The following is a 144,179-nucleotide window of genomic DNA, read 5'->3' on the forward strand; positions in this document are numbered from 1 at the left end:
TGGATGCACACATGTAGTCCCACACGACCTGTTTACCTTCCCTCCACGGCTGCAGGGTGACTCCATCTGGGCGTTTTTGGCTGTTGTCAGGCCTGCACAACTGAGGTTCCCTTTGTGCTGGGCACCCAGCTGAAGCCAAACTTCTCTTGATGATGTCATTGACTGCTTCATGTCTGGAAATCTTTCCCTGTGTCTTACGACAGATGAGACCATGGCTGCCGTATTGGTCTGCCCGTGCATGGCCGCAAATACACCGGTGCTCGGTGGAGATAGGGGCGGCAAGGCGCAGAGCAACACCAATACTTAGGGTCCAATGGTCCAGGCGGGTGCCCAAGGCGGAATTAGGGACTGCCAACAGGAAGTCCCCGGCATGGGGAGCTTGCACAGCTAGAAGACGCGCTTTGTCCTTCCTGGAAGCTGCCTCCAGCAATGATGTGAAGATGTTCTCCACTATGGGGCTATCCCATTTGGACTGTTTGCAGTCATTTGGAAAAGTCGGTCGAGGATGAGAGTTGACAAGTGTGTCCCACTGACCGGCTCCTTCCGCGAATTTGGGATCATGAATCCCAATGAAGTCTCTTAGGTGTTCCGGTAGTATTTCCTTAACTAATTCACCTGTTGCACTGGTCGAGGATAAGAATGCCGGCAATGCTAACTGTGTCGCCTTGCGAATACCTATCCCCCCGAGTCTAACTGGGAGCGTTGCTTGGTCTCATTGGTCATCTTGCAGGGAGAGGTTTAACACTTTCACGGTTATTGACCTTAGGAGTGTGTCATATTCTGTTAATTTTGGGCTGTCGAAGGAGGGAGCACACCTTAGGAAATAGGTCAGTCTGGGCAAAGCCAGGCACCTTGTGAGAAGGTACAGAGCATCGTGGGCGTCCAAAGCCCCTATTCTTCCCTCCATCCTCCTCAGGTCGTTCAGCTTTTCTTCGAGGACTACCTCAATGGCGCTCGAGCCCAGAGGTGCCCCTAGCAGCACACTGTCGGTGGGAGCGATCACTTGGGCTCCTGGCAATATGGTTCGCACTGCATCTATGGTTGGTTGGCTAGATAAGATGATTTCACACTTTAATGGGTTTAGGGTGAGTCCTAACTCCTCTCCCTTAGATTTCACCAGCTGTAGATCTTCTAGCAGGGACTCCTGTGTCCCTGCCAGGGTGCCTTCGTCCAGGAACAAGATGTTGAGTTCGCTGGTCAACCTGCTTGTGACCTCTTTAACAGCCATGCAAAAAAGAAAAGGGGCAAGTGGGTCTCCCTGCTGGACACCTTCTGCAGAAACAACTTCATGTTCCCCAAACAGCAGCGTCGATTCCCTACTGTACCCTGCTGAGACGAAGGGGAGTAGAGAAGGAAAGCTTGTTCGAACTGCTTCCAGTACCACATCCCTTTTTACCTGGTTGAAGGCGTTTTTAAAGTCTAATTTAATTAATGCCTTATTGCCTAATAAGCCAAGTTTTCATGTATTAATTGTTTTTCGACTACCTAACCTACCTAACCTAACCTAACTTTTTCGGCTACCTAACCTAACCTAACCTATAAAGATAAGTTAGGTTAGGTTAGGTAGGGTTGGTTAGGTTCGGTCATATATCTACGTTAATTTTAACTCCAATAAAAAAAATTGACCTCATACGTAATGAAATGGGTAGCTTTATCATTTCATAAGAAAAAAAATTAGAGGACTAGGTCGACTAAGACTTTTTGCTCGATGGTACCCATGTAGAAGTTTGCAAACAGGACACCTAGGGGAGAACCCATGGCGACCCCATCTACTTGCTTATACATGTGCCCATCCGGGCTCAAGAAGGGTGCCTCTTTAGTACAAGCTTGGAGTAGTTTCCTTAGAATATTTTCTGGTATGTCAAGAGGAGTACAGGCTGGATCACGATACACTCTGTCGACTATCATCCCGATTGTCTCGTCCACAGGTATGGACGAGACAATACCTGACAATGGTATACCTGTGGACGAGACAATCGGGATGATAGCCGACAGTGTATCGTAGTCCAGCCTGTACTCCTCTTGACATACCAGAAAATATTCTAAGGAAACTACTCCAAGCTTGTACTAAAGAGGCACCCTTCTTGAGCCCGGATGGGCACATGTATAAGCAAGTAGATGGGGTCGCCATGGGTTCTCCCCTAGGTGTCCTGTTTGCAAACTTCTACATGGGTACCATCGAGCAAAAAGTCTTAGTCGACATGAACTTGAAACCGGCCATATACTGCAGGTATGTTGACGACATTTTTACACAGGTACCTGATGTCAGACATCTGCAGGAGCTGAAGGAGGCATTTGAGCAGAGTTCCGTGCTGCGTTTCACCTACGAGATAGAAAAGGATGGGAAGCTGCCCTTTCTAGATGTACCAGTCATGGAAAAGGGCGGAGGTTTCCACACTGCAGTCTACACTAAGGAAACGAACATAGGAATGTGCCTAAATGCCAACAGCGACTGCCCAGACAGGTACAAGAGGAGTGTTGTTAACGTATATGTCGACCGTGCTCTCAGCCACAGCTCAGAATGGAAGAAAGTCGACGAAGAACTCTGTAGGGTAAGGCAGGTCCTAGTCAACAACGGCTTCTCCAATGGTTTCATGGAAGACATCATAAGAAGGAAAGCGAAATGCCATGCAACCTCTGAAGAGACAACTAACACAACACCTATACCCCCTATTAGACTATTTTACAGGAACTTCTTTTCCACAGCTCATAAAACGGAGGAAAGGGTCCTGAAAGATATTGTTGATAGAAACGTTATCCCTACAGACAAAAATCAGAGGATACAACTGACGATTTACTATAAAACCAGAAAAACGGCCAGCCTACTCATGAGAAACTCTCCAGACACAAAGCAGAACGCTTTAAAAGAGACCAACGTCGTCTATGCCTTCAAATGCCCTCTTGGGGACTGTAAGCTCCAAAAAACCCAGTATATAGGCAAGACAACAACATCTCTTTTTAGGCGTTTAATGATGCATAAGCAACAGGGCTCCATTAAGGAACATATAATCTCTTCCCACAACCAAACCATCGCCAGAGAAATCCTAGTAAACAACACAGAAATCATCGATAGCAGGCGGCTTGACGTTTGCGAGGCACTACACATTAAAAAGTCAACACCAGCAATCAACAGCCAATTAATGCACAACTATATTCTACCCACCTCAAGACTCTGCTCCAATATAGAAGCATCAAGAAATATGGACCAATAGGCTTTCTACAATCACTTCCATTTAATACCCATTGTTTCGTGTTCTGTCTTGTGTTGATGAACTTTATACCCAATTAATACCACCTCACCCCATCCACCTCACTCAAATGTAGATATAAACAAATCGGAGATGTGTAAGTTTTATTCAGTTGTGTATGTGTAAACTAAAGTCTTTAAAAATGTAATAAGTTTTACGAAACGCGCTCAAGTGTCGCGTCAGACTAGAAATAAAAATGAATTTTGGAGAATTGATTTTTGAATTATCACCAACAGTGAAAAGAAATGTACGAAAGATAGAGAAAATTCGTGGTGTTAGAATTATTAATCTTACTTTTTCGGTCATATTTAATAATATATATATATATATATATATATATATATATATATATATATATATATTTATATATGTTTCATTGAATATGACTGCATATTCTGTATTTATTATTTTCTGGTTTAGGGCTTCTATCCCTCTAACTATTTTCTTAGCATCAGGGCTTAATTGAAATAGGAGTTCTCCAAAACTCATTTTCGTACTTTTAAGGTGAAGAAAGGAAGTTATTTACTATAGAGTGTATTACACTTATTTGTATAATTTGCACGACGTTTCGAACCTCCATGGTTCATTCTCAAGTGAACAAATCTTACAATACTAGTTGATTTTATACCCGCATTAGGTCAGGTGATAATACAATGAAGGTGAAAACATGGGGGGATACATAAGGGATAAACATAGGGGCTGCAGAAGGCTTATTGGCCCATACGGGGCATCTCCTATCCAAACACAAAGATTAATCCAGTGTAATTGGCCTGTTATGTTGGACATTGTCTTCTGTGTTGGCATCGATATGTTCTTGTCTTGTCCTTACTCTCATGGTGGGTAGAGTAAATAGTTCCGTGATTTGGGTGTTCATGGTAGGTCGCTCTATTCTTATGTGAATTGCCTCAAGAATTTGTAATCTTCTTGAATCTTGGGTTTTGTCTATTATGCAAGTATTCTTGTTCAACATTTCTCTTGTTAGAGTAATGTCATGGGCTTGTCTCATGTGATTCCTAGCGGCACCAGATTGAAGATGGCATGTCAAACGCCTCGTCAGCTTGGTCGACGTCATACCTATGTACTTACATTGAAGGTTACATCCTTCGTGGGGGCAAGTGTACATGTATACAACGCTTGACTGCTGTAGAGGGTTCTCCGTCGGCTTCGGGCTGTTTTTGATAAGGAGTTCGGAAGTCTTCTTGGTTTTGTAGAATATTATCAGGTTTATGTTTTGGTTAGGAGTAGTGCTTTTTACTCCTTTACGGATTATTTCTTTCATTATTCTTTCCTCTTTTATATGTTCACTGTGCATGGTTGATTTGTAATATAATTTTATTGGGGGTGTTGTGGTTTCTGGTCTAGGTTCTGAATTATACCAACGGTCCAAGTGTCTTCTTATAGCAGCGTTTATTTCCGCGTTGCTATATCCGTTGTTCACCAATACCTGAGTTACTCTTTCAAACTCTCTACTCACGTTGCTCCATTCAGAGCAGTGGGTAAGCGCTCGACGAATATAAGCATTGAGAACACTGGCTTTGTATCTTTGGGGGCACTCACTTCTACCGTTCAGGCATAATCCTATGTTGGTGGGCTTGGTATATACGTTGGTACTTAAAGAGGTTCCTGTTTTTGTTATTAGTACATCCAAGAATGGCAGACTGTTATTTTCACTATTTTCATGTGTAAATCGGAGTACTGACTCTCTCTCTAGGTGTCTTTTTAGGTCAATTAGTTCATCTGAGTCTTTTACTATTACGAATATGTCATCTACATAACGGTATTCATGATTCCTACCCATGAATACATGAACAAAATTAGCGACATTCTAAGTGACGACTCCAAATTTCAACGAATCACGAGGAACCCCGTAGAAGACCTTAAGCGGAAAGTAAACAAAACAATTACAGCAATCAACGCAAAGAAAGGTAGTGTGCATTTCAATAAACTTCAAGGCGACTATGGCTTAGGATATGCCTACGGCAATGTTAAGACGCATAAACCAGGTAACCCACTACGCCCTATAATCAGCCAAATACCAACCCCAACTTATCACCTGGCAAAGAAACTCAATGAACTCCTAACTCCATACACTCCAAGTAAGTTTAATCTACAATCATCAGCAGATTTCCTAGAATTGATCAAATCTACCCAGCCCGACGGAATCATCGCTTCCCTGGACGTTGAATCCCTTTTTACCAACGTCCCAGTCGACACAACCATAGGAATGATACTGGACAGAGTATACAGAGACGAGAGCACCCCCAAATTAGACATACCTGAGCCACACTTGAAAAGTCTTCTCGAAGCATGTACAAAGGAAGCCCCTTTCATCAGTCCACAAGGAGACATGTATTTACAAATAGACGGAGTAGCAATGGGCTCCCCCTTAGGAGTTTTATTTGCTAATTTTTATATGGGAACCATCGAAGATAGGGTCTTCAGTAGCAGACAAAAACCAACTGTATACTGCCGTTATGTAGATGACATATTCGTAATAGTAAAAGACTCAGATGAACTAATTGACCTAAAAAGACACCTAGAGAGAGAGTCAGTACTCCGATTTACACATGAAAATAGTGAAAATAACAGTCTGCCATTCTTGGATGTACTAATAACAAAAACAGGAACCTCTTTAAGTACCAACGTATATACCAAGCCCACCAACATAGGATTATGCCTGAACGGTAGAAGTGAGTGCCCCCAAAGATACAAAGCCAGTGTTCTCAATGCTTATATTCGTCGAGCGCTTACCCACTGCTCTGAATGGAGCAACGTGAGTAGAGAGTTTGAAAGAGTAACTCAGGTATTGGTGAACAACGGATATAGCAACGCGGAAATAAACGCTGCTATAAGAAGACACTTGGACCGTTGGTATAATTCAGAACCTAGACCAGAAACCACAACACCCCCAATAAAATTATATTACAAATCAACCATGCACAGTGAACATATAAAAGAGGAAAGAATAATGAAAGAAATAATCCGTAAAGGAGTAAAAAGCACTACTCCTAACCAAAACATAAACATGATAATATTCTACAAAACCAAGAAGGCTTCCGAACTCCTTATCAAAAACAGCCCGAAGCCGACGGAGAACCCTCTACAGCAGTCAAGCGTTGTATACATGTACACTTGCCCCCACGAAGGATGTAACCTTCAATGTAAGTACATAGGTATGACGTCGACCAAGCTGACGAGGCGTTTGACATGCCATCTTCAATCTGGTGCCCCTAGGAATCACATGAGACAAGCCCATGACATTACTCTAACAAGAGAAATGTTGAACAAGAATACTTGCATAATAGACAAAACCCAAGATTCAAGAAGATTACAAATTCTTGAGGCAATTCACATAAGAATAGAGCGACCTACCATGAACACCCAAATCACGGAACTATTTACTCTACCCACCATGAGAGTAAGGACAAGACAAGAACATATCGATGCCAACACAGAAGACAATGTCTAACATAACAGGCCAATTACACTGGATTAATCTTTGTGTTTGGATAGGAGATGCCCCGTATGGGCCAATAAGCCTTCTGCAGCCCCTATGTTTATCCCTTATGTATCCCCCCATGTTTTCACCTTCATTGTATTATCACCTGACCTAATGCGGGTATAAAATCAACTAGTATTGTAAGATCTGTTCACTTGAGAATGAACCATGGAGGTTCGAAACGTCGTGCAAATTATACAAATAAGTGTAATACACTCTAAAGTAAATCACTTCTTTTCTTCACCTTAAAAGTACGAAAATGAGTTTTGGAGAACTCCTATTTCAATTAAGCCCTGATGCTAAGAAAATAGTTAGAGGGATAGAAGCCCTAAACCAGAAAATAATAAATACAGAATATGCGGTCATATTCAATGAAACATGTTTGAAAGAAAACCTGCTGCCAGTATACACCAATATTTATATATATATATATATATATATATATATATATATATATATATATATATATATATATATATATATATATATATATATATATATATATATATATATATATATATATATACAATCTTTGGACAACACCCACCAGTGGGACTCGAACCCAGAAAGCACAACTACCTTCCAGTAGCTGGCATAACTAGTATGCTTTAACCCACTACGCCATGGGTTAAACGTTTAAACGTTTAAACAGCTTACACGCTGGACTCGTGTCCAGCGTGTAAGCTGGACACGAGTTCTCTCACATTGACAGTGGCTTGACGAAAAATGCAGAATGACCCCTCACTCATCTGGTGCCTTCGGGAGGTAGAGATGTTTGAGATATATATATCTCGAACTATCTACTTCTTTTGTAAGGTCTGATGGCGTAGTGGGTTAAAGCATACTAGTTATGCCAGCTACTGGAAGGTAGTTGTGCTTTCTGGGTTCGAGTCCCACTGGTGGGTGTTGTCCAAAGATTGTTTATCTTCACTTGTGGTTTATGCAAGTATAGGCTTATATATATATATATATATATATATATATATATATATATATATATATGTATATATATATATACTGTAATTACCAAGAGACAGAGAAGGATAGCCGGTAGCCAGGAAGACAGAGCAGAATCAGACTTAGTTTGCAGACTTCGCTGCACCAGGATTGATAACCAGAGCACAACTCCATAGCCTCCTGAGACTGAAGGATGCCTTATGTACAAATCCACAAGGGCCGTGACGAGGATTCGAACCCAGGTTTGTGTCTCGGAGAGGCTGCAGGATCCAGTAAGTTCAGTAGAACTTCGGTTTCAACTCTTTTTACCATGTCGTAGCTCAGTCGATTAAGGAAGCGTCTGGGATGCTCCCGGACGCAGGTTCAAATCCTCGTCACGGCCCTTGTTGATTTGTCCATTTGATGCATCACGCTATTGTGATTTCTGTGTGTAATGCCTAATGTAATTACTAAAAATTATACATTTAATTTAAAAAAAAAAATGATTATACCTTTTTTACACTTAGGTATTTTTTCTTATAAAATTAAATGAGCGCCTAATAGTTGTGGGGTGGCCCCCTTTGTCTCCTGGCAGCCATTATTTTTAGACCCAGTCCGTCACTGTACAGGAATTTGGGCAAGTGCTCGAGTAGACGAGTACTCACAAGTCAGCTTTATCTTATTTATATGTAACGAGCCCCATCCCCCACCTATTTGCTACACTTAGGGTTAAGTGCCACTTGGCATGGTAATTACATAAGTGCGAACAGTTAGCAACTGATCATAACATGAGTCTTGCGTTACTGGACAGTAATTCACAAGTAGCACAAACCATGTTCCAGGAAGTGAACCATGCAGCTGCAAACTATATGCAGAAAGTTCCAGTTGACAAGTCAGTAATTGATCAGTTCGATCATATTCTATACAGCTTGGCTCAGTATGAGGATAATGGCCAAGCCAAGTTCCATAAATTAAATAATATTAAAGCACAACAGAATGTAAATCCTCCACACATCTAATTTAACCACCGTTGAAAGGAAAATTGGCGAAACTGGAAGGAATTTGGGGAATCCCTCCACATGTACAATTCCCAAACTAACATAAGTAATATAACTAAGTTCACCTACTTGAAAGAGCCTCTGGAAGTGGAAGTTAAGTCTGTGATAGTAAATATAAACCACATCGATGACAGTCACCATAAAGTAGTCAAGTTACTAAGGTGGAAACATTATAATGCTTAACTGTTTTTGATCATCTTACTTTCCACCTGCTGGACTTGCCTCCACCAACCAACAATGCAGAGTCCATACAGAGTTTTCGTTTTGAGGTTGAGTCATTATTAATATCCCTCTGTATATACATCAACACCATTAAAGCTGAGAGGTTTTAAAACTAATTATACAGTGAAAAGTACATACTGACATTTTAACAACTATTTGCTCACACCTTAATAAAGCGTTTCTTACCCAGAGAGAAAAGCCAAAGTGTCTAAAACCAGTTATCAATCTTGCGAACCTTTGACAAAATTAGGCCACATGACAAAGTCAGTCAGGTGAACCCTGACAAACCCACGCTAACTACAATCTTAACGCTGCACATTTTAAAGGGAAGCAAGGTAGCATGGGAAACTCTCTGGTGTTCCAATCTTTACCTGTTGTTTCATCCGTACACTGGAAGCTTGAGTCTCCAGTTTGTGCCGCAGTTGGATGGAACTATTTGTTTTACAAGTAGGATCATTCAATATACAGAGGCTTTACCTACCAAAGTTATCAAACCATATCAGTCGTGTACAGCACTTGCAACGGGACACTAGATGCTTGCCAACTTATGACACAGCAAGTGTGAATTTGCTGGTGCTACCTTACAGCAAATACTGTAAGGTAGACGATAATATTAATGCCTTGTTGTTCAAGGCTAATGCAGTTGAAACATTTTAACCAACATAATTAATTAGTCATAAAGGAGCCAAAAAATATTAGAAAGTTGTTTGATAAAGACTCCCTTAAGACATTCATCACCAATAGGGGTGACAGAAGGCATTAAATTAATTCCCCATTACTCAGGTAACAATAAACATTTCTTGGTATCTTACTAATTCAGGACTCCAGGCTTATGGTGTAGGGAAGCCATATGTCCGTCTTGGTAGGTACACACTACTGGTGTATGCCATTGTTGTTGACAAAATCCTGTCTGACCTACACGTCTTGCGGTCTTGGGCGACCGCAAGACATCTTCGAAGAAATGGGGTGAAATTGGATGAACTGTAAGTCCATTCTAACATCAAGGACAATGGTGTTCTGGTGGATCTGACTATTACAACAATTACATTCTCTCGAAAAAGAGAATGCAAGGAATAAATCTCATATCTTCTGCATGAGGAAAATTAATGAGAGGTCTGGTATTGCGGTTTAACTCATCGCCTCCTGTAGATTATGTTAAACCAACAACTGTGATAATTCCTTAAATAAGAACAGATCAGTACCAATTACAAGTCACCAAGACTTGTGGAGAGTGAGGAGGGTAGTTGGAACCAATTAAAAAAATGTGGGATCTCGCAACAGGAGTGATCCTATCTAATCAACCCAGCCCAGATCATACAGATTCGTATCAACAGTACCCATACACGGTACAAGACGATAATGAACAATTCTGGGTCTGGCAGTCATGTAAGTTAAACCAGTAACAATTACCAAGCAGTTATAATACAGCCAACAGTCAGTGAAAATCACAGATTAAGGTGGTGTATTGTTTGATATAATATGTGAAGTTTGTTTTGGGGCATCATATGATTTTTGTAATGCGTGACACCATAGGTTCAGTTTTATATATTCAATATAGGATGTCGTGTGATATGTTTTAATCGTGGAGTATTGTGTTATGCCATAAGTATGTTATGTTGCATGCTGTGGAAAAATCCCCCCCCCCCTAGTTCAATTTAATTTATATATCAATTAATTAATTAAATATACACCCGATAAAGATACTTTTCTTTGCTGTGTATAATTTACCAAATAAAATTAAGTTAGATTTATCCGAAACAGAAAGAATCGTATTTAATTCCTCCATTCACTATGGAGAAAACGTGATGGCTGCGTCACGAACTTACAGAATACCAAACGTATTTATGTCTGTACTTACATCTTAATACATACAGTCTGACGACTGTTTACAAAATAAATTATGAGATTCAAATAAAAATAAAAAGAATTTAAATATAGAAAATTTAAATACCTCTCCTTCCAGGAGATCAGATCACGATCACATCACAGATCACAATCACATCACAGATCACGATCTCTCTCGCACCTAGCGCTGCAGGGTGGGTAAGTAATTGGCAGCAGACTTGCGTGTCTCTAGATGGTCAGACCCCACTCCTAACTTGGTGTTTTATGCCGGGTAGAGACGGGAGGCCATCTCCAGTGACGGGTAGTCTTTGAGACCCATCGGCTACCAGGAAGTTCACCATGGGCCACAAACGCTACAGGATCCGGGGAACGCTCCTTGACGACCACCCGTTCTCCAAGACATCCCTCCTGAAGCTATTTAAAGAAGTTGCGGGAGTGACACCTAACGACATCAGACAGGAAGGCACGGACATCCTCTGCTACTTTTATAGTGATGAGGAAGTTGACAAAGTTCTGTTCTACACCTCCACTTTTCTCAGACATCACCTCCGTCTCAATTTCCCACGTCAGTACCTGGCTGCACGCTCTGTCATTGTTCACGATCACAGCCAATGGATCGCTGATCAAGATCTAGCAGATGAAAGCGCATTCATGACCGACGTCACTGACTCCAACCCGGGCTTACAGCTCCATAAAGCTAACTTCTTCAACAGATATCGCTCCTTGAAGCATACCTTCCAGACCATTGATTCTGGCTACTCTGGCTACCAGAAATGGTGTTTACAGCTTGGGTATTCACATTCCTCCATTCCGTGTGAAGATGGAACGTTTCCACATGGTCAACCAGTGCCTCCGGTGCTACGAGTACACCCACTCCACCAGCAAATGTAACCAGAGTATTTAGAAGTGTAGCTTCTGTTCAGCTGATCACCATCATTCTATCAGCACGTCAGAGACACTATACTGTTTGCTTTGCAAAGGCGATCATCCTACAATCTCCATTCGTTGTCCTCATAGACAAGAAGTCACCCATAACATGGAAAAACCACATCTTCTACCGGAACCACCACCCCTGGTGCAACCAACCAATCAGCGTCCACCTCAACTTCAGGTTTTAACGTCCAAGCTGCCATTTTCCCTGTGATTCCGGGAGGAAGACCCACTGCTACTGCTACTGCCACTAGCAGCCAATGGGGACCTTTGCTCCCAACCAACCAGCCACACATGGAGCCAGCCATTGCCGCCTCCACTCCATCCCGGCCAACCGTTGTCTAGCACAGTAAAAGCTTTCATATCGACGGCCAGAATGACAGCTGGCACTAACCCCAGAGAATTTGTGAGACTCCTGAAAATTCTCTACAAAGCGAACGGTCTCCCTACCTTCATTGTTCCTGAAGAAGTCAACAACACTCCGGGTTCAACTCCAGCAACTGACCCTGTGGAGGATGCCGACTCTACATCCGACGACGATTCCACCATGTTACGGCCCTCTCGGGACGCAACAGGGTTCTCACTCTGATGTAGTTAGAGGAAGATATATATCCGGCCCCAAGCCAGTAGAGGCTATCAAGGGATGCGATCCGTGACGCAAGTAACTTAAAGGGAGTAGGGAAAGAAAGGTAAGAACTTAATATAATATAATATAACCTTCACCATTTAAATATATAAAAGTAAAACGTACACAAGGGGGAGGGGTATTAACACTTTACAAAGGGGGTCAACACTGTAGTCTTCTGCTGGAGACTATGGATCCTTGAAGCTAGGTGCTGAGTCCGCGGTGCTTTCTTCGTGGCCTCAAGACGTGTCCTCTGAGAACGCCGAGTCTACCCTGGCCACAGGTCAGCCACAACACAGGTCCACTGGGGGCACCGTCGTGGAGGCCGTCAACCACACGTCCAGCAGGTCTGCTGGCAGGTACTGAGCCACCAAGGCTGGTACGGCCACTCCACGAACGATATAAGGGGTACGCCCTAGACAGGAGTCTCGTGTGATATCACCAATCACCCTCCTGTCCTCAATACCCCAGTGGATTATCGTCTCCGACCGTCGGTCCCGGGTAAATCCTTCCACTGCCACTCCACTGGCAGGCTTAACACACCACAGTGTTCTTCCGGGGGTACGACGTCACGACAGCTGCAGCAAACTTCACTGTATGGAGACTGGCTGCCTCGGGTAGACTGACTACACCTTCAACACAGTGGTCCCAGGTTGGCTCTGTAAGCAGACACGTCATTATTAACCGGGACACTAATACACCACACTCACAGGCTCAGATACAAACGCCCGACATATCCACTCCCTAGATGGCGCTGTCGTCGGAGCACCACCTCACCAGAGGTCAGGAGCGGCGGTGTTGAGCGCTGAACCAGACTGGAAACTGGTCCTCGAGGCCAGTACACGCTGTTCGCACTAGGTGTCGTCGTTCGTTTTGCGGGGGTTTCGGGAGCTGACCCACAGATGGCGTGTTCGTCACTGCTCCAGGCTCGGACGTTGAATCCGGGTTCGTAACACACCACTACAATGCAGACTTCAGATCCTGTTGTAGTACCTTCAGCTCGCAAGAGTCTGCCTCCTGAGACCTCCCACTTCTACTACAATTCCAGTTACTAACCGTGACATCACTGTGAACGCGGCCACGCTTTTAGTCTTACTGTCAGCTCCTGCTCCACATGTTTCTCCCGCTGTTGCTAACCCTTCACCCGTCCCTGTGGTGAATTCAGCTTCAATGGACCCTGGGTGTGACCCTGTAGAGGGTCTATACTGTGAAGTCCCCTTTGCTGCAGTACCTACTGCTGCTACTCAACCTTCAAGAACTCAACCTTTGAGAACACTACCTTCGCAATCTACCACCTCTGCTCTTCACTCATCTGATGAATCGCATGAGGACGTGTTGTTGGAACACCATCTCCTCCTTCACGGATATGTCACTACTCAGCTGCCGATTTCCTTTAAGACACCGCACCAACAACCCCCAACGATAGCACCACAAGGCCAGCACCAAGTCAGACTACCACGACCAAGACCGACAAGTCCAAGAAGAAGACCAAAGATCAGAGTTTGATGAAATTGTCAACAAAAAAGACGACCAATAACGAAATGATTTAACATGAACATCTGTAATCAACCCTCAACTGCCAGCTGCTTTAAAGAACACCGCGACGAGAAGCCCTGCCTCCTGCAAGACACATCAGCGAGCAACAATGAACACTCCACTTTACAGCCAAGCTACAGCATCAGCTGCAATTCTTACCCACGGTGGTTGGGTCACCGATCTTTCATCTCACCTCTTCACCTCGTCTCCAGTTCCTCGCTCAAGATTTCTGCAGCCTCCCCCATCCTTCTCTTCCTGACTTACCAGTCCTATGGTATTGAAACTGAAACTGAAACTTCCGGGAGAGGTATTTACCTCTCCTAAAGTAAATACCTTTTCTTAAGTTGTAAAATAAGAGAAAATTTTATGGGACATGAATGCTCCCTGCCGAAGGAGATGAGACGCTCCATCATGGACTTCCAAGCGGGACACACGAGTGTAGCAGTGCTGGAGTTTCTTTTGTGTTAACGTAACTCCTATGATGCTACTGCTCACTGATCTCACCCATAACAAGGAAAGTGCCTCAGTCCCGTACTCACTCCTTAAAAAACAGTGTTGCCACATAGTTACAGAGAGTATGGTTAGAAGGTAGGAAACACCAGCCCCAGGGGTAAGCACTCTAGACGAAAATGTCGCATTAATTTGTAATTGAATAAAGTGAACAATATTCGTGATTTATATTATAATGTAACTTGTCGATAGTCTGATGTTCAATCTCGAAGAAGCTGAGTTTGGTATTATCCAGAATAAGGGTCGTCCCCAGAGAGAGACGCAATAGCCACATGTCAGCAGGAGAGATGTCGGGCTCACGTGACTGACACGCGTCCCAGATAAACCAAAAGCTCCTGTTCAGCTAAACTAACATTTATTTTCGTTATTAGATATACCCAAATTTAGTTAAATTAAATAATCTGAAGTCTCAATAATAAGAAGCAACTGATATATATCAATTTAGTTATTTATATATGTAAATACCCCCATATATGTGAGGAATTATTTATGTAGAGTTTTTAAAAAATACAGTGCACTATTTTCCAAATAATAAAATATAATTTAATTGAACAAATATTTAACTGAAACTGATGCTATTGAAATCTAATATATTTAAAAAAAATATTCCCTTCACAAGTAAATATTCCGCACACATGTCACTTTACATGTTCTGTAACGTGTGACACCTTAACAATTATATAAACTGCTTCCTGATATATATACTGCACTCTGGGTATACCTGCCATTGTTAGGCTCTGCCTGTCTTTCATCTGTCCATTTGTCTACCAATCCATCTATCTATTTCTTTATCTTTCCAACTAACTATCTAGCCATCCATCAATTTATCCATCCATATATTCACATATTTCTCCATCTTTGCATCCATCCATTAAAATGTCCATATATCTCTCCATCTATATATCCATTTATCTTTTCAACTAGCTATCCATCTATCTATCCATCTATTTATCCATCTATCTATACATCTCTTTGACAATATGGGATTATTTGGTTAAGTACATATTTAATTTGAATTTTAGTAAGTGGACTGTATATTTAAAAATCTATCCATCTTTCTATCTATCTATTCCATCTATGTATCCATCTATCAATACATCTATTTGACTATGTGGGATTATATGTGTGATATATGTGGGTTATATATATATTAGTGATATTATATGAATGAACGGTCACAGTGTACTGACGTTTGAGTATCTGGTCGAAGAAGGGTTTATGAACTCAAAGAAGGGAACTGAAAACAAAATGGTGGCATTCCAAAAGGGAAACTATGTGGAGATAAGAAAATTTATGACAGATATAACATGGGAAACAGAGCTCAGGGGAAAGACGGCGCAAGACATGATGGAATACATCACGCAGAAGTGCAAGGAAGCAGCAGACAAGTTCGTCCCAGTCCAAAAGCTAAAAAAATGAAATGCAGATGAGAAACCCATGGTTTAATCAGAGATGTAAACCAGCAAAACAGCTAAGTAAAAGAGAGCGTGGAGAAACTATAGAAATAACAGGGCACTTGAGAGCAGGGAAGGATACCAGAGAGCCAGGAATGAATACGTCAGGGTGAGAAAAGAGGCAGGAGGGCAATACGAAAGCGACATAGCAAACAAGCAAGGACAAGACGCAACTTAAATTACTGCACAGCTACATCAAGAGAAAAACAACAGTGAAGGAACAGGTAATGAAACTAAGGATTGGGGCAGACAGATTCACTACAAACGACAAGGAAGTGTGTGAGGAAACGAATAAGAAATTTTAGTAGGTCTTCACATTAGAGGAAGGAGAAGTTCTAGAGATAAGAGAGGGAATAGTTAACCAGGTACCACTAGAGGAGTTTGGGATTACCAGTGGGGATGTAAAGAAGCTCTTGCTAGAGTTGGATGTGACAAAGTCCCAGACGCAATCTCCCCTTGGATCCTAAGGGAAGGAGCAGAAGCACTATGCCTACCATTCTCCATAGTGTATAACAAATCACTGGTAACAGGGAAACTGCCAAAAATTTGGAAGACAACTAATGTAGTCCCAATATACAAGAAGGGGGATAGACAGGAGGCACTGAATTACAGGCCAGTGTTCCTAACTTGCATACCATGCAAGCTGCTGGAGAAGATTGTGCGAATAAAGCTAGTGGAACATCTGGAGCGAAAGAACTTTGTAACACAACATCAACATGGGTTCAGGTATGGCAAGTCCTGCCTCACAGGATTAATTGAATTCTACGACCAGGCAACAAAAAATCAGGCAAGAAAAAGAAAGGGTGGGCAGACTGCATATTTTTGGATTGCCAAAAAGCCTTTGACACAGTACCACACAGGAGGCTAGTGCAACAGCTGGAGATGCAGGCAGGAGTCAAAGGGAAGGTTCTCCATTGGATAAGGGAGTACCTAAGCAACAGAAGACAGCGAGTCACTGTAAGGGGTGAGGTCTCGGGTTGGCGAGACGTCACAATTGGAGTCCCGCAGGGTTCAGTCCTTCGACCTATACTGTTTCTGATATATGTAAATAATCTCCCTGAAGGTATAGAATCGTTCCTCTCATTGTTTGCTGATGATGCAAAAATTATGAGGAGGATTAAGACAGAGGAAGATAGTAGGAGGCTACAAGAGGACTTAGACAAACTGAATGAATGGTTCAACAAATGGCTACTAAAGTTAAACCCGAGTAAATGTAAGGTAATAAAGCTAGGCAGTAGAAACAGGAGGCCAGACACAGGATACAAAATGGGAGAAGTCCTTCATGAAACGGAGAGAGAGAAAAATCTAGGTGTTGATATCACGCCAAACCTGTCTCCTGAAGCCCACATCAAAAGAATAACATCTGCGGCTTCTGCGAGGTTGGCAAACATCAGAACTGCCTTCAGGAACCTGTGAAAGGAATCATTCAGAATCTTGTATACCACATATGTAAGACCAATCCTTAAGTATGCGGCCCCAGCATGGACTCCGTACCTTGTCAAGCACAAGAAACTGGAGAAAGTTCAGAAGTATGTCACTAGGCTAGTCCCAGAACTAAGAGGCATGAGTTACGAGAAAAATCTGCGGGAAATGCACCTCACGACACTGGGAGACAGAAGAGTAAGGGAAGAAATGATCACTACTTATAAAATTCTCAGAGGAATTTACATATTGAATAGGATAAACTGTTTAATACGGTGGTACGCGAACAAGGGGACACAGGTGGAAATTGAGTACCCACATGAGCCACGGACGTTAGAAAGAACTTTTTCAGTGTCAGAGTAGTTAACAGATGGAATGCACTAGGAAGTGATGTGGTGGAGGCTGACTCCATACACAGTTTCAAATATAGATATGATAGATCCCAGTTGGCTCAGGAATCTGTACACCAGTTGATTGACGGTTGAGAGGCGGGACTAAAGGGTCAGATCTTAACCCCGGCAAGCACAACTAGGTGAGTACGAGAAATACTCAGTTTATGTTAACATTCTCACTGTTTCCATATATTCTATTTTTAATCCATCCATCTATTTATTCATCCATCTTTCTATCAATCTTCTCATCTGTCTATATATCCCTCTATCCAAAAATATATCCATCTATCTATCCATCTCTCTATGCATACATATATTTGCAATCTGTCTATCTCCTTACTGTCTCTGTGTCTCTCTCTTTCTCTGTCTATCAGTCTGTATTTCTTCCCGCAGTCTGTTGTTCTGTTACTGACTGCGTGTGTCTGTCTCTGTCTTTGTATTTCTAGGTCACTCTGTCTCTCTGTCTGTCTGTCTGTCTATCTGTCTGCCTGTCTGTCTGTCTGTCTGTCTGTTTGTCTGTTTGTCTGTCTGTCTGTCTCTGTCTGTCTGTCTGTCTGTCTGTCTGTCTGTCTGTCTGTCTGTCTGTCTGTCTGTCTGTCTGTCTGTCTGTCTGTCTCTCTGTCTCTCTGTCTCTCTCTCTCTCTCTCTCTCTCTCTCTCTCTCTCTCTCTCTCTCTCTCTCTCTCTCTCTCTCTCTCTCTCTCTCTCTCTCTCTCTCTCTCTCTCTCTCTCTCTCTCTCTGTCTCTCTCTCTCTCTCTCTCTCTCTCTCTCTCTCTCTCTCTCTCTCTCTCTCTCTCTTGTCTCTCTGTCTCTCTGTCTCTCTCTCTCTCTGTCTCTCTCTCTCTCTCTCTCTCTCTCTCTCTCTCTCTCTGTCTCTCTCTCTCTCTCTGTCTCTCTGTCTCTCTCTCTCTCTCTCTCTCTCTCTCTCTCTCTCTCTCTCTCTCTCTCTCTCTCTCTCTCTCTCTCTCTCTCTCTCTCTCTCTCTCTCTCTCTCTCTCTCTCTCTCTCTCTCTCTCTCTCTCTCTCTCTCTCACTCTCTCTCTGTCTCTCTGTCTCTCTGTCTCTCTGTCTCTCTCTCTCTCTCTCTCTCTCTCTCTCTCTCTCTCTCTCTCTCTCTCTCTCTCTCTCTCTCTCTCTCTCTCTCTCTCTCTCTCTCTCTCTCTCTCTCTCTCTCTCTCTCTCTCTCTCTCTCTCTCTCTCTCTCTCTCTCTCTCTCTCTCTCTCTCTCTCTGTCTCTCTGTCTCTCTGTCTCTCTCTCTCTCTCTCTCTCTCTCTCTCTCTCTCTCTCTCTCTCTCTCTCTCTCTCTCTCTCTCTCTCTCTCTCTCTCTCTCTCTCTCTCTCTCTCTCTCTCTCTCTCTCTCTCTCTCTCTCTCTCTCTCTCTCTCTCTCTCTCTCTCTCTCTCTCTCTCTCTCTCTCTCTCTCTCTCAATCTCTCTCTCTCTCTCTCTCTCTCTCTCTCTCTCTCTCCTCTCTCTCTCTCTCTCTCTCTCTCTCTCTCTCTCTCTCTCTCTCTCTCTCTCTCTCTCTCTCTCTCTCTCTCTCTCTCTCTCTCTCTCTATAATGTGTGGGTGATCGCCTGCGGGAGGAGCGTAGGAGAGCGTGTGAAACACTAAACAAATAATAATTACCCCTTACTCTGATAAACAGCCATGGCTCTATCGTTAAAGCTGTGGAAGAATCGTCTGTTTTATGTGAGTACGGCCAAATTATTTACCGCATGAAATTTATGTTAATTTTTCCCAAGATCAGTGTATAATGGTACATATTACCATAAGAAAAAAAGATTACTCTGAACGTTGCTTTTTAAAAATATTTAGCTGAGCAGACGGCTTTCACTGCCAAACATCTTAGTGGTGGCGTGAATGTGACCTTGGCATGCTTTTACCTCTTCAATTCTGACCTCCCGAACCGTCCATTGTTCATCCTGTACACCCGACCATTCCCTCTGTCAATATGGACGACGCTAGCCTCAACCGTGTGGCCTCCAACGTCGAACAGCCAAACAGACAGACAGACATTCACACGTAAATTTTGGTGTATGTAGCATGATACAAGTAATGTGTTTCCATTCAGTAAGATACATATTTTGAGTTTATATTTCTTGTGAATAATGTCACCATAAATATTAAACATTTATTGTTTTTTGATACCATGGGGACGTTTGAGAGCATTTGTGCCATATATGGTACTGGGGGAATGCCCGGAGTTGTCTGAGTCTGTCAGTCCGTCTCCACTCTGTCTATCTATCTATCCTTCTACCTATCTCTCTATTTATCTATCTATCCACCTATCTCTCTATTTGTCTATCCATTAATCTATATATCCATTAATCTATTCTTATATACATTCATCTATCCATCAATCTGTACATTTATACATCTACTCATTTATCTCTCCACCAACTCCGCCAACAATCAATATATCTGTCTATCCATCTATCTGCCCGTCTATCTCAGTCTATCTATTCATCTATATAACTACTATCTACCCATCACCCTATTTAAGAATATATCTATTCATCTGTTTTCCCGTCTACCCATCTAGCAATCCATAAATCCTTCTATCTATATTTCTGTCTGTCCACTTGTACATCAATCCATTTGTCCATACATCTACTCATCTGTCTATTTATATATACTTCTATCTACCCGTCGGTCCCTGTATCCATCGATCTATAAATCTACTTATCCATCTATCTATCCATCTATGCATCAACCTACACATCCATTCATCTCTGTATCCATGAATCCATTCATCTGCCCTTTTCACTGTCCATTTATCTATATACATACATCCATCTTTGCATCCATCGCTCTATCCATCCATCTGTGCAGCTATCTACCCATTAATATTTCGATCTAGTTTTTTTTCCATTAATCTATCCATTTCGCTTTCTATCCACTAATCTATCCATCTATCCATTAATCTCTCCATCTGTCCATTAATCTATCCATCAATCTATCAATCTATCCATCTATTCATTAATCTATCCATCAAACTTTCTATCTATCTATCTAGTAATCTTTCCAGCTAGCTTTCTATTGATCTATCTGTCTTTCCAACTATCTTTCTATTGATCTATCTATCTTTCCAACTAGATTTCTATTCATGTATCTATCCATGAACCTAATTTTCTTTTTATCCGTTAATCATGCCAATATATTTCCATCTACCTATCCATCTATATTTTCGTCTATCTACCCTTCTGCCTAGACAACCATTAACCCATCCATCTATTTATCTGTCTATCCATCTTTCCAGCCTATATCCATCCATTTTTGTACTGTCTGTCTCTGTCACTATATGTCTTTGTCTCTGCCTGTCTGTGTCTGTCTCTCTGATGAAAAGTATAATTGTCTGCGTTTTGAATGTTTATTACGAACTTTACCTCCTGTGGAGGTTAGTTTAAGTTATAAATTGTTGGTGGACACAGTGGTCAATGTTTTATTGGAATAAATCTACAGCTGATATCTGGGAGGCCGCGAGTCACCAGTAATACTCCGCCCAGCAAAGTAGTACCTTCTCAGCTGGAGATTGTTAGGAATAATGTGAACCGGAATAGCCTAACTATGTGAGGGAAAAATGGACTCAATCAAAAATCATGCATGGGGAATATGGTAAATAAAGTCAATAAAGGGTTTGGTTGAAAATGTAAAGCATAGAGTATTAAGGGGCGATGACGCAAGAGCGGTGGACGCCATCTTGACTTGAGGGGAGGTGTATCTTAGACGACCAGACCTTGCTAACTGAGGGCTTGTCTCCGGCCGTATAGTCAGATAAGCCACCATACTATTTTAACAGGGTTGCAAGATAGGGTAGAGTACTCAGGCAGTCTTTGGTGTGGTTCATAAGAAAGAGAGTCCAAGTTTCCTAGAGGTTTATATATGTGTGTCACCGGTGGGCAGGTGTGCACGGTTCCAGGGTTGGGACTGTGAGCCATAGGGTAGCCAGAGCCCGCTTGGGAACTTTATTAACTAAGTTACTAACTACAGAATGACCTTGAGTTGTAAGGAGTACAAATTATGTCATATATTATCGTGTGTCTTATATATATATATATATATATATATATATATATATATATATATATATATATATATATATATATATATATATATATATATATATATATATATATATATATATATATATATATTATTAAATATGACCGAAAAAGTAAGATTAATAATTCTAACACGAATTTTCTCAATCTTTCGTACATTACGCTTCACTGTTGGAGGTAAATCAAAAATCACTTCTCCAAAATTCATTTTTATTTCTAGTCTGACGCGACACAGGCGCGTTTCGTAAAACTTATTACATTTTCAAAGACTTCACAAATACACAACTGATTAGAACGTATCTCTGATTTTATATCTACATTTGAGTGAGGTGGGAGGGGTGATGTGGCATTAACACAAGACAGAACAAGAGGGGATATTAATAGGGTATTAAAAGTATCAACACAAGACAGAACAGAAACAATGGGTATTGAATAGAAGTGTTTGTAGAAAGCCTATTGGTCCATATTTCTTGATGCTTCTATATTGGAGCGAAGTCTTGAGGTGGGTAGAATATAGTTTTGCAATAATTGGCTGTTGATTGCTGGTGTTGACTTCTTGATGTGTAGTGCCTCGCAAACGTCAAGCCGCCTGCTATCGCTGTATCTATCGATGATTTCTGTGTTGTTTACGTATCATCGATAGATACAGCGATAGCAGGCGGCTTGACGTTTGCGAGGCACTACACATCAAGAAGTCAACACCAGCAATCAACAGCCAATTATAGCACAACTATATTCTACCCACCTCAAGACTCCGCTCCAATATAGAAGCATCAAGAAATATGGACCAATAGGCTTTCTACAAACACTTCTATTCAATACCCATTGTTTCTGTTCTGTCTTGTGTTGATACTTTTAATACCCTATTAATATCCCCTCTTGTTCTGTCTTGTGTTAATGCCACATCACCCCTCCCACCTCACTCAAATGTAGATATAAAATCAGAGATACGTTCTAATCAGTTGTGTATTTGTGAAGTCTTTGAAAATGTAATAAGTTTTACGAAACGCGCCCGTGTCGCGTCAGACTAGAAATAAAAATGAATTTTGGAGAAGTGATTTTTTATTTACCTCCAACAGTGAAGCGTAATGTACGAAAGATTGAGAAAATTCGTGTTAGAATTATTAATCTTACTTTTTCGGTCATATTTAATAATATATGTCTACAGGAAAGACTGCTACCAAAATATACTAATATATATATATATATATGAATTCTATATATATATATATATGTATATGAATTCTGTCTTTTGTACTAGGCTGATTCCCTACTCCTTGATTTCCCCCAGGCTCAAGTAAAATCATTTATTCCTCTAGACAACATTTGAAAGTTCACCCCCACTCACCACCCAGTTCGTGACAGTGTCAACAGTAAGAGGAGCTCAGTGGTGTCAAATGCTAAAACAAGAGTAGTTACCCCTTACTATGACAAAGATCGGTCGCTTGAGAAACCTTTCATGCTGTGGAAAAATGATCTTTTTAAGCATGTGCAAATTAATTAAAAGTTCTGTTAATGTTCCCGAAATTTATGAATAATAGAGCATATTACTAATATGACTGTTTATATTTGTTTTGAATTTTTTTAGCTGTGCAACTGTTGGACAGTGCCAAAACCCTTTATGGGGGGCCTGAATGTGTCACTGGCAAGCTGTTCCTTTTGTACTCCTGGCGACCCGGACCACTCCAGTGTTCATCCCGTTCACCAGACCATTCTCTCTGCTAGTTTGGGTGAGGCCAGCCAGTACCATGTGGCCTCCCCTTGGAACACACAAACAATCTTCTCTCTTATAGTATGTACTAGAGGGGTCACCCATCGTGGTCTCTGTCTGTCTGTCTGTCTCCATCTCTCCATCTATATATCTATCCAACTATCTTCTTTTATCTATTCATTCATCTATCAATCCATCCATCTATATATATATACCATATATCATCTATACATCATTCATTCCATTGCATATCCAGCATTCCATCTATCTTTCCATCTAGCTATTCATGTTCTTCTATCATCTATAGATCACTGATCTCTCAGTCTATCTATCCATCGATTTAACCAACAATCTATCCATTCATTTAAGATATATTCATCTATCCATCCATGTACCTATCTTGCCATCCATATATCCATATATCTATCTATCCATCTATCATTCTCTCCATCTATTATTCGACCGGAGGGAGCCGGTCGGCCGAGCGGACAGCACGCTGGACTTGTGATCCTGTGGTCCTGGGTTCGATCCCAGGCGCCGGCGAGAAACAATGGGCAGAGTTTCTTTCACCCTATGCCCCTGTTACCTAGCAGTAAATAGGTACCTGGGTGTTAGTCAGCTGTCACGGGCTGCTTCCTGGGGGTGGAGGCCTGGTCGAGGACCGGGCCGCGGGGACACTAAAAATCCCCGAAATCATCTCCAGATAACCTCCAGTTCCAGATAACCTCCATACGTCTATTCGTGTATCTGTCCATCTGCCTTATCATCTATCAATCTTTTTGTCAATCTATCCAAATATATATATCATCTATCCATCCTCCTATCATTCTTTCCATCCATGTGTGGAGCCATCTATCCTTCAAGCAATATATCCATCAAGTTTTCTATCAATCAATCTGTTTTTCTATCCATCTATTTTTCTATCCTTCTATCTATTCATCTATCTATCTATCCATGCACCAACTCATCTTTCTACCCGCCAAACACACACTGAAACTACAACGTTGGTACAACGTTCGAACAAGTTTTAACACCTCCTAACCAGTTATAACAACCAATATAGCAAGTTGTAACAACGTTCTAATACGTCATAAACACGTTAAGCCAAGATGTAACAACTTTATTACCAGTTGTAACAAGCGGAAAATAGAGACAGTTTCGGTTTGTGTTTCTAGGGTACCCACTTATATTTCCATCTACCTATCCATCTAATTATTCGTCTATTCATCTTTCTACCTATACATCCATCCATCTTTTCATCACTAAATCTATACATCCATCCATCAATCATCTCTCTATCCATCCATTTTTCTGTCCATCCATCTACTTTTACCTATCTATCTATATATCCATCCACTTATCCCTCCATCCAAACATTCATCTGTCTACCTATCTATCCATATATTTACCTATTTATAACACAAAAATAAATCACACGGAGAGAGAGTGGGGACCTGATAACTCACAGCACATAGGTTCGAACCCTCATCACGGCTCCTATGGCTTATCTATTTATTCATGCACCTATTCGTCTATCCATTTATCCTTTTACCTACTGTCTGTTTCATTCTCTTCCTCTATCTTTATCTCTGCCTCTCTCTGTCTCCATCTGTGTTTCTGTTTCTGAGTTTCTCTGTGTCTCTCTCTCTTTCTGTCTCTTATAAAAAATACAATAGTCTAAGTGTGGTGGTTGACAGTGGGAGCAGCTCAGTGGTGTGAAGTACTAAAACACAATAGTTACCCTTACTCTAGTATAGAGCAGTTGCTTGAGAAACTGTTGACGCTGAGGGAGAATTGTCTGTTTGATGCTAGTACGGCCAAATTATTCACAGCAGGAAATTACTCTTAATTTTCATAAAATCATTGAATAATGGTCAGAATACTTTAAGACAATATTTTTATTTGAAAAGTTTGACCTCCTACTATAAACACAGTCATTCTCTCCTTTGGTAAAATTACAATATCTCTACTTTGGTAAAATTACAATATATAAATATTGCATTTTGTCACATGATAAGTGTGGTGTGTTGTGTGACATGAGTGTTATATAGTTTTGGGATCCATAAGTGTGACTCTTACCGCCATCATCTGTAGCGTTGACGTCTGCTCCAGCGTCGAGGAGGACCTTCACAGTGTTGTCGTGACGACCTTCGACTGCCCTTTGAAGGGCTGTCCCGCCTGTCAACAGATATCACAATTGGTATTATACATAAACCATCACTATTGCAGTACTTTATGTAAGATATTGAAATAAGCGGTTAAAGATGCATATTTGTATATACTAGTGACGCGTACCGACTCAACATATTATGCAAAACTATTTTCCACCCTAAATTTAAGAGAGGAAGATTAATTAAAATTGTTAAGAATATATCACCATTAAAATATCCGACATCTCACCAGTTTTTATTTGATAATTTATTATTTGTGACGAGATCGACAGTGGTCCTATTGTCATGTCCGAAACACTAATACACAACCCTTCCACACTACCACACACCCCACCACACTACCACACACCCCACCACACTACCACAAAACCCCACCACACTACAACACACCCCACCACACTACCACACAACCCCACCACACTATCACACACCCCATCACACTACCACACACCCCACACAACCAATACACTACCACACTACCACACACTCCACCACACACCCCACCTCACTACCACACAACACCACCACACTACCACACACCCCACCTCACTACCACAAACCCCACAACGCTACCACAAACCCCACCACACTACCACACAATCAAACGACTCTCGCATACAACCCCACCACACTACCACACACCCAACCACACTACCACATGACCCCACCACAATACCACACACCCCAACACACTACCAAACACCCCACCACACTAACACACACCCCACATCACTACGACACACCCCACCACACTACCACACACCCCACCACATTACTACACACCCCATCACACTACCACACACCCCAATACACTACCACACAATCCCACCACACTACCACACGGTCCCACCACACTACCACACACCCTACCTTACAAATACAAACCCCACCACACTATCACAAACCCCACCACATTACCACTCACTCCACCACACTACCATACGACCCGAACACACTAACACACACCCCACGACACTACCACACACCCCACGACACTACCACACACCCCACCACACTACCACACAACCCCACTACATTACCACACACCCCACCACACTACTACACATCCCACCACACTACCACATACCCCACCACACTACTACACACCTCACCACACTACCACGCACCCCACAACATTACCACACACCCCAGAACACTACACACACCCCACCACACTACCACACACCCTTGGGAAGGGCCCTTGGGAATGAGTGACCACAGTGTATTGAACTTTGAATACCTGGTAGAGCTAGGACTTATCTCCCCCCAAAAAGAACTAGGAATCAAAAGGCTGGCATACCGAAAGGGGAATTATGAACAGATGAGAAGTTTCCTAAGTGAAATACCTTGGGACACAGACCTCAGAGACAAGTCTGTACAGGGTATGATGGACTATGTTACCCAAAAGTGTCAGGAGGCAGTAAACAGGTTCATCCCGGCCCAAAGGGAAAAATCCGAGAAGCAACAGAAGAATCCATGATATAATAGGGTATGTATGGAAGCGAAGAAACTGAACAAAAAGGTGTGGAGGAACTTCTGGAATAACAGAACACCAGAAAGCAGAGAGAGATACCAGAGAACCAGGAATGAGTACGTCAGGGTGAGAAGAGAAGCAGAGAAAAATTTTGAAAATGATATAGCAAACAAAGCCAAGACCGAACCAAAGCTACTCCACAGTCACATCAGAAGGAAAACAACAGTGAAAGAACAGGTATTGAAACTTAGAACAGGCGAGGACAGGTATACAGAGAATGACAGAGAGGTGTGTGAGGAACTCAACAAGAGGTTCCAGGAGGTCTTCACAATAGAACAGGGTGAGGTCACTGTGCCAGGAGAAAGGGAGGTAAACCAGGCGGCCTTGGAGGAGTTCGAAATTACGAGAGAGGAGGTCAAGAGACACCTGCTGGATCTGGATGTTAGAAAGGCTGTTGGTCCAGATGGGATCTCACCATGGGTACTGAAAGAGTGTGCAGAGGCACTTTGCTTGCCACTCTCCATAGTGTATAATAAGTCACTAGAGACGGGAAACCTACCAGAAATATGGAAAACGGCGAATGTGGTCCCAATATACAAAAAGGGCGACAGACAAGAGGTACTGAACTACAGGCCAGTGTCCTTGACTTGTATACTGTTACCTATCGTACGTTACGGCTCGTGACCCTATAACAGCTAACTTTAAAAAAGGTCTAGGGTTACTAAAAAACTGCTGTTCACCAGAGCGGGTCACCAGTATAACCCCTTGATAAGTAATGAGCACTTTGTTAATTTTCCTTTAGGACTGAAAAATTATACATATAACTTATAAGATATATATTCAAAACAGTATAATATAAAAACACAGATGGTAAAGTTAACTTATACAACAAACAAAAAGTATTGTCTCTCTCATAATATAATATAATAAAAATATGGCACAACATGAATGTTACAGACTTAACTCTACAAAGATGTGATCTCCCCTGGCCCGTATCAGCTACTGAACTCTCGCTCTGTCGCTACCCATAATCCTCTCCTCCTCTGCCTCATCCAGGATGAGGGATGGAAACTAAAGACTTTTTAATATTTAAAACTAATTGAACAACCACTTGTTCTCAAAACACATAAGAGGGCAAAATAAATATAATAGTTACTTGCAAAATATATAAGTACAATGCCACCTGCTTAATTACAGTAAATAAACAATTACATAAACTTAATAAAAGTGACATCTGGAACTCCCAAACTGAACAGGTCCAGCAATTCTAACTTCCTGAATCTAACAGGTATTAGACGTGTGAAAGAGCAACCGCGCTCCTGTCCCCACTGACGCTGCCACACCACACGATAATTTACAAAAACACAATGTGTGTACATATATAGGCAATGATATAATGGAACAAAACAAGTTATTTTAAATTTATATACGTATGTTACATAGGAGTACGTAACACTTCCACCTCCAAGAAAAAAAATGCAATAGATTGAAGATCAATGGCATTTTTTTCAAAGTAAAACGTATGACACTTGAGATTTATGGTATTAATTACAGCAAACATGTAAAAGTAATAAGAACACATTTCTGGACAAAAATGAAAACACTCCAAATATAGTCTTACAGGAAACTCAGAAATTTCAGTCTTATGACTATGTTCTACATATGTGTCACTGGAGTATGCAAATTTATCTCTCCAGGGTACTATCTCATTTATTTCACTTTGTTTCAGATCATATTTCACACTCCTATCAACAACAGTATCATTAGTAGCATGAATAGAATTGTCAAGAAAGGTAGCTGCTTTCACACATTTATCACGGCGATTTATCTTCCTATCTGTTTCTACTATTTCTCTAAGATCAGTCCCGTATTTCCATGTGATTCCTTTTCCACATGGTGAATTTTTCCAAAACAGACTCCATTTTCCATTACTCCCTTTTTCTGGAACTGAACTGCTTAATTGAAGCTGACTGGATGTTGAGTAGATTTGGGACTTCTCCTGGGTATGCTCTGACACAGACATCTGCTCTTCATCACTCTTGATCCTCTGTGGAACACATACTCTCGTCCAATGGATACTAAAATTAGAGAAATTAGCATTAAACCTCACAATTATGTATAAAACTTTCCCATTCATAGAACCTTCCGAAACACAACACAACAACTTAGCAAACCGTTGACCTTCAAACCAAGAAATACAACCCAAGATAAGTGCAAAGACTACCTGATCGAACTGACTCAGATGACCCATAAGGAACACAGAAATCAATTGCCTCATAACTCTGTCATAACGATCCGTGAAAGAAAACAGGCATATGCCTAGGCACCACATCTCATTCATAACTCCCAAGGCAAGTTCACACCCCCTGATGGTGAACTTGAACACAACACACACTATCATCAACCGTCTAGTCTTCCAAAAGACTAACATACCGAAAACTTGACAACCCTCACCATCACTTCCCAAGTGATTTACGTCTGATGACAACCAATCAACCGAAAGGTTTAAGGGTCTTAACATCTTGAAGATGAACAGCAGATTACCTGAGAAACGCCCAAGGACAATCTGAAACCCTTCACAATGATTAACACTAGGTAGGATAACCTTATCCCCCAACTTGAAATACACACCTGGAGCCTCAAACATCTGCTCCCCAGTATGATTTAATCCTTCACCCACAATATGACTCTGAAAGTCAACTCCAATATGACTCTGAAAGTCAACTCCACACTTGAGTGGAACATACACTTTTATCACTCGTGCATCAAAATTAACTGGATCTGAATATAGAGACACTGCTCTAGCATAACTCACCACTTCCTCAGAACTACTGGTTGCACAACCTACTTGAGTAAACTCTCTCTGCTCAACCACAAGGCCTGACAAAGATGTCCCACAGTCCATTACTTCACAAGTAAATGGCTCCTGCAGAATAAAAGTAGATTTCAACATCCTACACACACTCTGACTCAATGTACCCAATGAGAAATACTTACTCCACATAGAATAAGAATCACAACTCCGCAACTTAGATCCAAATGCTACTTTACCACTCTTAATTGTTTTACCAAAATTTCCTCCCATGACTTCTGGAGCTGCTTGGAGTACTGTCTGCTCACAATCAATAATATCACTACCATGCTGGGTCACATCCTCACAGACAACTGAAGAGGGAGGCTCAATGGGTCTCCATCTACTCAACAGAAGCTGATCCTCAGGCTGCTTTCCCACACTCTTCAAAACTGGATCTACAGTACAGACTGTCTCCTTGCTTCTCTCTGAAATCTTAGGGTCAGTTCTACTCAATGCACTTAAATTAAGGGAATCTGAAACGAGCGGGCAAGTAACAGGTAGTTTGACCTCCTCCCCTATACTATCACCTTGACTAGGGTGAGGCGGGGCCTCTACATCAGACTTACTCTCGACAACTGATTCTAAACTTGGAGTGAGCGGGAATACTTCTACCAACCCGACATCTTGTCCTAAACCATTCACTTGGCTGGAATACAGAGTCGTGGCTTTTAAGTTTCTCTCAACTCCTGGCACAACGTTCGTAGTGAGCGGGCAAGACAATGGTACATGGACATCCTTTCCCAATTTATTGGAATAAAGCAGAGTCATAGTATCAGGCTTAACCTCAACAACTAAGTCGGCCACACAGGAATCTGAAACAACCACATCCGACTTCTCCACAGAAGGGGTACTGGTTACTGGAACAAATGCATGAGTAACAACATCAGAACTGACAACTGGATTTATATTAGTACTGACATCAGCACAGGTAGAATGGACAAAACCATCTTCTACAACAGGTTGTCCATTCATAGAACTAACTTCAGCACAGGCAGAATAAACATGGTCTGCAACTGGCTGTTTACACAAACGGGGATCAATCTCACCCACAACATGATTTATGGCCACATCATTACCCAATATAACATCCACACCTGGGATGGGCAACTGTGTACTAACACCCACAGTGCATAAACTTGGTGTAATGGTGGATCTGAAATTAATGTCTATTAGAGGTACAGTTTTACATCCTGCAACACTCTGAAGAACAACAAACTTTCCAGTCTCTCTCTTTTCAACATCAGAAAGAATACTGGATGAAATTATGGTTTGGGAAGCACCTGTATCACGAAGAATAACCACTGGCTTCCACTTCCCATTAATACACAAAACTTCACCTGAAGACATATATGGTGAATACTGTTTCACCCAATTGGGGTTTACAGTTACATGTTTATTAGTAAGTTTATTTTGCACACCTCTGCAATAAATGAGACCAGTTGGTCGTAACTCAGGGTGCAATATAAAACAGGAATTAATTCCATGGCCTTTTCTCTTACAATGGAAACAAGACCTTACAGTGGACACACTGGTAGAACCAACTGTAGGTTTAGAAATAACCTTATTATTATTTGACATTCCTGACAAGGAAGTAGCAGGATTAGGTTTTGTTAGAGAAGAGCTCATGGGAGTAACTAGAGCACTAGGACTGGATGGATTCTGATAAGGAGTTTGGTGAGCTTTATAATTTACTTTACGACTAGACTTAGGTGAAGTGGCCGTAAACTGGGCCTTAGTCAACAACTCATGCTCATCCGCGAGCTTTGACAGCTCATAAATGTCTGTTACATTCTTTTGTTCTGCCATAAAAGTAGACAACTTGTCTGGGAGACATGACAATACTTCTTCCATGATAAGAAGATTCTTTAGAGCATCAAACTCAGTGACTGAAAGTGACTTTAACCATCTGTTGCAAAAATTCGTCTTCTGACGAGTAAAATCTGCTATTGTCTGATCACTTACCCTCCTTAGGTTCCTAAACTTTTGCCTGTGTGCCTCTGGATTTAATTGATATGCATTTAAGATGCTTTTCTTTACAAATTCATAATCAAAGCTATGAGCGTCAGGTAGGGATGTAAAAACCTCCTGACTATGCCCCTTAAATTGAGACTGCATAATGGCTACCCATTGATCATCCCTTGGCTAGTTCATACTGATGGCAATTTTATAAAAATGGGCAAAGAAAACCTCAGGATCCTCCTCATTGAACTTGGGTAATTCTATATACTTATTCATCCTTATGGGATTATTATCATTATTTGTTGAAACATTACTAGTATTTCCATGCCCAGCTGCCATACGCTGTGTTTCAAGCCTGAAGTTAGTGTCAGCCATTTGTTGTTGAATCTCTAATTGTTGCTTCTTTGTGGCTTCTAGTTGCAACTGTGCCATAACCTCTAAACGTCTAGTCTCAAGCTCCCTTTGCTGAGCTTCAGCCTCTAATATTTGCTGTCTCTGTTGAGCTTCAATCTCTCTTTGACGAGCTTCAGCCTCTAATATTTTCTGTTCCTTTTGAGCTTCAAGCTCTAATTGGCGAGCTTCTAACTCAAGACGCTTTAACGTCATCTGATCACTCGACTCCTCTCTTAACTCCTCCAGAATTTCTTCGCCTAACTCCCCATTCTCAACAAAATGCGTCTAAATGACTTTCACAATTTGGGCTTTAACCATTCTATTGTTGGCGGTCAAATCCAACTGATTTGCCATTTGTATTAACTCAGTCTTTTTAAGGCTCTGAATCCCTTCAAAGTCTGGGTGAGCCAACAACGATACAACTTTCTCCTCCATCGTTAATAACACTTGGCACTTGATTCACAACAATAATTAAAACAATGGCACTGCACTACACTTCACTGTAAAATTGTCACCACACTGAAAATTTGCTTGGCCTCACTGCACAAACAAAATATATAGGATGACTTAACTCAAAATCGTGAAACGTTGTTACTTGACACACAGGAAGGCTTGCTTGGCACATGGAATAGTTCTTAAGAAAAACACACAAGACACTTAACACACTGGTACCTAGGAAGGCAAGGTTAGATTAGCATAGTTAAGTTTAAGTGGGAACCATATTTCCCAGCACAGGCCCCCATAACTCTTTGTTACCTATCGTACGTTACGGCTCATGACCCTATAACAGCTAACTTTAAAAAAGGTCTAGGGTTACTAAAAAACTGCTGTTCACCAGAGCGGGTCACCAGTATAACCCCTTGATAAGTAATGAGCACTTTGTTAATTTTCCTTTAGGACTGAAAAATTATACATATAACTTATAAGATATATGTTCAAAACAGTATAATATAAAAACACAGATGGTAAAGTTAACTTATACAACAAACAAAAAGTATTGTCTCTCTCATAATATAATATAATAAAAATATGGCACAACATGAATGTTACAGACTTAACTCTACAAAGATGTGATCTCCCCTGGCCCGTATCAGCTACTGAACTCTCGCTCTGTCGCTACCCATAATCCTCTCCTCCTCTGCCTCATCCAGGATGAGGGATGGAAACTAAAGACTTTTTAATATTTAAAACTAATTGAACAACCACTTGTTCTCAAAACACATAAGAAGGCAAAATAAATATAATAGTTACTTGCAAAATATATAAGTACAATGCCACCTGCTTAATTACAGTAAATAAACAATTACATAAACTTAATAAAAGTGACATCTGGAACTCCCAAACTGAACAGGTCCAGCAATTCTAACTTCCTGAATCTAACAGGTATTAGACGTGTGAAAGAGCAACCGCGCTCCTGTCCCCACTGACGCTGCCACACCACACGATAATTTACAAAAACACAATGTGTGTACATATACAGGCAATGATATAATGGAACAAAACAAGTTATTTTAAATTTATATACGTATTCTGCTAGGAGTATGTAACATATACCATGCAAGGTGATGGAGAAGATCGTGAGAAAAAACCTGCTAACACATCTGGAGAGAAGGGACTTCGTGACAAATCGCCAACATGGGTTCAGGGAGGGTAAATCTTGCCTTACAGGCTTGATAGAATTCTACGATCAGGTGACACAGATTAAGCAAGAAAGAGAGGGCTGGGCGGACTGCATTTTCTTGGATTGTCGGAAAGCCTTTGACACAGTACCGCATAAGAGGCTGGTACATAAGCTGGAGAGACAGGCAGGTGTAGCTGGTAAGGTGCTCCAGTGGATAAGGGAGTATCTAAGCAATAGGAAGCAGAGAGTTACGGTGAGGGGTGAGACCTCCGATTGGCGTGAAGTCACCAGTGGAGTCCCACAGGGCTCTGTACTCGGTCCTATCTTGTTTCTGATATATGTAAATGATCTCCCGGAGGGTATCGATTCATTTCTCTCAATGTTTGCGAACGATGCTAAAATTATGAGAAGGATTAAAACAGAAGAGGACTGTTTGAGGCTTCAAGAAGACCTAGACAAGCTGAAGGAATGGTCGAACAAATGGTTGTTAGAGTTTAACCCAACTAAATGTAATATAATGAAGATAGGTGTAGGGAGCAGGAGGCCAGATACAAGGTATCATCTGGGAGAGGAAATTCTTCAGGAGTCAGAGAAGAAAAAAGACTTGGGGGTTGATATCACGCCAGACCTGTCTCCTGCAGCACATATCAAGCGGATAAAATCAGCGGCATATGCAAGGCAGGCCAACATACGAACGGCATTCAGAAACTTGTGTAAAGAATCATTCAGAACTTTGAATACCACATATGTCAGGCCAATCCTGGAGTATGCAGCCCCAGCATGGAGTCCATATCTAGTCAAGGATAAGACTAAACTGGAAAAGGTTCAGAGGTTTGCCACCAGACTAGTACCCGAGCTGAGAGGTATGAGCTACGAGGAGAGACTACGGGAATTAAACCTCACTTCGCTGGAAGACAGAAGAGTTAGGGGGGACATGATCACCACATTCAAGATTCTGAAGGGAATTGATAGGGTAGATAAAGACAGTCTATTTAACACAAGGGGAACATGCACAAGGGGACACAGGTGGAAACTGAGTGCCCAAATGTGCCACAGAGATATTAGAAAGAACTTTTTTAGTGTCAGAGTGGTTGACAAATGGAATGCATTAGGGGGTGATGTGGTGGAGGCTGACTCCATACACAGTTTCAAGTGTAGATATGACAGAGCCCGATAGTCTCAGGAATCTGTACACCTGTTGATTGACGGTTGGGAGGCGGGACCAAAGAGCCAGAGCTCAACCCCCGCAAACACAACTAGGTGAGTACAACTAGGTGACTAGGTGAGTACACCCCACCACACTACCACACATCCCACCACACTACCATACACCCCACCATACTGCCACACAACCTCACCACACAACCACAAAACACCACCACCACACTACCACACACCCCACCACACTACCACACACCCCAACACACTACTACACATCCCCACGACACTATCATACACCCAACCACACTGCCACAAACCTCTCCATACTACCACACACCCCACTACACTACCACACACTTCATCACACTACCACACAACCCCACCACACTACCACACACCCTACCACCCTAACACACACCCCAGCACACAACTAATCAACCATACCCCACTATCACACACCCCACCACACAACTAAAGACCCCACCACACTACCACACACCCCACCACACAACCCCATCACACTACCACACACCCCACCTTACTAATACAAACCACACCACACTACAACACAACCCCACCAAACTACCACAAATAACACCACACTACCCCACCACACTACCACTCCAACACACTACCATACGACCCGACCACACTAAAACACACCCCCACAACATTACCACACACACCCCACGACACTACCATACACCCCACCACACTACCACACAACCCCACTACATTACCACACAGCCCACCATACTACCACACATCCCACCACAATACAACACAACCCACCACACTACCACACACCTCACCACACTACGACGTACCCCACAACATAACAACACACCCCAGAATACAACACACATCCCACCACAACACCTCACACCCTACCACAATACCACACATACCACCACAATACCGCACACCCCACCACACTACCACCCAAGCCCACAACACTACCACACAACCCCACCACACTACCACACACCCCACCACACTACCACACACCCCACCACACTACCACACAACCCCACAACACTACCACACATCCCCACCACACTACAACACACCCCACCACACAACAACACAACCCACCACACTACCACACACCCCACCACAATACTGCACAACCCCACCACACTACCACACACCCCACCAGACTACTACACACCCCACCACACTACTACACAACCCCACCGCACTACAACTCACCCCACCACACTACTACACATCCCAACACACTACTGCACACCCCTCAACACAACCACACACCCCAACACACTACCACACATCCTCATCACACTACTACACACCCACCACACTACCACACATCCCACCACACTACCACACACCCCACCACACTATTACACACCCCACCACACTACCACACACCCCAAAACATTACCACACACCCCAGAACACTACCACACAACCCCACCACACTACCACACACCCCACACCATTACTACACACCCCCCCACCACACTACCACTCATCCCACCAAACTACCACACACCCCACCACACTACCAACCACCCCACAAAATTACCAAACTCCCCAGAACACTACACACACCCAACCACACTACCACACACCCCACCATACTCCCACACACGACAACATTACCACTACGGGGGGCCTCGTAGCCGGGTGGATAGCGCGCAGGATTCGTAATTCTGTGGCGCGGGTTCGATTCCAGCACGAGGCAGAAACAAATGGGCAAAGTTTCTTTCACCCTGAATGCCCCTGTTACCTAGCAGTAAATAGGTACCTGGGAGTTAGTCAGCTGTCACGGGCTGCTTCCTGGGGTGTGTGTGTGTGTGTGGTGTGGGAAAAAAGAAAAAAAAAATAGTTGTTAGTAAACAGTTGATTGACAGTTGAGAAGCGGGCCGAAAGAGCAAAAGCTCAACCCCCGTAAAAACACAACTAGTAAACACACACCCCACCACCCTACCACCCAACCCCACAACACTACCACACAACCCCACCACACTACCACACACCCCACTACACTACCACACACCCCACCACACTACAACACACCCCACCACACAACAACACAACCCACCACACTACCACACACCCCACCACAATACTGCACAACCCCACCACACTACCACACACCCCACCAGACTACTACACACCCCACCACATTACCACACAACCCCACCGCACTACAACTCACCCCACCACACTACAACACACCCCAACACACTACTGCACACCCCTCAATACAACCACACACCCCAACACACTACCACACATCCTCACCACACTACTACACACCCCTCCACACTACCACACATCCCACCACACTTCCATACACCCAACCATAATGCCACACAACCTCACAACACTACCACAAAATAGCACCATCACACTACCACACACCCCATCACACTACCACACACCCCAACACACTACTACACATCCCCACGATACTATCATACACCCAACCACACTACCACAAACCTCTCCTTACTACCACACACCCTACCACACTACCACACACCCCACCACACAACCTCCCCCCCCACGCTACAACACAACCCCCCACACACTACCACACACCCCATCACAATACTACCCTACCACACAACCACACCCCCACCACACTACCACACACCCCACCATAATACTACACAACCTCACCACACTACCAAACACCCAACAACACTACCACACACCCCACCACACTACCATACATAACACCACACTACCACACACTCCACCACAACACTACACAACCACACCACAATACTACACAACCCCACCACACTACCACACACTCCACCATACTACCAAACATCCCACCACACTACCACACCCCACAACACAACCCCACTACACTAACACACAACCCACCACACTACCACACACCCCACCACACTACCACACACCCCACCACCCTATCAAACACTCCACCACACTACTACACACCCCACCACACTACCACACACCCCAGAACACTACACACACCTCACCACACTACCACACATCCCACCACACTACCACACCCCACTCTACCACACACACCACCACACTATCACACACCCCACCACACTGCCACACAACCCCATCACACTACAACACACCCCACCACTCTACCACATGAACCCACCACACTACCACACACACCCACCACACTAAAACACACCCCACCACACTATTACACACCCCACCACACACCCCACAACATTACCAAACACCCCAGAACACTACCACACAACCCCACCACACTACCACACACCCCACACCATTACTACACACCCCCCCCCACCACACTACCACTCATCCCCCCAAACTACCACACACCCCACCACACTACCACACACCCCACAAAATTATCAAACACCCCAGAACACTACACACACCCAACCACACTACAACACACACCCCACCATACTCCCACACACCACAACATTACCACACACCACACAACACTACCACCCAACCCCACAACACTACCACACAACCCCACCACACTACCACACACCCCACCACACTACCACACACCCCACCACACTACCACACAACCCCACAACACTACCACACATCCCCACCACACTACAACACACACCACCACACAACAACACAACCCACCACACTACCACACACCCCACCACAATACTGCACAACCCCACCACACTACCACACACCCCACCACACTACTACACACCCCACCACACTACCACACAACCCCACCGCACTACAACTCACCCCACCACACTACAACACACCCCAACACACTACTGCACACCCCTCAACACAACCACACACCCCAACACACTACCACACATCCTCACCACACTACTACACACCCACCACACATCCCACCACACTACCATACACCCAACCTTAATGCCACACAACCTCACAACACTACCACAAAACAGCACCACCACACTACCACACACCCCATCACACTACCACCACCCCAACACACTACTACACATCCCCACGACACTATCATACACCCAACCACACTACCACAAACCTCTCCATACTACCACACACCCCACCACACTACCACACACCCCACCACACTACCTCCCCCCCACGCTACCACACAACCCCCCAACACTCTACCACACAAACCCCATCACAATACAACACAACCCCACCACACAACCACACTCCCACCACACTACCAAACACCCCACCACACTACCACACCCGACAACACAACCTCGCCACACTAACACACAACCCACCACACTACTACATACCCCACCACACTACCACATACCCCACCACACTGCCACACAACCCCATCACACTACAACACACCCCACCACTCTACCACACGAATCCACCACACTACCACACACACCCACCACACTACCACACATCCCATCACACTACCACACACCCCACCACACTATTACACACCCCACCACACTATCACACACCCCACAACATTACCACACACCCCAGAACACTACCACACAACCCCAGCACACTACCACACACCCCACACCATTACTACACACCCCCCCACCACACTACCACTCATCCCACCAAACTACCACACACCCCACCACACTACCACACACCCCACAAAATTACCAAACACCCCAGAACACTACACACACCCAACCACACTACCACCCAACCCCACAACACTACCACACAACCCCACCACACTACCACACACCCCACCACACTACCACACACCCCACCACACTACCACACAACCCCACAACACTACCACACATCCCCACCACACTACAACACACCCCACCACACAACAACACAACCCACCTCACTACCACACACCCCACCACAATACTGCACAACCCCACCACACTACCACACACCCCACCGGACTACTACACACCCCACCACACTACCACACAACCCCACCGCTCTACAACTCACCCCACCACACTACAACACACCCCAACACACTACTGCACACCCCTCAACACAACCACACACCCAACACACTACCACACATCCTCACCACACTACTACACACCCCTCCACACTACCACACAACCCAACACACTACCATACACCCAACCATAATGCCACACAACCTCACAACACTACCACAAAACAGCACCACCACACTACCACACACCCCATCACACTACCACACACCCCAACACACTACTACACATCCCCACGACACTATCATACACCCATCCACACTACCACAAACCTCTCCATACTCCCACACACCCCAACCACACTACCACACACCCCACCACACTACCTCCCCCCCCCACGCTACCAGACAACCCCCCCCCCCACACACTACCACACACACCCCATCACAATACTACACAACCCCACCACACAACCACACCCCCACCACACTACCACACACCCCACCATAATACTACACTACCACACCACACTACCAAACACCCAACAACACTACCACACACCCCACCACACTACCACACACTCCACCACAACAATACACAACCACAACACAATACTACACAACCCTACCACACTACCACACACCCCACCACACTACCACACACCCCATCACACTACCACACAACCCACCCACGCTACCACACACTCTACCACCCTAACACACACCCCACCACACAACTAATCAACCCTACCCCACTATCACACACCCCACCACACTACCAAACACCCCACCACACTACCACACCCCACAACACAACCCCATCACACAACCACACCCCCACCACACTACCACACACCCCACCATAATACTACACAACCACACCACACTACCAAACACCCAACAACACTACCACACACCCCACCACACTACCACACACTCCACCACAACACTACACAACCCCACCACAATACTACACAACCACACCACACTACCACACACCCCACCACACTACCACACACCCCATCACACTACCACACAACCCACCTACGCTACCACACACCCTACCACCCTAACACACACCCCACCACACAACTAATCAACCCTACCCCACTATCACACACCCCACCACACTACCAAACACCCCACTACACTACCACACCCCACAGCACAACCCCACCACACTACCACACAACCCACCACACTACCAAACACCCCACCACACTACTACACACCCCACCACACTACCACACCCCAGAACACTACACACACCTCACCACATTACCACAACGTCCCACCACACTACCACACCCCACTCTACCACACACACTACCACACTACCACTCACCCCACCACACTGCCACACAACCCCATCGCACTACCACACACCCCACCACTCTACCACACGAACTCACCACACTACCACACACACCCACCACACTACCACACATCCCACCACACTACCACACACCCCACCACACTATTACACACCCCACCACACTACCACACACCCCACAACATTACCACACACCCCTCACACTACCACACTCACCACTACACAACCACACACCCCACCATACTACCACACATTCCTACCACAGTACCACACCCCCACCACACTACCACACACCCCTCACACTACCACACTCACCACTACACTACCACACACCAAACCACACTAACACACAGCCACACCTCCACCACACTACCACACTACCCCACCACACAACCACACACCCCTACCAAACTACCACTCACCCAAGAACACTACCAACACCCCACCTCACTACCACACACCCCACAACAAAACCAATCAACCTCATCACACTACTACACACCCCATCACACTACTACTCACCCAAGAACACTACACACACCCCACCTCACTACCACACACCCCACCACACTACCAAAATCCCACCACACTACCACACTCGCCAACACACTACCACACAACCCCACCACACTATCACACACCCCACCACATTACCACACGACCCCACCACACTACCACACACCCCTCCACACTATCACACACCCCACCACACTACCACACAACCCCACCACACTACCACACACCCCACCTCACTACCACACAACCCCACCACACTACCACACACCTTCACCACAGTACTACTCACCCCACCACGTTACCACTAACCCCATCACACTAATACACACTCCCACCACACTAACACACACCCCACTATACTACCACACGACCCCACCTCACTACCACACACCCCACCACACTACCACACACCCCACCACACTACCACACACCATACTACATTACCACACGACCTGACCACACTACCACACAACCCCACCTCAATACCACACCCCACAACACTACACACACCCTAACACACTACCATACACCACACCACCATACAATCCCACCACACTACCACACACCCTATCACACTACCACACACCCCACCACACTACCATACACCCCTCCAAACTACCACACACCCCTACCTAACTACCACACTACCAAACACCCCACCACATTACCACACACCCCACTACACAACCAATCAACCCCACCACACTACTACACACCTCACCACACTACTACACACCCCACTACACGTCCAAGAACACTACACACACCCCACCTCACTACCACATACCCCACCACTCTACCAAAACCCCACAACACTACCACACACCCCTCACACTACCACACTCACCACTACACTACCACACACCCCACCACACTACCACGTACCACACCACACTACAACGAACCCCACCACACTAACACACACCCCACCACACTACCATAAACTCTTCCAAACTACCACACACCCCTCCAGACTACCACACACCTTCACCACAGTACTAATCACCCCACCATGCTACCACACACCCCACCACATTAACACACACCCCCACCAAACTACCACACACCCCATCACTATACTACACAACCCCACCACGCTACCACACACCCCACCATACTACCACACGACCCCACCTCACTACCACACACCCCTTGCTCACTACCACACATCCCACCACACTACCACACACCCCACCATACCACCACACACCCAACCACACTACTACACAACACCACCACACTACCACACACCCCATCTCACTACCACAAACCCCACCACACAGCCCCACCACACTAACACACACCCCACTACACTACCACACAACCCCACCACACTACACACACCCCACCCACTACCACACACCCCACCACACTACCACACACCCCACCACAATACCACACACCCCATACACTACCACACAACCTTACAAAACTACGAATCAACCCCACCACACTACCACACACCCCACCACAATACCACACACCCCATACACTACCACACAACCCCACAAAACTACGAATCAACCCCACCACACTACCACACACCCCACCACACCACAACACTACCACACATCCACACCACACTATAACAAACCCCACCACACTACCACACACCCCACCACAATAATACACACCCCCACCACACTACCACACACCCCTTCACACTACCACACACCCCACCACACTAACAAACCTGAATGGTCCTCAGGCATACATGCAACTGAAAACTCACATCCGCAGAAGTGACTAGAAATCATACTGCCATGAGCACATTGTAACTGGCCTACAGGGCACCTAACCCACTCGACCATCACGATCAGACAAAAGCTGATGGTAGCTGAGGCTATTTGCCCATCAGCCCACTGGCACTCTGATGGTAGTCTTGGGCATAGTATTTTATCAAATCACCTCATTCTTTGGGGCACACGTGAGGAACACAAATGCAAACAAGCGCCGAAATGGTCCCCAGGCATACATGTAACTGAAAACTCACCCCCCAGAAGTCACTCGAATGCATACTGAGAGGAGCACATTGCAACTGGTGTACGGGGCACCTAATCCACTCGACCATCACGACCGTACAAAAGCTAATGGTAGCCAAGTCTATTTGCCTATCAGCCTGCCGGCACTCTGATGGTAGTCTTGGGAACAGCATTTCATCAAATCACCTCATTCTTTGGGGCACACGTGAGGAACACAAATGAGAACACGCCTGTATCGTCCCCAGGCATACATGCAACTGAAAACTCACACCCCAGATGTGACTCGAACACATACTGCCAGGAGCACATTGCAACTGGTGTACAGGACACTTAATCCACTCGACCTTCACGACTGGACAAAAGCTGATGGTAGCCGAGGCTATTTGCCCATCAGCCCGCCAGCACTCTGATGGTAGTCTTTGGCATAGTATATTATCAAATCACCTCATTCTTTATGGCAAATGTGAGGAACACAAATGCAAACAAGCCTGAATAATCCCCAGGCATACATGCAACTGAAAACTCACACTCCATAAGTAACTCGAACCCATGCTGCCATGAGCACATTGTAACTGTCGTAGAGGGCACCTAATCCACTCGACCATCACCACTAGACAAAAGCTGATGGTAGCCGAGTCTATTTGCCCATCAGCCCGCCGGCACTCTGATGGTAGTCTTGAACATAGCATTTTATCAAAACACCTCATTCTTTGGGGCTCACGTGAGGAACACAAATGTGAACAAGCCTGAATGGTCCCCAGGCATTCATGCAACTGAAAGCTCACACCCCAGAAGTGACTCGAATGCATACTGAGAGGAGCACATTGTAACTGGTGTACGGGGCACCTAATCCACTCGACCATCACGACCGGACAAACACTGATGGTAGCCGAGGCTATTTGCCCATCAGCCCGTTGACACTCTGATGGTAGTCTTGGGCATAGTATTTTATCAAATCACCTCTTTCTTTGGGGCACACGTGAGGAACACAAATGCGAACATGCCTGAATGGTCCCCTGGCATATTTTCAACTGAAAACTTACACCCCCAGAAGTGACTTGAACCCATACTGCCAGGAGCACATTGCAACTGGTGTACGGGGCACCTAATTCACTCGACCATCACAACCAGACAAAAGATGATATTAGCAAAGGCTATTTGCCCATCAGCCCGCCCGCACTCTGATGGTAGTCTTGGGCATAGTATTTTATTAAATCACCTCATTCTTATGGGCACACGTGAGGAACACAAATGCGAACAAGCCTGAATGGTCCTCAGGCATACATGCAACTGAAAATTCACACCCCAGAAGTGACTCGAACCCATACTGCCATGAGCACATTGTAACTGGCGTACAGGGCACCTAATCCACTCGACCATCACGACCAGACAAAAGCTGATGGTAGTCGATGCTATTTGCCCATCAGCCCGCCGGCACTCTGAAAGTTGTCTTGGGCATAGTATTTTATCAAATCACCTCTTTCTTTGGGGCACACGTGAGGAACACAAATGTGAACAAGCCTGAATGGTCCCCAGGCATATATGCAACTGAAAACTCACCCCTCCAGAAGTGACTCGAACCTATACTGCTAGGAGCACATTGCAACTGGTGTACAGGGCACCTCCCAGCAAACACAAATCATATAGAAAACGTTCGTCTATCTCTTCCCATAGGTGTAGGAATGACTTGCATTGAGAATGGTGCAGGAGAGCCTTTGAGAAACTTTTAATCCAAAAATCCAAACACAGGTTTTATAATAAATTGTTTTTCTACAACTATTTTGTTCCTAATGTATTACAAATAGTTTTTACATGTTTAAATATAAAATATATGGTGTTTTTTTGTAAAATTCATTAATAAATTGTGAATGATATTTAATGGCTGAATGAAACCTACAAAATACATTTAGTTATTCTATGATCAGAAAAAAACAGTTTTCCAAATTTTCGGAAAATCGCTCTTTTTAACACAATTTGACTCCTTATGCATTCCACTAAACACTAATATCATGTTTAAATATATAATTTATGTATTTTAATCTAAAATAATTTATATAAATTATAAATGTTGCTGGAAAGTGATGTGAAAGAATCAGAAAACGTTTTGTTGTCTTATATATTGGAGGAGACCAAGGAGGAAGGAGGAGGAGGAAGGCGAGGAGGAGGAGGGGAAGGAGAAAGGAGGAGGAGGGCTAGTATGAAGGAGGAATTAGGAGGAGGAGGGTGGAGAGGAAGGAGGAATTAGGAGGAGGGTGGAGAGGAAGGAGGAGGAGGGCGAGGAGGAAGGAGGATGGTGAGGAGGAAGGAGGAGGGCGAGGAAGATGGAGAAGAAGAGCGAGGAGGAAGGAGGAATAGGAGGGCGAGGAGGAAGGAGGAGGAGGAGGATGGTAAGGAGGAAGGAGGAGGAGGAGGGCGAGGAGGAAGGAGGAGGAGGAGAGGAAGGAGGAGGGGGAGGGCGAGGAGGAAGGAGGAAGAGGGGGGAGGAGGAAGGAGGAGGTGCAAGGAGGAGGACCTCGGGGAGGGGGGAACTAAGTGAAGGAGGAGAAGAGGAGGGGTAGAAGTAGTAGAGGGAAAGGGGGAGGGCGAAGAGGAGGAGTGAGGGAAGTGGGATGAGAAGGAAGGGGAAGTGGAGGGGGTGAGGGGAGGGGGGAAGAGGTAAGAGAACGCGGCGGTAAGGAGGGGGAGGGGTAAGAGAAGGGGGGATTGGGAGGAGGGCGAAAAGGAGGGGTAACAGATGGGGAAGAGTAGGGGTAAGAGAAGGGGAAGAGGAGAGGGAGGGGTAAAAGAAAGGGGGTAAAAAGGGGGGAGGGGTAAGAGAAGGGTAGATGAGGAGGAGGGGAGGATGGGGAAGAGAAGGAGGATGAAAATGAGGAGGAATGGGAAGAGGAGAGGGAAGAGGGGAGGGGGAAAGAGAAGGGGATGAGAAGGAAGGGGAAGAAGAGGGGGGGGGGAGAGAGGAGGGGTAAGAGAAGAGGAAGATGAGGGGGAGGGGTAAGAGAAGGGGGTAAAGAGGGGGAGGGGTAAGAGAAGGGGAGGATGAGGAGTATGGGGAAGAGAAGGAGGATGAGAATGAGGAGGAAGGGGAAGAAGGGAGGGGGTAAGAGAAAGGGAAAGAGAATGGGGTAGGGGTAAGAGAAGGGGGAGGAGGAGGGGGAGGGGTAAGGGAAGGGGGATGAGGAGTGGGGAGGGGGTAAGAGAAGGGGGGATGTGAAGGAAGGGAAAGTGGAGGGGAAGAGGGGAGGGGTAAGAGAAAGGGAATGAGGAGGAGGAAGGGGAAGAGGGTAGGAGGGAAGAAAGGAAGATGGGGAGGGAGTGTAACAGGATCTGTGTGACGGCTGGGGCATGTACACTATAGGCCCACAGAGTTGCCATGACGTGTTAGGGCGCTGGATTAAACTGGCATGTCTTGGTAGATGACTATGGTGTGTTCATCTTCATAAAATACAACAAGAAAAATAAAGAATAAGATAATAATGTTTTACATTAATTTATCTCTGAATTTACTAATTAATTAAATTAATATTATTAAGTGAACACTGCAGGTTGGTGAGGCAGCGACGGTTGTGATGTGGGTCCCACCAGGCGAGGGACAGCTAGTAACCAGCTGACCATCACCCGGGTGGTGGGACAGTGTTTATACCCGCGCGTAGTGACCATCACCCCCTCCCCCTGCTCTACCCCTTCCTTCTCTTACCCCTCCCCCTGCTCTACCCCTTCCTTCTCTTACCCCTCCCCCTGCTCTACCCCTTCCTTCTCTTACCCCTCCCCCTGCTCTTCCCCTTCCTTCTCTTATCCCTCCCCCTGCTCTTCCCCTTCCTTCTCTTACCCCTCCCCCTGCTCTACCCCTTCCTTCTCTTACCCCTCCCCCTGCTCTTCCCCTTCCTTCTCTTACCCCTCCACCTGCTCTTCCCCTTCCTTCTCTTACCCCTCCCCCTGCTCTTCCCCTTCCTTCTCTTACCCCTCCACCTGCTCTTCCCCTTCCTTCTCTTACCCCTTCCCCTGCTCTTCCTCTTCCTTCTCGTCCCCCTTCTCTTACTCCTCCTCCTCTTCCCCCTCCCCCCTCTTACCTGTACTACTCCTACCCCTGCTATTCTTCCCCCTCCTCTTCTCCTCCATTATCTAATTCCCCCCTTTCCCCCAGACGTCCCGCTCCTTCCCCCCCTCCTCCTTTCCCCTCCCCCTTCTTCCTCCTTCCTCTTAGACCTACTCCTTCCTCTTTATCATCCTCCTTCCTCCTCTGCCTCGACCTCCTCCTCCTCCTTCCTCCTCGACCTCATCCTTCTACCTGGAAGTTTTCCTCCCTCCTCCTTGACCTCTTACTCCTCGACCTCCACCTCCTCGACCTCCTCCTCCGCAACCTTCCTACCTTACCAACTCCTCCTTCCTGTTCGGCCTCCTACTCCTCCTTTCTCCTGGCTCTTCTCCTTAACCTCCTCTTTAACATCCTCCTCCTTCCTTCTCGCCCTCCTCCTCCTTCCTTTTTGCCCTCCTCCTCCTTCCTCCTCGCCCTCCTCCTTCTTGCCTTCCTCCTCGACCTCCTATTCCTTCGTTCTCGCCCTCCTCCTCCTCACTCTCCTCCTCCTTCCTCTTCGCCCTCCTCCTCCTTCCTCCACCTTCCTCCTCCTCACTCTCCTTCCTCCACCTCCTTCCTCTGAGGCCTCCTCCTCCTTCCTCCTCGCTCGCCTCCTCCTCCTTCCTCCTCGCTTGCCTCCTCCTCCTTCCTCCTCTTTCCTCCTCCTCCTTGCTCTCCTTCTCCTCCTCCTCGCCCTCCTCCTCGTCCTCCTATTCCTTCCTTCTCGCCCTCCTCCTTCCTCGCCCTCTTCCTCCTTTCTCCTTGCCCTCCTCCACCTCCTTCCTCGCTCTCCTCCTCCTTCCTTCCCGCCTTCCTCCTTACTCCTCACCCGCCTCCTCCTCCCTCTCCCTCCTCCTCCTCCTTCCTCCTCGCCCTCCTCCTTCCTCGGCCTCCTCCTTCCTACTCGCCCTCCTCCTCCTCCTTTCTCCTCACCCTCCTCCTCCATCCTCCATGCCCTCCTCCTTCCTCCTCGCCCTCCTCCTCCTCCTCCTTCTTCCTCACTCTCCTCCTTCCTCCTCGCCCTCCTTCTCCTTCCTTCTCGCCCTCATTCTTCCTCGCTCTACTCCTCCTTGCCCTCCTCCTCAACGTCCTCTTTAACTTCCTCCTCTACCTCATCCTCCTTCCTCCTCTGCCTCGACCTCCTCCTCCTCCTTCCTCCTCTGCCTCGACCTCCTCCTTTTTCCTCCTCGATCTCCTCCTACTTCCTCCTCGACCTCATCCTCTTACCTGGAATTCTTCCTCCTCGACCTCTTCCTAAGAATATGAGTAAAAATGATGAATTAACCTTTATTATGACCCTGTTTCATTTTACTAAATGTAGAAATATACTTTTATATTTCTACATATATATAAATAACAGCAATAAAAAACTACGATTATGAAACATTTAAGGTTGCCACAAGGTTTCAATTTTTTTTTAGCCAACGTTTCGTGCAATACGTTTTAGAAACTTATTTACATCCACACAAAATTACGCATCTAATGCGTGAAAACAAACGTTGCCAATACTTTCCAGATACGTTGTGGCAACCTAAAATTGTTTCCTAGGGTGGGATATATGTAGGTGGGCACCCGTACAGGGTTGGGATATATGAGGGCGGGCACCAGTACAGGGGTGGGATATATGCGGGCGGGCACCCGTACAGGGGTGGGATATATGCGGGCGGGCACCCGTACAGGGGTGGGATATATGAGGGCGGGCACCCGTCCAGGGGTGGGATATATGAGGGCGGGAACCTGTACAGGGGTGGGATACATGTAGGCGGGCACCTGTATTCCTCAGACCATCTATATGTCTATCTTTTTATCTAACTATCATCCCATGAATCTATATATTCATCTAACATTATCCATCTGTTTCTCAATCTTTTCATCCAACTACCTATCCATCGATCTGAGCATCAAAATGAGCCTCTACCTGTCCATCTATCTATCCATCCATCTCTGTATCTAACATTTGAATCAATTATCTATCGAACTATCCATAAATCAATACATTCAATTATCTATTATCTATCCGTCCCTTTATTCATCTAGCAATCCATCTACACATCCATTTATTCATCAAACTATACATCAATTCATTTATCTGTGCATCAATACATTTATCTGTGCATCAATCCATGTATCTATCTATCTCTATCTATCTATATCATATCCATGTATATGTATATTAATGCCAGAATAATCACAAAACACATAATGTCTGTGTTTCCTTACTAAAGTGGTCAAACACAAAAACGTTTTGAATATTTGTTTAATTTTCCATGTGGATACTAATCCATCTATATCTATGTATACCTATCCTATCCATTCATGTATGCATCATTCTATTACACACAGAAATCACAATAGCGGTATGCATCAAATGAACAAATCCACAAGAGCCGTGACGAGGATTCGAACCTGTGTCCAAGAGCATCCCAGACGCTGTCTTTATCTTGAGATTATCTTGAGATGATTTCGGGGCTTTAGTGTCCCCGCGGCCCGGTCCTCGACCAGGCCTCCACCCCCAGGAAGCAGCCCGTGACAGCTGACTAACACCCAGGTACCTATTTTACTGCTAGGTAACAGGGGCATAGGGTGAAAGAAACTCTGCCCATTGTTTCTCGCCGGCGCCTGGGATCGAACTCAGGACCACAGGATCACAAGTCCAGCGTGCTGTCCGCTCGGCCGAACGGCTCCCATCGACTGAGCTACGACAATGAAGAGAATTGAAACGAAAATTTCAACTGAACTTACTTGGATCCTGCAGCCTCTCCGAGACACAAACCAGGGTATACCACAACTCCCCCCATGCACTCGAGCTATGTCAATAGGCCGTTCTACCTCTTCGCCCTTACTTCATTGCACACAGAAACCAGAAGTTCAGTAGAACTTCTGGTTTTAATTCTCTTCCATGTCGTAGCTCAGTCGATAAAGGCAGCGTCTGGGATACTCTCGGACCCAGGTTCGAATCCTCGTCACGGCCCTTGTGGATTTGGTCATCATTCTATCTATTTATCCACCTTTTCATCCGCCTATCCATCTGTATATAAATATATCTAACCATCGCCCTATTTTTCCATCCACCAACTCATCTTTCTTTGCATCTATCTGTGTAACCATCAATCCATCCATCTATCTATTCATCCATTAATCCATCCACCAATCTATCTCTTTATCCATCAATCCATCCATCTACTCATATCTATATTTACCTATGCCTACAGCTATCTATCAATAAATTTGTCCCTAAATCTATCTATTTATCTATAGATGGATAGATATATCCATTTCTTTATAAACATATGTTGATAAATATGACCGAAAAAGTAAGATTAATAATTCTAACACGAATTTTCTCAATATTTCTTATATTTCTTTTTACTGTTGATGGTAATTGAAAATCAATTCTGCAAAATTCATTTTAATTTCTAGTCTGACGCGACACTTGAACGCGTTTCGTAATAACTTATTACATTTTCAAAGACTTTACTTTACACACACACAACTATAACCTGCAAACACCAAACAGAGTTTTACTATGCTAATATTTAAACATCTTTTGTCTTATATACTCGCATTTGGGTGAGGTGATATGTTACAACAGTTTTGGATGAGGTGAACAAACTTTCAACGCAAGACAGAACACGGTTCAATGGGTATAGATGAATGGGAAGAATGGAAGTAACTGCAAAGGGCCTATTGGCCCACATTTCTGTTTGATGCTTCTATATTGGTACGGAGTCTTGAAGTGGGTAGAATATTGTTGTGCACTAATTGGCTGTTGATTGCTGGTCTTGACTTCTTGATGTGCAGTGCCTCGCAGATGTCTAGCCGTCTGCTATCGCTGTATCTATCGATGATTTCTGTGTTGTTTGTTAAGACTTCTCTGGTGATGGTCTGGTTGTGGGAAGAGATTATATGTTCCTTAATGGAGCCCTTTTGCTTATGCATTGTTAATCGCCCGGAAAAAGATGTTGTTGTCTTGCCTATATACTGAGTTCTTTGGGGCTTACTGTCCCCAAGTGGGCATTTAAAGGCATAGACGACGTTGGTTTCTTTTAAAGCGTTCTGCTCTGTGTCTGGAGAGTTTCATTTCTTTATGCACACATATATCTGTTATCTGTCTCTCTCTTTGTCTTTCTTTCTCTGCATCTCTCTTTTTCTGTCTGTCTGCCTCTGTCTCTGTATTGATATCTTTCTTATAAAATCTCTATATCTTTCTCTTATACAAAAATTATTTTCTAATGTGTGGATGATCACCTATGAGAGGAACTTAAGGGTGTTAAATACTAAAAGGAAAATAGGTACCCCCTTGCTCTGATAAGGAACTTATGGCTTGAGAAACCTTTAAAGCTGTGGAAGAATCGTCTGTATTATGTAGTACTATCAGTACCCGGCCACGCGTTGCTGTGGCTCAGCAACCTTCCCTGTACCTTTGACCTGGCCACCATTCTCTATTCCCCCCATCCCCTCGTCCCCAATACTCCAAACTCCCCCGTCCCCTCGTCCTTCCCCACCATTACCTCCTCCCTTGTCCCCTCGTCCTCCCTACCATCTCTCACGTCCGTCCCCTCATCATCCCCACCATTCCCCACTCCACCATTCCCTCTTCCTTCCCACCATGCCTCACTCCCCTGTCACTTTCTCCACCCCAACCATTCTCCATTACCCCTTCCACTCGTCCCCACTGTCCCAAACTCCCCTGTCTCCTCGTCCTTCCCCACCATTATCCCCTCCCTTGTTCCCTCATCATCCCTACCATTTCTCACTTCCTCGTCCGATGCCTTCCCAAATGGTCTGATGTTCCCATCAGAAAAGTGGGAACATCAAGTGATCTGATGTTCCCATCACTGAAATATAGGAAAAACAATTAAAAAATGAAATGTATATATGAAAAAATTAAAAAAAAAGTATACTCACGAAATGGCCGGTCTGGTAAAGAACACAGCTTAATTCGGATGCACTTCACACAAAATAATTAAATAAAAATAAAAATAAATAAAAATAATTGAAAATTCTATTTATCATTGCAATCAGAAACATTGAAATGGAATTGTAACATATCTAATATAGCATGTGTGTTGCTCTTACATGCAACAGATGGCACTGTTTTTCAAGAAAAGCATAGTTTTACCTGTCGCAGGTGTGGCATCTATACTTATACTTACGAAATGAACGGTATGGTAAACAACACAGCTCAAGTCCAACACAATGTCACACAAAATAATTCACTAAAAAATAAAATAAATCAAAATCTATGAAAATAAAGTTTTTCAATGCAATCGGAAACATTGAAATGGAATTCGTGATATTTTTTGTGTAAAGTGCATGTTGCAATTATGTTCAACAGATGGCGCTGTTATTCAAAAACTCATGTTTTTACCTGTTACAGAGGTGGCATCTATATAGTAGGTATAGAAAAAGACGCGCCTATTTGAATGCAACGTTGTGCCTAAATTTTAAAGCACATGGTGAAGAACTTTCGGAGATTACAGCGTGTGTGTTACCCTTACATCCAACAGATGGCGCTGTTTTAAAAAAAAAACATGTTTTTTTCCTGTCACGGGTGAGGCATGTATATAGTAGATATATAAAAAGACGTGCCTATACGAATGCAACGTTGTGTTATAATTTCAAAGCAATCGGTAAAGAGGTTTTGAAGATTTCTCTCACATGAAAAACACAGTTTTTCAGAAAAAGCATTTTTTTTTACCGTCATAGACGTGACATCTATAAAGTATGTATATAAAAACCTGCTCTAATGCGAATGGAACGTTGTGTGAAAATTTCAACGCAATCGGTTAAGAACTTTCGAAGATTAGCGATTTTGGACAAATGAACATTTCCATTTTTATTTATATAGATGTGGCAAATTTTTGACGGAACGAAATTTCTGTTAATTTTCCCGAGAACTATAAAAAAGGCTTCATATTACTATAAGAAAAAAATGCTTTGAGCATTTGTTTTTAAATTATTTTGCTTCGTAGATGGAATACAGTACCAAAAGTCTGTGTCGGGTTGAGAATGTGACCGAGGCCTGCTGTTACATTTTTACTTCTGGCGACCCCGACAACCCAGTGTCCATCCTGTACACCAAACCATTCCCTCTGCCAAGTTCGGCTAGGTTTGTCCCAACCGTGTGGCCTCCAACCACCAACACTAACAATAAAATTTTAATTTTAATTTATGTTTCTTGTGAATAATGTCACAATAAATATTGAACATGTATTGATTCTTAGGTACCCTGGGGAATTTGGCAGCTTATATGCTATATTGTAACAAGAGAATACCCGATGTTGCCTGGGTCTATCTGTCTCCAAACCGTCATATCGATCTATCTATCCACCTATCTCTATTTATCTCTCCATTAATGTATATATATCCATTCATCTGTACATCTTTCAATCTACTCCACCAGCTACCAATCCATCCATTTATCCATCTACTCCTCCTGCTATCAATCCATCTAGCAATCTATCAGTCCATCTATCTCGGTATATCTATCAGTCTATCCATCTATCTCTACCTATTATTCAGTCTATCTGCCAAACTATTTATCAATTTATCTGTTATATTTCATATCCATCCATTTGATAAAGAATCTCTCCATTTATCCTTCCATCAACACATCTCGCCATCCATATAACCACCAGGATCCATCTATTAATCTTTTAATCTATTCACACGTCCATTAATCAATCTACACACTCATCTGTCTATTTATCTATACCCCGATCTATCTATCAATCTGTCCCTTTCTCCATCCGTCTTTCCATTTAACTATCTATTTATCTATCTATCTATCTATCTATCTATCTATCTATCTATCTATCTATCTATCTATCTATCTATCTATCTATCTATCTATCTATCTATCTATCTATATAGATATACATCTATCAATTCATCTACACATTTATCCATTCATCTACACATAAAATCGTAAATTTTCCATCTATCCTTTCACACTTTGAATGTCCATCTCTCTTTCCATCAATCCATCTTTCCATCAATGTAATTTTGTGTCCATCCATCAGTGTAGTCATCTATCCATTTATCTAACCATCTAGTTTTGTTTCCATCTATTCACCTAGCATTCTAACCATCTGTATCTCTGTCAATCCATGCATCTATTCATTTTAATCTATATACCTTTCTATCCTTATATCCATATTGCTTGCAATCCAACTAGCTTTCTACCAATCTATTTATGCATCTATCTATCCATGCCCCCACTCATCTTTCTATTCATCTCTCCATGCAATTATCTTTCCATCGATCTATTTGTCAATCCAACTATCTGCCTATCCATCCATTTATCTACTCATCTGTCTATCCATATATCCATTCATCTATCTATCCACCTACTCATCAGTGTATCCATCTATCAATCTATCTATCTACCCATCCACCAATCCATCCAGCTATCAATCCATCTATCTGCTGTCCGTCTCTGTCTACCTCTCCATCTCTATCTTTAGCTGTGTCTGTCAGTCTCTCTCTTTCTGGGTCCCAATTTCTGTCTTTCTCTTTATGTCTTTACTTATTTATGTCTGTCTGTCAGCCTGTATTTCTATCTGTCTGTCTGTGTCTCTCTCTCTCTGATAAACAAAATAATTGTCTAGGTGTGGTGGTCAGCACTGCGAGTTGTTCAGTGGTGTGAACTACAAAAAGAATAGTTACCCCTTACTCTGATAAAGAACGGAGGAGAGGAGAAACCTTTGATGCACTGGAAAAATTATTGACAACAAGAAATTTCTGTTAATTTTTCCAAGATCAGTGAGAAATGGCCCATATTACCTAAATGCTTTACTATAAAGTTTTGATGATACATAGCTGTGTAGCTGTCCGACACTGCCAAAAGTCGTCGTGGAAGGATCTGAATGTGGCACTGGCACACTGTTTCTTTTTAAGTCTTGAGACCTCAACCAGCCTATGTTCATCCCGTTCCCCAGCCATCCCCTGTGGGACATTTGGGGCTTGAATCTGATTATTTAAATATTAATGTAGTAAATTAAATTACGAAGGACCACCCGCTTTTAGAGTAAAGAGGGAAACTGAGAATTTCTGATCATTAAATAATTCCTAGATGAACCAGTAACTATGGATAAAATACTAGAGAATATGATCATAGAAATAATTAATGGGCTGTATAATTAAATGAATCAAACCCTCAAACACCTACATTGGGGGGTTATTACTGGAACTCAGTACGTCCAGGAACTAGTGTGGTTCGTTCACTAATCCAAATTATAATAATCTAATCCTATGAATTATAGTGAAACCAATGTCATTACCATGAATGGGAACATAGATTATGAGTATAATAATGATAATCACAATAAACACATGTTAATCCCAAGGAATTCTGCATGTAAGCAATTTTAGAAAATTAATAAAAGAATACAAAGGAATCTTAGCTTTATGACGATTCCTTTGTGTAAGTCACGACGCTTCCTCTAATTCCCTGGGCTCGGCTGGCTGACGAGTGGGATGGATTAACATGGGAGAAGGCGGCAGGGAGAATTCTTCTCATGTGCTGCAAAACAAATATTTACAGTAGCAACTAATTAAACTACTGAATCTCTATGTTCAAAAAATTGATATTTACAGGCGATAATGGGTAATGACCTGTGGTTTGGTGATGGTATACGTCGTCACGGTCAATCACCCAGCTACTATACTACACCTTACAGGATGCATCAAATAAGGAGAAGATACTTAGCTAATATGGGCACTGTATAAATTTTAAGATTGCCAAAATTCGCGTCCCAGGCTCTGGCTTCACCCTATCCTGGATAATGGCGCGCTTCACTGGCCGGTCACGTGTAGTCAAGAACCAGATTAAAAAGGTTCCTTATGTTACAACGAAACCAGTTGAAGATATTATCTGCAAGGTTGTTCACGCCTCACAGTGGCGACTTTCATCTGAGGATGGATAACGTCTACCCTGATGACTGGGTAATGGCGTCTCCTCGTGAGCACGATGAGGACAGGTCTGCTCAAGAGCTTCCATCCAAGTGTACTGGCAAGTCCTCCTCACCCACGCCGCGTCTCGCGTTCATTAGACAAATTATTGTCATGAATATTAGTATTTCTCGCATTTGTGCTTGAAATGTTGGAGACTGGACGGGTTTATTATTTAGAAGAGGGAAATATTATTATTTGCCAATTTAGTGATAGTAAACATATAAGGGAGAGGAATTAATGTCTCTCCATGGCATTCGCTTGTGACGTTAACTTTTATTACTAGATAACCGCTATGACTCTAACGCTCTATTCGGCTTTTAGTTGGAGGTCAATTCATCTGTAATTAATTATCACACAGAATGCCTTGGTTATAGAGAATCGAATTTAATTCTCAGATACATTGGATATAATGTGTTTATTGTAATGAAATCTGACGCAATACTGGCGTCGGGTGATGTGAGAATTCTAGCCTACTGCACAGATGAAATTATTAGTACATGAGAATTCTACGTGTTGTTAATTTTACTTACTACAATAATTAGTAGAGTTAGTAATAAGTAATGAGAATACAACAGTGTTGTATTCGGTGTTGGAAATTTCCAACATAACTCCGGGGGGAGGATTCTAGGGTCGTAGTGTACTGTGGAGTACTGACCTATCCCGAAGTGATATTAAGATTAGTACATTAGTATGTTAATATGTTAGTATGTTAGTACACACATAACGAACGTCCCGGATTTATCAAGGACTTACAAGAACTTGGGTCTTGCTATTTACATGTCAAATGAAACATGTTACTTGTAGCCTACACAATATCTAAAGATTTTAACTCACCCAATTTAAACAACAGAATCTACCATGATGGGATATCCTGGGTCATTGTGACGTGTAATGTTTTGTTACGTGATATCACATCGTGGCATCATCATAGTTATCTAAGTGGGATGTGAAGGAAATTACTCTTGTTCAGAGTTGTAATAGGCTTGCAAATTCCGCCTACATTGTTGAGCAGCAGCTCTAGTGGGGCGGTTGCTTGGAGGAACAGGATCATTGTCCTCGGAAATTACTGGGGAAACTGGATCTGGCTGATATTCTTGCTCAGTCAGTTCAAGGGGAACCAGCTTCTCTAAAGTTTTTAGAGTAGTGTTGCCTCGACATAAAACTTTAACTACTCTCAGGACACCTTGATGATCTGGATGAATGGCAACAATTTTGCCTATATGCCACTCTGACATTGGTCCATCACTGTCGACTAGTGCGAGGTCTCCTGGTTTTAATTGCACCTTATTGTAAGGACTCGAAGCTCCGTAGTGGTACTCTCGTAGAGCTGTGAGGTATTCTCGAGTCCACACCTCATTCTACCTGTTAATAACTCTAGAAAGATGCTGGTAACTTTCCACCAAGTCTCCTCTGGTCACATGTGATGGGTCTACAGGGTCCTCTTCTGCTAAGGGGATGAGAGGGCTCAGTAGACCTCCGTGGATCAAGTGTGAGGGGCTCAGAGGTTCTCTCTGGGTGAAATCATCAGACAGGTAGGTTATTGGGCGGTTATTGACTCGCGCCTCGATTTCCACAACAATAGTTTGGAGTTCTGAGTAACTGACCTTTTGTCGGTGTAAAGTTTTCCTTAGACACTTCTTGACTGTGCCTACCATTCGCTCATAGAACCCACCTTGCCAAGGGGCTCTCGGTGCTATAAATTTCCAGTGACATTGTCGTCTCTGTAGGACTGACTGTACTTCTGGGTGGTTCCAGACTTCTCGCAAACAACTTTCTCCTGCTACAAAATTAGATCCGTTGTCCGATATCATTAATTTAGGACACGATCGGCGGGCAGCAAATCTGCGGAAAGCTTGAATGAAGGCTTCAGCACTCATGTCTGGAGTGACCTCTAAGTGTACGCCTCTGGTTGTAGCACACGTAAAGAGACAAATGTACGCCTTCACTGGTATATTATCTGGGTTACCAGTGAGGAGTAAGGCTCCTGTATAATCAACACCAGTGGTTTCGAAAGGACGAAGATGAACTACTCGCTCTTCTGGGAGTGGTGGAGGTCCTGGGTAAGGACATACTCTAGCGTCGTATCTCTTACAGATTACACAAGATTTAATAATTGTCTTAATTGTCTGACGACCTTGAGGAAGCCAGTACTTTTGTCTAAGGTCGGTGAGAGTATCTAAAACTCCACCATGTAAGGTACCATATTGATGGTGGTGTAAGACTAGAAGTTTAGTGATGATGTGGTGACGAGGTAGAAGAATTGGATTCTTAGTGTCCAAGTCAATTTTTGCATGAAGCAAACGTCCTCCACATCGTAGCATGTTATGAGTGTTGGCATCGTACCAGATGCCTAGAGATTTAGTCAATTTATCTGGAAGATTCTCATATTCGCTTCCATATGTCTCTTGTTGTGCACGTTTGACCCAGTAGAGGATAGGATTGGGAAACTTATGTCGAATTCCTACCTTAGCAAGGAAATCAAACACGTGTGCAGTCACTCGTAACAATTTGCTTAAGTTAGAATAATGTTGAGGATCAATGGCTAATATTCGTTGAGGTTTTGGTTCTTTCATGGGAGTGGTGATATTGGTCACTATGACTTGTGGCTTTTGTTTGGGCCACTGACCACCAACAAGCCATGAAGGTCCATTGAACCACAGCGAAGACTTGACAAGTTGTTTTAATGTTAACCCTCGCGATAAATAATCTGCAGGATTGTCCTTAGTAGGAACATGTCTAAATTTATATCCAGCAGATAAATCATGAATCTCCCTGACGCGATTACTGACGTAGGGAGTTTTGTTGTTATTGTTTCTTACCCATTGTAAGACTGCCTCGTTGTCTGACCACACTACCATCTCACCAAAGTGGATATTATTGAGTGTCTTTGCCAGGCAATGAGCCAATCTTACTCCCACTAGCAATGCAGTCAACTCCATCTGAGGTAAAGATCTCTTCTTAATGGGAGCAACTCTTGCTTTAGATGTGAGTAAAATTGATTGTGCACTGTTAACTAAATAGGCTACTGCGCCATATGCTTTGCCAGAGGCATCGCAAAAAACGTGCAAATTGGTGGGTAAGTTTGGTCCTGAAGCATTTCGAGGAAATTTCAAAACGCCTAACTGATTAAAATCCGTTGAGAGTATTTGCCATTTAGCTTGTAACTCACTTGGTAACGGATCATCCCATCCCATATGTTTCTGCCAGCACTCCTGCATTAGGAGTTTGCCCCGTATTAATATAGGACTAAGTAGGCCTAAAGGGTCAAATGGTTGACTGACAAATGAGAGCAGTGTTCTCATGGTAAGGGTTGAATTATCAGTTTGTACTGACTTGACATTCATCTCGTCAGTACTGGTGTTCCATTCCACACCTAGAACCTTTAATTGACTGGGTACCTGGTAATCTGGAAATTCTTTCTCGATTACCTGTTAAGCAGTTTATTATTTGAGGCCCATGACTGTAGTGGCATATTGGCTCCTAACAGTTCACGGTTAGCCTCATGGTAGATTTCTACCAGATCAGCTTGATCATTAGTTGTCCCCTGGAAATTGTCGACATGCAAGTTGTCGCTAATGGTTGCCTTATAAGGGCTGTTTGATTTCCTCAAATGCATGTCTAATGTTGCTTGCAAAAGAAACGGTGAGGACGTAGCTCCAAATAATACTGAGGCAAAACGATAGGTGATTACTTCACTGTTAGGATCCAGTGGATCCTTAAACCAGAGGAATTTTGTGTAGTCACGATCTTCCTCCTGTAACCCTACTCGGAGAAAGGCTTTGCTGATATCAGCTGTATAGGCAAAAATGCCTGTGCGAAATCGCAACAACACGTCATGTAGCCTTTGTCTTAGGCTAGGTCCCGTTTGGAGACATTCATTTAAAGACACACTGCTTGGCTTTACTTTAGCACTGCAGTTAAAGACAATACGAATAGGTGTTGTCAATGAGTCTTTCACCACTGCGTGGTGAGGTAAATAATGACCTGTTTTTCGGTCATCGTGTTCAACAACTTCAAAGAACTTATTGTTAAGTTGTTGTTGGATAAGTTGATGATACATGTTCAGTTTGTCTGGCTGCTTCTGTAGTCGTGTTAACTGAGACTGCAATTGTGAGGCTGCCATAAAATAATTAACTGGAAGTTGTGGATGATCCAACTTCCATGGGAGTCTTACCCAGTATTGTTTATTTGAGTAGACAACTGTATCCAGGTATTGCTGGTAAGTCCACGTATCATCAGGACTTGGTTGCTCAGGGATGATGCCTAAAGTGTCTAAATCCCACAAACGATGTATTGGTGGGTCAGACTCAATATCCTCAGATATTTCCCTGAAGCGTAGGGGTGACTGTTCTAAGCCTAGTCACGCCACAATTACATTATTGGATTGTTGGTTTGTGGACGCTGGACCTTGTCTGAAAAGCACTGGTCCTGTGAGCAATTTGCCCCCTGCGGACGACAACAAATTCATACCATGTTGCCTAGTGCATCCAGTTATAAACTTGTAATAATGATCCGCGCCTATAAGTATTCCAACATCTGTGAGGCAGTCAGAATTTATTTTATAATCTGCTAGCCTCATGCGGTTTCGTTTAAGGTGTCTCGCAGTGCGAGCTAACCCTGTGACCTGCAGGTCTGTAGGAATCTTATCCACTACTACCGCGTGTATTGGACTAGTAGAAGATCCTAGTCTTACTAATACTTTAACTACCTTGTAGTCACGAGGTCCACTATTTGACAAGAAACCAGAAATATTTAATCTCACACTTTTGGCAGGTTTTAAATTTAACTCATCTACCAACTGTTGTGTAATGAAGGTTTTCTGTGAGCCTTGGTCAAAAAGACCCCCTAGTGTTAATTCTAGATCTTCGGTTTATTAGTTTAAGTTGAGCTGTAGGCAAAGTAGTATTATTGCCTGACTCAGTAGCAAGTACATTTACTTCGTGATGCACTTTGCAATATTGCACTGCAGTAGAATTCGTAGAATTCTCTCCAGTGGTCATGGTTGGTGTAGAAGATTTTCTACATAAGGCGTAGTGGTGTACACCTTGGTTACAGCGGTTGCAGGAACGTAGCTGCACTGCACATTTCTTGGGATCATGAGAGCCCATGCACTTGGTGCACTTGTGCAATTTTTGTAACCTTTTAACCCTAACATTATAAGTAGGATAAACAGAGCATTGATAAGCGGTGTGTCCCTGATTGCAGAACAGACACTTTCTCTGGTTAATAGACTTAGTCTCTTTAGTAGACAAGTCATTGGTTATCTCTGAAGGAGACACCGAATATGTACCTACATTTCCACTTCTTTTCCCAGTGGATGGAACAGGTTTGGATTTATATTTATTAGACTTACTTTGAGTCTGTTTAGGTTTGACTGAAATATCAGCACTAGTTGGTTTAGACTCAGGTTTAATTTTATCATGAGTCTTTAACCTGTTAACTGTGATCCTCAACCCCTCGAAAATTTGGTCGAGAGTGAGAAACTCGGTATTATAATGGGAGCAGAGCTCTGTCAAGACATTTCGAGGTAATTTCCTCTGTAATAGTAACTTGATAGACCATTCTGAAGCAGGTATATTAACTTTAGTACCTAAGGCCTTTACTAGAGACTCTACTTCTAGTCTGAAGCTTTGAAGTGACTCTGGTCTACTATTTGGTGCATTCAGATCTAGCAATTGATAATAGAGGGTAGCTAAACTTAACTCTTTGTTGCAATAGTTCAACTTCAGGAGTTTTATAGCTTCCTCATAATTACTCTCATTAAGAGTAAGGTTATGTATGACCTTTTTAGCCTCTCCTGTGAGAAGACTAAGTAGGTATGAAAATTTAGAAACCTTGTCTAGAGACGGCTTCTTATGGATGTGAACTTCAAAGGAAGTCCAAAAATTGTCCCAATTTTCTGTATCTAATCCTGAAAATGTAGGCAAGTCTAGAGTAGGTAAGCGAACCTCGGGTAGTTGATTATTGAAGTGAGACCCAGTGTTACTGGTATTGGATCCAGATTGTTTTGCTAATTTAGATAGCCTGATAATTATATCTTGAGTCTCATCTTCATACTGGGAGATGTCGTCTACAATTTGACTTAATTCCTCAGGATCAATTTCTACAGTATTTAGCAGATCAAGGTAAGATTGACCTGCAGATCTGACTTGATGAAATTTCAGATCAGCCACTCTAAGTGATAAGAGTCAATGGGAATATCTTTAGTTAAGCCCTCAGCCTTATTAATTAATCTGGTCAAATGACCTTTAAGGCCAATGTAGGTTCTCCTCAATTGCTCAGGAGTAGCCATGTTGGGCTTAGGTTCAAACTTCACAGTGTTAGTATATGTATTACTAATGAAGCTTGGGTACTTGTTCATTAGTGGACAAGTAACATTAATTGTAGCCTAATTTAAGGTGGCTACTTTATATTTTTCCTCACTTGAGGTTGAATGTACCTACCTACCTAACAACAAATAGCTAGATATTTTGTGCACTGTCTGAACTTCACCATTAGTTCTCGTTCGGTTAGCTCATCTATATCACCATCAGAGTTAATGGAGATTATCCAGCAATACACAAAATAATGCATAAAAATAAGGAGAAGATACTTAGCTAATATGGGCACTGTATAAGTTTTAAGATTGCCGAAATTCGCGTCCCAGGCTCTGGCTTCACCCTATCCTGGATAATGGCGCGCTTCACTGGCCGGTCACGTGTAGTCAAGAACCAGATTAAAAAGGTTCCTTATGTTACAACGAAACCAGTTGAAGATATTATCTGCAAGGTTGTTCACGCCTCACAGTGGCGACTTTCATCTGAGGACGGATAACGTCTACCATGATGACTGGGTAATGGCGTCTCCTCGTGAGCACGATGAGGACAGGTCTGCTCGAGAGCTTCCATCCACGTGTACTGGCAAGTCCTCCTCACCCACGCCGCGTCTCGCGTTCATTAGACAAATTATTGTCATGAATATTAGTATTTCTCGCATTTGTGCTTGAAATGTTGGAGACTGGACGGGTTTATTATTTAGAAGAGGGAAATATTATTATTTGCCAATTTAGTGATAGTAAACATATAAGGGAGAGGAATTAATGTCTCTCCATGGCATTCGCTTGTGACGTTAACTTTTATTACTAGATAACCGCTATGACTCTAACGCTCTATTCGGCTTTTATTTGGAGGTCAATTCATCTGTAATTAATTATCACACAGAATGCCTTGGTTATAGAGAATCGAATTTAATTCTCAGATACATTGGATATAATGTGTTTATTGTAATGAAATCTGACGCAATACTGGCGTCGGGTGACGTGAGAATTCTAGCCTACTGCACAGATGAAATTATTAGTACATGAGAATTCTATGTGTTGTTAATTTTACTTACTACAATAATTAGTAGCGTTAGTAATAAGTAATGAGAATAGAACCGTGTTGTATTCGGTGTTGGAAATTTCCAACATCCCCCTCTGCCAAATTGCGTGAGTCTAGCCCTAACCGTGTGGCCTCCAAATTTTAACAGACGAAGGTTCTCTCCTATAGCATGTAATAGAGAGATAACCCGGCATTGCCCGGGTCTGTCTGTGTGTGCCACTCATCTGTCCATCCATATATCCCGCTATTTATCTCTATTTGTCTATCAATCCATCCATGTGTGTCTCTGTCTAGCTATCCATCTTTCTCTATGTCTAAATGTTGGTCAATCTATCCAACAATCTTACCAACTATCTATCCATCTATATACTTAAAAATCAACCCATTCATTTATCGATCATTTCCCCATCTTACCATACATAAAATCATCTTGATATCGATCTATGAATCCGTCTATCTACCTGTCCATTATTCTATCCATCCTTCCACCCATTCATCTATCCACATATCTATCCATTTATCTATATGTCTGTCCATCAATCCCTCATTAAAACTTTTTGTCAATCAATCCATATATATCGAAATCTATCTTTAAATCCACCCTTTGTGCAGCCATCTGTCATTCAATCTACATATCCATCTAGCTTTTTATATATCTGTCCATCTAGCTTTCTATCCACCTATCTATTAATCTATTTATCCATATATTTATATATCTAGTCATCTATCTAAATATGCACCTAATCATCTTCCTACTTATCCAACTGCTTTACATCTATCTGTTCATCTATCTTTTCGTCTCTCCATCCATCTACCTATCCATGCATTTATCCCTTCATCCATCTACTTATCTCTCTATCTATTTATCTATCAATGCATTTATTCATCCTTCTATCCATCCACCTATATTCGTTCATCTCTCTACTGTCTATGTCTCTGCTTCTGACTTTGTTTCTACCCCTCTCTTTTTCTTTCTCTGTCATAGACAGAGGACAGGCAGAGAGAGAGTCTGTTTCTGCCTGTCTATCTCTGTCTGAGTTTCTGTTTGTCTCTATCTTTCTCTGTATCTGTCTTTATCTGTTTTTATCTCTCTTTCTCTATCTGTCTGTCTCTTTCTCCTATAAAATATATAATTGTCTTTGTGTAGGTGGTCAGCAGTAAGAGGAGCGCCGATGTGTGAAATACTAAAAAACTAATAGTTACCCCTTTGTCTGTCAGAAAGCCGTTGTTCGAAACCTTTGATATTGTGTGAAGATCGTCTGTTTTATAGGAGTACGGGCAAATTATTGACAGCAAAAAGTTTCAGTTAACTTTCCTGAGATCAGTGAATAATGCTGCATATTACCATATGAAAATAATTATTTGAAAATTTTGTTTTGAAAATATTTAGCTGCATAATTAGCTGACAGAGCTAAAAATCATCATGGGGGTGTGAATGGGGCACTGGCACGTTATTCCCTTTTACATTTTGGTAACACCGACCAGCCAACACACCCAACAACACTACCACACACCCCACCAAAGTACCACACGCCCCACCACGCTATCACACAACCCCACCACACTACCACACACTCCACCACACTACCACACATCCCACCACACTACCACACACCCCACCTCGCTACCACACACCCACCACACTACCACACACCCATCACACTACCACACACCCCACCACACTTCCACACACCACTAAACAACCACACTTCCCACCACGCTACCACACACCCCACCACACATCCAAACAACTCACCACACACCCAACAACACTACCACACACCCCACCAAAGTACCACACGCCCCACCACGCTATCACACAACCCCACCACACTACCACACACCCCACCACACTACCACACACCCCACCACACTACCACACACCCCACCTCGCTACCACACACCCACCACACTACCCCACACCCATCACACTACCACACACCCCACCCCACAACCACACACCCACCACACTACCACACCCCCCACCACACTACCACACCCCACCATACAACCACACACCCCACCTCGCTTCGACACACCCACCACACTACAACACACACCCCACCACACTACCACATGACTCACCACACTACCACACCCCCCACCATACTACCCCACCACACTACCACTCCTCACTATACAACCAAACACCTCACTCCACTACCACACACCCCACCACACTACCAAACAACCCACCACCCTACCACACACCCCCACCACACACCCCACCACACTACCACACACCCCACCACACTACCACACACCCCACCACACTACCACACACCCCACCACACTACCACACACCCCACCATTCTACCACACACCCCACCACACTAGCACAACCCCACCACACTACCACACACCCCCACCACACTCCCACACACCCTATCACACTACCACACACCCCACCACACTACCACACATCCCCACCACACTACCACACACCCCACTACACTACCACACAACCCAACACACTACCACACACACCACACTACCACACACCCCACCTCACTACCACACAACCCACCACACTACAACACCCCCACCACACTACCACACAACCCCACCACACTACTACAAATCCCACCACACTACCACACACCCCAGCACACTACCACACACGCCCAGCACAATACTTCAAAACCCCAACACACTACCACACACCCCACAACACTACCACACACCCCACTTCACTGCCACAACCCCACCACACTACCACAAATCCCACCACACTACCACACACCCCACCACACTACCACACAACCCAACACACTAGTACACACCCCAAACCAATGCTACATAACCCCACCACACTACCACACACATTACCACACTACCACGTCCCCCGCTAGCTCAAACACGTGAGTACAAATAGGTGAGTACACACCCCAACCTCACTACCACACACCCCACCGCACTACCACACACCCCACCACACTACCACACAGCCCACCACACTACCACACAACCCACCACTCTACCACACACCCCACCATACAACTACACACCCCACCACTCTAGAATACACCCCACCACACTACCACACAACCCAACACACTACCACACAACCACCATACTACCACATACCAAACCCCACTGCCACACACCAAACCACACTACCACACAACCCCCACCACACTACCACACAACCCCCACCACACTACCACATACCCCACCACACTACCACACTACCCCACCACACTACCACACTACCCCACCACACTACCACACTACCCCACCACACTACCACACAACCCACCACACTACCACACCCCACCACACTACCACACAACCCCACCACACTACTACATATCCCAACACACTAACACACACCCCAGCACACTACCACACAACCACACCACACTACCACACACCCCAGCAAAATACTTCAAAACCCCAACACACTACCACACACCCCACAACACTACCACACACCCCACTACACTGCCACAACCCCACCACACAACCACACACCTCACCACACTGCCACACCCCCACTACACTAACACACATCCCACCACACTACCACACAACCCAATGACACTACCACACCCCTCACCACACTACCACACAACCCAACACATTACCACACACCCCAAAGCATTACTACATAACCCCACCACAACACTACACACCCCACCACACTACCACACACCCCACACCAATACTACACAACCCCACCACACTAACTCACACTCCACCACACTACCACACACCCCCATCACACTACCACAAACCCCACCACAGTACTACACACATCCCACCACACTAACACACACCCCACAACACTACCACACACCCCACCCCGCTACAATACACTCCACCACACTACCGCACACACCACCACACTACCACACACCCCACCACACTATTACCACACTATTACCACACTATCACACACCCCACCACACTACCATGCACCCCACCACACTACCACACACACCACCACACTACCACAAACACACACACACACAAACGTTCAGTCAGGGGAAAAAGTATTAACACCTGGGAACAGGGGATAGGACCTTACTATACCCCCCCCCCCACTTATCCCCCCATCTGACCTGACCTGACCTGGTCGCCATCTCCGCCCCCCCCAACCCCCAGTCCCCCGCATTCCCCTTTTTTTTTGGGGGGGGGGGAGTAAAGAGGAAGGAGAGGCATAGGTGAAGGGAAGTATAGAAGTGGGAAATACAGTGAGAGGTATGAAAGCAAGAGGGCTGTCCGCCTTGCTGGCACGATGTGTGGGTGTTAGCAGCTAAGCTAAGCTTGCTCCCTCCTGTCTGGGAACTGTGAGTGTGTGAGAGGTTCTTCACATGTGTTTCACCATATATGGATGTCCATAGATGAATACTGTGTAGCATTCATATATACACACTCCGATGCTTCCACACATGATGTTCTGTTTAAGGCTTTTTATTTCAATATTATTGTTTATCGAGTTGTTCATGCATACATATTATTATTTATCGAGTTGTTCATATATACACATATATGAACTGTTCATATATATATATATATATCTCATCTGGGGATTATATACTCTGGGGCGGGATTTTCATCCGGAGAATCGAGGCTCTTGGGCCACCAGCAGTGGGAGCAGGGCGTCTCATCTTGGAGCAATCTTTCAAACATTGGGTCCTCTAACATTTCGATGGTGTTCCACACCCTGATGGCTTGGTGCTGCAGTGTGATGTTTAGTGGCTGTATGTTCAGGAGTTCGTGGAGCTCCTGGATTGTCTGATCATATGGTGGACGGTGTTTTGCTGCTCTCCTTAGCGCCTTATTTTGTACTGCTTGCAGTTTCTGCATGTTAGTTTTCTTTATGGTGTGTAGTGGTACTGGGGGATACTCTAGATGCGGCCGAACTAGAGCCTTATATAGGTGGATCTGAATGTTAGTACTGAGGCTTCGGAATCTTCTCAGTTTTCCTAATGCTGCTTTGGCTTTGTTTAGTCGGTCCCTACATGAATTTGTATCCCTGTTCTATTTATCATAAGTCCCAGTATTCTGCCTACCTTCGCATATTGGATCGGATGGTTGTCAAGGATGATTGGGTCCCGGTTTCTTTTCGCAATGTGTATTATCTGAAACTTTTGTTTGTTGGTGCTAATTTTCCATTGCTTCTCAAAGTTGTTTATGAGTTCAATTGCCTCCTTGGTGTTGTCGGCTAGTAGCGGCTTTGATGGGCCCGGTTGGCAAATTATTTGGGTGACATCGTCAGCGTATGTGATGTATTCTCCATGTTGGGGTTGGGGAAGGTCAGCTGTATATATGTTGAATAGAGTGGGGGAGAGGCAGCTTCCTTGTGGTACTCCACTTTTCAGTTCTATTACGTCACCCAAGTAACTGCCGATATTAAGCCTAGCAGTTCTATTGTCTATAAAGTTGCAGAGAGTAGCAGTAAATCTCTCAGGAAGCCCTAGTTCAGATATCTTATATTTTAGGCCTGTGTGCCACACTTTGTCGAAGGCTTTCGAGACGTCCCTAAGCACTATATTACACTGATCTTTTTTCGACACTGCGTTGGCTATATGCTCGTAGATCAGGGCTATAGCTGTATGGGCCCCTCTGCGGTTTCTAAACCTATGCTGCCTGGTGTTATACTTCCCTTCCTCTTCCATGTACTTCACAAGTCTCTGATTGATAATTTTTTCGAATATTTTACCTGGTACTTCGAGGAGGGAAATTGGCCTGTAGTTTTCAGTTTGGGTTGGGGGTTTACCTGGCTTGGGGATTAATCTTATTGTGGCATTCTTGAAGTATGTGGGGAATAGTCCAGATGCAAAAGCTGCATTTAAGATAAATGTGTATTGATGGAGTGCAATCACTGGTAGGTTGGATAATACCATCTTATTTATTTTGCTGTTGCCCGGGGCCTTGTTCTTGAAACCCATAATTGTTTTATGGACCTCTGCAATGGTTATGTGTTTCATAAGGTGGCAGTCATCGCGTATGTTGTTAAGGTCTATTGTTTGCGTCGGGAGTAGTGCTGCAGCTCTGTTATCGACTTGAGTTGTAATTTCCCTTTCATTGATTGGGCAAAAATTTAAATTTTCTTCCGGGTTTATCCTGAATATTTTTTCCCAGAACTTCCTGAATTCCTGCTCTTGTTCTCTCTCCTCATAGAGTTTATTTCTTGAGGCGTCTATGATGTAGGGTGTTTCCTCAGAAGAGCTTCCCATCAGGGTCTTTACTTTTTTCCAGAACTTTCCTGGGTTTCTGTAGTCGACTTGGATTTTGCTTATTAGGTCATCCCATTGTTTGGTGTACTATATTTTGCATAGATCTTGCAGCACATCTTGAAGTTCCCTTTGTAGTCTTTTGCGCTCATCCGTCCACCCGTGTTGTGTTATGAGTTGTAGAAGGTTGTTATATCTGGTTTGCAGTGTCCTGAGCGCCTCAGTGGCTGGGGGGTGTGGGAGCGTTATGTGGTGAGCTACGGGGATATGATCATTCATGCATTTTTCTATGGTGCTAATCCATGTATTTAACTCGGCGTTTATGCATGATGTTTCCTTTCCATTAAAATCTGTGACACTGATTTCCTGTGCACTGCTTTTGAACGCTTCCCAGTCAGTTTTAGTGTATTGAAGTCTTGGTGGTGAGGGTTTCTGAATGGGGTTAGTTGACAGCGTCATTATTATTGGTAGGTGGTCGCTTGTGCTCACAGGGCCCCTTTCTATGTGGGTGTTTAGGAAGTGGTGGTTGTTTGACAGTATTATGTCTGGTTTGCCACTGTGGCCTTGTCTGACGTATGTTGGGAAGTCTGGGCCCAGGTGGGTTAGAATTCCGTACCTTATCATATTGTGGATGGCTTCTCCTACTTGGTTGTTCTTTCCATGTCCCAGTGTTCTGTGCTTGGCGTTCAGATCACCCAGAAAGTAGGCAGGTCTGTTCCTTCTGGTAAGTTTCATGATGTCGGCAAGGGGAAGGTAAGGACGTCTTGGTGGTTGGTAGCATGTTCCTATGAAGATTATACCTTTCGTAGTTTGGAGTTCAATTGCCTGGAAATTTTCCTGGAAGTTATCTAGAATTATTGTGAGGAATATTTATTTTTACGGCAATTGCCGCTCCATCATTGGCCTGGTCAGCTCTGTTGACCTGGTAAATTTTGTAATTGAAGATCTTGATCTTCTCGCTGTTCTTTTTTCCATGGCTGTTAATGAGTATTATATCAGGGTCTATTTCTCTGTACAAGTTGCTGAGTTCCAATGCTCTGTGCGGAGTCCAGCATAGAACATTGTGTTGAATTATTGTTAATGACTGGATGGCTATGTTGAATCTGATGGGTTTCTTCCACCTTGTGGATTGTTTGGGATCGTTCCATAACCATTGCGCATTGCGTCAAAGTCATCGCTGCTTATCTGTTGAATGGTTATGGGGTTTGGGTTTGAGTTAAAAGTATTTGACATTATCCGGTCGTACACGTCATTCGTAGTGACACCGGGAATGTTGTGTTGGAAATTTATTTGATGGGTTTGTATTTGCTCTCTGAGGGTCTTGTGGGTAACCCGGTGGGTTGTTTTGCTTGAGAAGAAATTGATTGTGTTTGGGGCCTCTACTGAGGCTTGGGTGACATTTTGTGTGGGTGTGCGGGAATCAGTGAGAACCGTTGCGAGTCCCTGGTCCTATGGTACTTGTATGTTTTGTTGTTTACGTGTGGCCCCTCTCCGGGGGTCCTGAGTGGTAGTTGCTGGTGTTGTATCATCTTCCTCTGGCTTGTTGGTGGTTGCTGGGGTCGTGGGTGCTGGCACTTGTTGGGAGTTAGTCACAGTTGGGGTAGTGCTGGCTACATTGCTGTCCACCAGGGCTTTTATGATGTTAGTGGAGTTAGTGTCTGGGAATTCCATTAATGGGAGACTATTCATCTTGTACATTTTCTTAATTACAGATCTAAATGACCCTGGGTTTGCTATGTTTTCTAAATGAGCAAAGAACATACTGCTCAGGATCTTTGTGTGTAGGTCCCCATTTACCTGTGAGGTCATGTTTGTTGGAGTGTGTGGGGTAGTGTTTGCTGGATTATGTGATTCCTTGTTAGACCAAGCATTGGTGGTAGTTATACCTGCATAAGTATTATTGGCCTTTGCTGTCTTTTTTGCTAAGGCATCGGCCCTGTTTTGTTTTAGGATGTCCTTCCTAATGGGACATATTGAGGCCAGTGTGCGGTGGGGATGCCCACAGTTGAGACATTTGGGGTTCGATTTATTTATGCAGTCTCTGTATGTGTGTCCCTGCCCAGCACATTTTGAACATACTTGGCCCGTTTGTTTGCACTCTGCGGCTGTGTGATCGTATTTATAGCATGTCCATCAAGGGGTAATGTTATAGTATTCCTCCTGCTCAAGGTTGTTGTTGTCCGTGCTAAGGTGATAGTAGCTGCAATGGATACCTTGGCTGAGGGCTTTCTGTGCCATGGAGATTTCTTCAAACCTTATTTTCATCATGTTAGACACTCTCGGCATGAGGATTACCTCTTTTACCTTGGCTTAATCATTTTTATGTTCTATATCGTGTTTAATATTTTCTGGGGTGTCTTCAGTAATTCCTGCATCAAGTCTCTTCAAGATTATTGTCTTCCTGGCCTGCAGCTCAGGAAGACAAAAAGTGTCAGGAGGAATAATAACCTGGAAATGTTTATCCTTCAACATACGTATGTTTTCTCCCTTGATGATTGCATCCACATCTACATCCTGGTAGCATAGTGCTATGAAAGAGGAGTCCTTTGTGGGTATTAATCTAGAAAATCTTACTTTGAGAGTTGATAACAGATTTGCTAGTTCCTTCTGTTTCTCAAAGCCCAAACCCCTACCAGCCCCCACTCAAATGTTCAGCCAAATCTCCCTCCCCCACACCCAATCCCCACCCTTCTACCCCTCCCTTCCTCCCGCTGAGTCCTCCCTCCCCCATTTCCTTCCTGTCCTACCTCCCATTTCACCCCAAACCCTCCCTGTCCCTCCCCCTTCACTGGATCCCCCGCCCTCATCCCAGTATCCTCTGAGGCCCTGTTATCCACCTCACAGGTCCTCACACCCATGGAATAGCTTCCCCCACTAGCAGAACACTCACCACGGAGGCGATTTGAGAAGGGACAGAAGAAAGTGAGCCTCAAAGCAATGTACACTAACAAAGATGTAATTACAAATAAAGCAAATGAGCTTGGAGAATGGGTACTAGAGGAAAACTCAGACATAATAGCCCTCACAGAAACAAAGCTAACGAAAACGATAACAAACTCAGTGTTCCCACAGGACTATTATGTTATGAGGAAAGAGAGGGAAGGAAGAGGTGGGGGTGGTGTAGCTCTGCTGGTAAGAAAAGGCTGGAATTTTGAGATGGTTATTCAAGGCTGTGAAGGTTTCAGTGACTACATAGCAGGTACCGTAGCAAATGGAGGGAAAAAAATTATAGTCGTAGTCATATATAATCCACCACCAAATGACAGAAGACCTAGACAGGAATATGATAGAAACAACATGGCCACCATTAACATAATAGTAAGAGCAGCTTCTGTTGCTAGCAGGAATTGATCTGGACTACTAATTATGGGAGACGTCAATCATGAGAAGATAGATTAGGAGAAAAGAGACCTGCATGGAGGACCAGAAACACGGAGAGCTAAGCTGCTGAACGTGGCAACAAGAAACTTTCTAAGCCAGCACATCAAGGAACCAACAAGGATGAGAGGAGAAGATGAACCAGCAATGCTTGATTTGATATTTACCCTAAATGAGTGGGATATAAGGGAAGTTAAGATGGAAGCGCCCTTGGGAATGAGTGATCACAGTGTTTTGAAGTTTGAGTACCTGGTAGAGCTAGGAATTATCTCCCCCAAAAAAGAACTAGGAATCAAAAAGCTGGCATACCGAAAGGGGAATTATGAACAGATGAGAAGTTTCCTAAGTGAAATACCTTAAGACACAGACCTCAGAGATAAGTCTGTACAAGGTATGATGGACTATGTTACCCAAAAGTGTCAGGAGGCAGTAAACAGGTTCATCCCGGCCCAAAGGGAAAAATCCGAGAAGCAACAGAAGAATCCATGGTATAATATGGCATGTATGGAAGCGAAGAAACTGAACAAAAGAGTGTGGAGGAACTTCCGGAATAACAGAACACCAGAAAGCAGAGAGAAATACCAGAGAACCAGGAATGAGTACGTCAGGGTGAGAAGAGAAGCAGAGAAAAGTTTTGAAAATGATATAGCAAACAAAGCCAAGACCGAACCAAAGCTACTCCACAGTCATATCAGAAGGAAAACAACAGTGAAAGAACAGGTATTGAAACTTAGAACATGCGAGGACAGGTATACAGAGAATGACAGAGTGGTGGGAGAAGAACTCAACAAGAGGTTCCAGGAGGTCTTCACAATAGAACAAGGTGAGGTCACTGTGCTAGGAGAAAGGGAGGTAAACCACGTGGCCTTGGAAGAGTTCGAAATTGCGAGAGAGAGGTGGTCAAGAGACACCTGCTGGATCTGGATGTTAGAAAGGCTGTTGGTCCAGACGGGATCGCACCATGGATACTGAAAGAGTGTGCAGAGGCACTTTGCTTGCCACTCTCCATAGTGTATAGTAAGTCACTGGAGACGGGAGACCTACCAGAAATATGGAAGACGGCGAATGTGGTCCCAATATACAAAAAGGGCGACAGGCAAGAGGTACTGAACTACAAGCCAGTGTCCTTGACTTGTATACCATGCAAGGTGATGGAGAAGATCGTGAGAAAAAACCTGGTAACACATCTGGAGAGAAGGGACATCGTGACAAATTGCCAACATGGGTTCAGGGAGGGTAAATCTTGCCTTACAGGCTTGATAGAATTCTAAGATCAGGTGACAAAGATTAAGCAAGAAAGAGAGGGCTGGGCGGACTGCATTTTCTTGGATTGTCGGAAAGCCTTTGACACAGTACCGCATAAGAGGCTGGTACATAAGCTGGAGAGACAGGCAGGTGTAGTTGGTAAGGTGCTCCAGTGGATAAGGGAGTACCTAAGCATTAGGAAGCAGAGAGTTACGGTGAGGGGTAAGACCTCCGATTGGCGTGAAGTCACCAGTGGAGTCCCACAGGGCTCTGTACTCGGTCCTATCTTGTTTCTGATATATGTAAATGATCTGCCGGAGGGTATCGATTCATTTCTCTCAATGTTTGCGGGCGACGGTAAAATTATGAGAAGGATTAAAACAGAAGAGGACTGTCTGAGGCTTCAAGAAGACCTAGACAAGCTGAAGGAATGGTCGAACAAATGGTTGTTAGAGTTTAACCCAACCAAATATAATGTAATGAAGATAGGTGTAGAGAGCAGGAGGCCAGATACAAGGTATCATCTGGGAGAGGAAATTCTTCAGGAGTCAGAGAAAGAAAAAGACTTGGGGGTTGATATCACGCCAGACCTGTCTCCTGCAACACATATCAAGAGGATAACATCAGCGGCATATGCCAGGCTGGCCAACATACGAACGGCATTCAGAAACGTGTGTAAAGAATCATTCAGAACTTTGTATACTACATATGTCAGGCCAATCCGGGAGTATGCAGCCCCAGCATTGAATCCATACCTAATCAAGGATAAGACTAAACTGGAAAAGGTTCAAAAGTTTGCTACCAGACTAGTACCCGAGCTGTGAGGTATGAGCAACGAGGAGAGACTACGGGAATTAAACCAGACTTCGCTGGAAGACAGAAGAGTTAGGGAGGACATGATCACCACATTCAAGATTCTGAAGGGAATTGATAGGGTAGATAAAGACTGGCTATTTAACACAAGGGGTACACGCACAAGGGGACACAGGTGGAAACTGAGTGCCCAAATGAGCCACAGAGATATTAGAAAGAACTTTTTAGTGTCAGAGTGGTTGACAAATGGAATGCATTAGGAAGTGATGTGGTGGAGGCTGACTCCACACACAGTTTCAAGTGTAGATATGATAGAGCCCAATAGGCTCAGGAATCTGTACACCTGTTGATTGACAGTTGAGAGGCGGGACCAAAGAGCCAGAGCTCAACCCCCGCAAACACAACTAGGTGAGTACAACTAAGTGAGTACACATCCCTCCACACTACCACAAACCCCCACCACACTAACATAGAATCCACCACACTACCACACACCCCATAACACTGCCACATACCCCAGAACACTACCACACACCCCACCACACAACCAAACACCACACCACACTACCACACACCCCACCATACTACTACACACCCCCACCACACTAGCACACACCCTACCACACTACCACACACCCCACCACACTCCCACACAACCCACCACACTTCCACACACCCCACCACACTACCACACAACCCAACACACTACCACACAAACACCATACTACTTACATACCAAACCCCACCACCACACACCCCAACACACTACCACAAAACCCCACTACACTACCACACACCCCACCACACTACCCTACCACACTCCCACACAACCCGCCACACTACCACAACCCCACCACACAACTACATATCCCACCACACTACCACACAACCCCACCACACTACCACACTCCCCTCCACACTACTATACACACCCCACTACACTATCACACTCCCCACCACACTACTACACACATCCCATCACACTAGCACACCCCCCACCACACTACCACGCACCGCACCTGGCTATCACACAACCCCACCACACTACCACACACCCCTCCACACAACCACTCATCGCGACCACAATACTACACACAACCACACACCCTACCTCGCTACCATACACCCACCACACTACCAAACACCCCACCACACTACCACACCCCCTCCACCACACTACCACACCCCAATACACAACCACACACCCCACAATACTACCACACTCCCCACCATACTACACACACCCCACAACGCTACCACACACCCGACCACACCACCACAAACCCCACCACACTACCACACATCCCAACACACTACCACACACCCCACCTGGCTATCACACAACCCCACCACACTACCACACACCCTTCCACACAACCACACACCCCACTTCACAACCAAACACCCCACTACACTACCACACAACCCCACCACACTTCCACACACCCAACCGCACTACCACACACCCCACCGCACTGCCACACACCCCACTACACTACCACACTCCCCGCCAGACTAATACACAAATCCCACAACACTAACACACACCAACAACACTACCACACATCCCCCCACCACACTACCATACACCCCACCACACTACCACACACCCCACCACACTACCACACACCCTACCGCCCTACCACGCACCCCCACCACACTACCACACATCCCAAACCAATACTACACAATCCCACCACACTAACTCAAACCCCACCACACTACCACACACCACACCACACTACTACACACATCCCACCGCACTAAAACACACCCCACAACACTAATACATACCCCACCACACTATCACACACCCCAACACACAACCACACAACCCCTCCACACTACCATACACCCCACCACACTACCACACACCTCATAACACTATCACGCACCCCACCACACTACCACACACCCCACCACACTACTACACAACCCTATCACACTACCATACACCCACCACAATACCACACACCTCACAACACTACCACACACCCCACCACACTACCACACACCGCACCACACTACCACACATCCCACCACACTACCACAATTCCCCACCACACTACAACACACACAATTACACTACTACACACCCCACCACACTACCACACACCCCACCACACTATCATACAATCCACCACACTACCACACACCCCACAACACTACCACACACTTCAGAACACTACCACACACCCCACCAAACTACCACACACCCCACAACACTACCACACACCCCACCACACTACCACACACCCCACCACACTACTACACACCCCACCTCGCTATTACACACCCATTACACTACCACAGAAGCACCACACTACCACACACCCCACCACACTACCACACACACCCCAGCACACTACCACACACCCCACCAAACTACCTCACACCCCACAACACTACCACACACCCCACAACACTACCACACACCCCACCACACTACCACACACCCCACCACACTACCACACACCCCACCACACTACCACACACCCCACCTCGCTATTACACACCCATTACACTACCACAGAAGCACCACACTACCACACACCCCACCACACTACCACACACCCCACCACACTACCACACCCCCACCACACTACCACACTACCCCACCACAGTACCTCACCCCACCACACTACCACAAACCCCACAACACTACCACACACCCCACCTCGCTATGAAAAACCCACTACATTACCAAACACCCCACCACACTACCACACACCCCACCACGCTACCACACACCCCACCAGACTACCACACACCCCACCTAGCAATCACTCAACCCCACCACACTTCCACACTCCCCACCACACTACTATACACACCCCATCACACTAGCACACACCCCACCAAACTACCACGCACCGCACCACACTACCACACCCCCCACACTACCACACACCCCACCACACTACTAGTCAGTCCACCACACTACCACACACCCCATCACACTACCACACACCCCATCACACTACCACACACCCCTCCACAGTACCACACATTACCCACACTACAACACACCCCGCCACAATACCACACACCCCACAACACTACCACACACCCCACCACACTACCACACACCCCACCACACTACCAAACACCCCACCACACTACCAAACGCCCCACCACACTACGTCACCCCCATCACACTACCACACACCCCTCCACAGTACCACACATTACCCACACTACAACACACCCCGCCACACTACCACACACCCCAGCACACAACCACACACCTCACAACACTACCACACACCCCACCACACTACCACACACCCCATAACACTACCACACACCCCACCTGGCAATCACACAATCCCACCACACTACCACACACCCTTCCACACTACCACACACCCCACCAAATTAGCACACACCCCACAACACTACTCCTAGTCTTCTCCACACTAACTCCTAGTGTCCTCCACATTCTCTCCTAGTCTTCTCTACCCTCTCACTCTTAGTCTCCTTCTCTCCCACTCCTAGTCTCATCTACATCAACTTCTAGTCTCCTCCACACTCATTCGTAGACTCCTCCACACACACTCCTAGTCTTCTCTCCACTCACTCCTAGTCTCCTTTAGACCCATTCCTAGTCTGCTGCACACTAACTCCTTCACACTCACTCCTAGTCTCATCTACACTCCCTCTTAGTCTCCTCCACTCCCACTCCTAGTCTCATCTACTCCCACTTCTAGTCTCCTCCACACACACTCCTACTCTTCTCCACACTAACTGCTATTCTCCTCTCCACTCTCTCCTAGTCTCCTATACACGCACTCCTCGTTTCCTCCACTCTCACTGCTAGCCTCATGTACACCCACTCCTAGTCTTCTCCACACTCACCCCTAGTCTCTTCTGCTCCACACTCACTCCTAGTCCTCTCTGCTCCACACTCACTCCTAGTCTCCTCTGCTCCACACTCACTCCTAGTTTCCTCTGAACTCACACTTAGTCTCCTCCACCCTCACTCCTTGTCTCCTCTTTACCCACTCCTATTCTCCTCTACACTCACTCTTAGTCTCCTCAACACTCACACATAGTCTCCTCCACACTCACTCTTAGTCCCCTCCACACTCACTACTAGTCTCATCAACACCCACCTAGTCTCATCAACACCCACTCATAGTCTCCTCCACAATCACTCCTAATCTTCTCTTCACTCATTCCTAGTCTCCTCTACCCACTCCTAATCACTTGTACACACTCTCTTAGTCTCTTCCAAACTCACTCCTAGTCTGCTCCATGTAATGGTATATGCACACCATAGCCCCTTCCCCCCTTTCCCCTTCCCCTTCCCCCCTCCCCCTTTCTCTTCTCCTTCCTCTTCCCCTTCCCTTCTCTCGCTTGCCTACTCTCCCTTGGGTCATTTCTGTCTTTTGTCACGGGGGTCATAAACAGCTTGAAGCCACTTGCTCCCCCTCTCTCCTGTCCTTCGGGCCAGTGACGAATTTGGGTATATTACCCCCAGGGCTAATAAACTTGTGATCTCAAGTTACACGTGGGTGCCCAGTCAGGAAAGTCGTTGGTGTCTTCCCAGTTTTTGCAGTTTTCTGTCAAGAGGAATTGACCCTTATGGTCATGCCTGATCCAGATTGGTTAAAGACATGTAGGCCTGGGGAGGCGGGGCCTCACAGGGTAGTGCCTGCCCATGCCATTGGCCCGGTTTCTAGAGCACCTAGTCATGGTAAAATCCATTGGCCATAGGCTTGGGATAGGCGGAGTTAATGTGGGCCTAGGAACTAAGAGGTGGAGCCTGTTCCACTGGTGAGCGTTTTCAATAAAGAAAAGTTTAGTGTGTCTGGGGACCTCGGCTGAGGTACATACAGGTCAACTGACCAGTGGGCAGCCAATCAACATCCTTTGGCAAGCTGCAGTATTTAAGGTATAGTGCTCTTGAGTTGTAACACTGGTATTACAGGCCGTGCCTCATAGGAGATTTTAATTTTTTATTACAGTAGTCTATGTTTCAATTTTGATTTAAATATACTGGTTCCGATAAATAAATAAATATTAACGTAATTTTTGTTTAGTTATCTGTTCCCTTTTATTAATGACTGCGTTATTCATTCTTGTGATTCTCATTTGCTGTGCTAGAAATTCCCCTGTGTTCTCCATCTTATGAATAGTAAAGTCGCTCTAGAATCTCCCGTTCAGTTCCGTAAGACTACAGGTTTAATCCATTAAGAGTCATTTACTTTGAGTTCCCTGATTATTGAGTCCCTTCCTTCCTAGGGTCTTAATAATTTTAGACACATTCATTTATGTTTGGAAGGTGGTGGCAGTTTTAATGTTTTTTAGTTTATAATTAGTAATAAATTAATAACCCCTATCCTTGTTATGTCCTCCTCATTTAATATTCAGTTTATATTCGTGGCCGTCCAGTGAGGGGTCATAATGGACTGTAACAGTGTTAAGCTGGAGTATTGAGCGAGGAGAGAGCCGTTCACAGAGTACAGAGAAGGGTTACCATTGAAAGGTTCAGGGTGTTAATAAAAGGGACATTGAGGGTTATTACATCCACACCCACTACTATTTTCCTCTAGACTCACACCTAGTCTCCTCCACACTCATAGTCTCATCCAGACCCACTCCTAGACTCCTCCAAAACACTCCTAATCTCCTCTACACTCACTCCTAGTCTCCTTCACACTCACTCCTAGTCTCCTCTACACTCACTGTTGGTCTCCTCCACACCCACTTCTAGTCTCTTCCACTCCCACTCCTTGTCTCCTCTCCACTCACACCTTGTCTCCTCCACACTCCTAGTCTCATCCACACCCACTCCAAGTCTCCTCTACACCCTTCCTTAGTCTCCTCCACACTAACTCCTTCACACTCACTCCTAGTCTCCTCCACACACACTTCTAGTCTCCTCCACACACACTCTTAGTCTCCTCTACACTCTCTCTTAGTCTCCTGTACTCTCATTCATAGTCTCCTCCACACACACTCCTAGTCTCCTCCACATTCACTCTTAGTCTCCTCTAAACTCACTCTTACTCTCCTCCACACTCACTCCTAATCTCATCCACACCTACTCCTAATCTCCTCTACACTCGTTCCTAGTCTCCTCTACCCCCACTCCTAGTCTCTTGTACACACACTTCTTGTCTCTTCCACACACACTCCTAGTCTCTTCCACACCCACTCCTAGTCTCCTCCACACTCCTTGTCTCATCCTCACCCACTCCTAGTCTCCTCTACACCCATTCCTAGTCTTGGCTTTCCTTCCTGTGAGGTAGTCTTCAACCCATTTCATGAGTCTCCCCTTGACACCCATGCATGAAAGCTCGTCCAGGATCGCAATCCCCTGTGCTTTGTCGAAGGCTCCTTTGATGTCAACAAATACAGAGTACCTAGCCGTATCATTAGCCAAGTAATTAACTATACAATTTGCTGTGCTCCGTCCTTTAACAAATCCATTGACCCCCTCCCCTAACCTGCCTATTTTGTGCAACAGTCGGTTTAGGATGATCCTTTCAAGCATCTTGCAAGTGCATGACATGAGGCTGATAGGTTTGTAATTACCAGGGTCATTGGACTTCCGTATGGGAACAATTATTGCGTGTTTCCATTGTGTGGTTAGTCTCCTAAACTCACTGCTACTCTTCTCTACACCCACTCCTGGTCTCCTCCACATTTACTCCTAGTCTCCTCACGCATTCCTAGTCTCCTCTACACTCATTCATAGTCTCCTCCACATTCACTCCTAGTCTCCTCTACACTCATTCATAGTCGAGAAGTGAACCCAGATGTAATCGGGCTGACAGAAACAAAACTCTCAGGCATCAAAACGAATGTGGTGTTTCCCCAGGACTACACTGTAATAAGGAAAGAGAGGGGAAGGACGGGGAGGAGGTGGAGTGGCCCTATTAATGAGAAAGGAATGGAGTTTCAAGGAGATGGTCATCCCGGGCTGTGAGAGATTCAGAGACTACATAACAGGCACTCATGACATTGGGAAGACCAAACGTAGTAGTAGCAGTGATATATAACCCTCCACCAAATGACAGAAGACCAAGACAAGAGTATGACAACAACAACATGGCAGTTAACACTATAATTCAGAAAACAGCCTCTGCTGCCTGTAGAAATAGATCCCATCTGCTCATCATGAGAGACTTCAATCACGGAAGGATGTACTGGGAGAACAAGGAACCGCATGGAGAAGAGGATACATGGAGAGCCACACTAATGGAGGTGGCGACAAGAAACTTTCTAAGTCAACATGTCAGGGAACCCACTAGGATGAGAGGAAACGATGAACCAGCGAGACTCGACCTAGTCTTCACTCTGAACGACTGTGACATAAGGGAAATCGACTTTGAGGCCCCAGTAGGAAAGAGCGACCACAGTGTACAGGCGTTTGAGTATCTGGTTGAGGAAGGGTTATTGAACTCGAGGAGGGGTACTGAAAAAAGGCTGGCATTCCGAAAGGGAAACTGTGAGGAGATAAGAAAATTCCTAACATATATAATATGGGAAACAGAGCTCAGGGGAAATACGACCCAAAACATGATGGACCTCATCACGCAGGAGTGCACGGAAGCAGCAAACAAGTTTGTCCCAGTCCAAAAGGAAAACAATGATATGTAGATGAGAAACCAATGGTTTATTCAGAGATGTAGACTAGCTAAGCAGCAAAGTAAAAGGGCATGGAGAAACTATAGGAATAACAGGACACTTGAGAGTAGAGAAAGATACCAGAATGCCAGGAATGAGTATGTCAGGATGAGAAGAGAGGCAGAAAGACAATGCGAAAATGACATTGCAAGCAAGGCAAAGACTCAGCCTAAATTGTTGCATAGCCACATCAGGAGAAAAACAACAGTAAAGGAACAGGTAATGAAAAAAGGAATAGGGGCAGAAGGATTCATTACAAACGACGAGGAAGTGTGTGAGGAACTGAATAAGAAATTCCAGGAGGTCTTCACCTTAGAGCAAGGAGAGATTCCAGAAATAAGAGAGAGAATAGTTAACCAGGAACCACTAGAAGAGTTTGAGATTACCAGTGGGGAAGTAAGGAAGTGTTTACAAGAGTTGGATGTGACAAAGGTTATAGGCCCAGATGGAATCTCCCATTGGATACTAAAGGAAGGAGCAGAAGCACTGTGCCTGCCACTCTGCATAGTGTATAACAAATCACTGGCAAAACTACCAGAGATTTGGAAAGTAGCTAATGTAGTTCCGATATACAAGAAAGGGGATAGACAGGAGGCCCTGAACTACAAGCCAGTGTCCCTAACCTGCATACCATGCAAGCTGATGGAGAAGATTGTGCGAAGCAAGCTAGTGGATCATCTGGAGTGAAAGAACTTTATAACACAGCATCAACATGGGTTCATGGATGGTGTTGGGAAGAAAGCTTACTCTCTATTTATTAATTGATGTTTAATTAATTATTTGATTTAAATTAATCGAAGGACCACCCTATTTTTACTGAAGAGGGAAACAGATAAATGAACAATAAACAAGGACTGAATACCAGTGCCTGTGGATAATATAACTATTAAGAGTTATTCCTTAAACCTGAATGGTCTGTAAATTAAATTAATGTTCGAAAATAAACTTTCTGTCCTTCACAAAATGGGGGGTTAATACCTGAAGTAAAATACTCCCAGTACGCTTCATCGAGGCTGGTTCTTCCTCAAATAAAATTAATTGCTCTTACTAGGGTATAAACAAATAAACATTAAATATATTGGTTAGTAGCAAGAATATTATATGATGGTTAAGCAAGAAATCATTCTCATTTAAAGTTCATGAGGCTATCAAATTGTACTAGATTTCCTAAATCATGTAAAGTTATATTCTTAAATTACTACTAGTTCTCTACCGTCACGTAATGAAATAAACTAAATTGAACTAATTCAGCTGCTTAGCTGTGATAGTGAACGGAGATGTAGAGTCGTGATGGCGTCATCTGGTACTTACTGTAACACGTGTGCCCCGAGCGTGGCGTGGGAAAATGAGGAGACCACGGGCGCATCAACACAGGCTGAAATTCCAACTAAATGTACAAATTGTCTATAACAGATAAATTGCGTCATCACTATTCATTAGGAGGGACAGAGCAAATTCCTTACGAACGTACTTGTTGTTTGGGGAGGTCTTGTGGTGTAACGATGGACACAGTGTTATAAATTTAAAAGAGCTCAGTTAAAATTATGAGAACACTTAACCTTCTGGTTGTCCACTGATGCAAACCTTGGATCGCTACTAGGCCGATTAATAGCAAGGACCTGGCGTAGAATTGTTGGTAATTCGCCTCTCCCCGGATGCTTGTGTCACAATTCTGGTGGCGTCTCTAGCAATGGCGTCGCTACGAAAGCTTCACTACGAATGGCATCGCTACGCCTCCGTCTTCCTCAACCCTCTCTCACGCATTCGCAAGAGATTTTAGTAAGGACAGAAAATTATTTTCGTGTAATTACTTTACGTAATGAGTTAATGTGAACAGGGTCGCAATTGTAGGGAATTAAATATTATCTATATTCTCGTTAAACGGTGTTAATCGAGAAATGGAGAGAATTTCTATTTCCTCCATAGTGTTTGGATATAACAAATAAACCTGTTATATAGTGACAATTTAAGTTAATAACTCGTGATTATTGAATCACTAGTCATAATATTATCAGAGATTAACTCTTATAAAGAATACTGATAAAAGTTGAGAATATTATTGAATTCTCTAACATGTTGGTAATAATTATGTCCTGCTGGACATTATCTGACGCAATATACCTCTCGATGTCGTGAGAATTTTAGTAAATGACGCGCAGATAGAGAAATACTAATTTATGTTAGCACTACAGTTAGTAGAGTTAATAGTTACTGTAATTAGTATACAAAAGTGATGTATTATGATACAATAGGAATGTATCAGTGTTGGAAATTTCCAACCGATGGCAAGTCCTGCCTCACAGGACTAATTGAATTCTATGACCAGGCAAGAAAGAGAGGGGTGGGCAGACTGCATATTTTTGGAGTGCCTGAAAGCCTTGGATACAGTACCACACAGAGTAACAGTGAGGGGTGAGGTCTCGGATTGGCATGACGTCACAAGTGGGGTCCCGCAGGGGTCAGTCCTTGGACCTATACTGTTTCCGATAGATGTAAATGATCTCCCAGAGGGTATAGAATCTTTTCTCTCAATGTTTACTAATGATGCAAAAATTATGAGGAACATTGAAACAGAGGATGATAATAGTAGGCTACAGGATGATCTAGACAAACTGAATGAAAGGTCCAACAAATGGCTCCTAAAATTCAACCCGAGTTAATGCAAAGTAATGAAACTAGGCGGTGGAAACAGGAGACCAGATACAGGATACAGAATAGGAGATGAAGTACTTAATGAAATGGACAGAGAGAAAGATCTAGGAGTTAATATCACACCAAACCTGTCTCCTGAAGCCCGCAGAAAAAGACTTACATCTGCGGCATATGTGAGGCTGGCTAACATCAGAAATGCCTTCAGAAACCTGCGTGAGGAATCACTCAGGATCTTGTATACCACATACGGAAGATCAATCCTGGAGTATGCGGCCCCAGCATAGAGCCCGCACCTTGTCAAGCACAAGACGAAGCTGGAAAATGTTCAGTGGTATGCCACTAGACTAGTCCCAGAACTAAGAGGCATGAGTTACGAGAGAAGGCTGCGGGAAATGCACCTTACGACAATGGAAGACTTAAGAGTGAGGGGAGACATGAATACTACCTACAAAATCCTCAGGGGAATTGACCTACCTCCTCCACACTCACTCCTATTCTCCTCCACACTCCTTGTCTCCTCCACACTCACTCCTAGTCTCCACACACACTTCTAGTCTCCTCCGCACACACTCCTAGTCTCCTCCACACTCACTCCTACTCTAATCTACACTCACTCCTAGTCTCCTCTACAACCACACCTAGTCTCCTCTACACTTATTCCTAGTTTCCTCACTACACACTCCTAGTCTCCTCGATACACACTCCTAGTCTCCTCTACACTCACTCCTAGTATCTTCCACACTCACCCTAATCTCCTCTACTCCCACTCCTATTGCCCTGCACACTCACTTCTAGGCTTCTCTATGCTCACCCCTAGTCTCCTCTACACCAATTCCTTGTCTCCTCTACAGCCACTCCTAGTCTCCTCCACACACACACCTAGTCTCCTCCACACTCACTCACAGTCTCATCCACACCCACTCCTAGTCTTCTCCACACACACTCCTAGTCTCCTCCTCACATACTCCTATTCTCCTCTATGCTCACTCCTAGTCTCTACACCCACTGCTAGTCTCTTCAACACCCACTCCTGGTCTCCTCCACACACGCGCGCACACGCAAAAACACACACACACACGCACACACACACACAAACGTTCAGTCAGGGGAAAAGGATTAACACCTGTGGACAGGGGATAGGACCTTACTGTACTCCACCCCCTCTCTTAACCCCCCAGCTGACCTGATCTGACCTGGTCGCCATCTTCGCCCCCCCACCCCCAGTCCTCCGCATCCCCCATACACACACTCTCTCTCTCTCTCTCTCCCACTCTCTCTCTCTCTCCCACTCTCTCTCTCTCTCCCACTCTCTCTCTCTCTCCCACTCTCTCTCTCTCTCCCACTCTCTATCTCTCTCTCACTCTCTCTCTCTCTCTCTCTCTCCCACTCTCTCTCTCTCTCCCACTCTCTCTCTCTCTCCCACTCTCTCTCTCTCTCCCACTCTCTCTCTCTCTCCCACTCTCTATCTCTCTCTCACTCTCTCTCTCTCTCTCTCTCTCCCACTCTCTCTCTCTCTCCCACTCTCTCTCTCTCTCCCACTCTCTCTCTCTCTCCCACTCTCTCTCTCTCTCCCACTCTCTATCTCTCTCTCACTCTCTCTCTCTCTCTCTCTCTCCCACTCTCTCTCTCTCTCCCACTCTCTCTCTCTCTCCCACTCTCTCTCTCTCTCCCACTCTCTATCTCTCTCTCACTCTCTCTCTCTCTCTCTCTCTCCCACTCTCTCTCTCTCTCCCACTCTCTCTCTCTCTCCCACTCTCTCTCTCTCTCCCACTCTCTATCTCTCTCTCACTCTCTCTCTCTCTCTCTCTCTCTCTCTCTCTCTCTCTCTCTCTCTCTCTCTCTCTCTCTCTCTCTCTCTCTCTCTCTCTCTCTCTCTCTCTCTCTCTCTCTCTCTCTCTCTCTCTCTCTCTCTCTCTCTCTCTCTCTCTCTCTCTCTCTCTCTCTCTCTCTCTCTCTCCCTCCCTCTCTTTCCTTCTCCGCCCCTCTCTGCCCACGCGCTCACACAGGCTCACACACACACACACACACACACACACACACACACACACACACACACACACACACACACACACACACACACACACACACACACACACAGCAGAGAGTTACGGTGAGGGGTGAGACCTCTGATTGGCGTGAAGTCACCAGTGGAGTCCCACAGGGCTCTGTACTCGGTCCTATCTTGTTTCTGATATATGTAAATGATCTCTCGGAGGGTATAGATTCATTTCTCTCAATGTTTGCGGATGATGCCAAAATTATGAGAAGAAGTAAGACAAAAGAGGAGTGTTTGAGGCTTCAGGAAGACCTAGACAAACTGAAGGAATGGACGAACAAGTGGTTATTAGAGTTCAACCCAACCAATTGTAATGTAATAAAGATAGGTGTAGGGAGCAGGAGGCCAAATACAAGGTATCATCTGGGAGAGGAAATCCTTCAGGAATCAGAGAAAGAAAAAGACTTGGGATTGATATCACGCCAGACCTGTCTCCTGCAGCACATATCAAGAGGATAACATCAGCGGCATATGCCAGGCTGGCATATGCTGGCTGATGTGGTGGAGGCTGACTCCATACACAGTTTCAAGTGTAGATATGATAGAGCCCAATAGGCTCAGGAATCTGTAAACCTGTTGATTGATGGTTAGAGGCGGGACCAAAGAGCCAGAGCTCAACCCCCGCAAACACAACTAGGTGAGTACAACTAGGTGAGTATACACACACACACACACACACACAATGTTACCAGGAGCACGTGGAGACAACAGTAGCACGTGGAGACAACATTGATACCAGAGAGAGGAGAGGACAGATGACCAACCCCGTCATAAGGACATCTCTTCAAACTTACCTAGGCGTTCGTGCTCGGGGTGAACTGACGGTAGGTACCCCTCTCTAGGTCATCAATAAGGTGTACAGATTGACTTAAAATACCTAATTTAAAGCAGGTCTCAATATCTCAAATATACAACTCCGTGGCTCACTTGGGTGGGGCTTGACACATGCTACCCTGGTGACCGCTCACCCATACCCCCCCCTCACCTTCCCACGCCTTACACTGTCCCAAGACACCCCCCTACCCCTCCTCCTCTACACAAACACCCACGCACTCAACACACACGCACACACACACACGCACACGCGCCCACACGCGCACACACACGCACACACACAGGGATGTCTTGGGAAAGTGTAAGGCATGGAAATTTTTTTTTTGGGGGGGGGGGGTATGGGTGAGCGGTCACCAGGGTAGCATGTATCAAGCCCCACCCAAGTGAGCCACGGAGTGTGTCTCAGGCCATGAATTTAGAGAAGATAGCTAGTGAAGATCGACTTCTTGAGGCAGCATCAGTCGCATCAGCAACCCGTTCTCGCAAATTTAATAAGTCAATATTGACTTATTAAATATGTGCATAGGTGATATACTTAACATAATAGATACCCTTAAAAAGATTCATAGAAAACACCGACCTTACCTAACCTTGTTAGTATCTTAAGATAAGCATCTTATTGCTTCGTAATTACAATTATTACCTAACCTATAATAGGTATAGGTTAAGTAATAATTGTAATTACGAAGCAATAAGATGCTTATCTTAAGATACTAACAAGGTTAGGTAAGGTCGGTGTTTTCTATGAATCTTTTTAGGGGTATCTATTATGTTTAGTATATCACCTATGCACGTAGTTAATAAGTCAATAATTGACTTTACGAATTTGCGAGAACGGGTTGCGCATCAGCCGGGACCCTGTGGAGACCTGAAGACCTCACAGGATTACCGACGACACGCCGTGTATTCACCTAGAGTGCTTGTGGGGGAACTGGCTGGTAAGTGTCACTCATAAGTCTCCAACAGTGTACAAGGTTTATATAATATCATATCATAGACACTATTGCATTCCATTCAATAATACAATCGTAATAATACAATCGTGGTAGACAGGTAACAGGGACAGCAACTGTGAGCTCACTGGGAACCCAGATAAGCCGCTAATCCCCCCCCACCCACCGTAATCTGAAGACTACACCTCACCCACCTCTTAACCCCCCATCTCACTCTCCCAACACACTCCCCCCCCCCACCACCACTCCCACTCTCCCAAAACACTCCCCCCCCCCCCACCACACCCACTCACACTAGGACTATTCTTGCTCTCTCTCTCTCTTGACAAGGGCAAAATGGCAGGTGGACGCAACAGGGACACAGGGAACAGCAAATTGATCAAACGAGGGACATGTTAACCCAAGTTCTGGAGGAATTCAGGAAGGAGATGCAGGAAATGAGGATTACAATTAACAATCTGCAAAGTGAGCTGACATCAGCAAGGGAGGAGATCAAATCCCTCAAAGAAAAAAATAAAGAGACTGAGCATCAGATTATCATCCAAAGGGAAGGTGGGAATGTTACATTGGAAGGAAATGCCTCTGTACCTGAAACATTTGCAGACATACTGAAAAAGAGCTCAGAAGCTATGGACACAGTGAGGGTAGTAGCGATGCAAACAGCCACCTCACAGGAAGCAGCAAGGTGCACCACTCAGCTGCTGGAGAGAAAAAGATCAGTGGTAGTTGTAGGCATCAAAGAACAGGAAGGATCCAACAGGCAAGAATGGAATAGCAAGGATAGAGAGGCAGTACAGGGGCTACTGAAGGGGTTACAGATGGAAGGGGCTGAACGAAACATTGAGAAGGTTTTCAGGTTGGGTTGGTACAACAAGGACAGAAACCGACTTGTAAAGGTGATGTTTACAAACGAAACCACGAAGGAGGATATTCTTGAAAGGAAGAGTCGACTGCAGCATGTGGAGGGATACAAGAAAGTATTCCTGCAGAGGGACAGGACGAAGGAGGAGAGAGCCAGGGCAGCAGAGGCAAGGAGGAAGCGCAGGGAGGGAGAAGCAAACCAGGAAATCACAGCCCCCAACACAACAGTCCTAGAGACAAGAGGCGAACCCAAAACCAGCATCCCAGCAACACCAGAGGGGAGGGCAACCCCACCACCCCCCTCTGCAGAGAAACCCTCCCTTCCTCTCACCCAACCTGCCCCGACCCCCCCTCCCTCCCCCCCCCCACCCCATTCTTACCCTGTCATCCCTTCCCCATTCCCATCATGTCCCCCCTCCCACCTTTCCCCCCCTGTCTCCCCTCCCCCTTCATCCCATACCCTCCCTATCCCTCCTCCCCCCTCACCCCATATCCTCCATGTCCCCCCTATCTCCTTAACCCACACCTTACCTGTCCCCCCTTCCATGAAACCCTCACACCAAACTCCCCTGAAACCCTGCAAACCACCTCACAGATCATCTCACCCACTGAAAAGCTTCCAACACCAGCAGAATGCTCGCCAAAAAATGGACAAGAAAATTAACTGAAGAAAGTGAGCTTCAAGGCAATGTACACTAACATAGATGGAATTACAAATAAAACAAGTGAACTCGGAGAATGGGCACTAGAAGAAAACCCAGACATAATAGCACTCACAGAAACAAAGCTAACAAACACCATAACAAATGCAGTGTTTCCACAGGGCTACTATGTAGAGAGGAAAGAGAGAGAAGGGAGAGGAGGAGGTGGTGTAGCTTTGCTACTAAGAGAAGGTTGGAGTTTCGAAGAGATGGTAATTCAGAAATGTGAAGGTTTCAGTGACTACATATCAGGCACCATAGCAACTGGAGGACAGAAAATTATAGTAGTAGTCATATATAACCTCCCACCGAATGTCAGAAGACCCAGACAGGAATATGATAGAAACAACTTGGCCACCATCAATATAATAGAGAGAGCAGCTTCTGTGGCTAGCAGGAACGGATCCAGGCTACTAATCATGGGAGACTTCAACCATGGAAAGATAGATTGGGGGAACAGAGACCCACATGGAGGCTCAGACACATGGAGAGCTAAGCTGCTGGATGTGGCAACAAGAAATTTTCTAAGTCAACACGTCAAGGGACCGATAGAAACGAGAGGAGGGGATGAACCAGCCTTGCTTGATCTGATATTTACCCTAAATGAGTCGGATATAAGGGAAGTTAAGTTGGAAGCCCCCTTGGGAATGAGTGATCATAGTGTATTGAGCTTTGAGTACCTGGTTGAGCTAGGAATTATCACCCCCAAAAAAGAAATGGGAAACAAAGGGCTGGCGTACCTTAAGGGAAACTATGAGGAGATGAATAAATTCCTATGGGATATACATTGGGACACAGAACTCGGAACCAAGTCCGTACAAGACATGATGGACTATGTCACCCAAAAATGTCAGGAGGCTGTAAGCAGGTTTGTCCCAGCCCAACAGGAAAAAACAGAGAAGCAAAGGAAGAATCCGTGGTTTAATATGGAATGTATGAAAGCAAAGGAGCTGAACAAAAGGGCATGGAGGAACTTCTGCAATAACAGAACACCAGAAAGTAGAGAGAGATACTAGAGAACCAGGAACGAGTATGTCAGTGTGAGAAGAGCAGCTGTGAAAAGGTATGAAAATGATATAGCTAATAAAGCCAAGACCGAACCAAAGCTACTATACAGTCACATCAGGAGGAAGACAACAGTGAAGGAACAGGTGATGAAACTTAGGGTGGGCAAGGACAGGTACACAGAGAATGACAAAGAGGTGTGTGAAGAACTCAACAAAAGGTTCCAGGAGGTCTTTACAATAGAACAGGGAGAAGTCATGGCGCTCGGAGAGGTGGCAGCAAACCAGGTGACCTTGGAAAGGTTCGAAATTACAAGAGATGAGGTCAAGAAGCACCTATTGGAGCTGGATGTGAGAAAAGCTGTTGGGCCGGATGGAATCTCACCATGGGTAATGAAAGAGTGTGCAGGAGCACTTTGCTTGCCACTCTCCATAGTGTATAGTAGGTCACTGGAAACGGGAGACCTACCAGAAGTATGGAAGACTGCTAATGTAGTACCAATATTTAAAAAGGGTGACAGACAAGAGGCACTGAACTACAGGCCAGTGTCCTTAACTTGTATACCATGCAAGGTGATGGAGAAGATTGTGAGAAAAAACCTAGTAACACTTCTGGAGAGAAGGGACTTCGTGACAAATCGCCAACATGGGTTCAGGGAGGGTAAATCTTGCCTTACAGGCTTGATAGAATTCTAAGATCAGGTGACAAAGATTAAGCAAGAAAGAGAGGGCTTGGCGGACTGCATTTTTTTGGACTGTCGGAAAGCCTTTGACACAGTACCCCATAAAAGGTGATGCATAAGCTGGAGAAACAGGCAGGAGTAACTGGTAGGGCGCTCCAGTGGATAAGGGAGTACCTAAGCAATAGGAAGCAGAGAGTTATAGTGAGGGGTGAGACCTCAGAATGGCGTGAAGTCACCAGTGGAGTCCCACAGGGCTCTGTGCTTGGACCTATCCTGTTTCTGATATACGTAAATGATCTCCCAGAGGGTATAGACTCATTCCTCTCAATGTTTGCTGACGACGACAAAATTATGAGAAGGATTAAGACAGAGGAGAACAGCTTGAGGCTTCAAGAAGACCTGGACAAGCTGCAGGAATGGTCGAACAAATGGATGTTAGAGTTTACCCAAGCAAATGTAATATAATGAGAATAGGGGTAGGAAGCAGGAGACCAGATACAAGGTATCACTTGGGAGATGAAATACTTCAAGAGTCAGAGAGAGAGAAAGACCTGGGGGTTGATATCACGCCAGACCTATGACCTATGCTATGCCCAAGATTACTATCCGAGTGCCAGCGGTGGGGTGGTTCAAATAGCTTAGGCTATCACCTCATTTTGTCCGGTCGTGATGGTCAAGTGGATTAAGGCGTCTTGTATATACCAGTTGCGTTGCTTCTGGGAGTATGGGTTCGAGTCACTTCTGGGGTGTGAGTTTTCAGTTGCATTTTGTCCTGGGGACCATTCAGGCTTGTTCGCATTTGTGTTCCTCACGTGTGCACCAAAGAATGAGGTGATTTGGTAAAAATGATATGCCCAAGATTACTATCCGAGTGCCGGCGGTGGGGTGGTTCAAATAGCTTAGGCTATCACCTCATTTTGTCCGGTCGTTATGGTCAAGTGGATTAAGGCGTCTTGTACATACCAGTTGCGTTGCTTCTGGGAGTATGGGTTCGAGTCACTTCTGGGGTGTGAGTTTTCAGTTGCATATTGTCCTGGGGACCATTCAGGCTTGTTCGCATTTGTGTTCCTCACGTGTGCCCCAAAGAATGAGGTGATTTGGTAAAATGCTATGCCCAAGATTACTATCCGAGTGCCGGTGGTGGGGTGGTTCAAATAGCTTAGGCTATCACCTCATTTTGTCCGGTCGTGATGGTCAAGTGGATTAAGACGTCTTGTACATACCAGTTGCGTAGCTTCTGGGAGTATGGGTTCGAGTCACTTCTGGGGTGTGAGTTTTCAGTTGCATATTGTCCTGGGGACCATTCAGGCTTGTTCGCATTTGTGTTCCTCACGTGTGCCCCAAAGAATGAGGTGATTTGGTAAAATGCTATGCCCAAGATTACTATCCGAGTGCCGGCAGTGGGGTGGTTCAAATAGCTTAGGCTATCACCTCATTTTGTCTGGTCGTGATGGTCAAGTGGATTAAGGCGTCTTGTACATACCAGTTGCGTTGCTTCTGGGAGTATGGGTTCGAGTCACTTCTGGGGTGTGAGTTTTCAGTTGCATATTGTCCTGGGGACCATTCAGGCTTGTTCGCATTTGTGTTCCTCACGTGTGCCCCAAAGAATGAGGTGATTTGGTAAAATGCTATGCCCAAGATTACTATCCGAGTGCCGGCGGTGGGGTGGTTCAAATAGCTTAGGCTATCACCTCATTTTGTCCGATCGTGATGGTCAAGTGGATTAAGGCGTCTTGTACATACCAGTTGCGTTGCTTCTGGGAGTATGGGTTCGAGTCACTTCTGGGGTGTGAGTTTTCAGTTGCATATTGTCCTGGGGACCATTCAGGCTTGTTCGCATATATATATTTATATATATATATATATATATATATATATATATATATATATATATATATATATATATATATATATATATATATATATATATATATATATATATATGTCGTACCTAGTAGCCAGAACGCACTTCTCAGCCTACTATGCAAGGCCCGATTTGCCTAATAAGCCAAGTTTTCATGAATTAATTCTTTCTCGACTACCTAACCTACCTAACCTAACCTAACCTAACTTTTTCGGCTACCTAATCTAACCTAACCTATAAAAATAGGTTAGGTTAAGTTAGGTAGGGTTGGTTAGGTTCGGTCATATATCTACGTTAATTGTAACTCCAATAAAAAAAAATTGACCTCATACATAATGAAATAGGTAGTTTTATCATTTCATAAGAAAAAAATTAGAGAAAATATAATAATTCAGGAAAACTTGGCTTATTAGGCAAATCGGGCCTTGCATAGTAGGCCGAGAAGTGCATTCTGGCTACTAGGTACGACATATATATATATATATATATATATATATATATATATATATATATATATATATATATATATATATATATATATATATATATATATATTTATATAACTGAAAACTCACACCCCAGAAGTGACTCGAACCCATATTCCCAGAAGCCAAGCAACTGGTATGTACAAGACGCCTTAATCCACTTGACCATCACGACCGGACATAATGAGGTGATAGCCGAGGCTATTTGAACCACCCCACCGCCGGCACTCGGATAGTAATCTTGGGCATAGCATTTTACCAAATCACCTCATTCTTTGGGGCACACGTGAGGAACACAAATGCGAACAAGCCTGAATGGTCCCCAGGACAATATGCAACTGAAAACTCACACCCCAGAAGTGACTCGAACCCATACTCCCAGAAGCCAAGCAACTGGTATGTACAAGACGCCTTAATCCACTTGACCATCACGACCGGACATAATGAGGTGATAGCCGAGGCTATTTGAACCACCCCACCGCCGGCACTCGGATAGTAATCTTGGGCATAGCATTTTACCAAATCACCTCATTCTTTGGGGCACACGTGAGGAACACAAATGCGAACAAGCCTGAATGGTCCCCAGGACAATATGCAACTGAAAACTCACACCCCAGAAGTGACTCGAACCCATACTCCCAGAAGCCAAGCAACTGGTATGTACAAGACGCCTTAATCCACTTGACCATCACGACCGGACATAATGAGGTGATAGCCGAGGCTATTTGAACCACCCCACCGCCGGCACTCGGATAGTAATCTTGGGCATAGCATTTTACCAAATCACCTCATTCTTTGGGGCACACGTGAGGAACACAAATGCGAACAAGCCTGAATGGTCCCCAGGACAATATGCAACTGAAAACTCACACCCCAGAAGTGACTCGAACCCATACTCCCAGAAGCCAAGCAACTGGTATGTACAAGACGCCTTAATCCACTTGACCATCACGACCGGACATAATGAGGTGATAGCCGAGGCTATTTGAACCACCCCACCGCCGGCACTCGGATAGTAATCTTGGGCATAGCATTTTACCAAATCACCTCATTCTTTGGGGCACACGTGAGGAACACAAATGCGAACAAGCCTGAATGGTCCCCAGGACAATATGCAACTGAAAACTCACACCCCAGAAGTGACTCGAACCCATACTCCCAGAAGCCAAGCAACTGGTATGTACAAGACGCCTTAATCCACTTGACCATCACGACCGGACATAATGAGGTGATAGCCGAGGCTATTTGAACCACCCCACCGCCGGCACTCGGATAGTAATCTTGGGCATAGCATTTTACCAAATCACCTCATTCTTTGGGGCACACGTGAGGAACACAAATGCGAACAAGCCTGAATGGTCCCCAGGACAATATGCAACTGAAAACTCACACCCCAGAAGTGACTCGAACCCATACTCCCAGAAGCCAAGCAACTGGTTTGTACAAGACGCCTTAATCCACTTGACCATCACGACCGGACATAATGAGGTGATAGCCGAGGCTATTTGAACCACCCCACCGCCGGCACTCGGATAGTAATCTTGGGCATAGCATTTTACCAAATCACCTCATTCTTTGGGGCACACGTGAGGAACACAAATGCGAACAAGCCTGAATGGTCCCCAGGACAATATGCAACTGAAAACTCACACCCCAGAAGTGACTCGAACCCATACTCCCAGAAGCCAAGCAACTGGTATGTACAAGACGCCTTAATCCACTTGACCATCACGACCGGACATAATGAGGTGATAGCCGAGGCTATTTGAACCACCCCACCGCCGGCACTCGGATAGTAATCTTGGGCATAGCATTTTACCAAATCACCTCATTCTTTGGGGCACACGTGAGGAACACAAATGCGAACAAGCCTGAATGGTCCCCAGGACAATATGCAACTGAAAACTCACACCCCAGAAGTGACTCGAACCCATACTCCCAGAAGCCAAGCAACTGGTATGTACAAGACGCCTTAATCCACTTGACCATCACGACCGGACATAATGAGGTGATAGCCGAGGCTATTTGAACCACCCCACCGCCGGCACTCGGATAGTAATCTTGGGCATAGCATTTTACCAAATCACCTCATTCTTTGGGGCACACGTGAGGAACACAAATGCGAACAAGCCTGAATGGTCCCCAGGACAATATGCAACTGAAAACTCACACCCCAGAAGTGACTCGAACCCATACTCCCAGAAGCCAAGCAACTGGTATGTACAAGACGCCTTAATCCACTTGACCATCACGACCGGACATAATGAGGTGATAGCCGAGGCTATTTGAACCACCCCACCGCCGGCACTCGGATAGTAATCTTGGACATAGCATTTTACCAAATCACCTCATTCTTTGGGGCACACGTGAGGAACACAAATGCGAACAAGCCTGAATGGTCCCCAGGACAATATGCAACTGAAAACTCACACCCCAGAAGTGACTCGAACCCATACTCCCAGAAGCCAAGCAACTGGTATGTACAAGACGCCTTAATCCACTTGACCATCACGACCGGACATAATGAGATGATAGCCGAGGCTATTTGAACCACCCCACCGCCGGCACTCGGATAGTAATCTTGGGCATAGCATTTTACCAAATCACCTCATTCTTTGGGGCACACGTGAGGAACACAAATGCGAACAAGCCTGAATGGTCCCCAGGACAATATGCAACTGAAAACTCACACCCCAGAAGTGACTCGAACCCATACTCCCAGAAGCCAAGCAACTGGTATGTACAAGACGCCTTAATCCACTTGACCATCACGACCGGACATAATGAGGTGATAGCCGAGGCTATTTGAACCACCCCACCGCCGGCACTCGGATAGTAATCTTGGGCATAGCATTTTACCAAATCACCTCATTCTTTGGGGCACACGTGAGGAACACAAATGCGAACAAGCCTGAATGGTCCCCAGGACAATATGCAACTGAAAACTCACACCCCAGAAGTGACTCGAACCCATACTCCCAGAAGCCAAGCAACTGGTATGTACAAGACGCCTTAATCCACTTGACCATCACGACCGGACATAATGAGGTGATAGCCGAGGCTATTTGAACCACCCCACCGCCGGCACTCGGATAGTAATCTTGGGCATAGCATTTTACCAAATCACCTCATTCTTTGGGGCACACGTGAGGAACACAAATGCGAACAAGCCTGAATGGTCCCCAGGACAATATGCAACTGAAAACTCACACCCCAGAAGTGACTCGAACCCATACTCCCAGAAGCCAAGCAACTGGTATGTACAAGACGCCTTAATCCACTTGACCATCACGACCGGACATAATGAGGTGATAGCCGAGGCTATTTGAACCACCCCACCGCCGGCACTCGGATAGTAATCTTGGGCATAGCATTTTACCAAATCACCTCATTCTTTGGGGCACAAAGTTGCTTGGCTTCTGGGAGTATGGGTTCGAGTCACTTCTGGGGTGTGAGTTTTCAGTTGCATATTGTCCTGGGGACCATTCAGGCTTGTTCGCATTTGTGTTCCTCACGTGTGCCCCAAAGAATGAGGTGATTTGGTAAAATGCTATGCCCAAGATTACTATCCGAGTGCCGGCGGTGGGGTGGTTCAAATAGCATCGGCTATCACCTCATTATGTCCGGTCGTGATGGTCAAGTGGATTAAGGCGTCTTGTACATACCAGTTGCTTGGCTTCTGGGAGTATGGGTTCGAGTCACTTCTGGGGTGTGAGTTTTCAGTTGCATATTGTCCTGGGGACCATTCAGGCTTGTTCGCATTTGTGTTCCTCACGTGTGCCCCAAAGAATGAGGTGATTTGGTAAAATGCTATGCCCAAGATTACTATCCGAGTGCCGGCGGTGGGGTGGTTCAAATAGCCTCGGCTATCACCTCATTATGTCCGGTCGTGATGGTCAAGTGGATTAAGGCGTCTTGTACATACCAGTTGCTTGGCTTCTGGGAGTATGGGTTCGAATCACTTCTGGGGTGTGAGTTTTCAGTTGCATATTGTCCTGGGGACCATTCAGGCTTGTTCGCATTTGTGTTCCTCACGTGTGCCCCAAAGAATGAGGTGATTTGGTAAAATGCTATGCCCAAGATTACTATCCGAGTGCCGGCGGTGGGGTGGTTCAAATAGCCTCGGCTATCACCTCATTATGTCCGGTCGTGATGGTCAAGTGGATTAAGGCGTCTTGTACATACCAGTTGCTTGGCTTCTGGGAGTATGGGGTCGAGTCACTTCTGGGGTGTGAGTTTTCAGTTGCATATTGTCCTGGGGACCATTCAGGCTTGTTCGCATTTGTGTTCCTCACGTGTGCCCCAAAGAATGAGGTGATTTGGTAAAATGCTATGCCCAAGATTACTATCCGAGTGCCGGCGGTGGGGTGGTTCAAATAGCCTCGGCTATCACCTCATTATGTCCGGTCGTGATGGTCAAGTGGATTAAGGCGTCTTGTACATACCAGTTGCTTGGCTTCTGGGAGTATGGGTTCGAGTCACTTCTGGGGTGTGAGTTTTCAGTTGCATATTGTCCTGGGGACCATTCAGGCTTGTTCGCATTTGTGTTCCTCACGTGTGCCCCAAAGAATGAGGTGATTTGGTAAAATGCTATGCCCAAGATTACTATCCGAGTGCCGGCGGTGGGGTGGTTCAAATAGCCTCGGCTATCACCTCATTATGTCCGGTCGTGATGGTCAAGTGGATTAAGGCGTCTTGTACATACCAGTTGCTTGGCTTCTGGGAGTATGGGTTCGAGTCACTTCTGGGGTGTGAGTTTTCAGTTGCATATTGTCCTGGGGACCATTCAGGCTTGTTCGCATTTGTGTTCCTCACGTGTGCCCCAAAGAATGAGGTGATTTGGTAAAATGCTATGCCCAAGATTACTATCCGAGTGCCGGCGGTGGGGTGGTTCAAATAGCCTCGGCTATCACCTCATTATGTCCGGTCGTGATGGTCAAGTGGATTAAGGCGTCTTGTACATACCAGTTGCTTGGCTTCTGGGAGTATGGGTTCGAGTCACTTCTGGGGTGTGAGTTTTCAGTTGCATATTGTCCTGGGGACCATTCAGGCTTGTTCGCATTTGTGTTCCTCACGTGTGCCCCAAAGAATGAGGTGATTTGGTAAAATGCTATGCCCAAGATTACTATCCGAGTGCCGGCGGTGGGGTGGTTCAAATAGCCTCGGCTATCACCTCATTATGTCCGGTCGTGATGGTCAAGTGGATTAAGGCGTCTTGTACATACCAGTTGCTTGGCTTCTGGGAGTATGGGTTCGAGTCACTTCTGGGGTGTGAGTTTTCAGTTGCATATTGTCCTGGGGACCATTCAGGCTTGTTCGCATTTGTGTTCCTCACGTGTGCCCCAAAGAATGAGGTGATTTGGTAAAATGCTATGCCCAAGATTACTATCCGAGTGCCGGCGGTGGGGTGGTTCAAATAGCCTCGGCTATCACCTCATTATGTCCGGTCGTGATGGTCAAGTGGATTAAGGCGTCTTGTACATACCAGTTGCTTGGCTTCTGGGAGTATGGGTTCGAGTCACTTCTGGGGTGCGAGTTTTCAGTTGCATATTGTCCTGGGGACCATTCAGGCTTGTTCGCATTTGTGTTCCTCACGTGTGCCCCAAAGAATGAGGTGATTTGGTAAAATGCTATGCCCAAGATTACTATCCGAGTGTCGGCGGTGGGGTGGTTCAAATAGCCTCGGCTATCACCTCATTATGTCCGGTCGTGATGGTCAAGTGGATTAAGGCGTCTTGTACATACCAGTTGCTTGGCTTCTGGGAGTATGGGGTCGAGTCACTTCTGGGGTGTGAGTTTTCAGTTGCATATTGTCCTGGGGACCATTCAGGCTTGTTCGCATTTGTGTTCCTCACGTGTGCCCCAAAGAATGAGGTGATTTGGTAAAATGCTATGCCCAAGATTACTATCCGAGTGCCGGCGGTGGGGTGGTTCAAATAGCCTCGGCTATCACCTCATTATGTCCGGTCGTGATGGTCAAGTGGATTAAGGCGTCTTGTACATACCAGTTGCTTGGCTTCTGGGAGTATGGGTTCGAGTCACTTCTGGGGTGTGAGTTTTCAGTTGCATATTGTCCTGGGGACCATTCAGGCTTGTTCGCATTTGTGTTCCTCACGTGTGCCCCAAAGAATGAGGTGATTTGGTAAAATGCTATGCCCAAGATTACTATCCGAGTGCCGGCGGTGGGGTGGTTCAAATAGCCTCGGCTATCACCTCATTATGTCCGGTCGTGATGGTCAAGTGGATTAAGGCGTCTTGTACATACCAGTTGCTTGGCTTCTGGGAGTATGGGTTCGAGTCACTTCTGGGGTGTGAGTTTTCAGTTGCATATTGTCCTGGGGACCATTCAGGCTTGTTCGCATTTGTGTTCCTCACGTGTGCCCCAAAGAATGAGGTGATTTGGTAAAATGCTATGCCCAAGATTACTATCCGAGTGCCGGCGGTGGGGTGGTTCAAATAGCCTCGGCTATCACCTCATTATGTCCGGTCGTGATGGTCAAGTGGATTAAGGCGTCTTGTACATACCAGTTGCTTGGCTTCTGGGAGTATGGGTTCGAGTCACTTCTGGGGTGTGAGTTTTCAGTTGCATATTGTCCTGGGGACCATTCAGGCTTGTTCGCATTTGTGTTCCTCACGTGTGCCCCAAAGAATGAGGTGATTTGGTAAAATGCTATGCCCAAGATTACTATCCGAGTGCCGGCGGTGGGGTGGTTCAAATAGCCTCGGCTATCACCTCATTATGTCCGGTCGTGATGGTCAAGTGGATTAAGGCGTCTTGTACATACCAGTTGCTTGGCTTCTGGGAGTATGGGTTCGAGTCACTTCTGGGGTGTGAGTTTTCAGTTGCATATTGTCCTGGGGACCATTCAGGCTTGTTCGCATTTGTGTTCCTCACGTGTGCCCCAAAGAATGAGGTGATTTGGTAAAATGCTATGCCCAAGATTACTATCCGAGTGCCGGCGGTGGGGTGGTTCAAATAGCCTCGGCTATCACCTCATTATGTCCGGTCGTGATGGTCAAGTGGATTAAGGCGTCTTGTACATACCAGTTGCTTGGCTTCTGGGAGTATGGGTTCGAGTCACTTCTGGGGTGTGAGTTTTCAGTTGCATATTGTCCTGGGGACCATTCAGGCTTGTTCGCATTTGTGTTCCTCACGTGTGCCCCAAAGAATGAGGTGATTTGGTAAAATGCTATGCCCAAGATTACTATCCGAGTGCCGGCGGTGGGGTGGTTCAAATAGCCTCGGCTATCACCTCATTATGTCCGGTCGTGATGGTCAAGTGGATTAAGGCGTCTTGTACATACCAGTTGCTTGGCTTCTGGGAGTATGGGTTCGAGTCACTTCTGGGGTGTGAGTTTTCAGTTGCATATTGTCCTGGGGACCATTCAGGCTTGTTCGCATTTGTGTTCCTCACGTGTGCCCCAAAGAATGAGGTGATTTGGTAAAATGCTATGCCCAAGATTACTATCCGAGTGCCGGCGGTGGGGTGGTTCAAATAGCCTCGGCTATCACCTCATTATGTCCGGTCGTGATGGTCAAGTGGATTAAGGCGTCTTGTACATACCAGTTGCTTGGCTTCTGGGAGTATGGGGTCGAGTCACTTCTGGGGTGTGAGTTTTCAGTTGCATATTGTCCTGGGGACCATTCAGGCTTGTTCGCATTTGTGTTCCTCACGTGTGCCCCAAAGAATGAGGTGATTTGGTAAAATGCTATGCCCAAGATTACTATCCGAGTGCCGGCGGTGGGGTGGTTCAAATAGCCTCGGCTATCACCTCATTATGTCCGGTCATGATGGTCAAGTGGATTAAGGCGTCTTGTACATACCAGTTGCTTGGCTTCTGGGAGTATGGGTTCGAGTCACTTCTGGGGTGTGAGTTTTCAGTTGCATATTGTCCTGGGGACCATTCAGGCTTGTTCGCATTTGTGTTCCTCACGTGTGCCCCAAAGAATGAGGTGATTTGGTAAAATGCTATGCCCAAGATTACTATCCGAGTGCCGGCGGTGGGGTGGTTCAAATAGCCTCGGCTATCACCTCATTATGTCCGGTCGTGATGGTCAAGTGGATTAAGGCGTCTTGTACATACCAGTTGCTTGGCTTCTGGGAGTATGGGTTCGAGTCACTTCTGGGGTGTGAGTTTTCAGTTGCATATTGTCCTGGGGACCATTCAGGCTTGTTCGCATTTGTGTTCCTCACGTGTGCCCCAAAGAATGAGGTGATTTGGTAAAATGCTATGCCCAAGATTACTATCCGAGTGCCGGCGGTGGGGTGGTTCAAATAGCCTCGGCTATCACCTCATTATGTCCGGTCGTGATGGTCAAGTGGATTAAGGCGTCTTGTACATACCAGTTGCTTGGCTTCTGGGAGTATGGGTTCGAGTCACTTCTGGGGTGTGAGTTTTCAGTTGCATATTGTCCTGGGGACCATTCAGGCTTGTTCGCATTTGTGTTCCTCACGTGTGCCCCAAAGAATGAGGTGATTTGGTAAAATGCTATGCCCAAGATTACTATCCGAGTGCCGGCGGTGGGGTGGTTCAAATAGCCTCGGCTATCACCTCATTATGTCCGGTCGTGATGGTCAAGTGGATTAAGGCGTCTTGTACATACCAGTTGCTTGGCTTCTGGGAGTATGGGTTCGAGTCACTTCTGGGGTGTGAGTTTTCAGTTGCATATTGTCCTGGGGACCATTCAGGCTTGTTCGCATTTGTGTTCCTCACGTGTGCCCCAAAGAATGAGGTGATTTGGTAAAATGCTATGCCCAAGATTACTATCCGAGTGCCGGCGGTGGGGTGGTTCAAATAGCCTCGGCTATCACCTCATTATGTCCGGTCGTGATGGTCAAGTGGATTAAGGCGTCTTGTACATACCAGTTGCTTGGCTTCTGGGAGTATGGGTTCGAGTCACTTCTGGGGTGTGAGTTTTCAGTTGCATATTGTCCTGGGGACCATTCAGGCTTGTTCGCATTTGTGTTCCTCACGTGTGCCCCAAAGAATGAGGTGATTTGGTAAAATGCTATGCCCAAGATTACTATCCGAGTGCCGGCGGTGGGGTGGTTCAAATAGCCTCGGCTATCACCTCATTATGTCCGGTCTTGATGGTCAAGTGGATTAAGGCGTCTTGTACATACCAGTTGCTTGGCTTCTGGGAGTATGGGTTCGAGTCACTTCTGGTGTGTGAGTTTTCAGTTGCATATTGTCCTGGGGACCATTCAGGCTTGTTCGCATTTGTGTTCCTCACGTGTGCCCCAAAGAATGAGGTGATTTGGTAAAATGCTATGCCCAAGATTACTATCCGAGTGCCGGCGGTGGGGTGGTTCAAATAGCCTCGGCTATCACCTCATTATGTCCGGTCGTGATGGTCAAGTGGATTAAGGCGTCTTGTACATACCAGTTGCTTGGCTTCTGGGAGTATGGGTTCGAGTCACTTCTGGGGTGTGAGTTTTCAGTTGCATATTGTCCTGGGGACCATTCAGGCTTGTTCGCATATATTTATATATATATATATATATATATATATATATATATATATATATATATATATATATATATATATATATATATATATATATATATATTTATATATAAATGGAAATGTTCGTTTGTTCAAAATCGCTAATCTCCGAAAGTTTTTTCACCGAAATTCTTAGAAATTTTCACACAACGTTTCATTCGCATCCGAGCACGTTTTTTATATACATGCTGTATAGGTGTCATTTCTGTGACAGGAAAAAACATGCTTTTCTTGGAAAAACTGTGTTTTTCATGTGAGGGAACATCTTCGAAACCTCTTTACCCACTGCTTTGAAATTTTGACACAACGTTGCATTCAAATAAGCGAATGTTTTTATATATCTACTTTATAAATGCCTCACATCTGACAGGAAAAAAAAACATGATTTTTTTAAATAAACAGCGCCATCAGTTGAATGTAGGAGCAACACACGCTGTAATCTCCGAAAGTTCTTCACCGATTACTTTGAAATTTTGACACAACGATCCACGAAAGTGCGATCAACGATGTTAACTACTATATCACTAAAATAAATAAAAATAAAATATTTACCCTATCAATTGCTCTGAGAATCTTGTTTGTGGTGATCATGTCTCCTCTATCTCTTCTGTCTTCCAGTTAAATGAGATTTAGTTTCAGTAGTCTCTCCTTTAGATCATTCCCATCATCTCGGGTACTTGTGCGATAGCCAACCTTTAAACTTTCTCCAATTTAGTCTTGTGCTCTATGTAGTCTCCTACATGGTTTGTAAGTCGGGTGTATTGAATAAATCCAGAAATATAGTCTGCTGTGTGTTTCCGTATGAATAGTGAATGTTTTGTCCAAAAGTATCAGCAGAAATGTGATGTATTATATATTCTTAAAGAGTAACGTATAGTACTACTATATAAGAATATTGATCAAAAATTTGGGAAACTTTTATTGATTCTGTTTCTCTTGTTTTTGGTCTTATTTCCTTATGTTACGGCCCTCTCGGGTCGCAACTGGGTTCGTACTCTGATGTCGTTAGAGGAAGTTGTATCCGGCCCCAAGCCAGTAGTGGCTTTCAAGGGATGAGATCCGTGACGCAAGTAAAATAAAAGGGGAAGGGAAAGAAAGGCAAAAACTTAAGATTATAATTACCTTCACCAATAATTAATATATAAAAGTTACACAGGGGGAGGGATATTAACACTACACAAGGGAAGTATATACACGGTTGTCTTCTCCTGAAGACGCGGGATCCTCTCGGTGCCGAATCCTCGGTGCTTTCGTGGTCTCTTGACGAATCCTTCGATCAAGCTGAGTCTACCCCAGACACAGGCCAGCCAAAACACAGTTCCACTGGGGCACCGCCGTGGAGGCCGTCAACCACAAGTCCAGCAGAACAGCTGGCAGGTTCCGGATCAGCAACGCTGGTCAGGCCACTCCACGAGCGATACTAGGGTAGCGCCCTAGTCAGGAGCCTCGTGTGATACCACAAATCACTCTCCTGTCCTCAATACCCCAGTGGTCAATCGTCTCCAGCAGTCGGTCCCAGGTACGACAATCCTTCTACTGCCACTTCACTGGCAGGGTAACACCACAGTGTTCCTCCGGGAGGCGACTCACAGCTGCTGCAGCAAAGCACAAGGTATGGGGACGGCTGCCTTGGGTAGACTGACTCAACTTCTCTTACAGCAGTCCCAGGTCGACTCTGTAAGTAGACACGTCATCAATAACAGGGACACACTAAAGCACCTCACTTACAAGCTCAGACACAAACGCCCGACATATCCACTCCATAGATGGCGTTGTCGTCTGAGCACCACCTCACCACAGGTCAGCAGCAGCTGTGTTGTGTGCTGAACAGGACTGGAAACTGGCCCTTGTGGCCAGTACACGTCGTCCTCACCAGGTGTCGTCGTCCGTTTGGAGGGGGTTTCGGGAGCCGACCCACAGATGGCGTGGTCGTCACTGCTCCGTGCTCGGACGCTGGATCCGGGTCCGTAATACCTTATGACACGAGAACATTTCCCCCTTCAGTAATGTGCAATCACCTTCGATTGTCCTTATCAATAACACTGTTGGAAAATATTTTAACTATCTGTTATATTAACGGAATTATACGAGAATTTGTGTAAATCTCGTCCATCACCGATTGTGGCATCCTTTTATCTAGGCTCCGGCCTGAGTCTCGGGAGGGGGGGGGGGCGCTCCTTGGCTCAACGTGTCCTCTTACAAATTACGTTGCTTTTCGGTGGTTTGCGTACTAAGGCCATAAATAGTCGTAATGGAAAATGAGCTCGGCTCACGAAATTGACTTCTCTCACGTTTTCTGTTTTGGGTCCTCTGGCTTACTCTATTAGATTACGAGAAGTCAGTTTAAATAACAGTTGTCATGACGTTTTGAAACCTTAGAAGATTTTCCAGCCCTCTTAACCTACCAGGGGACCCAAAACTTGCTGCTTTGGGTCCATTTTAAATCGATTTTTTTTTCATTATGTTTAAAATTAAAATACGGTAATTTTTGGCCGTATTGCACATGAGGGAAAAGCGACGTAATTTGTAAGAGGACGGGTTGCTTGGCTAGGTCAGGGAGGCAACACACACCAATAATACTACATATTTGTGCTCCCAAACCCAAGGAAAAAGTAAGTAATTACTGTTTCTTAATTTGTATGTAATCTATTTTTTTTAATTTAAGATAATAAAAAACAAAATGTTAAATGTTTGTTTCAAATGTAATATTATTATATATATCATATTTCTTATGGTGTTGATTTGCTACCACTAAATATAAGGAAATTTAAATTGTTCTAAATCATTCCATTTTTTCTACATGTTTTGCATAACTTAATACAAGTTTTGTTTCGTTGATATTCTTATATTTTGCCTGGGGAGATCTGAGGCACAAACCTATTTCTAAGGTCCCTATCAACCACAAAATGCAACTAATTTTTTTTTCATTTTATTGTAATTACTTTATTAGCATATTCATAAAATTCATATTTGTTATTCTATTTTTTGTATACCTTTATATCCGTAATCTGTCAGAGAAACCCCAAATCATTTCAGTGCAAAACTGTGACATGAATAATAATTTATATACATTTCCTCCCCGAATTTGGCATAACTTTTCCTATAATTACTAAAGAAAGAATTATTTGTTTAATTTTGTCAACGAAGCCTCTCTAATGAGGAGTCCACAGAAAAAGTGTCACAAGGCAATGGTTAGGAGATGTTTATTTACATTTTGAATATATTAATTGTCAAATTGGTACTTATTACAAATGGGAAAGTATTGATTGATTGATTTCCAAGCAAAATTCTAGTTGTGCCATTGACTAATTGTGAGTCATCATCATGGTTGTTTGGTGTTGTCATAAGTGTAGTGTGTGTGTGGGGTGACATCACATATACTGTGCACTGTGTGTCACAATGATTGTGCTTCACTGTGACTTAAACTTAGTACCTTTATGTTTTTTCTTTGTTTTGCGCCCATATAAGCATGGTATATTGTGAGACACCATATTTGTTGCGATCAGTGTCGTGAAATATGTCACAGATTAAATGTATTGCATTGTTTGATGCCAAATGTGAAGTGTGTTTTGGGACACTATATGAATTGTGTAACACCTTAAGCTGTGTATTATATGTTCAATATGTGACGTAGTGTAATGTATTCAATACGTGACGTAGTGTGATGTGTTCAATACGGGACGGTGTGTGATGTGTTCAGTACGTGACGTAGTGTGATGTGTTCAATACGTGACGTAGTGTGATGTGTCATAAATGTGGAGTACTGAGTAATACCATCAATGTATTATATTGTGTGTCACTCTACGTGTTCTGTAATGTGTGACACCTTAACAATGAAGTAATGTTCTTCCTCATATACATAGTGAATTATGTAGCATAATATATGTAATGTTTGCACTACAGTAATACCATTATTTTGAGAGCATATTTCTTGTGAATAATGTTACTATAAATGTTGAACATTTAATTGTTTCTTAGGCAGGCTGGGGAACGTAAACACCCTTTGTGCTCCGTATTGTATTATAAAATAACAATATTCTATTTTGTTACACTATAAGTGTGGGGTGTTGTGTGACTTGAGTGCTATATAATGTTGGGATGCATAAGTGTGATACTTACCTATATCATCTGCAGCGTTGACGTCTGCTCCAGCGTCGAGGAGGGCCTTCACAATGTTGTCGTGACCACCTTCGGCTGCCTCGTGAAGGGCTCTCCTGCCTGTTAACAGATACCACAATTGTTATTATGCATAAACCATCACGAGTCTAGCGGTTTCTCTAAAGTGTTGAAATAAACCGTCCTTGATTAACAACTTTTTTAACACTGAAGTGAAAAACAAACTCTAAATTAACCAATCCACAATGACCGTGATGAGGGTTTGAACTTACAGCCCAAGATGAACCCAGACGAACCTTAGTCGACTGCGCTACGACATGGTGAATGGAATTGCAACCGGGAGTGCAACTGCTCCCTGTTTTACACAATTCCCCCTGCACCCGGGCTTTATCAACAAGTTGTTCTACATCTTCGCCCTCATTTCAGTACACACAGAAATCACAATAGCGTGATTCATCATACGAACAAATCCACAAGGGCTGTGATGAGGGTTCGAACTTACGTCTAGGATGATCCCTAACGCGCCTTTGTCGATTGCGCCACGACATGATCAAAAGAATTGCAACTGGGAGTGCAAATGCTCCCACACTGCTCCCGGTAGTTAACAGATGGAGTAGTTTACAGATGGAATGCAGTAGGCAGTGATGTGGTGGAGGCTGACTCCATACACAATTTCAAATGCAGATATGATAGAGCCCAGTAGGTTCAGGAATCTGTAAACCAGTTTGTTGACAGTTGAAAGGCGGGACCAAAGAGCCAGAGCTCAACTCCCGCAAGCACAACTAGGTGAGTACAAGGTGATGTTATTGTTGCACTTTCATTTATATGGATAAATGAGACTTCAAAATAATACCTATTGCCCATGAATTTTCATTTTGAATAAAATTTATGTACATATATGTCTAACCATCGCTTGCAACAATCCTGAATTCCAATGTCTTTTATGTTATATGGTAATCACTTCAATTACTCCTCTTTCCAAAACAATATTTACCTGTGTATTTTCAGAATCTAAACTTATCTAGTATGAATTAGAGTAACGACACGTGGTTTAAGATAAGAAAACATTAATTAGGTTTTTTATAAAGTTTCTCGTCATATTCAGCCATAACATGTTATCTTCATATTGTTCATTGTTGAATGTCCTGACTTCCGGGACGAGCGTGTGTCTTGTTTTCCGACCATTCCCCGCGGTCGCTTGTCTCTCGATAGTATTCTTGGTGACTCGGATACTTTTGATATCGTTCGCTTTATGCGTTCCTGTTCTCGTATTGGCATCCTTGATGATATTTAGCGCCCTCTGATTATCCCGCACATTTAATGGTGCTACATAACCTTCCCGGTTTGGTGCCTTCTATTGATAATTACTTACTTACTTCATATTGTTCAGTTTTTACATGGTATGTGTTCTTCTATCATGTTCATCCTTCATTTATTACGTTTGAGTGAAAGCAGCATATAATGGTAAGATTACTAGTATATGCTTGAATATAACCTTTGATGAGGAGCCATGTGAGACGACAGAGAGTACGAATAAAGGTGATAACCAGCAATAGTCATTCATATTAGGTGAAAGTAGTGTATGAGAGAATAATGGGTAACCTGCAGGTTTAGCAGTGAGGGGGAACTCAACACTCAGGCCTGGATAAGCAATGTCTGAAGAAGCTTGATTCAGAAATTAGGTTGACCTGGGGGAGAGGAGTTCACCCTTGTAATGTCTTGGATCTTTGGGTTCCAGCAGCAACAATCTCAATCATTCCAAAACATTGATAAATAACAGAGAAGTCTCCGGTAATGTGGTAAACCCAGAAGTATCGATTAGTAAGGCTTAATCCATACATGCATTGATGGACAGTTTAAGTTTATCATATTATTCAAAATCACTTGATATAAATATAATAAAAACGCCTCTCTCTTGCTCGAGTTCTCTGGTTTTTAAATCAAATTATAGTCAAAATCCACACGTCACAGACAAGTGATAGCTGTTTAGGTTGCAATGGTTAGAGATAGACTATTAGAACAACTGGCCAAAGGAGCATTACTGTGTTATTCAATACAGGGTTTTTGCCCCAGTCCCAGACTATATCTGGTTAGGAACGCGACAAAAGTGACATACAATTACTGTTTCCCATGCATGGTCAAATATAAACCATAAATATGAAAATATTCACAAAGTTTGAAACCAATATTACTGTTAAATATAACTAATCACCAAACGAGGTGCTATAGGCTCATTTATACTGAAAATTTTATTTATAGGTCTTTAACTTTAACATATTTTGGTTATAAAACAAAAAAAACGGCCAATCTACTTTTGAAAAACTCCCCAGACACAAAGCAGAATGCCTTGAAGCAAACCAACGTTATCTATGCCTTCAAATTCCCACTTGGGGACTGTAAGCCTCAAAGAACTCAGTATATTGGCAAGACAACAACATCTCTTTCCAGGCGATTAACGATGCATAAGCAACAGGGCTCCATTACGGAACATATAATCTCTTCCCCACAACCAGACCATCATCAGAGAAGTCTTAACAAAAAACACGGAAATCATCGATAGATACAGCGATAGCAGGCGGCTTGACATCTGTGAGGCACTACACATTAAGAAGTCGACACCAGCAATCAACAGCCAATTAATGCACAACTATATTCTACCCACTTCAAGACTCCGCACCAATATAGAAGCATCAAGAAATACAGGCCAATAGGACCTTTGCAGTTACTTCCATTCTTCCCTTTAACTTACAAAATATTATACCCATTGTTTCGTGTTCTGTCTTGTGTTGAAAGTTTGTTTTCACCTCATCCAAAACTGTTGTAACATATCACCTCACCCAAATGCAGGTATAAAATCGAAGCTGTTTAAACTCTGTTCAGTTATAATTGTGTGTGTGTAAACTAAAGTCTTTGAAAATGTAATAAGTTTTACAAAACGCGTTCAAGTGTTGCATCAGACTAGAAATAAAAATGAATTTTGGAGAATTGATTTTTCAGTTACCATCAACAGTGAAAAGAAATATCAGAAACATTGAGAAAATTCGTGTTAGAATTATTAATCTTACTTTTTCGGTCATATTTAATAATATATGTCTACAGGAAAGACTGCTACCAAAATATACTATTATATATATATATATATATATATATATATATATATATATATATATATATATATATATATATATATATATATATATATATATATATATATATATATATATATATATATATATATATATATATATATATATATATATGTCGTACCTAATAGCCAGAACGCACTTCTCTGCCTACTATGCAAGGCCCGATTTGCCTAATAAGCCAAGTTTTCATGAATTAACTGTTTTTCGACTACCTAACCTAGCTAACCAAACCTAACCTAACTTTTTCGGCTACCTAACCTAACCTAACCTAAAAAGATAGGTTAGGTTAGGTTAGGTAGGGTTGGTTAGGTTTGGTCATATATCTACGTTAATTTTAACTCCAATAAAAAAATATTGACCTCATACATAATGAAATGGGTAGCTTTATCATCTCATAAGAAAAAAAATTGAGAAAATATAATAATTCAGGAAAACTTGGCTTATTAGGCAAATCGGGCCTTGCATAGTAGGCCGAGAAGTGCGTTCTGGCTACTAGGTACGACATATATATATATATATATATATATATATATATATATATATATATATATATATATATATATATATATATATATATATATATATATATATATATATATATATATGCGAACAAGCCTGAATGGTCCCCAGGACAATATGCAACTGAAAACTCACACCCCAGAAGTGACTTGAACCCATACTCCCAGGAGCAACGCAACTGGTATGTACAAGACGCCTTAATCCACTTGACCATCACGACCGGACAAAATGAGGTGATAGCCGAAGCTATTTGAACCACCCCACCGCCGGCACTCGGATGGTAATCTTGGGCATAGCATTTTACCAAATCACCTCATTCTTTGGGGCACACGTGAGGAACACAAATGCGAACAAGCCTGAATGGTCCCCAGGACAATATGCAACTGAAAACTCACACCCCAGAAGTGACTTGAACCCATACTCCCAGGAGCAACGCAACTGGTATGTACAAGACGCCTTAATCCACTTGACCATCACGACCGGACAAAATGAGGTGATAGCCGAAGCTATTTGAACCACCCCACCGCCGGCACTCGGATGGTAATCTTGGGCATAGCATTTTACCAAATCACCTCATTCTTTGGGGCACACGTGAGGAACACAAATGCGAACAAGCCTGAATGGTCCCCAGGACAATATGCAACTGAAAACTCACACCCCAGAAGTGACTTGAACCCATACTCCCAGGAGCAACGCAACAGGTATGTACAAGACGCCTTAATCCACTTGACCATCACGACCGGACAAAATGAGGTGATAGCCGAAGCTATTTGAACCACCCCACCGCCGGCACTCGGATGGTAATCTTGGGCATAGCATTTTACCAAATCACCTCATTCTTTGGGGCACACGTGAGGAACACAAATGCGAACAAGCCTGAATGGTCCCCAGGACAATATGCAACTGAAAACTCACACCCCAGAAGTGACTTGAACCCATGCAAGCTCCCTGGCATGGGGAGCTTGCACAGCTAGAAGACGCGCTTTGTCCTTCCTGGAAGCTGCCTCCAGCAATGATGTGGCGATGTTCTCCACTCTGGGGCTATCCCATTTGGACTGTTTGCAGTCATTTGGAAAAGTCGGTCGAGGATGAGAGTTGACAAGAGTGTCCCACTGACCGGCTCCTTCCGCGAATTTGGGATCATGAATCCCAATGAAGTCTCTTAGGTGTTCCGGTAGTATTTCCTTAACTAATTCACCTGTTGCACTGGTCGAGGATAAGAATGCCGGCAATGCTAACTGTGTCGCCTTGCGAATACCTATCCCCCCGAGTCTAACTGGGAGCGTTGTTTGGTCCCATTGGTCATCTTGCAGGGAGAGGTTTAACACTTTCACGGTTATTGACCTTAGGAGTGTGTCATATTCTGTTAATTTTGGGCTGTCGAAGGAGGGAGCACACCTTAGGAAATAGGTCAGTCTGGGCAAAGCCAGCCACCTTGTGAGAAGGTACAGAGCATCGTGGGCGTCCAAATCCCCTATTCTTCCCTCCATCCTCCTCAGGTCGTTCAGCTTTTCTTCGAGGACTACCTCAATGGCGCTCGAGCCCAGAGGTGCCCCTAGCAGCACACTGTCGGTGGGAGCGATCACTTGGGCTCCTGGCAATATGGTTCGCACTGCATCTATGGTTGGTTGGCTAGATGAGATGACTTCACACTTTAATGGGTTTAGGGTGAGTCCTAACTCCTCTCCCTTAGATTTCACCAGCTGTAGATCTTCTAGCAGGGACTCCTGTGTCCCTGCCAGGGTGCCACCGTCCAGGAACCAGATGTTGAGTTCGCTGGTCAACCTGCTTGTGACCTCTTTAACAGCCATGCAAAAAAGAAAAGGGGCAAGTGGGTCTCCCTGCTGGACACCTTCTGCAGAAACAACTTCATGTTCCCCAAACAGCAGCGTCGATTCCCTACTGTACCCTGCTGAGACGAAGGGGAGTAGAGAAGGAAAGCTTGTTCGAACTGCTTCCAGTACCACATCCCTTTTTACCTGGTTGAAGGCATTTTTAAAGTCTAATTTAATTAATGCCTTATTTTCTGGGAGGTGCTTTATATAGGCTCGTGCTACATGACCTGCTGCTTCACTGCCATGGGGAACACCAAAACCTAGTTGATGGGGTCGAAGCATCGTCGCAGCGTCTATGCTAATTTTTCTGACAGCTGCCCTAGCAACAAGGCGCCGAAGTGTGTTACCCACGGCAATGGGTCTGACTCCACCATCTTTCTTCTTGAGGACACAAAGGGATGCTCCAAAGAAAAAGGGTTTTATTGTATCTGGGATCAACCCAGAGAGGCAGTCGTTGACAAACTTCGTGACCTCTGACAATAGTGTCTCGGCAACTTCTCCGAGAACTGGATTTACCATCTCCTTGAGGTGCTGAGGTCTTACTCCAGTGTATCCCCCTGCCGAGCCTGGCGGAAATGACATGATGGCTTTGTATACCTCTGACGCTTGGAGGAATAGAGGTCCCATGTCTGGGACATTTGTGTCCTGAGCAGTGGGTTCCCATGGTACTCTAGGAGGGTGCTTCTCTCTCAGCGAGTTGGCGGTAGCGGTATTTCTAGGGGCGATTGTGTCTTCGCTGGTAAGTAACCTAATTGCCCCTACTGTGTTGCCCTCTTCAATTTTTTTGGTCACTTGTGTTCCAAGTTTAAAATTGTCATTGGAACTCTTGGGTCTGCCACGACGGTTTTTGCGTTGAGGAGGGATGGGGATCAAGTTGTCAGCTCTGGGGAAATTATTTATTGCCCTAGTGACTGATGAGGCTAGCGACTTGCCTCCTCTAGCAGGTACGCCTAAGCAAATATTGCCAAACAGGAGCAAATTATGCCATGCTTTGATGGTGGCTGCAGCATTAAGATTTTCAGACCGTTCATTTACTTTCCTTAAAAGGTCTGTATATTTTCCTGCTGCAAATGGGCGCGCTGGTTTAGGAATGTGGGGAAGAGTTCTGGTGGTGGATGCTTTGATGGCCCCCAGGAGGTCATCTGATGATATGAAGTTTGCTGGGATCTGTAGGGGTGCCGGGGGGACCTGTGGGCCTTCTCTCTCTACAGGTACCGTCAATGAACCCTCACAGTTGTTGTGTTGACGTAGGGTTCCATCGTTTCTAAGGCTGTGTGATTCGTCACACACCCGGCACGTTCCTCTGAGTCTGGGTCCTCTGGTTGCACGTCTGGGTGCACTGTTCCCAGGACCCTGTTCTTGGCTGAGGGGTTCCTGGTTAGTTGGTGGAGTCCCCTCCATCCCCCGGGCGGCCGGCGTGGGAGGGATGACAGGGGTGGTGGCGGCAGGGGTGGACACGGGTGGTGGCAGGAGGGGTGGCTAGCTGTCCCTCACACTCACCACTCGTATGAGTACTTGTGTCTCCCTCCCTTTTGGGAGGAACCTGAATGCCTGCTGTGACCTGTGCCATATCTGGGTGCATGGAGGGTAGCACATCCCTGCAACAAGCACAGTGAGGGCGGTGAATAGGTGGGTGGGAGACACCCAGGCGCAGGGTGGGCTGGGTGGTGGAATGGCAAGAAGTACTGTGGTGTGGCGAGTCCGGCGGGCGGGGAGGAGGTGGGGGTTGACCGGGCCTCGCTCAGCTTGAGGGGGGGTCTGGGTGACACTTAAACACTGGTATAATTTTCTTGTATATCACTGCAAAATGGTGAATGAATCATACACTTGTAATCCGACACACTGTGAGCTCTAATAGCTCTGACCATGATTGCTGATTTTTATTTTCATTTTTCTTTCCCAAACGTATTTCTATAAACACTGGGTGGCACATGAGTGACCCCCCCCTCGCCCGACCAAACAACAACACCCCCTCCTCCCCCACACCTTAGCCGTGGGAGGGCTAGAGGGCGCCAGCGTGGCCCTCACTGCCGTTGTATTCCATACACTGCACACCCACCTGTTTTTATCCGTTTTTGTTGAGATGGTCCACTCTAGGCACCTTCCGCCACTCCTGCACCTTCCCAGGACATTCACACAGCATTCACATTATATATATATATATATATATATATATATATATATATATATATATATATATATATATATATATATATATATATATATATATATATATATATATATATATATATATATATATATATATATATATATATATATATATATATATATATTGATTGACCAGCAATCAACAGCCAATTATTGCACAACTATATTCTACCCACCTCAAGACTCCGCTCCAATATAGAAGCATCAAGAAATATGGACCAATAGGCTTTCTACAAACACTTCTATTCAATATCCATTGTTTCGTGTTCTGTCTTGTGTTGATGAAATTAATACCCTATTAATACCACATTTTGTTCTGTCTTGTGTTAATGCCACATTACCCCTTCCACCTCACTCAAATGTAGATATAAAATCGGAGATACGTAAGTGCTATTCAGTTGTGTATTTGTGAACTAAAGTCTTTGAAAATGTAATAAGTTTTACGAAACGCGCCCGTGTCGCGTCAGACTAGAAATAAAAAATGAATTTTGGAGAATTGATTTTTGATTTACCTCCAACAGTGAAGCGTAATGCGAAAGATTGAGAAAATTTGTGTTAGAATTATTAATCTTACTTTTTCGGTCATATTTTTCGGTCATATATATGTCTACAGGAAAGACTGCTACCAAAATATACTAATATATATATATATATATATATATATATATATATATATATATATATATATATATATATATATATATATATATATATATATATATATGCGAACAAGCCTGAATGGTCCCCAGGACAATATGCAACTGAAAACTCACACCCCAGAAGTGACTCGAACCCATACTCCCAGAAGCAACATAACTGGTATGTACAAGACGCCTTAATCCACTTGACCATCACGACCGGACATAATGAGGTGATAGCCGAGGCTATTTGAACCACCCCACCGCCGGCACTCGGATAGTAATCTTGGGCATAGCATTTTACCAAATCACCTCATTCTTTGGGGCACACGTGAGGAACACAAATGCGAACAAGCCTGAATGGTCCCCAGGACAATATGCAACTGAAAACTCACACCCCAGAAGTGACTCGAACCCATACTCCCAGAAGCAACATAACTGGTATGTACAAGACGCCTTAATCCACTTGACCATCACGACCGGACATAATGAGGTGATAGCCGAGGCTATTTGAACCACCCCACCGCCGGCACTCGGATAGTAATCTTGGGCATAGCATTTTACCAAATCACCTCATTCTTTGGGGCACACGTGAGGAACACAAATGCGAACAAGCCTGAATGGTCCCCAGGACAATATGCAACTGAAAACTCACACCCCAGAAGTGACTCGAACCCATACTCCCAGAAGCAACATAACTGGTATGTACAAGACGCCTTAATCCACTTGACCATCACGACCGGACATAATGAGGTGATAGCCGAGGCTATTTGAACCACCCCACCGCCGGCACTCGGATAGTAATCTTGGGCATAGCATTTTACCAAATCACCTCATTCTTTGGGGCACACGTGAGGAACACAAATGCGAACAAGCCTGAATGGTCCCCAGGACAATATGCAACTGAAAACTCACACCCCAGAAGTGACTCGAACCCATACTCCCAGAAGCAACATAACTGGTATGTACAAGACACCTTAATCCACTTGACCATCACGACCGGACATAATGAGGTGATAGCCGAGGCTATTTGAACCACCCCACCGCCGGCACTCGGATAGTAATCTTGGGCATAGCATTTTACCAAATCACCTCATTCTTTGGGGCACACGTGAGGAACACAAATGCGAACAAGCCTGAATGGTCCCCAGGACAATATGCAACTGAAAACTCACACCCCAGAAGTGACTCGAACCCATACTCCCAGAAGCAACATAACTGGTATGTACAAGACGCCTTAATCCACTTGACCATCACGACCGGACATAATGAGGTGATAGCCGAGGCTATTTGAACCACTCCACCGCCGGCACTTTTACTGATTTGGTAAAATGCTATGCCCAAGATTACTATCCGAGTGCCGGCGGTGGGGTGGTTCAAATAGCCTCGGCTATCACCTCATTATGTCCGGTCGTGATGGTCAAGTGGATTAAGGCGTCTTGTACATACCAGTTATGTTGCTTCTGGGAGTATGGGTTCGAGTCACTTCTGGGGTGTGAGTTTTCAGTTGCATATTGTCCTGGGGACCATTCAGGCTTGTTCGCATTTGTGTTCCTCACGTGTGCCCCAAAGAATGAGGTGATTTGGTAAAATGCTATGCCCAAGATTACTATCCGAGTGCCGGCGGTGGGGTGGTTCAAATAGCCTCGGCTATCACCTCATTATGTCCGGTCGTGATGGTCAAGTGGATTAAGGCGTCTTGTACATACCAGTTATGTTGCTTCTGGGAGTATGGGTTCGAGTCACTTCTGGGGTGTGAGTTTTCAGTTGCATATTGTCCTGGGGACCATTCAGGCTTGTTCGCATTTGTGTTCCTCACGTGTGCCCCAAAGAATGAGGTGATTTGGTAAAATGCTATGCCCAAGATTACTATCCGAGTGCCGGCGGTGGGGTGGTTCAAATAGCCTCGGCTATCACCTCATTATGTCCGGTCGTGATGGTCAAGTGGATTAAGGCGTCTTGTACATACCAGTTATGTTGCTTCTGGGAGTATGGGTTCGAGTCACTTCTGGGGTGTGAGTTTTCAGTTGCATATTGTCCTGGGGACCATTCAGGCTTGTTCGCATTTGTGTTCCTCACGTGTGCCCCAAAGAATGAGGTGATTTGGTAAAATGCTATGCCCAAGATTACTATCCGAGTGCCGGCGGTGGGGTGGTTCAAATAGCCTCGGCTATCACCTCATTATGTCCGGTCGTGATGGTCAAGTGGATTAAGGCGTCTTGTACATACCAGTTATGTTGCTTCTGGGAGTATGGGTTCGAGTCACTTCTGGGGTGTGAGTTTTCAGTTATATATATATATATATATATATATATATATATATATATATATATATATATATATATATATATATATATATATATATGTGTCGTACCTAGTAGCCAGAATGCACTTCTCGGCCTACTATGCAAGGCCCGATTTGCCTAATAAGCCAAGTTATCCTGAATTAATATATTTTCTCGATTTTTTTTATGAAATGATAAAGCTACCCATTTTATTACGTATGAGGTCAATTTTTTTTTATTGGAGTTAAAATTAACGTAGATATATGATCGAACCTAACAAACCCTACCTAACTTCACCTAACCTATCTTTATAGGTTAGGTTAGGTTAGGTAGCCGAAAAAGTTAGGTTAGGTAGTCGTAGAACAATTAATTCGTGAAAACTTGGCTTATTAGGCAAATCGGGCCTTGCATAGTAGGCTGAGAAGTGCGTTCTGGCTACTAGGTACGACATATATATATATATTTATATAATAAAAATATATAGCCATATATATAAAAACATATAAACATATAAAAACATTTGAGTCAGTCTGGTGTTGACAAAGGCTTTAACAAGCCGAAACGTTCACCTCATTTCATATTTCTCTGTGGATTTTCCGCATAAAATGATCAGTGTTTTGTGATCGTCAATTGCATATATATATATATATATATATATATATATATATATATATATATATATATATATATATATATATATATATATATATATATATATATATATATATATATATATATATATGGATAACAGGTAACCAGGAAGACAGACCAGAATCAGACTTAGTTTGCAGACTTTGCTGCTCAGGATTGACAACCAGAGCGCAACTCCATAGCCTCCTGAGACTGAAGGATGCCTAATGTACAAATCCACAAGGGCCGTGACGAGGATTCGAACCCTGGTTTGTGTCTGGGAGAGGCTGCACGATCCAGTAAGTTCAGTAGAACTTCGGTTTCAACTCTTTTACCATGTCGTAGCTCAGTCGATTAAGGAAGCATCTGGGATGCTCCCGGACGCAGGTTCGAATCCACGTCACGACCCTTGTGGATTTGTTCATTTGATGCATCACTCTATTGTGTCTTAAGGGTTAAGAGTCACTTGACATGTTAATTATATAAGTGCGAACAGTTAGCAACTGATCATAACATGAGTCTTGCGTTACTGAACAGTAATTCACAAGTAGCATAAAACATGTTCCAGGAAGTGAACCATGCAGCTGCAAATTATATGAAGAAAGTCCCAGTAACAAGTCAGTAACTAATCAGTTCGATCATATTCTATACAGCTTGGCTCAGTATGAGGATAATGTCCAAGCCAAGTTCCATAAATTAAATAATATTAAAGCACAACAGAATGTAAATCCTCCCCACATCTAATTTAACCACCGTTGAAAGGAAAATTGGCGAAACTGGATGGAATTTAGAGAATTCCTCTACAAGTATAATTCCCAAACTAACATAAGTAATAAAACTAAGTTTATCTACTTGAAAGAGCCTCTGGAAGTGGAAGTCTGTGATAGTAAATATAAACCACATCGATGATAGTAACCATAAAATAATCAAGTTACTAAGGTGGAAACATTATAATGCTAAACTGTTTATGACCATCTTACTTTCCACCTGCTAGACTTGCCTCCACCAACCAACATTGCAGAGTCCATACAGAGTTTTCGTTTTAAGGTAGAGTCATTATTAATATCCCTCTGTATATACATCAACACCATTAAAGCTGAGAGGTTTTAAAACTAATTATACAGTGAAAAGTACATACTGACATTTTAACAACTATTTGCTCACATCTTAATAAAGCGTTTCTTACCCAGAGAGAAAAAACAAAGCGTCTAAAACCAGCTATCAATCTTGCGAACCTTTGACAAAATTAAGCCACGTGACAAACTCAATCAGGTGACCCCTGACAAACCCACGCTAACTACAATCCTATGGCTGCACATTTTAAAGGGAAGCAAGGTAGCATGGGAAACTCTCCGGTGTTCCAATCTTTACCTGTTGTTTCATCCGTACACTGGAAGCTTGAGTCTCCAGTTTGTGCCTCAGTTGGATGGATGTATTTGTTTTGCAAGCAGGATCATTCAATATACAGAAGCTTTACCTACCCAGATTATCAAACCATATCAGTCGTGTACAGCACTTGCAACGGGGTACTAGATGCTTGCCAACTTATGACAAAGAAGGGGTGAATATGCTGGTGCTACCTTACAGCAAATACTGTAAGGTAGACAATAATATTAATGCCTTGTTGTTCAAGGCTAATGCAGTTGAAACCTTTCAACCAACATAATTAATTAGTCATAAAGGAGCCAAAAAATATTAGAAAGTTGTTTGATAAAGACTCCCATTAGACATTCATCACCAATAGGGGTGACAGAAGGCATTAAATTAATCCCCCATTACTCAGGTAACATTAAACATTTCTTGGTTTCTTACTAATTCAGGACTCTAGGCTTATGGTGTGGGGGAAGCCATTGATCTACACGTAATTGGTCTTGGGCGACCGCAAGACATCTTCGAAGAAATGGGGTGAAATTGGATGAACTGTAAGTCCATTCTAACCACATCAAGGCCACTGGTATTCTGGTGGATCTGACTATTACAACAATTAAATTCTCTCGAAAAAGAGAATGCAAGGAATAAATCTCATACCGTCTGCGTGAGGAAAATTAATGAGAGGTCTGGTATAGCGGTTTAACTCATCGCCTCCTGTAGATTCTGTTAAACCAACAACTGTGATAATTCCTTAAATAAGAACAGATCCGTCCCAACTACAAGTCACCCAGACGAGTGAGGAGGGTAGTAGGAACCAATAAAAAAATGTGGAATCTCGCAACAGGAGTGATCCTATCTAATCAACCCATCCCAGATCATACAGATTCGTATCAACAGTACCCATACACGGTACAAGACGATAATGAACAATGCTGGGTCTGGCAGTCATGTAAGCTAAACCAATAACAATTACCAAGCTGTTATAATACAGCCAACAGTCAGTGAAAATCACAGATTAAGGTGGTGTATTGTTTGATATAATATGTGAAGTTTGTTTTGGGGCATCATATGATTTTTGTAATGAGTGACACCATAGATTCAGTTTTATATATTCAATATAGGATGTCGTGTGATATGTTTTAATCGTGGAGTATTGTGTTATGCCATAAGTATGTTATGTTGCAAGCTGTGGAAAAATTCCCCCCCCTCCCCTAGTTCAATTTAATTTATATATCATTTAATTAATTAAATATAAACCAGATAAAGATACTTTTCGTTGCTGTGTATAATTTACTAAATAAAATTATGTTAGATTTATCCGAAACAGAAAGAATCGTATTTAATTCCTCCTATTCACTATGGAGAAAACGTGATGGCTGCGTCACGAACTTACAGAATACCAAACGTATTTATGTCTGTTTCTACAACTTAATACATACAGTCTGACGACTGTTTACAAAATAAATTATGAGATTCAAATAAAATTAAAAAGAATTTAAATATAGAAAATTTAAATACCTCTCCTTCAGGGAGATCAGATCACGATCACATCACAGATCACAATCTCTCTCGCACCTAGCGCTGCAGGGTGGGTAAATAATTGGCAGAAGACTTGCGTCTCTCTAGATGGTCAGACCCCACTCCTAACTTGCTGTTTTATGCTGGGTAGAGACGGGCGGCCATCTCCAGTCACGTGTAGTCTTTGAGAGAGAGACCCATCGGCCACCAGGAAGTTCACCATGGGCCACAACGCTACAGGATCCGGGGAACGCTCCTTGACGAAGCACCCGATCTCCAAGACATCCCTCCTGAAGCTATTTAAAGAAGTTGCGGGAGTGACACCTAACGACATCAGACAGGAAGGCACGGACATCCTCTGCTACTTTTATAGTGATGAGGAAGTTGACAAAGTTCTGTTCTATACCTCCACTTTTCTCAGTCATCACCTCCGTCTCAATTTCCCACGTCAGTACCTGGCTGCACGCTCTGTCATTGTTCACGATCTCAGCCAATGGATCGCTGATCAAGATCTAGCAGATGAAAGCGCATTCATGACCGACTTCACTTGAATCCAACCCGGGCTTACAGCTCCATAAAGCTAACTTCTTCAACAGATATTGCTCCTTGAAGAACACCTTCCAAACCATTGATTCGGACTACTCTGGCTACCAGAAATGGCGTTTACAGCTTCGGTATTCACATTCCTCCATTCCGTGTGAAGATGGAACGTTTCCACATGGTCAACCAGTGCCTCTGGTGCTACGAGTACACCCACTCCAACAGCAAATGTAACCAGAGTATTTAGAAGTGTAGCTTCTGTTCAGCTGATCACCATTATTCTATCAGCACGTCAGAGACACTATGCTGTTTGCTTTGCAAAGGCGATCATCCTACAATCTCCATTCGTTGTTCTCATAGACAAGAAGTCACCCAGAACATGGAAAAAAACACATCTTCTACCGGAACCAGCACCCCCTGGTGCAACCAACCAATCAGCGTCCACCTCAACTTCAGGTTTCAACGTCCAAGCCGCCATTTTCCCTGTGATTCCGGGAGGAAGACCCACTGCTACTGCTACTGCTAGTGCCACTAGCAGCCAATGGGGACCTTTGCTCCCAACCAACCAGCCACACATCGAGCCAGCCATTGCCGCCTCCACTCCATCCCGGCCAACCACTGTCTAGCCCAGTAAAAGCTTTCATATCGACGGCCAGAATGACTGCTGGCACTAACCCCAGAGAATTTGTGAGACTCCTGAAAATTCTCTACAAAGCGAACGGTCTCCCTACCTTCATTGTTCCTGAAGAAGTCTACAACACTCCGGGTTCAACTCCAGCAACTGACCCTGTGGAGGATGCCGACTCTACATCCGACGACGATTCCGCCACTACAATGCAGACTTCAGATCCTGTTGTAGTACCTTCAGCTCGCAAGAGTCTGCCTCCTGAGACCTCCCACTTCTACTACAATTCCAGTTACCTTACCGTGATATCACTGTGAACGCGGCCACGCTTTTAGACTTACTGTCAGCTCCTGGTCCACATGTTTCTCCGGCTGTTGCTAACCCTTGACCCGTCCCTGTGGTGAATTCAGCTTCAATGGACCCTGGGTGTGACCCTGTAGAGGGTCTATACTATGAAGTCCCCTCTGCTGCAGTACCTACTGCTGCTACTCAACCTTCAAGAACTCAATCTTCAAGAACTCAACCTTCGAGAACACTACCTTCGCAATCTACCACCTCTGCTCTTCACTCATCTGATGAATCGCATGAGGACGTGACTGTTGGAACACCATCTCCTCCTTCACGGATATGTCACTACTCAGCTGCCGATTTCTTTTAAGACACCGCACCAACAACCCCCAACGATAGCACCACAAGGCCAGCACCAAGTCAGACTACCACGACCAAGACCGACAAGTCCAAGAAGAAGACCAAAGATCAGAGTTTGATGAAATCGTCAACAAAAAAGAAGACCAATAACGAAATGATTTAACATCAACATCTGTAATCAACCCTCAACTGCCAGCTGCTTTAAAGAACACCGCGACGAGAAGCCCTGCCTCCAGCAAGACACATCAGCGAGCAACAATGAACACTCCACTCTATAACTACAGCATCAGCTGCAATTCTTACCCACGGTGGTTGGGTCACCGATCTTTCATCTCACCTCTTCACCTCGTCTCCAGTTCCTCGCTCAAGATTTCTGCAGCCTCCCCCATCCTTCTCTTCCCGACTTACCAGTCCTATGGTATTGAAACTGAAACTGAAACTTCCGGGAGAGGTATTTACCTCTCCTTAAGTAAATACCTTTCCTAAGGTTGTATAATAGGAGAAAATTTTATGGGACATGAATGCTCCCTGCTGAAGGAGATGAGACGCTCTACCATTGGACATCCAAGCGGGACACACGAGTGTAGCCGTGCTGGGTTTTCTTTTGTGTTAACGTAACTCCTATGATGCTTCTGCTCACTGATCTCACCCATAACAAGGGAAGTACCTCAGTCCCGTACTCACTCCTTTTACAAAACAGTGTTGCCACATAGTTACAGAGAGTATGGTTAGATGGTAGGAAACACCAGCCCCAGGGGTAAGCACTCTAGACGAAAATATCGCAATAATTTGTAATTGAATAAAGTGAACAATATTCGTGATTTATATTATAATGTAACTTGTCGATAGTCTGATGTTCAATCTCGAAGAAGCTGAGTTTGTATTATCCAGAATAAGGATCGTCCCCAGAGAGAGACTGCAATAGCCACATGTCGACAGGAGAGATGTCGGGCTCACGTGACTGACACGCGTCCCAGTTAAACCAAAAGCTCCTGTTCAGCTAAACTGACATTTATTTTCGTTATTAGAAAAACCCAAATTTAGTTAATTTAAATAATCTGAAGTCTCAATAATAAGAAGCAACTGATTTATTTCAATTTAGTTATTTATATATGTAAATACCCCCATATATGTGAGGAATTATTTATGTGGAGTTTTTAAAAAATACAGTGCACTATTTTCCAAATAATAAAATATAATTTAATTGAACAAATATTTAACTGAAACTGATGCTATTGAAATCTAATATATTTAAAAAATATATTCCCTTCACAAGTAAATATTCCGCACACATGTCACTTTACATGTTCTGTAACGTGTGACACCTTAACAGTTATGTAATCTGCTTCCTGATATATATACTGCACTCTGGGTATACCTGGCATTGTCAGGTTCTGCCTCTCTTCCATCTGTCTATCAATCCATCTATCTATTTCTTTATCTTTCCAACTAACTATTTAGCCATCCATCAATTTATCCATCCATGTATTCACATATTTCTCCATCTTTGCATCCATCCATTAAAATGTCCATATATCTCTCCATCTATATATTGTTAGGGTTTTAAGGGGTATATTATCGTTATTCTCGGTGAGCAACCGTATCAGAACTTATCCTGGCAAGGTCGCCAATGTTGGGGTACTAGTTCTTATCTCTTCACTCGGTGAGCAACAGTTATGCTCAAGGTCACTCACCGTAGCCCTGCGGGTCTTCACTCTAATCCTCTCGGCGCCACTGCACGCCAGGAGAGTATCCCAGTCAATCCCAACCGGCCACTGATTGAGAAGGAGTGGGGACACACTTCTTGTTCACTTAACTGTTGTAAGGCCCGCCCCAACAATAGGGCTTTACTATTAACCACAAGGTCGCCAACTGGTGTTTTCGGTGTCCAGTAACACCTCAGTGGACTGGTTGAATTGTGGTAGCCTTGGCAAGGTCACACTCAATAGATCAGGAGATCAGGCAGGTACTTACTTTTATCACTCTTTGCTTTCCAGTATAATATAGCCACAAGATAAATGGAGGGGATGATATAAACACAAAAGTATTTTGTATTTTACTTAAAATTCATGAAAGATGTCACAAGGTCATATCAATAAATAAATCAGCTGATCCTGGCTGGAGCCGGTCGTTCCCACGAATATTATGCACTCACTAAGTGGTAACACCTCCCCCTCTCGTCAATGTCCGATCAGCTGAGCGCCCCCTTCCGCGCGAAAGTTTATTGCTTGTTTTTCTAGATTCACGCGCGCTGTTTCTTTAAGTTCTCCAATATTATTAGAAACTCGCACACTCGATATTTTCAACAATAGCACGTATTACTTAGCTACACTGTACTCGGGCTCAAACAGTCGTTTCTATAATCAATGCGACAATGACTCACTGTAATGGGTTTACACTGCCCTTCATTCAATGATATTTTATGAAGTATTTAACACTGGAGTTTTCAGTACTTCCTTTCGTGGGCGATAACACAATAATTCACTGTACTTCACAAATGATTAATCACTGCATGAACATAGACATATATAATGTATATAAATCAGACATCAATAAATGGTAAATAAATAGTTTCTGGGCACATAGCCTAACTTCCAAATACTGGCATAATATTATATATTATTTCTCACTATATGTTCACATTAATGTCTCATGCAAGATATGCAAAAACACAGTAAATTTATCACTTGTTCCGGGTGCCTGTACACACCAATAATAAACATGAATATTATAAGTACTCTTGATAGTACTATTCTGCACACTGGTGCCTTACTGTGACATGGGTGAGACTTGCTCACGACATATAAAATCCTCAGGCTAGATAATATAGCCGAATAATATAGCTAACTAAAGGGGAATGGGGAGGGAAACTAGAAACACCTACTTCAACCTATCCTCCAATGAGAGTTGAGTTGTAGCTCCTGGTCCTGGTGTCGGGAACGCCCCCACACACATGTTGTCGTGTCCTACAGGAACCACTCGCCGTCCCACCGTTTAGCGCGTCGTCTCCGTGCCCTCTTCCCTGTAGGTCCTTGCTCCTCCTCGACTTCTTGAAGGGTTGGAGTCGGTCTCCTGGCCGTCGACTTCTCCCCGCTGCGGCTGCCGCCTACGTCTCGGCTGCCGCCTACGTCTCGGCTGCAGTCGTCCGGATTCCCAGCTAGTCCTCTTCTTCCTCTGCTACCCAGTGGCTCTGTTCAGCCACTACGCCGTCACGAACTGGTGAACTGCCTCAGACGTCGCCTACGTCACTGCACAGACTTCACTTCTTCTTGCACAGTACCTGTTCTGGAGCACTTGTTGCTCAATAACCGTCGATTCCCTCTCTGGTTCAACACATGAACTAGGGAAGACCTCACAGAGTACTGGCAGACTTCAGGTGACGCGTAAATCCACGGGAGCGGGAAACAACTGTCAAACTGACAGGACCAATCGTCGCACGTCCAACCTCCTTGACGTGTCGTGTCTGACTGCTGGCGCCAACGCGGCGCGCTGCCCGGACCCCCTTCCTTTCGTGACGTCACTTTCGCCACGGGAAGTTCTCATTGGCTCCCGGTGCCACATTGCTGTCGGTGACCAATCCGGTGTCACTGACGTCACACCGTTTTGGCGGGGAAACAGGAGAGCCAGCGCCATCTTGGCTTCCTAAAGGGCCTAAACCACAGGCCAAAATATTACTGTTTCACAAATTTCTCGGCTCTCCGAGAACACTCCACTCTCCCACATATATCAAATTGATGCCTGCAACCTAGAGAATGCTTGGGTAAAGTGGACATGACTCTTACTGCAGGCGTGGGAGAAATATAAGGGGGGGAGCACCATCACATACCCCTCCCCTTAAAATAAGAGTCATGTCTGGTTAGTGTATGTGGGATAGGGCATCCGCTACTACGTTGTCCTTTCCCTTGATGTGCTTGACCTTGATCTTTGTCAGACTCTCAGTGTTGGTGAGACGGGTGCCGTCCGCCCCGGACCACTTTCCTTCCTCCTCCGGGAGTTCTCGGTCTCCCTGTACACACAGAACCGTCTTCCGCTGGGGTTCTCGGGTCATCGTTCTGTCCTGCCTGGCGGCTCCTCCTTCCACAGTGAAGAAAGGTTTCAGGCGGTCTACGTGACACACCTGCTTCTTGTGGGGTCTATCCGGCTTCCCAATTTCGTACGACACAGGACCCAACCACCGTAACACCTGGTATGGTCCCTCGAACCGCGTCTCAGTCACCCTACCTTTACCTGGAAGCAAAACCATCACTTGGGATCCGACCTGGAAATCCCTCTGCGTCGCTCTTTTGTCGTACCACTCCTACATCTTACGCTGCGCCTCTTTCAGGTGTTTCCCAGCTAGTTCCTTCGCTCGAGTGAGACGTTCTTTGAACTTCTGGACATATTCATTCACCGTTCCCACGGTCGCTCCTGGTGTCCATCGTTCTCTCAGCATGGATAGCATGGCACATATAATATAGATAAATGGAATGTAAGCCTTTTCAGGACCCACACGTCCTCCTTTGGCCTCACTAATCAATTCGGGGACCTCCATCTGCTGCAACTCTCCAAGACGAGTGCGGTCTACCCCTAGAGAACTGGTGAGGGTCACTTGCAACTTACCATTCGAGCTACCTTCGCCCTCCGCTCGTTCTCTGGGTCCTACGAAGAGGTGATCTATTCCCAGGCTGTCGGACGTACTCCTCAGCCCCATCAGATCCACAACCTCCTGGTTCTTCGCGCTGTCTCGGCATCACAGCACAAACTGGGAACGCTACCGGGGCGATTCCCTTCTCGTCCCCACAGGCGTTCAACTCTCCGCCTGTCTCCTTGTATTGTTCTAGGCACTCTTCACCTGTCACGAGATTTGGAAGGACATATCCTCCACACGCGTCATTCCCCAAGATGACCTGTGCCTCCATCTTGGGCATTGATGTACAGACCCCCACCACTAGGGTCTGGCAGCCATAGTCGGAATTTAAAGTTACCTGGTGTAGGGGCATCCTCACTGGGCCTCCCACAGTGGTCACACTTGCCACCCCCACACTGGTATTCTCGTAACCCTCGGGGAACAGGGTTTCACTCACCAGGGTAAAATCGGCCCCAGTGTCTCTTAATATCTTCACTGGGATGGGGTCTGCGTCCCCCATCCTTACGGTTCCCTGACACACGAATGGGTGAACTCCCTTTTCCCCATTCAGCACGGGTTCATCCCGCATTCTCTCGGCCCTCTGGTCCTCGAACCTCACTAAAGCAATGTGTCCCCGCTGCTTAGGGCGTCTGCATTCCCGCGCGACATGTCCGAATATTCTGCAGTTGTAGCAGCGGACCCTCGTCGGAGACCATCCGCCACCACTCACCTTAGCACTGCCTCCAGAGGCCGTCGCTCCCTGTGTCTTCCTCGCCCCACCTTGTCGTTTCCTTCGTTGCAGCAACAGCTCCCGAGCTCTCAGCTTGGTTCTTCTCTATCGGCTCTACAGCACCTTTTGTTCCTCTGTCGTCCCAACTCGAGAGGTGGGACTTGGGAGAACTCGCTTCTGTCCTCCATCCATCCGTCCTCCTATAATTCCTACTGCTTCCGGAGTACACAGGGTGATCGGTGCTGTCCCTCTCGGCTTGGGCGTAGGGCTTCTTCTAACATGTCGGCTCGGTCGGCTGCGGCCCTCAGGTCCTTTATGTCCGCCTCCTTTACCCTCACCCTGATCTCAGGAGAGAGCACGGACATAAACTTTTCCATGACCATTAGCTCCTTGACCTCTTCGACCGACCTCGCTCCTTCAGAGTCCAACCACTTAAGGAACTTTCTTTCCATGTCCCTCGCCGTCTGCGCATAAGACTTTCCTGGCGACCGGGTACATTCTCTAAACCTCTTTCTGTAACGCTCCGGCGTGAGCTTGAAGGAATGGAGCACAGCTCTTTTTACCGCATCATAGTTGGTGCATTCTTGGAAGTCGAGCATAGTGTAGGCTTCACGAGCTTCACCCGTGAGCCTCACTTGAACCAGCTCCGCCCACTCCGCCCTCGGCCACCTCTTCAGAGCAGCAACCCTTTCAAAGTGATAGAAGAAACTTTCGGCTTCATTAGGCACAAAGACCGGCAGATCTCGTTCCCTCACTCTTTGGTCTTCCTGTTGCGGCGGAGCAGGTGCACCTAGTCCTACTTCAGCTCGCTTCAGCTCCACCTCCTTGTTGGCTTCTATTTCCAGTTGTCTCAGTCTAACCTCTCGCTCGTGTTCTTCCCCCGCGTAACTGTGCTTCTCGCTCTTGTTCTTCCCTGCGTAGCTGTGCTTCTCTCTCCTCACGCTTCAGCTGGGCTTCTGCTTCTCACTCTTCCTTGCGCTGCTGTGCTTCTCGCTCTTCTTTTCGCTGCTGTGCTTCTCGCTCTTCTTTTCGCTGCTGTGCTTCTCGCTCTTCTTTTCGCTGCTGTGCTTCTCGCTCTTCTCGCTTCAGTTGTGCTTCCAGCTGCAACTTCATTATTTCCAGCTTAACGCTGTGCCTGCTGCCGCTGGATCCCCTGCTGCTTCCACCAATGCTCAGGTGTTCTCCCACACTGGCAGGTGTTTGTGGTCGTTCCGCCCCCAAAGCTTCGTCTCGTGCCCTGAGCTGTGCCATTATCTCCAGTCTTCTTTCTGCCACTCTGGCAGATTTCAGCTTTATTCCAAAATGATCTGCTATGGCCTGTAACTGTGCCTTGGTGCACTCCTCCAGCACCTGTTCATTTCTCGTGTCAATAAACCTTGCTACTTTATCATCCTCCGTCTTGTGCTATGAGTGATAACCTGCACCTGATCTCTAATATCATTGCCAAGTAACACCACTGCAACCTTTACTTCGATCGAAATCCTAGCGAGGTCGCCAATGTTGGGGTTTTAAGGGGTATATTATCGTTATTCTCGGTGAGCAACCGTATCAGAACTTATCCTGGCAAGGTCGCCAATGTTGGGGTACTAGTTCTTACCTCTTTACTCGGTGAGCAACAGTTATGCTCAAGGTCACTCACCGTAGCCCTGCGGGTCTTCACTCTAATCCTCTCGGCGCCACTGCACGCCAGGAGTGTATCCCAGTCAATCCCAACCGGCCTCTGATTGAGAAGGAGTGGGGACACACTTCTTGTTCACTTAACTGTTGTGTGGCCCGCCCCAACAATAGGGCTTTACTATTAACCACAAGGTCGCCAACTGGTGTTTTCGGTGTCCAGTAACACCTCAGTGGACTGGTTGAATTGTGGTAGCCTTGGCAAGGTCACACTCAATAGATCAGGAGATCAGGCAGGTACTTACTCTTATCACTCTTTGCTTTCCAGTATAATATAGCCACAAGATCAATGGAGGGGATGATATAAACACAAAAGTAATTTTGTATTTTACTTATAATTCATGAAAGATGTCACAAGGTCATATCAATAAATAAATCAGCTGATCCTGGCCGGAGCCGGTCGTTCCCACGAATATTATGCACTCACTAACTGGCAACACCTCCCCCTCTCGTCAATGTCACGATCAGCTGAGCGCCTGGCTCCGCGCGAAAGTTTATTGCTTGTTTTTCTAGATTCACGCGTGCTGTTTCTTTAAGTTCTCCAATATTATTAGAAACTCGCACACTCGATATTTTCAACAATAGCACGTACTACTTAGCTACACTGTACTCGGGCTCAAACAGTCATTTCTATAGTCAATGCGACAATGACTCACTGTAATGGGTTTACACTGCCCTTCATTCAATGATATTTTATGAAGTATTTAACACTGGAGTTTTCAGTACTTCCTTTCGTGGGCGATAACACAATAATTCACTGTACTCACAAATGATTAATCACTGCATGAACATAGACATATATAATGTATATAAATCAGACATCAATAAATGGTAAATAAATAGTTTCTGGGCACATAGCCTAACTTCCAAATACTGGCATAATATTATATATTATTTCTCACTATATGTTCACATTAATGTCTCATGCAAGATATGCAAAAACACAGTAAATTTATCACTTGTTCCGGGTGCCTGTACACACCAATAATAAACATGAATATTATAAGTACTCTTGATAGTACTATTCTGCACACTGGTGCCTTACTGTGACATGGGTGAGACTTGCTCACGACATATAAAATCCTCAGGCTAGATAATATAGCCGAATAATATAGCTAACTAAAGGGGAATGGGGAGGGAAACTAGAAATACTTACTTCAACCTATCCTCCGATGGGAGTTGAGTTGTAGCTCCTGGTCCTGGTGTCGGGAACGCCCCCACACACACGTTGTCGTGTCCTACAGGAACCACTCGCCGTCCCACCGTTTAGTGCGTCGTCTACGTGCCTTCTTCCCTGTAGGTCCGTGCTCCTCCTCGACTTCTTGAAGGGTTGGAGTCGGTCTCCTGGCCGTCGACTTCTCCCCGCTGCGGCTGCCGCCTACGTCTCGGCTGCAGTCGTCCGGATTCCCAGCTAGTCCTCTTCTTCCTCTGCTACCCAGTGGCTCTGTTCAGCCACTACGCCGTCACGAACTGGTGAACTGCCTCAGACGTCGCCTACGTCACTGCACAGACTTCATTTCTTCTTGCACAGTACCTGTTCTGGAGCACTTGTTGCTCAATAACCGTCGATTCCCTCTCTGGTTCAACACATGAACTAGGGAAGACCTCACAGAGTACTGGCAGACTTCAGGTGACGCGTAAATCCACGGGAGCGGGAAACAACTGTCAAACTGACAGGACCAATCGTCGCACGTCCAACCTCCTTGACGTGTCGTGTCTGACTGCTGGCGCCAACGCGGTGCGCTGCCTGGACCCCATTCCTTTCGTGACGTCACTTTCGCCACGGGAAGTTCTCATTGGTTCCCGGTGCCACATTGCTGTCGGTGACCAATCCGGTGTCACTGACGTCACACTGTTTTGGCGGGGAAACAGGAGAGCCAGCGCCATCTTGGCTTCCTAAAGGGCCTAAGCCACAGGCCAAAATATTACTGTTTCACAAATTTCTCGGCTCTCCGAGAACACTCCACTCTCCCACATATATCAAATTGATGCCTGCGACCTAGAGAACGCTTGGGTAAAGTGGACATGACTCTTACTGCAGGCGTGGGAGAAATAAAAGGGGGGGAACACCGTCACAATATCCATTTATCTTTTCAACTAGCTATCCATCTATCTATCCATCTATTTATCCATCTATCCATCCATCTATCTATACATCTCTTTGACAATATGGGATTATTTGGTTAAGTACATATTTAATTTGAATTTTAGTAAGTGGACTGTATATTTAAAAATCTATCCATCTTTCTATCTATCTATTCCATCTATGTATCCATCTATCAATACATCTATTTGACTATGTGGGATTATATGTGTGATATATGTGAGTTATATATATATATATATATATATATATATATATATATATATATATATATATATATATATATATATATATATATATATATATATATATATATATGAGTGATATTATATGAATGAGCGGTCACAGTGTACTGACGTTTGAGTATCTGGTCGAAGAAGGGTTTATAAACTCAAAGAAGGGAACTGAAAACAAAATGGTGGCATTCCGAAAGGGAAACTATGTGGAGATAAGAAAATTTCTGACAGATATAACATGGGAAACAGAGCTCAGGGGAAAGACGGCTCAAGACATGATGGAATACATCACGCAGAAGTGCAAGGAAGCAGCAGACAAGTTCGTCCCAGTCCAAAAGCTAAAAAAAATGAAATGCAGATGAGAAACCCATGGTTTAATCAGAGGTGTAAACTAGCAAAGCAGCTAAGTAAAAGAGAGCGTGGAGAAACTATAGAAATAACAGGGCACTTGAGAGCAGAGAAGGATACCAGAGAGCCAGGAATGAATACGTCAGGGTGAGAAAAGAGGCAGGAGGGCAATACGAAAGCGACATAGCAAGCAAGCAAGGACAAGACGCAACTTAAATTACTGTACAGCCACATCAGGAGAAAAACAACAGTGAAGGAACAGGTAATGAAACTGATGATTGGGGCAGACAGATTCACTACAAACGACAAGGTAGTGTGTGAGGAAACGAATAAGAAATTCCAGTAGGTCTTCACATTAGAGCAAGGAGAAGTTTGTGCGAATAAAGCTAGTGGAACATCTGGAGCGAAAGAACTTTGTAACACAACATCAACATGGGTTCAGGTATGGCAAGTCCTGCCTCACAGGATTAATTGAATTCTACGACCAGGCAACAAAAAATCAGGCAAGAAAAAGAAAGGTGGGCAGACTGCATATTTTTGGATTGCCAAAAAGCCTTTGACACAATACCACACAGGAGGCTAGTGCAACAGCTGGAGATGCAGGCAGGAGTCAAAGGGAAGGTTCTCCATTGGATAAGGGAGTACCTAAGCAACAGAAGACAGCGAGTCACTGTAAGGGATGAGGCCTCAGGTTGGCGAGACGTCACAATTGGAGTCCCGCAGGGTTCAGTCCTTCGACCTATACTGTTTCTGATATATGTAAATAATCTCCCTGAAGGTATAGAATCGTTCCTCTCATTGTTTGCTAATGATACAAAAATTATGAGGAGGATTAAGACAGAGGAAGATAGTAGGAGGCTACAAGAGGACTTAGACAAACTGAATAAATGGTCCAACAAATGGCTACTAAAGTTAAACTCGAGTAAATGTAAGGTAATAAAGCTAGGCGGTAGAAACAGGAGGCCAGCCACAGAATACAAAATGGGAGAAGAAGTCCTTCATGAAACGGACAGAGAGAAAGATCTAGGTGTTGATATCACGCCAAAACTGTCTCCTGAAGCCCACATCAAAAGAATAACATCTGCGGCTTCTGCGAGGTTGGCAAACATTAGAACTGCCTTCAGGAACCTGTGAAAGGAATCATTCAGAATCTTTTATACCACATATGTACGACCAATTCTTAAGTATGCGGCCCCCCCCCCCCTGCATTGAGCCCGTACCTTGTCAAGCACAAGAAACTGGAAAAAGTTCAGAGGTATACAACTAGGCTAGTCCCAGAACTAAGAGGCATGAACTACGAGGAAAAGCTCTCTCTCTCTCTCTCTCTCTCTGTCCTCCCTCGCTCTCCTACCCTTCCTCTCTCTCTCTCCCTCTCTTTCCTTCTCCCCCCCTCTCTGCCCACGCGCTCACACACGCTCACACACACACACACACACACACACACACACACACACACACACACACACACACACACACACACACACACACACACACACACACACACACACACACACACACACACACACACACACACACACACACACACACACACACACACACACACACACACACACACAGCAGAGAGTTACGGTGAGGGGTGAGACCTCTGATTGGCGTGAAGTCACCAGTGGAGTCCCACAGGGCTCTGTACTCTTGTTTCTGATATATGTAAATGATCTCCCGGAGGGTATAGATTCATTTCTCTCAATGTTTGCGGATGATGCCAAAATTATGAGAAGGATTAAGACAGAAGAGGAGTGTTTGAGGCTTCAGGAAGACCTAGACAAACTGAAGGAATGGACGAACAAGTGGTTATTAGAGTTCAACCCAACCATTTGTAATGTAATGAAGATAGGTGTAGGGAGCAGGAGGCCAAATACAAGGTATCATCTGGGAGAGGAAATCCTTCAGGAATCAGAGAAAGAAAAAGACTTGGGATTGATATCACGCCAGACCTGTCTCCTGCAGCACATATCAAGAGGATAACATCAGCGGCATATGCCAGGCTGGCCAACATACGAACAGCATTCAGAAATTTGTGTAAAGAATCATTCAGATCTTTGTATACTACATATGTCAGGCCAATTCTGGAGTATGCAGCGCCAGCGTGGTGTCCATATCTAGTCAAGGATAAGACTAAACTGGAAAAGGTTCAAAGATTTGCCACCAGACTAGTACCTGAGCTGAGAGGTATGAGCTACGAGGAGAGACTGCGGGAATTGAACCACACTTCGCTGGAAGACAGAAGAGTTAGGGGGGACATGATCACTACATTCAATATTCTCAAGGGAACTGATAGGGTAGATAAAGACAGGCTATTTAACACAAAGGGCACACGCACAAGGAGACACAGGTGGAAACTGAGTGCCCAAATGAGCCACAGAGATATTAGAAAGAACTTTTTTAGTGTCAGAGTGGTTGACAAATGGAATTCATTAGGAAGTGATGTGGTGGAGGCTGACTCCATACACAGTTTCAAGTGTAGATATGATAGAGCCCAATAGGCTCAGGAATCTGTAAACCTGTTGATTGATGGTTGAGAGGCGGGACCAAAGAGCCAGAGCTCAACCCCCGCAAACACAACTAGGTGAGTACAACTAGGTGAGTATACACACACACACACACACAATGTTACCAGGAGCACGTGGAGACAACAGTAGCACGTGGAGACAACATTGATACCAGAGAGAGGAGAGGACAGATGACCAACCCCGTCATAAGGACATCTCTTCAAACTTACCTAGGCGTTCGTGCTCGGGGTGAACTGACGATAGGTACCCCTCTCTAGGTCATCAATAAGGTGTACAGATTGACTTAAAATACCAAATTTAAAGCAGGTCTCAATATCTCAAATATACAACTCCGTGGCTCACTTGGGTGGGGCTTGACACATGCTACCCTGGTGACCGCTCACCCATACCCCCCCCCCCCCTCACCTTCCCACGCCTTACACTGTCCCAAGACACCCCCCTACCCCTCCTCCTCTACACAAACACCCACGCACTCAACACACACGCACACACGCACACGCGCCCACACGCGCACACACACGCACACACACAGGGATGTCTTGGGAAAGTGTAAGGCATGGAAATTTTTTTTTGGGGGGGGGGGTATGGGTGAGCGGTCACCAGGGTAGCATGTGTCAAGCCCCACCCAAGTGAGCCACGGAGTGTGTCTCAGGCCATGAATTTAGAGAAGATAGCTAGTGAAGATCGACTTCTTGAGGCAGCATCAGTCGCATCAGCCGGGACCCTGTGGAGACCTGAAGACCTCACAGGATTACCGACGACAAGCCGTGTATTCACCTAGAGTGCTTGTGGGGGAACTGGCTGGTAAGTGTCACTCATAAGTCTCCAACAGTGTACAAGGTTTATATAATATCATATCATAGACACTATTGCATTCCATTCAATAATACAATCGTAATAATACAATCGTGGTAGACAGGTAACAGGGACAGCAACTGTGAGCTCACTGGGAACCCAGATAAGCCGCTAATCCCCCCCCACCCACCGTAATCTGAAGACTACACCTCACCCACCTCTTAAACCCCCATCTCACTCTCCCAACACACTCCCCCCCCCCACCACCACTCCCACTCTCCCAAAACACTCCCCCCCCCCCACCACACCCACTCACACTAGGACTATTCTTGCTCTCTCTCTCTTGACAAGGGCAAAATGGCAGGTGGACGCAACAGGGACACAGGGAACAGCAAATTGATCAAACGAGGGACATGTTAACCCAAGTTCTGGAGGAATTCAGGAAGGAGATGCAGGAAATGAGGATTACAATTAACAATCTGCAAAGTGAGCTGACATCAGCAAGGGAGGAGATCAAATCCCTCAAAGAAAAAAATAAAGAGACTGAGCATCAGCTTATCATCCAAAGGGAAGGTGGGAATGTTACATTGGAAGGAAATGCCTCTGTACCTGAAACATTTGCAGACATACTGAAAAAGAGCTCAGAAGCTATGGACACAGTGAGGGTAGTAGCGATGCAAGCAGCCACCTCACAGGAAGCAGCAAGGTGCACCACTCAGCTGCTGGAGAGAAAAAGATCAGTGGTAGTTGTAGGCATCAAAGAACAGGAAGGATCCAACAGGCAAGAATGGAATAGCAAGGATAGAGAGGCAGTACAGGGGCTACTGAAGGGGTTACAGATGGAAGGGGCTGAACGAAACATTGAGAAGGTTTTCAGGTTGGGTTGGTACAACAAGGACAGAAACCGACTTGTAAAGGTGATGTCTACAAAGGAAACCACGAAGGAGGATATTCTTGAAAGGAAGAGTCGACTGCAGCATGTGGAGGGATACAAGAAAGTATTCCTGCAGAGGGACAGAACGAAGGAGGAGAGAGCCAGGGCAGCAGAGACAAGGAGGAAGCGCAGGGAGGGAGAAGCAAACCAGGAAATCACAGCCCCCAACACAACAGTCCTAGAGACAAGAGGCGAACCCAAAACCAGCATCCCAGCAACACCAGAGGGGAGGGCAACCCCACCACCCCCCTCTGCAGAGAAACCCTCCCTTCCTCTCACCCAACCTGCCCCGACCCCCCCTCCCTCCCCCCCCACCCCATTCTTACCCTGTCATCCCTTCCCCATTCCCATCATGTCCCCCCTCCCACCTTTCCCCCCCTGTCTCCCCTCCCCCTTCATCCCATACCCTCCCTATCCCTCCTCACCCCTCACCCCATATCCTCCATGTCCCCCCTATCTCCTTAACCCACACCTTACCTGTCCCCCCTTCCATGAAACCCTCACACCAAACTCCCCTGAAAACCTGCAAACCACCTCACAGATCATCTCACCCACTGAAAAGCTTCCAACACCAGCAGAATGCTCGCCAAAAAAGGGACAAGAAAATGAACTGAAGAAAGTGAGCTTCAAGGCAATGTACACTAACATAGATGGAATTACAAATAAAACAAGTGAACTCGGAGAATGGGCACTAGAAGAAAACCCAGACATAATAGCACTCACAGAAACAAAGCTAACAAACACCATAACAAATGCAGTGTTTCCACAGGGCTACTATGTAGAGAGGAAAGAGAGAGAAGGGAGAGGAGGAGGTGGTGTAGCTTTGCTACTAAGAGAAGGTTGGAGTTTCGAAGAGATGGTAATTCAGAAATGTGAAGGTTTCAGTGACTACATATCAGGCACCATAGCAACTGGGGGACAGAAAATTATAGTAGTAGTCATATATAACCTCCCACCGAATGTCAGAAGACCCAGACAGGAATATGATAGAAACAACTTGGCCACCATCAATATAATAGAGAGAGCAGCTTCTGTGGCTAGCAGAAACGGATCCAGGCTACTAATCATGGGAGACTTCAACCATGGAAAGATAGATTGGGGGAACAGAGACCCACATGGAGGCTCAGACACATGGAGAGCTAAGCTGCTGGATGTGGCAACAAGAAATTTTCTAAGTCAACACGTCAAGGGACCGATAGAAACGAGAGGAGGGGATGAACCAGCCTTGCTTGATCTGATATTTACCCTAAATGAGTCGGATATAAGGGAAGTTAAGTTGGAAGCCCCCTTGGGAATGAGTGATCATAGTGTATTGAGCTTTGAGTACCTGGTTGAGCTAGGAATTATCACCCCCAAAAAAGAACTGGGAAACAAAGGGCTGGCGTACCGAAAGGGAAACTATGAGGAGATGAATAAATTCCTATGGGATATACATTGGGACACAGAACTCGGAACCAAGTCCGTACAAGACATGATGGACTATGTCACCCAAAAATGTCAGGAGGCTGTAAGCAGGTTTGTCCCAGCCCAACAGGAAAAAACAGAGAAGCAAAGGAAGAATCCGTGGTTTAATATGGAATGTATGAAAGCAAAGGAGCTGAACAAAAGGGCATGGAGGAACTTCCGCAATAACAGAACACCAGAAAGTAGAGAGAGATACTAGAGAACCAGGAACGAGTATGTCAGTGTGAGAAGAGCAGCTGTGAAAAGGTATGAAAATGATATAGCTAATAAAGCCAAGACCGAACCAAAGCTACTATACAGTCACATCAGGAGGAAGACAGCAGTGAAGGAACAGGTGATGAAACTTAGGGTGGGCAAGGACAGGTACACAGAGAATGACAAAGAGGTGTGTGAAGAACTCAACAAAAGGTTCCAGGAGGTCTTTACAATAGAACAGGGAGAAGTCATGGCGCTCGGAGAGGTGGCAGCAAACCAGGTGACCTTGGAAAGGTTCGAAATTACAAGAGATGAGGTCAAGAAGCACCTATTGGAGCTGGATGTGAGAAAAGCTGTTGGGCCGGATGGAATCTCACCATGGGTAATGAAAGAGTGTGCAGGAGCACTTTGCTTGCCACTCTCCATAGTGTATAGTAGGTCACTGGAAACGGGAGACCTACCAGAAGTATGGAAGACTGCTAATGTAGTACCAATATTTAAAAAGGGTGACAGACAAGAGGCACTGAACTACAGGCCAGTGTCCTTAACTTGTATACCATGCAAGGTGATGGAGAAGATTGTGAGAAAAAACCTAGTAACACTTCTGGAGAGAAGGGACTTCGTGACAAATCGCCAACATGGGTTCAGGGAGGGTAAATCATGCCTTACAGGCTTGTTAGAATTCTAAGATCAGGTGACAAAGATTAAGCAAGAAAGAGAGGGCTGGGCGGACTGCATTTTTTTGGACTGTCGGAAAGCCTTTGACACAGTACCCCATAAAAGGTTGATGCATAAGCTGGAGAAACAGGCAGGAGTAACTGGTAGGGCGCTCCAGTGGATAAGGGAGTACCTAAGCAATAGGAAGCAGAGAGTTATAGTGAGGGGTGAGACCTCAGAATGGCGTGAAGTCACCAGTGGAGTCCCACAGGGCTCTGTGCTTGGACCTATCCTGTTTCTGATATACGTAAATGATCTCCCAGAGGGTATAGACTCATTCCTCTCAATGTTTGCTGACGACGACAAAATTATGAGAAGGATTAAGACAGAGGAGAACAGCTTGAGGCTTCAAGAAGACCTGGACAAGCTGCAGGAATGGTCGAACAAATGGATGTTAGAGTTTACCCAAGCAAATGTAATATAATGAGAATAGGGGTAGGAAGCAGGAGACCAGATACAAGGTATCACTTGGGAGATGAAATACTTCAAGAGTCAGAGAGAGAGAAAGACCTGGGGGTTGATATCACGCCAGACCTATGACCTATGCTATGCCCAAGATTACTATCCGAGTGCCAGCGGTGGGGTGGTTCAAATAGCTTAGGCTATCACCTCATTTTGTCCGGTCGTGATGGTCAAGTGGATTAAGGCGTCTTGTATATACCAGTTGCGTTGCTTCTGGGAGTATGGGTTCGAGTCACTTCTGGGGTGTGAGTTTTCAGTTGCATATTGTCCTGGGGACCATTCAGGCTTGTTCGCATTTGTGTTCCTCACGTGTGCACCAAAGAATGAGGTGATTTGGTAAAAATGCTATGCCCAAGATTACTATCCGAGTGCCGGTGGTGGGGTGGTTCAAATAGCTTAGGCTATCACCTCATTTTGTCCGGTCATTATGGTCAAGTGGATTAAGGCGTCTTGTACATACCAGTTGCGTTGCTTCTGGGAGGATGGGTTCGAGTCACTTCTGGGGTGTGAGTATTCAGTTGCATATTGTCCTGGGGACCATTCAGGCTTGTTCGCATTTGTGTTCCTCACGTGTGCCCCAAAGAATGAGGTGATTTGGTAAAATGCTATGCCCAAGATTACTATCCGAGTGCCGGCCTTGGGGTGGTTCAAATAGCTTAGGCTATCACCTCATTTTGTCCGGTCGTGATGGTCAAGTGGATTAAGGCGTCTTGAACATACCAGTTGCGTTGCTTCTGGGAGTATGGGTTCGAGTCACTTCTGGGGTGTGAGTTTTCAGTTGCATATTGTCCTGGGGACCATTCAGGCTTGTTCGCATTTGTGTTCCTCACGTGTGCCCCAAAGAATGAGGTGATTTGGTAAAATGCTATGCCCAAGATTACTATCCGAGTGCCCGTGGTGGGGTGGTTCAAATAGCTTAGGCTATCACCTCATTTTGTCCGGTCGTGATGGTCAAGTGGATTAAGGCGTCTTGTACATACCAGTTGCGTTGCTTCTAGGAGTATGGGTTCGAGTCACTTCTGGGGTGTGAGTTTTCAGTTGCATATTGTCCTAGGGACCATTCAGGCTTGTTCGCATTTGTGTTCCTCACGTGTGCCCCAAAGAATGAGGTGATTTGGTAAAATGCTATGCCCAAGATTACTATCCGAGTGCCGGCGGTGGGGTGGTTCAAATAGCTTAGGCTATCACCTCATTTTGTCCAGTCGTGATGGTCAAGTGGATTAAGGCGTCTTGTACATACCAGTTGCGTTGCTTCTGGGAGTATGGGTTCGAGTCATTTCTGGGGTGTGAGTTTTCAGTTGCATATTGTCCTGGGGACCATTCAGGCTTGTTCGCATTTGTGTTCCTCACGTGTGCCCCAAAGAATGAGGTGATTTGGTAAAATGCTATGCCCAAGATTACTATCCGAGTGCCGGCAGTGGGGTGGTTCAAATAGCTTAGGCTATCACCTCATTTTGTCTGGTCGTGATGGTCAAGTGGATTAAGGCGTCTTGTACATACCAGTTGCGTTGCTTCTGGGAGTATGGGTTCGAGTCACTTCTGGGGTGTGAGTTTTCAGTTGCATATTGTCCTGGGGACCATTCAGGCTTGTTCGCATATATATATATATATATATATATATATATATATATATATATTTATATACATATATATATATATATATATATATATATATATATATATATATATATATATATATATATATATATATATATATATATATATGTCGTACCTAGTAGCCAGAACGCACTTCTCAGCCTACTATGCAAGGCCCGATTTGCCTAATAAGCCAAGTTTTCATGAATTAATTCTTTCTCGACTACCTAACCTACCTAACCTAACCTAACCTAACTTTTTCGGCTACCTAATCTAACCTAACCTATAAAGATAGGTTAGGTTAGGTTAGGTAGGGTTGGTTAGGTTCGGTCATATATCTACGTTAATTGTAACTCCAATAAAAAAAAATTGACCTCATACATAATGAAATAGGGAGCTTTATCATTTCATAAGAAAAAAATTAGAGAAAATATATTAATTCAGGAAAACTTGGCTTATTAGGCAAATCGGGCCTTGCATAGTAGGCCGAGAAGTGCATTCTGGCTACTAGGTACGACATATATATATATATATATAAATATATATATATATATATATATATATATATATATATATATATATATATATATATATATATATATATATATATATATATATATATATATATATATATATATATATATATATATATTTATATATATATATATATATATATATATATATATAAATGGAAATGTTCGTTTGTTCAAAATCGCTAATCTCCGAAAGTTTTTTCACCGAAATTCTTAGAA

Source organism: Procambarus clarkii, chromosome 78, assembly GCF_040958095.1.
Source record: "Procambarus clarkii isolate CNS0578487 chromosome 78, FALCON_Pclarkii_2.0, whole genome shotgun sequence".
Taxonomy (NCBI): Eukaryota; Metazoa; Arthropoda; class Malacostraca; order Decapoda; family Cambaridae; genus Procambarus; species Procambarus clarkii.